The sequence below is a fragment of the Malania oleifera genome, chromosome 2, assembly GCF_029873635.1.
Source record: "Malania oleifera isolate guangnan ecotype guangnan chromosome 2, ASM2987363v1, whole genome shotgun sequence".
Lineage (NCBI taxonomy): Eukaryota > Viridiplantae > Streptophyta > Magnoliopsida > Santalales > Ximeniaceae > Malania > Malania oleifera.
The window spans coordinates 3,399,357-3,543,535 of record NC_080418.1 but is presented as its reverse complement, the minus strand read 5'-3'; the positions used below and the strand labels follow the sequence as shown (position 1 = coordinate 3,543,535).

The 144,179-nt window shown below is 36.2% G+C and overlaps 6 protein-coding genes and 1 non-coding gene across 15 annotated transcripts; 3 read left to right on the top strand and 4 right to left on the bottom strand.

Annotated features, from left to right (window-relative positions):
- The first annotated feature begins 34,897 nt into the window (after window positions 1-34,897).
- On the top strand, window positions 34,898-41,730 carry LOC131148527 (uncharacterized). The gene is made up of 2 exons (XM_058098277.1): window positions 34,898-35,949; window positions 40,952-41,730. Exons 1-2 carry the CDS (start codon window positions 35,170-35,172, stop codon window positions 41,165-41,167), a joined length of 996 nt encoding a protein of 331 aa, XP_057954260.1. The 5' UTR covers window positions 34,898-35,169; the 3' UTR covers window positions 41,168-41,730.
- A 433-nt stretch (window positions 41,731-42,163) lies between these two features.
- LOC131148525 (probable protein phosphatase 2C 26) lies at window positions 42,164-46,816 on the bottom strand. Of its 6 annotated transcripts, none has more exons than XM_058098275.1 (11): window positions 46,529-46,816; window positions 46,383-46,434; window positions 45,869-45,948; window positions 45,356-45,437; window positions 44,434-44,504; window positions 44,095-44,174; window positions 43,888-43,985; window positions 42,763-42,886; window positions 42,591-42,673; window positions 42,446-42,494; window positions 42,164-42,353 (listed from the first exon to the last, which is right to left on the bottom strand). In XM_058098275.1, the coding sequence occupies exons 1-11, from the start codon at window positions 46,684-46,686 to the stop codon at window positions 42,301-42,303; spliced, it is 930 nt and encodes a 309-aa protein (XP_057954258.1). In that variant the 5' UTR covers window positions 46,687-46,816; the 3' UTR covers window positions 42,164-42,300. The 6 variants fall into 6 exon arrangements, 3 of the variants coding, with proteins under 3 accessions (XP_057954258.1, XP_057954257.1, XP_057954259.1); XM_058098274.1 differs by having other exon boundaries at window positions 45,335-45,437; window positions 46,529-46,773; XR_009134999.1 differs by having other exon boundaries at window positions 42,334-42,353; window positions 42,591-42,635; window positions 45,335-45,437; window positions 46,529-46,773.
- Window positions 46,817-46,819: 3 nt separating this feature from the next.
- On the top strand, window positions 46,820-46,890 carry TRNAG-GCC (transfer RNA glycine (anticodon GCC)). The gene has a single exon. It is a non-coding gene; the product is annotated as a tRNA-Gly (tRNA).
- A 13,069-nt stretch (window positions 46,891-59,959) lies between these two features.
- On the top strand, window positions 59,960-60,926 carry LOC131148524 (nuclear polyadenylated RNA-binding protein 3). The gene is made up of 2 exons (XM_058098273.1): window positions 59,960-60,131; window positions 60,256-60,926. The coding sequence occupies exons 1-2, from the start codon at window positions 60,101-60,103 to the stop codon at window positions 60,729-60,731; spliced, it is 507 nt and encodes a 168-aa protein (XP_057954256.1). The 5' UTR covers window positions 59,960-60,100; the 3' UTR covers window positions 60,732-60,926.
- Window positions 60,927-61,070: 144 nt separating this feature from the next.
- LOC131148523 (uncharacterized) lies at window positions 61,071-66,177 on the bottom strand. The gene is made up of 10 exons (XM_058098272.1): window positions 65,743-66,177; window positions 63,816-63,901; window positions 63,602-63,668; window positions 62,877-63,019; window positions 62,594-62,642; window positions 62,354-62,491; window positions 62,181-62,261; window positions 61,916-62,092; window positions 61,755-61,841; window positions 61,071-61,334 (listed from the first exon to the last, which is right to left on the bottom strand). The coding sequence occupies exons 1-10, from the start codon at window positions 66,079-66,081 to the stop codon at window positions 61,272-61,274; spliced, it is 1,230 nt and encodes a 409-aa protein (XP_057954255.1). The 5' UTR covers window positions 66,082-66,177; the 3' UTR covers window positions 61,071-61,271.
- Window positions 66,178-68,056: 1,879 nt separating this feature from the next.
- LOC131148522 (shewanella-like protein phosphatase 1) lies at window positions 68,057-110,759 on the bottom strand. Of its 4 annotated transcripts, none has more exons than XM_058098271.1 (9): window positions 110,307-110,706; window positions 107,500-107,600; window positions 106,920-107,033; window positions 106,433-106,645; window positions 91,775-91,910; window positions 91,496-91,671; window positions 91,031-91,119; window positions 90,803-90,872; window positions 68,057-68,369 (listed from the first exon to the last, which is right to left on the bottom strand). In XM_058098271.1, the coding sequence occupies exons 1-9, from the start codon at window positions 110,530-110,532 to the stop codon at window positions 68,367-68,369; spliced, it is 1,128 nt and encodes a 375-aa protein (XP_057954254.1). In that variant the 5' UTR covers window positions 110,533-110,706; the 3' UTR covers window positions 68,057-68,366. The 4 variants fall into 4 exon arrangements, with proteins under 4 accessions (XP_057954254.1, XP_057954253.1, XP_057954252.1 ...); XM_058098270.1 differs by having other exon boundaries at window positions 91,031-91,115; window positions 91,492-91,671; window positions 110,307-110,665; XM_058098269.1 differs by lacking the exon at window positions 68,057-68,369 and adding an exon at window positions 75,368-75,478 and having other exon boundaries at window positions 110,307-110,759.
- LOC131148521 (uncharacterized) lies at window positions 84,456-87,707 on the bottom strand. The gene is made up of 4 exons (XM_058098267.1): window positions 86,327-87,707; window positions 85,428-86,237; window positions 85,217-85,335; window positions 84,456-85,113 (listed from the first exon to the last, which is right to left on the bottom strand). The coding sequence occupies exons 1-4, from the start codon at window positions 86,601-86,603 to the stop codon at window positions 84,610-84,612; spliced, it is 1,710 nt and encodes a 569-aa protein (XP_057954250.1). The 5' UTR covers window positions 86,604-87,707; the 3' UTR covers window positions 84,456-84,609.
- Window positions 110,760-144,179: the final 33,420 nt, after the last annotated feature.

Below are 144,179 nucleotides of genomic sequence, written 5' to 3'. Positions count from 1 at the left end.
TCGTGGAATGGTTAGCACTAATACGACCTCGTGTCAAATCTAATCTACCCATAGCTACGGTACCGAGCTCCTAGTTTGAACTAAACTAACATCCTGGTTGCAATAACATATAATACATGAACATACATAACATCATTATGGCCTCGTGCCGAAAACATAGATACGGCCTCGCGCCGAAATCATACATATGGCCTCGTGCCAAAATCATAGTAAATATGGTCTCGCGCCAATAACATCAATACAGCCTCGTGCCGATAACGTAAATATGGCCTCGCGTCAAATACATTTTAGGTACTTACATTTGAAAATAACTCATTTATCATATATTTGTCAACTCAATATAACATAACCCATCTTTCCAAAATACCTGAAATTGTATTTTACTCGTAAAAGCATTCATATCATATCTCATTTTACATAAAATAATATTCATGCGACACATGCTCTATTAAAAGTCATACTTCATATTTTAAAAATCATGATTTTATGACTTCTCATATATACATATGCATTTTAAGCATCATAGCAGTATTTTCCCAATCGTACATCTCATTCATAATAAACGAATATATCATATGTTTTTCTGAAAATAAATCTACTCATAATCAATGATAGTTTGCATGGAAAAGAACTGTTTTAGTTTACTTCCTTACCTGACTACTGAGAAAGCCCCTTAAAATCTTAGCCTGACCCGGTAGGATTTCCTACTCAATATCCTAAAACTCAAAACTCTCAGTATTAATCATCAGTATTTTCATGCGTACGTCAATTTCTATAACTACCATAAAGTCTAATTTGGCTTTAAAAGTCTTACCTCAACTCTGAAATGATTTCCAACTTCGTTTCCCCAACGATCCGCTCAGGCAAACTTGTAGGGAACTTCGCCAGGAGCGTCGTGGTAGCCTCAGATCTTCGATTCGGCGTAAAACCAGCCCAAAATCGAAGAGAAAGAGAGTGAGAGATCCGAAGAGGAGAGAGAGAGAGGCTTCTTAAAAAATGAGATATTTCCCAAATTTCCATATTTATAAAGCAGCGAGATTCGTCGACGAGCCCGACCTTCGTCGACGAGTCCTTCACAAATTTTGTTGACGAGACCCTGTATTCGTCGACGAAATTCAGGCTGCCTCAGAACCCCTCTCGGTATTTTCTCGTTGACAAAGCCCTATGTTCATCGATGAGATCTTTAAAGACTTTTTTGACGAAACCCTGTGTTCGTCGACGAAGCTTGGCAGCTTCCCTCTTTTCCCTTTTTCAAATTTTCCTTTCTTTATTATTTAAATTTCATTTAAAAATTCGGGTCATTACAGTTTTGATTCAGAGACTAATTTCAATGTTTATGAAAATGCTTTAAAAATGTTATTAAAATGATTTTTATATGCCTCATGTTAGCCACACGCTGTGTTTAATATATTATTTCTTCCTTTACTGAGATGTGTCTCACCCGAATATGATGATTTCTCTTTAGAACATCCTCGAGGTCGAGCTTAGGGAGCTCAAGGGCATTTAGCATTTTTTAGGAACATAAAGATAAAGGGTATATGTTTGTTAATACTTGGGGATGTACATATTTTAAGTTTTATGTCATTATGTTTTAAGTCTGTTGAGAACGGAATGGTTGTGAACATACTGAAATGTTTTGGAGATTTGTGTATTTATGGAAATGCAGGTGTTGGATGGATATTGTGAAATTTAGATAGGGTTAATAAACTTTGGTATTACAAAATTATGGTATTTTAGGATTATGTTGTATGGAAATTTTTTTTATGTTTTTCGCTGCGTATATGTTGACTTATGGATTATCAGGGATTTTGTCAGGTATAACGCACCGGACTCGAGTTTAAGGGTTCGGGGCATTACACACCTTCTCTCTGCCTCTCCTGACAACTTGAGCATTGCAAAAGTTACTTTCTTCTTCTCTGTGCATTTCAAAACATCCGGGATCTTCATGATCTCCTGGATCCAATTCTTAGCTCGAATCGAATCTGCACTTCCTATGAAAACCGAAGGCTTCAGTCTAGTGAACTGATCAATGGAGCATCCCATCTCAACTGTGGGATGGTCCTGCCCTCTATTTGTTCGCACCACCTCAGCCATAAGCAGTTGTTCGAAATCCTGCAATACACTCGTGGAGTTATTGCCAGCCTCATAGCCAGCACCCTCATTACTACTGCCTCCCATGTTGGCAGTATTGTCTTGGATTCCATCCTGAAAAACAATTGTGAACATCCATTAGAAGCTTAATAGCCTAAGTTTCAGCTAATACCATAATACTATAGACTCAGTTCCCTAAATTCACATCCCTAATATTGACGTACTCCGATAATTTAACATTCTCATTCTAACTCAAGTTCTGCCCTTCCACTTGGAAACAAAATCATCAATGGATTGCCGTGATTTTATGAACCTTTTGATTGATCCAAAAAAACATAGAAGTTTGTCAATGGTTTTTGTCTCCAGGTTTACTAAGCAAGACTCAAGATCTTATTTACATCTTAAACTCTGGTATAGTCTAGTCCATAGAACCTAGCGACCTAAGTTATGAGCATTTCCATAACCAGACAGTGTAATTCATATCACACTTCTGGCTGGTTAAGGCTATGATACCAACTGTAACACCCCGGCCCGTTATATGGCCCTAGAGTGCTACTACACCTGTGTAATACGCTTGTCTCTGATAAAACATACATATACCACCCGCCCTGAATAGGGACATACGAATGTTTCATTCTAAATTGTAATCTTATGCATAGCGGAAAACATAAACATTCATATGGAATCTATGTAAGACAAACCAAAGTTTCTAACTAACTTATTTCATACATTCATCCAGACTTAAAACGTAACTTGTTATTACAATCTCCAAAAGATGTTCTGAAACTGAGTCTATTACACTTACAAACACTTACGTAAGCTAAAATCAAAACAACCCTCCAAGTCCCTCTAGCAACTAGGACCGACGTCCTTTAGGACCTAAAACAAATGTTGTATATTGGGGTGAGACACTTCTCAGTAAGGTGGAAGATATTACTTCAATATGTGACCATACATATTCAAACTAGTAGAAAGCAGTTACATATATATAACATATTCTCAATACTGTAATATAGAAGATATATAGATATGATTCATGCGATAGATAATTAAGCATCGTTGCAAGCGAGAGTTCTCGAGGTCAGGGTAGGGTACAAGTCCATACACTGCACAATCCCTCCGCCCGGTACTCAAACCTGTGACTTTGCCTATTTTAAATTTTAAATCATTTATATGCCTATTTAGAACACTATCCAGTTTAGAAACAATAATAACAAATGCCAACACTACCCCTTGGTTTCGGGTTGTGCGATTTACTATAGTCCGACTGGTACCACCTGTCCATTAATCCACCAATGACACACTTCAAATCCAGCCAACTATCTCGATACCCACACTGAAAATTATTTGTGTGGTTGCACTGTATCCTGTATAAAGCAACGGAACCACACATAAGCTTTTTAAGGCTTTATATAATGTTGAGCTTTTTAAGGCTCTTTTATAACGGTGAGCTTTTTAGGGCTTTCATATAATGGTGAGCTTTTTAAGGCTCTAATATAACGGTGAGTTTTTTAAGGTTCTAATAGTAACAAGCTACGATTTCAAATATCATATATACAATTTATAGTAAAACCAAATTGACTTGTTTCCAATTTATAAATCATCTGTACAGTTCCAGTATTTTCACAAACTCATTCATTCATACTATGGTATAAACCGGCACACAACCTCTCGGTTTAACCCTTTTCGCATACAAAGCTCAGTATATAACTGGCACCTGTTTTCCACATTTTCAAATAGGTAAAATGGAACTCCAGTTCCCATAATTGAGATACGTATTTAAAAAGATTCACATATTTCATTTCAAATCATATGTCACACTCATTTAGTCAAAATGCATTATATAACATATAACTCAATAAATATTATTTAAATAAAAAATAAAGGGTTCAAACATCTCCTATGTTAAGATTAATACAAATAATGAAGTTTTCAAAAGTTTGGAGATCATATACAAAAACCCTCTTTTTTATCAAAAATTGTAAAATTGTAAAACTGGCATTTTTACCCGATGAAACTTTGCAAATAAGTAGTCAATACATGCATATAAACTTAAGCAAACTTTTTAGCAATTTAGTTTTATAAAAATACTAATGTAAACAAATCCTCTTACTTTTTTACCGAATACCAAAATATGAACTACTCGGCTCCAAAACAACAAATCGAGTTCTCAAAACCTAAAAACCATAGAACAACACTTCAACATAATTCTATTTACTACAAATTTGCCGAATCAGAAACTAAATCAGACCCTTAGCTCGATTTCAGGATAAAACCTAGAAGTATTCAAAACGAAGATCCAACCTATTATAACCATAGAGATTTTCCCCCTGATCCGTGTAGTAACGTCGGATCGTGGATTCGGGCGACGAACAGCGAATGATCGAAGAGAGAGAAAAAGAGAGAGAGAGAGAGAGAGAGAGTGTGTGTGTGTGTGTGTGTTTTGATTTTCTTAGCCATGAAGCAATGAGAAATGATATTTATAGACCCCTTGACCCAGTCAAACTCGTCAACGAATGGTGCCCTCGTCGACGAGCCACATAAGGCTCTTCATCGAAAAAACTTTTCCTTTGTCGATGAACCCTTCGTCCGATATTTTTCCTGTCGATCGGTATCTCTTCATCTCCGCGGCTCTAAATTTTGGTGACGAAGCGTAGAAGGGCCTTCGTCGAAGAGAACCGTGGCTTCGTCGATGAAGCGTGCTAAAATTACCTTCTTACCCTTTTTTCTTATTTTACGGGTTCGGGTCTTTGCAGCAGTAGTTGGCCAAGCTAGAATTTGGCACTTTTTTGAGATAAAATATATGCTTAGTTGGGATATACTGCTATATTGGAAAAGAATGTATAAATGCATGCTAATGGGATGTTTTGCAATGACTACTTTAGATGAACAAATTGCCTAAAATAAAGAGTGTGTTCATGCATATTGCTTTGAATAAAGAGTGTTTTCATGCACCTCATGATTATGCATACATGTATGAAATCATGTGTTAAGTATTGAAATCCTTATTTGACAAAGGGCGAGTTAAGAATGTCTATTGAGGTTGTGGCTGCTCACCCTAGTCCTTAATGTATATGTTCAAGTTCAAACTGAAGGAAAAGCTCCACTTATTAGGTTCTCCAAGATACTATCATTTGAAATGTATTACAGATTGGCAGGAAGACAATAATCATACTAAGTGTGTGTTTAGTTTTGACGATTACCAGGAGGTGTTGGGTTCTAGTTTTATTGCTTGTGTTTATTTTGTATGGTTTAAAATATCTCTGTTATCGTGTTTTATTTCATCATAAGCTATTGAACTACACATGTCATTGGGGGGGGGGGAGTGTTAAAATTTTATATACATTGTTGGTCACAGCCAAATAACTTAAACTTCTAGGTAAAATGGTAATATTCAGTGCACTATAACCATCTAAGCATATGGTAGATGACTTTGATTATTTTGGGAAAAATTAAACAAATTTTCGGCAGCATGTCGTCTGTAAATAGAACATTTCCCAAACTTACAAGTCATAAAAGCACACAATTCACAATATTTTTGCATTATACAAATTCCATTTAGATTAAGACATGCAACAACCTAAAAGTATCTACCAGTAGGCAATACACATCACTACATCAGCCATGCAAGTGGCGTTCCAATCAAACATGCAGTCCTAATGTCCACTACCAGCATGCAGTTCACAAGATATATCAATCCAGGCATGCAATCAAGAAATTAAATCATCCATAAAACTGAAGCAATAAGCAAAAATGGATAGTGTATGTTTGTGCAGTGTAGTGTAATGCAATGTAGTCAAAATAAAAAAATTTTATGCCCCAAAGAAGAACTATCATTTACATACCTTCTAATGAAAGAAGGATCCACCCGCATCATCTCGATGACATTGGATCATCATTTGTTCAATCTGCGCTTTCTAGTTTTTCATGGCTTCCATCTTCGCTTTCCAGGCGGACATCTCTTCTTTCATATGCTGGTTCTCTACTGAACAAGTGGACACTTATTCTTTCAATTGTTAGTTCTCCGCTCCCCAGGTTGACACATGTTCTTTCAATTGCTGGTTCTCCGCTCCCCAGGTGGACACCTATTCTTTCAATTGTTGGTTCTTCGCTCCCCGAGTGGACACCTGTTCTTTCAGTTTTTGGTTCTCCGCTTCCATTGTCTACATTCGGAGAACCATCTCCTCCAATTGAGCCTCGACGGCTTGACAAGCTCAGTCAATCTCAGTACAAAACGTCGCACTGAAATAAGATGATGATGTTAGGGTGATGTATCCACTCCCAAGACTATTCAACCAACCACTCGCTCGTTCCCCAAGCACCTGAGTGCAGATCTCGTCATCCATCATTGGTTGACTACCCTCTGGAACAGGTGCATCCCTCAGCTCGAGCATCTTTGCCTATTTTCAGTCATGAAAATGATGAAAATGAAGAAATAAGAATACGTATTTGACGTTTTGAATAAAATAATGAACTAAATAATCTACTTGACTTACATGTTTTCTTTACGCACCCTGGAACCACTCTCCCGATGACCTCTAATGTGTTCTATGATAAAGATCTAGCCTTGGCTCCAGTTTGCTGATGACGAGATCACGCTACATTATCATATCAACATTCATTAATATTAATTTGGTGGTGTCAATATAAATAACACTTGTCTGGTAATAGTCAGATAGTTTTATAGAAATTACCTTTTGATGATTGATGAATAACTTCGACCCACCGCAATGCGTCATATCTAGTTTGCTGCAATTCACAAAAAAAAAAAAAATTTCACAGATAGCCTACAAAATAGACGTAATGACTTTTTATTACTCATGTCAATATGAAAAAGTAGTTATTATAATTAATACAAACACATCACTTGATAGTTAGGGTCGCGAAAATGGCGACACACCACCTGTCAATCCTCTAGGGAGATCTTATTGTACGGGTGCGCTTTTACCTCATCTCCCATCTCCCTAAAATGGTCACGCATTTTGCTGTGATAGGTCTTAAACCGAGAGCACAGCTGCTTATTTATCGCCTTTTTGACATGGTCTGTGGTGAAAATGTCCATATCAAAATCTTCCTGCATATGAAATACATATCAAATGTTAGACAATTTTTTGGGTAGTATATTAAAAGTAAAAGAAATATTTTAGGGTTACTTACCAAGATGCGCTCATATAGAACCAAACGCTGAGCCTCCGTCACCTTTGGCCAGGTGAAGCAGGTGACTGGAGCATATTGTCGATATATAATGTCGAGCTTTTATGACCAAGCTGAGCACCAATCGTCACGCGGGGCCGTGAAGCCTGGAGGAATGTCGATCCAAATCCACTGCCTAGTCCTCTTCAGGTGCTTCTTTAGCTCCATGTTCTTCGTGTTGACCTAATTGATCATATGCCGTTTTGATAATGACAAATATATTGGGAATGATGTTTGCCCTGAGCTTGCATGTAGGTTCACTCTACACATGGAATTGAAAAGAACATTATATCATGATTGTAACAACCCGAAAAATAATGGTATTTAAATAACAAAGAGGGAGGAAAGTGGAACCAAGAACAGAATGAGGCAGTAGACTTCGTCGACAAATGGCACTTTGGAGATAGTGATAATTTCGAGGAATTTACCAGGGCCTCGTCGACGAATACTGGGAATTCATAGACGAGGGTACAACAGGACCTCGTCGACGAGAAAATATCGAGAGAAGAATTTGGGCTACTCTGAATTTCGTTGACGAAGGGTAAGGTTCGTCGACGAATTCCCTTAAGGACTTGTCGACGAGATGACGTGGCTCGTCGATGAATTCTGTAGTATAAATAGCCCTAAAATCATTTTAATCACAAAAAATCAGCCGCAAACCCTCTCCTCTCTCTCTCCTACAGCCTCTCCCTCTTCTTCCTTGGATTTCGGCCCTGTAAGTCGCCAGATCGACGATCTGAGGCCACCACGACGTTCCTAGCGGAGTTCTCTTCAAGTCTGCCGAAGTGGATCGTTGGTGAAATGAAGTTGGAATTCATCCCAAATCCAGGGTAAGGTCTTTTATTTAATTTTTGGCTTTCTAGTAGTTGTAAAAAATGCTATACACGTAGAAATAGTAATGTTTTGTTTTAAGATTTAAGGTTTTCAGGGTGTTGAGTAGAGAACTCTGCGGGTGTTGGACCCATTATAGTAGGGGATTTTTAGCAGGAAACGGGTAAGGGAAATATGCTATGCTAAGCTATTTGAATATGTTTTCAGTGTAAGATTATATATATTTTACTAGAGTATTATTCACAGCAGAGATTTATACAGTTAATCAAATATAATTAATATGTTTTAAAATTACTGTGTGGCATATAGATATAGTATAGAAACATGCTTTACAGTATTTTTAGAGATGTGTTTTACAGAATATACCGACAGTGAATGTATTTTACAACAATTACAGAAATACCATGATTATACAGTTTTACAGTACCATGACTTACAGATTTACAGTTAATTACAGAAACACAATTGATATAGATATAGTTTTTCCATAGTGTCATGGTTTATACAGTTATTACAGAATCATGGTAAAACAAATAGTTGTATATAGAAATGTATTATATAGTATCAGACCTTGTTGGACCATATAGTTTATAGAGCACGGTACCGTAGCTACATACAGTTTATAAAGTGCAACCACCTATTCAGATAATACGTGGTATAAAGGTCGATAGCATATAACCCACGAGTGGATAGACTCCCCATCAGATATGGGTTGAGGAGGGCTGATCAGACTATGGAATATAGTGATTTATTCCTGATTGGCTAGCCAGGGTAAATCCCGCCTACAGGCCGCACAACCCTGTCATAAGGGGTTAAATTATGACATACAGTTATCCACAGGTAAGTGTACAGTTATTATTATTATACAGTTTCACAAAAACAGAAAATATATATATATATATAAGATGAAGATTATATTACTGGTATTGTGCTTTACGAGTTCAGTGATACATGACTATATAGTAATAGATTTTCACAGTATTGTAAATCATTTGTCACATACTAGCAATAGCATATTTCGTCTTACTAAGCTTTGGCTCATCCCAGTGTTGAATTATTTTTCAAGTAAGCCAATTGGGCGAGCGGACCAAGCTCGCAGATAGAGGGGTCACAGTACTGCCCTGTCAGAGAGAGTGAGTATATTTTTGGGAGTATTTTGTATAGCCCTCACCAGTTGAGGATATTTGGGGAACAGTCATATATGTATATTTTGGGAAACCTGTTAGCACTCTAGTATTGTATATAATTATATATGGATATGTTTATTTGATTTCCGCTTCTCACTGCTTAGGTTGATGATTGGGTTTAATTCAGTATGGTATCAGGGCATGTTAAATATCATTGTATATATATATATAACCCCATTTAAATAGCAGGTCGTTACAATGATGGCGTATGGTGACTCCAAGGAAGATTGAAGAATATTACGCTTTTTATATTCTTCATTGGATTGTAATTCAATATGGTCTGTAATAACTATATCATGCATGATAGGACTATATGCTTAGATGGCCTTAGATTGACCTTTAGGTTCCCACACTTTAAGTGCACAGGACCCCACTAAGTTCACATGTCATCAAGGTAAATTTAAATTAAAGTATGGACCCTAGGCTTAAAATCATAAGGACTTCAGGTGACCGAACCAAGCAAGTCAAGTTGCCTCGGTCGACCGAACTATTGACTGGTCAAAAAGTTGACTTGGCTTCGGGTGACCAAACTTAAATGACTTTAGTGTCCACGGTCGACCAAACTCAAACCCTAACTTTTTCCAACAACTCGGGCACCCGAACTTCACATTCAAAATACCCCCTGGCGACTGAATGTTCAAGTTCGACAGATCGAACTTGAGACTAGACAACCGAACCTCAAACAGAATGAAAAATCGCCTTGGTCAGCAAACCGAACCCTTGATCAAGCACCCGAACTTCAAAGTTCAATTTTTCTGTTGTGCCTATTTGGGCGATTGAACCTATGGCTTAGTCGACCGAAACTCTCGGGTTGGCCAAATTTTTACCACGGTTAATTGGGGTTAAACATGGTTAATTTTTTTAAACCATTTTAAACACTTTTAATAATTCTGTATGTGTCCCCAACGATTATAATTTTGGCCTTCTCTATATATATGGGTTCATTTTCACATATAATGAAAATTTCTTTGAAATTTTAAGAGCTTATTTTTTATATACAAACCCAAATACACTCTTCCTTTGCAATTTCGTTGATAAATCAAGTTTCTAAAGAGTGCTCTTGAGTGGTTTTATTTTGATTTCATTTTCTAAAACTCTCTTTGCTTTAGTTGGTTGATTGTTTTTGATTGAGAGTTTTAGTTAAGGTTTTTCCCCCTATTTAACAAATAAATCTTTGTGTGGGAAAACCTTTGTAGCTAGTGAGTCTTTACATCATTGTTGCAAGACTCATCAAACTTGTGTGCTTTTTATTGTGTAAAATCTTTTTCTCAAGCTTACTGATTTTTCAAATATCTCTTGAGCAAATATTTTTGAGAAAATCATTTCTGATATATTTTGAATACTCTTGTTGGAACTCTTTGAAACCTGCTGAAATTGATTAATATTGATACTTTGTTTCAAATATTGTTTGGAGATACACTCTAGGACTTGATTGCATATTAGCATCATATTGAGTGATTAGCACACCTCATTTGCACTGAGCATAATTACTATCATCTGTGAGTGCATATTTATTTGGACTATATTGTAGTACATATATGCTTGTATAGAAGCACTTTGTTTGTATGCAAAATTTATTTGATTATCTGTTGTATATCTGACGTGTGTTTGGAAGAGGGAGACTTGCCCGATGAAAAAGTCCCGAACTGGTTTCAACCCAGTTAGGAAAGCTAGGTACACCATCCTAGTAAGGTGTTGTATATAGTGCTGCTTCACCCGTGAAGTGAGCCTTAGTGGAATCTTTGTGCTTGTGAGCCAAGGTGAGGACGTAGGCAGTATTAGCTGAACCCCGATATCATATTCAGTGTCACTTTTACATATGCTATATTATATTCTACTTTATGCTTGATTCAATTTCCATGCTGAATATACTGCATATCTAATTGACACTATATTGTATCTAGTTGAGAAATATTGAAATTGTGGTGCTTGTACTAAAAATTGTTTAATATATCACATCTGCAATTTCATACATACTTAGAATACCGCTAGGTTGTGTAATATTGCTGCTGGATTAGTTGAACCTAGGAGGAAATTTTTTAATCTCTAATTCACCTCCCTCTTTGGATTGCACCAAAGTCAACACTCCGCTGCACCACAATCTGACCTCGTTGTCTGTGTCATAGAGGTCGATGCTGAAAGAAGAGTTAAAAAACAATATGATGACCATACATGTGAAATGAGAATAAATATTTTATTCTAAATCAAATACTCGTAACCTTACCAACGCTGCTCATTATGGTGGGCAACTCACCCTGGGCTTGATCCCCAGCTGATGGATCCATGTTGGGCCGGGGTCCCGAGGGCTCAAATGGTGATGGTGTCGCATCAACATCAACGTCCTTTGTAACGGCCTGCTTATTTAATGGATTTTTTTTAAATAGAAATTAACATACTCTGATACTATCGTGTTAACCTAAGCAGCGAGACGCAGAATCATATAAACATAACCTAAATCATTACATTCAATACCAGAGTTCTGAAAGGTTTTGCAATACATACAACATAACTGTATCCCCAAAAATGCCCTCAACTAGCTAGGGCAATACAAAAATGCTGCCAAAAATGATACTCACTCTCTGTTAGGGCACTACTGAAACCCTTCTATTTGCGAGCCTGATCTGCTCGCCTGCTTGGATCACCTGAAAAATATATCAACACTGGGATGAACCAACGCTCAGTAAGAGAAAATATGCTATTACTAGTATGTGGCAAATGAGCTACTATATATCATGAAATTTGTTTCATGTAAACATGAATAACTGAGTACAAAAGTACAATACAAATAATAAAGCACACCACTCCTTTTCCCTATTGCTTAACATATCAGTATTATGGTTATAATTCAAAATACTTCTAGTGTATATAGTAGGATCCCTGTTTCTATAAATCAATACATAAGTAATAGTAACTGAAACTATTCCCTGTGGCTATCTGTGTCATGACATACCCCTCATGACGAGATTGTGCGGCCCGTAGGCTGGATTTACCCTGGCTGATCAACCAGGAATAAATCATTGAATTCCGTCAGTTGACCTGCCCTCCTCAACCCATATCTGGATGGGGAGCCTAACCTCTTCTAGGGCCTAAGTGGTCGACCATACCACGTATATCTGAATAGGTGGTTGCACTCATAAAGTAACATAGTATCTGTAGTAACGGTACCGTGCTCTGTAGCTGCAAGTCCAACAGGGTCTGATATTGTATAATATATTTCTATATACATGTCTATCTGATTTACCATGATTCTGAAGTACTGAAATAACCATGATACTGCATAACGTACTGAAATCTGAATAATCATAACATGGAACTGCATATTCATAATACTGGAATTCGTGTTATCATGGTACTGAAATTCATAAGATCATGGTACTGAAATATCGTAAAATCATGGTATTGAAATTCAGATAATCATGGTACTGAAATACGTACAATCATAATACTGAAATTCGTAAAATCATGAAACTAAATTCATAAACATATCCTCGTACCATATACATAATCATAAGTCACACCATACTAAAATACATAATTTTCGTAAATAAATAAACTGCATAATATTCAGAACTTTCCTAGCATAACATATTTCCCTTACCTTATCTCTGAAAAGCCCCTACTGTACTCTAGCCTGATACCTGCAGAGCCTCCTACAAAACACCTTGAAACCAATATTTGCCAGAACTAAACATCAGTATTTTTCTGCCTGTATCATTTCCTATAACTACCTCAAGGCCAAAAGGAGACTAAAAGGTCTTACCCTGAATTTGGGATGATTTTCAACTCCGATTTCCTAACGATCCGCTCTAGTAGATGTGTGGAGAACTCCGCCAGGAGTGTCATGGTAGCCTCGGATTGTCAATTCGACGACTGGTGGGGCCAAAAATGAAGAGAGAAAGGAGAGAGAGTCGTAGGAGAGAGAGCGGCGAGAGAAATGAAATTATCCCGGTTTTTCCTCCTTATATACTGCCGGATTCGTCGATGAGACACGTCACCTCGTCGACGAGCCCTTCACAAAATTCATCGACGAGGCCTTGTGTTCGTCGATGAAATTCAAAGCAGCCCAAACTGCCTCTCGGTATTTTCTCGTCGACGAGGCCCTGTGTTCGTCGACGAAATTGGCAATTTCCCTGAAATTAAAATTATTTAATATTATCTCTAAAATGCAATGTCATCGACGAACGCTCTGCGTTCATCAACGAAGTCTACGGCCTTCTTCTATTTCGGTATCTATTTTCTCTCCCTCTTATTATTAAAAATCTAGTATTCTTCGGGTCACTACATCCTCTGTCTGTCTCGAGGATGGCCCATCATCCTCACGGGATGATGTCATGGATAGCCTAGATTGAAATAAGAGACGACAACCTCCTAGTGCCACGTCTGCAAAATAATTCATAAGTAAATATAAGAATATTAAATATTAGATGGATGCATAGTAAATATATTTTCAATTATTTACACATGTCAAATACATGGTGACAACATTATATTGTTACCCCTCCTATACGTCCTCAATATCGGTATCATCCTCACTTTCTAGAGTGTCTTTGTAGATACTCGAAGAATTATAGTAATTAAATAATAAAAGAAAATAAAAAAAGGAAAATTTAAAAAGGGACTCACAAGGCCTCATCGACAAACGCAGGGTTCTCATCGACGAGCATCCTTCTTGAGCTCATCGACGGGGACACGTGTCTCGTCGACGAAAATTTACCGAAAGGGGGTTTAGCAAGGCCTGAAGTTCGTCGAGGAGGGATTAGAGTTCGTTGGCAAACTACCTTCATTGACTCGTTGATGAGGTGACGTGTCTCATCGACGAATCCTTAATTTATAAAAAGGCTTAACTCTGGTTCCAGTGAGAAATTCATGCAGGAATTTCCTTCTCTCCCTAAAACCCATCCCTCTCCCCTTCTCCTTACGATTCCGGCTTCATTCTTTGCCGGTTCGACGATTGGAAGCCGCCACGCTACTCTTAGGAAGATTCTCTTTAAGTTTGCTGGAGTAGATTGTTGGTTAGGTCGACTTGGGCACCATCCCAAAACTAGGGTAAGTTAAATATTTGGGTATTTTCAGTATTACCAAGCTAATCTGAGTTTAGATTCTGTGTTGTATGGAAATATACTGGTATTTTATGGAATAAAACTAGGATATTGTGTCTTCAGGATTAGGGTGTTTTTGCGACCCTGCGAATGTGGGTTGAGGACCCTAGTGGGTATATTTCTAGAAACTCAGGTAAATTATAGTTTAGAAATTATGAATATGTGGAGTTAGGGAAATGTGAATGTTATAGTTATTACAGTAAATTCAGTGATTTGATTGGGAATTATATGAGTGTTATTTCAGGGAGTTGAAAATTATGAACGCATGCATGAAATTATGAGCAGTATTTAGAACTAGATAGTTAGGTAAGGGGAATACATGTTATACTAGCTTTATTAGAAGTTTTATCAGCATGATATAGTATTTGATCAAAACATATGTATAGAGTTTATTATATTGTGTGGCTTGAGAAATATTGAAATATTATAGAATATATATAGTTTTACAGAAGCATGATTATATAGTCTACAGAATTATGAAACACAGTGTATACAATTTTATATACAGAATTATACAAAAATACAACCTATATGATTATAAAGTATTTTACAGAATCATGCTTATACAGTATTTTACAAAATCATGCTTATACAGTACTTTACATAATCATGATTTCGTAGTAAATTCCAGAGCATGATTGTACAGAGTGATTAAATAGTGTTTTATTTACCATCATTATACAGAAATATACAAAACCATGAATATACAAAATATAGAGCCATGACATACAAAATACAGAATTACAGTTACAGAATTACAGAATATACATATATACAGTAATTATAGCGTTATAGCTATAAAGTTTATACAGGATCATGGTTAATACATAAATACAAAATCATGGTAAAACAACTAGATTTATATAGAAATATTATTATACAGTATCAGACCCCGATTGTAACGACCCGAAAAAAATGGTAGTTAAATAATAAAAGAAAAGGGATATGGAAACCGGAAACAAAAGGAGGCTGCTAAAGGAAAGGGGGTCGGTAGGGCTTCATCGACGAATACAGGGGATTCGTCGACAAGAAAATACCGAGAGGGGTTTTTGGAGCCGACTGAATTTCGTCGACGAGGAGTGGATTTCGTTGACGAAATGTGTGAAGGACTTGTCGACGAAGGATGGGCTCGTCGACGAAATCGCCTGCTTATAAATATGAAAATCTGAATTTTTATCTTATTAAGGAAGCCATCTCTTTTCTTTTTCTCTCCCCTTCGGCTCTCTCTCTCTCTCTCTCATCATTTTTGGGCCAGATATACATCGGATCGACAATTCGAAGTCACCACGATGCTCCTAGCAGAGTTCTCTCCAAATCTGCTGGAGCGGATCGTGGGAGAAAGTTAGTTGGAAATCATCCCAGAGTTGAGGTAAGGCTTTTTAAGCCATATTTGGTCTTATGCTAGTTATAAGAAATGTTGTGCGCATGAAAATACTGAAGTTTAATACTGGAGGTTTTCAGTTTCAGGGTATTGGTCACGGAACCCCTCAGGTGTTGAACTTGAATGCTTTTGGGTAAAAACTTTCTACTCAATATTTGGATTTTTGACAGTTGAGGAAAGTATTGTATGTTTAGAAATACTGAACTTTAATTCTGAGATTTTTTATTTTCAGGGTGTTGAGTTAGGAACCCTGCGGGTGCATGACAGTTTTATTAGGGGTTTTCCAGGAATCAGGTAAGGGGATAGACTAAACTAGTTTTATTTTGAGAAAATGTATGTATATATATATATATATATATATATATATATATATGTGTGTGTGTGTGTGTGTGTGTGTGTGTGTGTGTGTGTGTTTTATATTTGCAAAATACTGTGAAAATGATCGTATGATTGAATATGTGAAAATCCGTTTGTGTGGCATAAGTATAAAATGTATGAAAAACTGTTTTCTGGGAATGTGATTATGGCACGGGTTTTTATGATGGGAAAACCGGCATACGGGCCGAGATATTTTTATATGTATATGTGATTTACCGGCGTACGGGCCGAGCTATGTGATTTGCTAGGGTACGGGCTATGCTATGTGATTTTCTGGTATACGGGCCGAGCTATGTAATTTGCCAGCGTATGGACTGTGCTATGTGATTTGCCGGCGTACGAACCGAGCTATGATAAAATGTGTAATTCCGGCGTACGGGCCGATGATTTTCATGAAATATGTATATGTGAAAAATGATATGATTGATTTGATAATTATTGATATGAGATATCCATGTATCACGATTTTTAGTATATGTATATGATATCAGAACCTGATTGGCCTTGTCTAGGCTAGCACTTACACGGTACCGTTACTATGTGTCCATGGTCTTCGTGATCATGATATTTGTGTTAACGCCGCTATACGGAGTGGTGTGAGATTGGATGGTCGATGTGGTTATTTTCAAGAAGTGTGCTGTTATCACCCCTGGTGTACGGACCAGTCTAGGTAGACCCATCGGACCTATAGACTAGACTATTAACTTGACAGTGGTCGGCCAACCATTGTCAGGTCCCGCCTTCGGGCCACACAACCTAGTCATATAGGGGTAATACATGACAATAGTCAGCTAACCTACCAGGATTCTTTTATGATATTATTATTATGATATGATATGAGATATGTTTATGCAATGCAGTATGTTTTGCCCTGTTTTGATGTACTTATGTTTTCCCAAATTTGATAAACAGTATTGAATACGTTATGTATGGTATATGTATGGTATATGTAGAACACAGAATACTTATGTTGCCACACACTAGTATTATTTTATTTTCCTTATTGAGAGGTGTCTCACCTCTAAATTTCATTAACTTTTCAAGAGCCCCAGATAGGAGACCGGGAAAAGCCCCGCTGACATAGTGTGGTTTATCTACCCTTTTTGAAGGGTAAGTTTTTGGTAGGGATAGTATGGTTTTATGGGAATTGTCCCTAGATTTCATTTTTGGGATGTATATATGGAAGTACAGTGATTGTTGTAACTCTGTTACATTGTGATGTATGATATGATGGTATGAATATGATTGTACATTTTCTGTTGCGTAGGCTTCTGCTGTATGTTCTGATATATCCTTGGTACCCACGGGTCTAGGTGGATTGTGACCTGCTGAGCTGAAATGTGAGATATGTGGTATTGATTTTATGATGGTATTATTAAAAAAAAAAATGTGTAGAAAATGAGCAGGTCATGACATTAATGGAATACAACAGTTTACAAAGTACGGTACCGTTGCGTTACGATATAGAGAGTGTAACCATACATCTCAAGTAGAGTATGGTGTGGCCGATTGTGCCCTTGTGGAGAGTTGTTAGCTCCCTAGCATCCAGACCAGGTGAAGCGGGCCTTTCATGCTATAGACATCCAGATATGCATACAGTTAGGCTAGCTGTAACGCCCCAAACCGTTAAACCCGGTTCGGTGCGTTATACTTGATAAAATCCTAATAATCCATAAACCAATACGCAACGAAAAACATAAATATAATCCTCAATCATATAATACCAGAATTTTCCTATACCTGTCTACCAACCATAATAAATTAATTATCCACCTGTATTCAACATATATACATATCCCCAAAAACACCCAGTATTCACAACCGTTCCTTTCTTATCAACCTTAAAACATAAGACATAAAACATAAAATATTTATATTCCCAAAAATATCATTAAATTTTTTATACCTTTTTTCTTATATCTCCCAAAAATGCTACAAAACCTCAAGCTCTCTAAGTCTGATCTCGAGGAGGTCCTGAAAAAGATATATTTATATTCGGGTGAGACATATCTCAGTAAAGGAAAGAAACAATATATCTTAAAACAGCGTGTGGTCAACATGAGATTATAATCAACATTTTAATATCATTTTCAAATCATTAACATAGTTTCTGAAATCATTTTCTGATCCTTTTCATTCACATGTAAAATATTTACCCATGAGACTATCCAAAGATAAGGGTGATTACCTCGCCCATACAAGTAGCACCCCTCTACCGGATACATTAGGCAACCTAAATGTCACAACTGAAGCATACAAGGGCATTCACCTTACTCAGTAAGCCTTCAAGTAATAAATTAATCTCGTGCTCACACAATTCATACAAAGTTTACCAGCGAAGGCCCCCAAAAATAAGGAAATCTACCTGCCCTTACAAGTAGTTTTCCTCTGCCCTGCTACATCTAATACTACTAATGCACTCGCCTTTCTCAGTAAGCCCTTAGGCGAAGAGTTTGCCCCACCCTAGTGTAACATGTTTTACTAGCATAAATACCTAATAATACCATAATACATTATTCTGTTTGTCGTTATTCAATCATCCATAATTGTTCATGTTCATAACTTTACATTTCTTAGCATTTCACTTTACGTAACCTTTAACATTTTACATCGTTCACATATCATATTTCATATCCATTTCATTCACATTTCCATTTCATTCATTCGTACTACAGCTCCTTTTAGTTGTACATCAGTTAATCCACATAGATATGCGCTATAATCTGCTAACACAGCTCCTTTTAGCTGTCATCGATTAATCTACAGCTCCTTTTAGTTGTCATTGCATACATGGTTGCATTATCAAAAAAAAGCAACATGACCCTTATAACATTTCATTAACAATGCATTTCTTACATAATTTTCATCTTATACAAATAAAATATGTCCAAATAGCATTACTATCCACTCATGTCACACATTTTAGCAGAAAAAGTTCATACACTGCCTATAAAATAAGCCAACCAACATTTAACGTTTATTTACTAAAAATATACCTTCAATTCTTACATAATTATCTTAAAATACTTTTCACTTTCATCAGTTCATTTTCACATATACGTAACTAAATAAGCAGTCCTAAGTTCAAAAAACATAATTTACATGGTAAGCATTTTTATACCCATATGAAAACATATATACATAAATAAAACATAATCCATTTTGTTTAATTCATAAAAACTTGAATTAACATATAAAATTTCTCCCTTACCTAAATCCTTGAACTACGTCAACTGGAATCCCCAAAAGACGCATGTGATGCTCACCCGGACCCTGGTTCAAAAACCCTAGTTAGATGAGATAAACCCCAAATAACCTACTATCTTTACGTTTTCTCAACTTAATAATCTTAAATAAACTTTTAAAAACCTAAAAATGAAAACTCTAACCCTTACCTCAACTTAGGAGCATTTCCCAAAAAGTCTAGTTTAGAAAACTGATACGCTAGATGTGTAAAGAATATTCTCTAAAACACCGTAGCAACCTCCGATCGTCGAATCGGGCTGAACCCAAGTTGAATTCTTAGAGAGAAGGGAGAGAGAATGATTTTTAGAGAGAGAAATGAAGGAAAAACTAATTTCTTTGCTATGAAGCTTCCTTATTCCTTTTTATACACGCTATTGCCACATGGATTCATTGACGAGAAGACAGGGTTCGTCGATGAGCAAATGCGTTTGTCAATGAATTTCAGAGCGCAATTTACTCTCTCGAGATTACTTCGTCGATGAGGGATTAGACTTCGTCGATCTCCAAAAGAACTCTCGTCAACAAAAATAAAACATTCGTCGACGAGGCCTACAATTCCTCCCTTAAAAATCTTTCCTTTTTCCTTATTATCCATTAATCCATTTCATTATTATCCTTCCTAATTATTTTAATAGTCTTAATTTTCTAGGTTATTACACTAGCACTAGAGGGTCAACTAGTGTTTAGCCCCGCCTTCGGGCCGCACAACTTAGTCATGAGGGGGTAAGTCATGACATATAGTCATCTAGTGGGAAGTTTACAGACATATATAGCTGCGTATAGTACACACAGAAAACAGAGATTACGTATTATAGATAGAAGTACTTTTGAATAGAAAACTCAAGAATTTCCATACTCAACCCATACCTTGCCCATCCTTTGCCCATTCTTTAATTTTTAAAAATTATAATTTCACCCATCTCCCCACACTTTTATAAATTTTATTTCTTCCCCAAAATTTTCCTATAAATAGGGAGCTCTCAACCTTCATTTTTCACAACAATTTTCCAAGGAAGAGAAGGATTAGTGAGTGAAAGAATTTGTGGTGGAGAGGGAATTTTGAGTAAGTTCTCACTCACCCACTCTTTCCGATCTCATTGCTTAAAGATAGTTTTTGTGTTCATAGCACACGGTAAAAGAAGAAGGTAAGTAAATTTTGATTATGTTAGTTTCTTTTTATTTTAAATTCATACCCGAGTTTATTTTGTACGTAAATTTTAATTATGTTAATTAGTTCCACAAAATTTCCATGAGTTTATTTTTACGCATATTTAATTATACCAGTTCTATTTTTAATATACTTGCATCTATTTTTGAGTTAAGAAATGTTCCAATCCCCTCGGGTAAATTTTCAGCATTTCTTTCTATTCAAAAATAAAATTATATATATTTTTAACACAAAAATTGTGTGGCATGAGTTTATTTCTACGTTGCATTTTTTATGAAAATATGAGTAAAGATGAGATTTTTACGATATTATTTTAAATTGCATAAATTATAATAAGATGATTTTAAAACCTCTTATGGCAACGAAAGTTCAAAGTTACAGATGCTCGGTACCGCAGCTTAAAGTTTATACGGATCAGAGTGCACCCACACTGTTTACAAAGTGGTTATTTATGTTAGTGGATTTCTCCTGAGTGCACACCTGGTTCCGGACCAGGACTTAATAAGGAAAATCTCACTTAAAGTTTACGTACGTTGATTTAGTTTGGTCGGCCAGCCAGCTAAGTCCAGTCTTCGGACCGCACAACCCAGTCATGGGGGTAAACATGACTTACGGCAAACAGGCCTAAGGGTGGTTTTTATAATATATGTTTATACATATTTAATTACGTGTACAAAGTTATTAATGATTTGAAGGAAAAGTGTAAGTTTACGTGAAAAGGATCATTTTGGTGCTTAAATGACGATCTAAGGAAAACGTATGAGGAAAAGTATATGTATGTTTATCATTAAATATTTTTACAGTTTTAAAGTTAAAAGTTTAATTTAGCAGTTATAGTATATGATTGTAAAAATTTACTGTTGAAATTGATGACAAAAGTTTTATGCAGAAATTTTTAAATTTATATTTATTCTAAAAGCAGTCTTGAAGTTATAGTATTAAATATTATTTTACGAAATTCTTTAAAAGCTCATTTTGGCCACACACTAATAATAATCTTATTTACTTACTGAGCGTCGTCTCACTCCAATCATATTTTTATTTCAGATAACTCTGAAGAGCATGTTGGAAATCAGGCTTAGCAAGCATACGGGTGGGGATAGAAAATTAAAAATTGATTAGAAATATTAGTATGGTTTCAGATATTTATGTTTGTGTAATTTTTCTTCTTTTGAAATAAATGATTGTAATATGGATAATTAGTGCTCTGGTTTAATAAAAATTGAGTTTATTTTGCTTTCACTGTAAATCAGTAGTAAAAAGTTAATATCCCAGGCCCCTAGGGGTTGGGGTGTTACATTTGGTATCAGAGCAATAGGTTATAGGTTCTGTAGACTTTAAAGAAATAATTTTACCAGAGCATAGGATATAGGTTCTGTATAATCTAATATACAAATTTTATCAGAGCATAGGTATAAAATATGATTTGGGTAGGATTGGGTAGTTTAGAATATTTATTTTATTATACGTTAATAATAGATTTATGATTTTAAAATAACATTTGATCATTATTTAAGAATGGATCCTAAAGATAGTAGCATTAGAGGAAATGAGATTTACGTAAAGGCTCCCAAGGATAGGTAATAATTATAAATTCTGTAAGAAAAATAGTAGTATTATTGAAGACACGTTAATTAATTTAAATATGTTATTTATGTTTGTAGAAACACGTACCCATATTAATGATTTATAATTAATTGTCAAATGCATTAATAATTTAAATTTTTTTATATATAAATATAATAATAATATCTGAGATTTAATTATTTTCACTGTTGTTATTTTCACTGAATATATAAGAAATAACCCATTAGATCCTATTGAATTTAGAAGTGCTACACATACAAATAGATATGAACAAACGGTCTATTATGAAATCTGAATTTACCCAAAATTTCTTTGCATGTTTAAGTTGGATATGAATATGTATTTTTTTTTCTACATTACATATTCAGTTATCAACAGAACATTCAAGCTTAATTTAGGAAAATATATTTTAGCAAAATCTTTAATTTTAATTTTGTATTAATTTATAAGGAATTAAATATAATTTAAATATTATATATATTTAAATTCAATATATATATAATCTCTTAGCATGTGCAAGTTAAATATATCTATTTTTTTTTTTCCATTACATATTCAATTTCCATCAAGTATCCAAGTTTAATTTAGGAGTACAAATTTTGATGAAACCTTTAATTTTGTATAAATTTATAAAAGTTAATACAACCTAAAATTTTCTATATAAAAGAAAAAAATATATATATATATATATTTTTTGAAAGCAATATAAAAATTTACTAATTTCTTTCAAATAACTAACCAATGTCAAATCATCAATTGGCTAAACATGCCCAACATATATTTGATCTAATAATAATAATAATAATACTAATGTTAATGGAATATATATATATATATATATATAAAAGGGGTACTCTTGTGGTTATAAAAAAAAAAAGGGGGCCTCATGGGTGGAAATCATCGGCTATAGCTCACTTACCCCCGAAGCAAGGTCAGGGCATGAGACCACTTGGGCATAGTAGGGACTCGAACCCGCGATCACATGGATGCACGGCCGGTTCCTTACCACTATGCCACCCACCCAAGTGGTGATCTAAAGATGAAATTAATTATAGTTAAAGCATTAATAAAGATGTAAAAACATAAAAAGAACCTAGAGTTTGCAAATTTTGCAATACGTGTCACTCGCTCAATTTCCACGACACATGTCGCTATCCCTCGATTTGTGCAAAATGCGTTGCTCAATATCTGTGACACGCGTCACTCTCTCTCGATTCTCGTGACACACGTCGTTCTCCCTCGATTTGTGCAAAATGCTTTAATCGATATCTGTGACACGCGTCACCCCCTCTCGGTTCTCATGACACACATCGTTATCCCTCGATTTGTGCAAAATGCGTTGATTGATATCCATGACACGCGTCGCCCTCTCTTGATTCTCGTGACACATATCGTTCTCTCTCGATTTGTGCAAAATGCGTTGCTCGATATCCGTGACACACGTCGCTCTCTCTCGATTTCCACAACACGCGGCCATTCCTTTATAAAAAGGGTACGCCCTCCTCGAACTCTAAGCATCACAGTTTTCTATCATCTTGAACAATCACATTTCGGTTTTTAGTGATTAGCTCTTCCCAACTTGTCTCTTAGTTGTCTCATTACTCGAAAATGTTGCTAAATCACCCAACTCCCCAAGTTGCTGAGAGCAGCACTAGATCGTCGATTCAAAGATGGAAACCTAGTAAGGCACAGCTGGAGATTCTAGAGGAGGCCTTCCACAACAGTCAAGGGGAACTCCCTTCAGTGGAGCAGACTATCTTGCTTGCAACACAACTCCGACGGTATGGTCCAATCGAGCTGAAAAATATACGCTTTTGGTTTGAGAACCGTAGGCGTAGGCGGGGATCAGTTGGAGAAGCCACTATCTCAACTACTGCCCCAACAATTCTCCATATTACCTCCTCCGCCACTACCGACCCGAGCAGTGCCCCTGCCATTCTTCCAACCCTCTTCCCTATCGAGAATATTCAGACTGTGAAACTTACAACTAATATCTCACCAATGAGCATATCCCTTACAATGGCAATATCGCAGTCACCACACTAAGGGTTTCGGATAATGCTGGCCTACTTCACCATTTCAAGAAAACTCGATTCGCAATGAGACTCATATATGGGCCACCAATAACTCGGGAAGAGAGCAGCTCTTCCTCCTTCGCCGAACAAATGGGCGTCCTCTCCCTTTTTCCGACCCAAGCCGGCGACATTATAAGAGGTCAACTCTGCTAAGAAAGAACCCAAGCGGTTAGCAGTGACACCGCTAGTACTGCGATAGATGTTGACGTTGATCTAAGGCTCTAAAGGCCAGATCTCGTATATTTTTTATTTATTTATAGGACATGTATAATATATATACATATATATAATTATCCTTTTCCACATCTTCTGAATTTCTTTTCCATTTCAACCACTATTAGACCGACAATTCACACTTCAATTCCCAAAATAAAATACTTCGTCAAATTGACCCTCAATCTATTCTAAGACTTAATTAAATCATTAATCAATTTACTCTTTCTAATAGCGCAAACCAATTATACAGTTTTCATTTTAAATTAGCAAATTTCGAGGACGAAATTTTTATAAGGAGGGGAGATTGTGATGACCCAAAAATATATATATATATATATATATATATATATATATATATGATTAAAGTACAATAATAATAAAATAATAAAAATAGTCATTAAGTTAATATCAATACAGAAGTGTTTTTCTGTAGGATCCTTGATTCCATGTTTGATGCCTAAGAAAGACCTTGTCTTAGCGAGTGCTCAGAGACCATTGCGGCTCAGTCGCTCCCTGGAGGTCGGCCTGGTCAAAATGGAATTTCATAGGATAAACAGGATAGACACTGTTTGTACACGTAAATAAGTATATATACATGAAATAGTGTTTTGACAAACATAATTTGTAAAAATACATAATAAGATGATAATAATATAGGTATCATATGTGGGGCCCACAAGACTATGTGGGGTCCACATGAGTCCCGGAGCCACAAGACACTGTTTATATACGTAAATAAGTACACAAAATAATGTTTTAACTGATATAATTTGAAGAAATATATGATAAAATAATAATAATATAGGTATCCTATGCGGGGCCCACAAGACTGTGTGGGGCCCACATGAGTCCCGAAGCCGTATGGAGGTTTACACAAGTCTCAAAGCTATGTAGGATGCATAAAATCGTATAAGAGATATTCGAGTTACGTAGGATCCATTCGGGTCTCGAAGTTGTGTGGGGCCCACAAGACCGTGTGGGGCCCACATGAGTTTTCAAAATTCAAATTTAATTCTTATTCAAAAATAAATAATAAAATAAATAAATACTAAAAATGGTTCAAAATTAATAACAATGATAATAATAATGATAATAATGATTAAGAAAAATAATAAAATAATAAAATAATTAATTAACTAATTGATTAATTAGGTAAGTGATTAATTAAAAATTTATTTAATGGGAATGGTGGCAAGCACTCCCACATGGCCTCCATCCCCATCCCATACTCAACCCATACCTTGCCCATCCTTTGCCCATTCTTTAATTTTTAAAAATTATAATTTCACCCATCTCCCCACACTTTTATAAATTTTATTTCTTCCCCAAAATTTTCCTATAAATAGGGAGCTCTCAACCTTCATTTTTCACAACAATTTTCCAAGGAAGAGAAGGATTAGTGAGTGAAAGAATTTGTGGTGGAGAGGGAATTTTGAGTAAGTTCTCACTCACCCACTCTTTCCGATCTCATTGCTTAAAGATAGTTTTTGTGTTCATAGCACACGGTAAAAGAAGAAGGTAAGTAAATTTTGATTATGTTAGTTTCTTTTTATTTTAAATTCATACCCGAGTTTATTTTGTACGTAAATTTTAATTATGTTAATTAGTTCCACAAAATTTCCATGAGTTTATTTTTACGCATATTTAATTATACCAGTTCTATCTTTAATATACTTGCATCTATTTTTGAGTTAAGAAATGTTCCAATCCCCTCGGGTAAATTTTCAGCATTTCTTTCTATTCAAAAATAAAATTATATATATTTTTAACACAAAAATTGTGTGGCATGAGTTTATTTCTACGTTGCATTTTTTTATGAAAATATGAGTAAAGATGAGATTTTTACGATATTATTTTAAATTGCATAAATTATAATAAGATGATTTTAAAACCTCTTATGGCAACGAAAGTTCAAAGTTACAGATGCTCGGTACCGCAGCTTAAAGTTTATACGGATCAGAGTGCACCAACACTGTTTACAAAGTGGTTATTTATGTTAGTGGATTTCTCCTGAGTGCACACCTGGTTCCGGACCAGGACTTAATAAGGAAAATCTCACTTAAAGTTTACGTACGTTGATTTAGTTTGGTCGGCCAGCCAGCTAAGTCCAGTCTTCGGACCGCACAACCCAGTCATGGGGGTAAACATGACTTACGGCAAACAGGCCTAAGGGTGGTTTTTATAATATATGTTTATACATATTTAATTACGTGTACAAAGTTATTAATGATTTGAAGGAAAAGTGTAAGTTTACGTGAAAAGGATCATTTTGGTGCTTAAATGACGATCTAAGGAAAACGTATGAGGAAAAGTATATGTATGTTTATCATTAAATATTTTTACAGTTTTAAAGTTAAAAGTTTAATTTAGCAGTTATAGTATATGATTGTAAAAATTTACTGTTGAAATTGATGACAAAAGTTTTATGCAGAAATTTTTAAATTTATATTTATTTTAAAAGCAGTCTTGAAGTTATAGTATTAAATATTATTTTACGAAATTCTTTAAAAGCTCATTTTGGCCACACACTAATAATAATCTTATTTACTTACTGAGCGTCGTCTCACTCCAATCATATTTTTATTTCAGATAACTCTGAAGAGCATGTTGGAAATCAGGCTTAGCAAGCATACGGGTGGGGATAGAAAATTAAAAATTGATTAGAAATATTAGTATGGTTTCAGATATTTATGTTTGTGTAATTTTTCTTCTTTTGAAATAAATGATTGTAATATGGATAATTAGTGCTCTGGTTTAATAAAAATTGAGTTTATTTTGCTTCCGCTGTAAATCAGTAGTAAAAAGTTAATATCCCAGGCCCCTAGGGGTTGGGGTGTTACACAACATGTATCCGAAATGTGTTCTCGATTTCCACATCGAATGTCTCCACTCCTTTTTCCTATAGTTCTTTAAACTCATCAATTAATGGCCTCAGGTAGACATCAATATCGTTACTAGGTGCCCTTGGTTCAGGAATAAGCAGTGACATATAAATGAAGGGTTCTTTCATACATCATAATGGCGGCATTTGTATGGTATCATCATAATTGGTCACATGCTATATGGGTTGTTTATGTTACTGAAAGGATTGAACCCATCTGAAGTATGGTCAAGTATGATGTTGTGAGGATCACTAGAAAACCATGGATGCATTTTATCAAACTCTACCCAAGCTTCCGAGTCTGCTGTATGGCTAAGGGTGTTTTCCTCTTGAAGACGTTTCTCTTTATGTCATCTCATATTTGCAGCGGTCTTTTTGCACATGTACAATCGTTGCAGTCGCGATATTAATGGACAATATAGCAAAAATTTTTGGGGGATCTTCTTACCCTTCTTCTAATTAGTTTTATACCTCAGTTCACCACATTCTGGGCACTCGTTCGTATTTTCATGTTCATCATAAAAGAGTGCACAATCATACCTACACGCTTGTATTGGAGTGTAACCAAGACCCAATTCACGCATGTATGTCTTCGCTTCATAAAAAGAATTTGGAAGTGCTTCATCATTAGGAAGTGCCGCCTTAATGAGGTTTAAATGCATGTTGAATACGCTCTCAGACAACCCATGCATTGTCCTTGCATAAAGCAACTTTATTAGGAACTCTAATTTTGAGAACTTTGTATAGTTTGGATATAGGGACACCCATGCATCCCTCACGAGATTAAAAAATGGTTTACTGAGTCGATTTAACATACTAAGATTGTAAGGTGTGGTACCTACTGAAGTAGATTCATCATCAGTACGCGACACACTAACATCGTCCGTGTCCACTACATTCCCCCTTTGTAAGTCACCTAACATTTTGATTAACTCTTCCACGTGTATCACCACATATTATATTTGTCCCCTCATCTTCATCATCATCATCATCACTTTGAACTGCGTAATTTTCACCGTAGAACACCCATGTTGTGTACCTTTTCTCCATTCCAAGTAACCCCAATTCCCCATTAGTTGCTCAAGTGAGCCTTACCACTGGAGCCTTACGTGCCTCGGATTGCATTCCACGTGCCTCCGAACCAATATTACCTCCCACGTCTTGACCCTATTCGGATCCATCCCTAAGCTAAATGATCCTTATTGGCCTCGATCACGCACTTGGTTCTCCAACTGTTAGCACATCAGGAGAATTAGCTTCACGACAGGATGTGAGGTATTTTACGATGTCGCTGACCTAGAGTTACGAACCGTCGGCTCTGATACCACTTGTTGTATTATAATCCAGATTGCTGATTCTTTGTTTTTCAAATTTTAAAACAAATATAAATACTCCTGTCAGATTTCAGAAATCACAAACAAAACAAATCTGCTTCTTTCTTTATAGCAATCTGAGCAACAACAAAACCGAAACCTATTTGTTTCAATGTGTGTGTGTGTGCCAAGCCTGACCAAGAAATAATTTCTTCACCAAACAACAACCAGCAAGCCACAAGATTTGCAATAAAACATAAACATGCAAGATCAAAAATCACAAGAACGCATTTACGTGGTTCGGCCCAAAAATTGGCCTACATCCACGGCAGGAACTCACCTTTGGAGACGCTTTATTAATAATGGTGGAAATAAATACATATACACTGATCTATCTCTCTGGGCTTACCGATCTCCTCCAAAATCAGCTCACGAACGACCCCAAGAAAACCCCTCTTCGCACTTGCGAAAAGCTCTTGGCTTCTACCTCTCTTCCTCACTTGACTTTTCTTAAAGAAACCCCCCCAAATCTGAGATTTGTACTCCCGTTTCAGCCTACCCGGGCGTGAACCACTGCTAGAAGCAAGAAAACTCCACACCTGAACCTGTTTACCTCCTGCTGTGTGCGAAGATGTTATTCTTCTCTCTTGGCTGAAGGCTCTCTCTCGGGTGAACTCTCTAGAACCCAACACTGCTAGTTGTTTTAGATAAATAAAATACAAGCCAAAGAAAATTACAGCAATGGCATTAATAAAAAAAAAAAAAAAAAGATTGCAACTATTAGATCTCCACTGCAATGGACGACCTAAATTCTTTCCAGCAAGCTTGACACTCCAACATTGATTTTTTAACTTTAGTAATTGATTAAATTATTAGGAATACTCAATTTGAGATCCCTTGGTATATGTTTTTTGTAGGTGATATCGTTTTGATTAATGATAGTAGGAGTAGAGTAGAATTTAAGTTAAAACTTTGAAGAGCCAAAGTAGAGTCTAAAGTGTTTAGGATAAGTAGAAATAAGATTGAATATATGAAATCTAATTTCAATAATGTATGGAGTAGAAATAGAGAGATGATTAAACTAGAAAATTAAGAGATTAATAAAACATATATATTTAAATATCTTGGATCTATTATGTAAGGTGAAGGGGATTTGAAAAAGGATGTAGTACATAGAATTAAGGCATGTTGGGTAAAATGGAGAAGTGCATCAGGTGTGTTGTGTGATTATAAAATATCCTTAAAATTAAAAGAAAAGTTTTATAAGACGGTTCTAAGACCAGTACTTTATGATTCAGAATGTTGAGCAACTAAGAAACAACATATACAAAAAAAAAAATGAAAATTACTGAGATGCGTATGTTAAGGTGAATGAGTGATTTAACATTAAAAGATAAAGTAAGAAATGAACATATATACAAAAATTTAAACATAACATCGGTTGAAAACAAGATAAGGGAGGGGTAATTTAGATGATTTGCGCATTCTAGTAAAGCAATTGTGATGAGGAGGGAGTTAGTTATGATTTCTAGCATGAAAAGAGGTAGGGATAGACCTAAAATTACTTGAAATAAGGTAATGAGAAAGGATTTAATAGATGAAAGAAAATGTTTTGAATAAGGTAAATTGACAGAAAAGAATTCATAGAACTAACTCCACCTAATGAGACTTAAGGCTTACAGTTGTTTGTTGTATGACTAATCTTTATTATCAACTAACGAAATATGAAATAATTTATACTTTACATTTTTTCTTATCATCCCTAAAATGTCCCATTCGATAAATTTGAAATCAAATAAAATTTTGAAGGTATAGGTAAATCATTAAATTAATACTCCCTAAGAACCTATCAATATCTATAACACCCTATAAGCAATAAAATGTAAGGCTTAGCAGCACACACTAATTAGGGAGAAAAAAAAAATATATTTTTTAAAAATATTTATATTCCACATACAAGTGTTTAAAAAGATATCTATTTAAATGTGAATCATGCTGTTTATTGATAGAAATATTTAATTCAATAAATTTTATGATTATTTTTTAAGATATTCCAAATAAAAGTTAAATAAGCATAAATTCCATGATAACTTTTCCATGGCCTAGCTCCAAGCTGTAAACCCCTTATTGATTTGAGGGGTGAGCATGTTCTTAAGCAAAGTCTGTGACCCATATCCCACTAAAAATCTAATCAATCTCAATCTACTAACACCAGGTGTATAAAAACTATATATAAAAAAAAAAATCAAAAATCGGATCGAATTAAATTTTGGTTCTTCGAATTTAGAATAATCAATCCACTAACCCCAGGTGTATAAAAACAATAAAAAAAAATCAAAAATTGGATCGAATTAAATTTTGACTCCTTGAATTTAGAATATTGGGTTTTGTTCACATTATCAATTTTTTAGTTCTATTTTTGATTTTCAACTATCCATGAGAGACTGAAAAATAGATTTTATGATTTTTAATTATTTTGACATCATGTTATGGGAATGTTTTAATTTTCAGAATTAACTTTTTGAATTAAATCATTTATTTCATACATTATTTTTTAATTTAAGTTAAAATAGAATCATAATATGAATTTAAAATATATTAAATATTTTAAAATTAATATGTCCATAAAATTTCAAAAAAATTTAAAAATAATAAAATCACTTAAAGAACATTTTTACTATTTTTTTAATTATCATCTACAACAAGATTGTTTTTTGGTAAAAAAAGTATATGGATAGCATTTTACAAGTTATAGTAATTTTATCAATTTTTTTTAATTAAAAAAGCTAACTTGTCAACTACAAACGAATTTACTCAAGTGTTTAGTTCAATAAGAGCTCATTTAGGCTCGTTAATTATACAATCGATCGATTCGTAAGCTTTTCTTTTTGGCTGCTTACTAAACGAGTCAAGCTTGAATGGACTTGGTTTGTTTTAACTCATGAACAACTCCATTATAGGCTTGGTTTGGACTCATTAATAGGATTGGGTAATATTTATTTATCAGCCTATAGTGGGGCGTAGACTTATTTAGTTCAAACTTTATAATCTAATTTTAGTAATAAGATCCATATTCAAAATTAATAAGCTAGCTTTGGGGGCGAGAAGTTTTTAACAGTGTATTAATAAAAATCCCTTTTCACATTTTGTCTTATAAAGATCTAATGACTCATTTGGTTCATATAATAGTTATTCCTTAAAATAAAAAGGAATATAATGAACATTTTAGAAATGTATATAATAAATATTCCTTCTATATTTTGTAGTAAGAAAAAAAATAGATATACTTATGATGAAATTTGAGAATAGTTATTATATATTTATTTATTTATTATTATCTTCAGAGAAAGCTTCACATTATTATTTGTTTTATAACAAGTTGGTAACAGTAGAATTCTTTGTATAACTAATTGCAACTAACTTATTATAACTAGTCTTAAACATTCTACTAACCAAATATTGGATAAGAGTCTCTCACCTCTTAGAGTGAGAGGTTCCAAAAATATCAAATTGTTTGTTAACATTTTCATAGCTCAGTTCAATAAAAACTCGTGAGCTCATTCATTTGCATAATATATTCTGCTTGAACTTGAATTCGATTAAAATTTGATTAATATATATATATATATATATATATATATATATATATATATAAGTACTTATTTAGGTGTGAATTTCACTACTTATTGATATAAATACTTAATTTAATAATTTTTTATAATAAATGCTTACTTTTTAAATATATTCCAAACGATGGATAAATATGCATATATTCCATGATCACTTTTCTATTGTCTAGCTCCAAGTTGTAAATCCCTTATTGATTTGAGGGGTGAGCACGTTCTTAAGCAAAGTCTATGACGCACATCCCACTAAAATCCTAATCAATCTACTTAACTCCAAGTGTATAAAAACAATAAAAAATAAAAAATTGGATCAAGCTAAGTTTCGATTTGAAGAATTTAGAATATTGGGTTTTAATTTCTATTTTTTAATTACTGAGAAGGGGAAATGGATTGGAGTACTAATGTATACCATGCATATGAATTTACATTTCAAATAAGAACCGGCCAATCCATGGGTATAAAATTGAATAAAAAAATTTTAAAAACCAAATTAATTAATAATTATGTTATGTATTGATAGAAATAATTTACTTGTTAAAAAATGTATATGTATGAATTATTAAAATATCAGTAATTTAATTTTAAAAAAAAATTGAAATCAAATCACCCCAATTTCGATTTAGAAAACTCTAAGATTATCACTGTTAGATGTTTGACTGTAGATGATAGAATTTAGGTCAAAGGAATATCAATGACTTCGACTTGTGATTGCTGCGTTAAGAGAAATTAGGAAGACATTGATCATATTCTTTCTTTAGGTGAAGTGGATTCAGAGGTTTGGCGTCGGGTTAGTGTGGTGTTAGGAATTCATTTCCAACAATCCCTTCCCTGAAAAATAAAATTGCAAATTGATTCCACTATGCTAAAAAATCGTCTATTAAAGGTATTTTAATCGGGTTGATTCTGTATTTGATTACGTGGTGCCTCTAGAATCGAAGATGTAAAGTGAAGATCAGATGTGGAGAAATGTTCGATTCTGAGTTAGTTTTATTGCTAAGAGTAACAATTCTTTTCAAAAATTGAATAAGTCGGACATTAAGATTTTGAATAAGTTTCAAATTAAGCATCAGAGAGTTTGTAACAGGCTAGAAAAAATTGTTTCATGGGTTAAACCTCCAGTAGGGTGCATAAAACTTAATTGTGATGAGAGTTGTAGGGACAATCCGGGTATTTTAAGATGTGGAGGAATCATTTGGGATTGTCATGACATGGTAAAAACGATTTTTTCAAGTTATTTTGGTAATTGTACGAATAATAGTGTAGAATTAAAATCAATTAGGGAATGAATTCGTTTGTGCAAAAGTTTGCATTATTTTAATGTGATTATTGAAAGTGACTCGCGAATTATAATTGATTGGCTTCGGAAAGATAGATGTACCTTGTGGTATCTTTGGAAAATTTGGGAGAAGTTCGTGGTGAAGTTAGAAGGAGTGAACGTCATGGTGATGCATCAATATAGGGAAGAGAGTTGTAGGATGGGTAAAACTTAATTGTGATGAGAGTTGTAGAGGCAATCCAGGCATTTCAAGAGGTGAAGGAATCATTCAGGATTGTCATGGCACGATAAAAATGATTTTTTCAAGTTATTTTGGTAATGGTACGAATAATAGTTGGGAATTAAAAGCAATCAGGGAAGGAATTCGTTTATGCAAAAGTTTGCATTATTTTAATGTGATTATTAAAAATGACTCGCGAATTGTAGTTAATTGGTTTCGGAAAGGTAGATGTACCTTGTGGTATCTTTGGAAATTTTGGAAGGAGCTCGTGGTGAAGTTAGAAGGAGTGAACGTCATGGTGATTCATCAATATAGGGAAGACAATAGTGCGGGCGATTTTCTTGTTAAAGAAGGAAAAATGAGAAATAATGTAATTTACAAAAAATAACACCTTTTACCACATTATTTGAAAGATATTTTTTTGATGGATAGATGTGGTTTCGTTTTCATTCGTCGTTAGTTAATCTCTAGAGTTTCGCTTGGTGTTAATTTTGGTTGTGTTTATGTTTTTATCATCTTTGTTAGTTATGTTTTAATTTTGTTATCCTAATTGGTTGGTTTGCTGGTGTTGATTTTTTTGGGAGGATTTTTCTGTACTTTGTTTTGTTTTATCTTGTAATCACAGTATTTCTCCACTAAAAGTAATGGTATATTAATAAATAAATGGAAATGCCACCCTCTTTTACTAAAAAAAAAAAAAAAATCAAACTTGAATATGAAAATTTGTAAGTTTATCTCTTTAATTGTTTACTCAATAAGTCAAACTTGAATATGAATGGCCCTATTTATTTTAACTCATGAACTATTCTATAATAGGATTGATTTTAGATAAGAGCCTCTCACCTCCTAGAATAAAGAGGTTTCAAAGAAATTGTTTTGTCTATTAGAATTTTTATAATAAAAACTTATGAATTCATTCATTTGCATAATAAATTCTGCTCAAACTTGAATTCAATTAAAATTTAAATAAATAAGTTTAAGGATTCGCATGCATTTGATTTGTTAGCGACCCTATAATTACAGCATGTAAACTCATCTGCTATTTTTAAAAAAAAATATTTCCAAAACTCACCAAATTAATTAATTAATGAATGAGGTTTAATGTTCGTTGTTACTGTTAAACCCCTTTAGTTTTGGAGCCCTAATTCCCTTGCTTTGTCAGGGCTCGGGAGCTTCTCTCACCTCCTCTCTCCTCTCTCCTCTCTTCCTTGACCCGTTAAACAGCCATCGAACGACCAAGCAAACCTCAAAGGATCTACTCTCTCTCTCTCTCTCTGAGATCAGATGTTCAAACCCATGTATGGCGACAGACCGTAACAGAGATTTAATCAGAACCTCCTCAAAATCTCAACTTTCAGATACCCATTTCAGGCCCCACCCTAATTACCCAATCCCATTTCCATGGCTACCGAGGCCACCCCGAAATTCCAAAACCGTGACTTCAGACCCGTCCCGCCGCCGCCGGAGTTCCACCAGCCTGATATGACCGTCTCGTCCTCCCACGACGGCCTCTATTTCTGGCAGTTCATGATCGCCGGCTCAATCGCAGGCTCCGTCGAGCACATGGCCATGTTCCCGGTCGACACCGTGAAGACCCGCATGCAGGCCCTCGGGTCGTGCCCGATTAAGTCGGTGGGCGTCCGGCACGCCCTCCGATGCATCCTGAAATCCGATGGCCCCGCCGGGTTCTACCGCGGAATCGCCGCCATGGGTCTTGGCGCAGGCCCGGCCCACGCCGTGTACTTCTCGGTATACGAAGTCTGCAAGGAGTTCTTCTCGGGCGGGAACCCGAACAATTCGGGCGCCCACGCGATTTCGGGTGTGTTCGCGACGGTGGCCAGCGACGCCGTATTTACGCCGATGGATATGGTGAAGCAGAGACTGCAGTTGAGCGGTGGAACCTATGGAGGGGTTTGGGATTGCGTGAAGAGGGTTTTGAGGGAAGAGGGTTTTGGGGCTTTTTATGCATCATATAGGACTACAGTTTTGATGAATGCGCCGTTTACGGCGGTTCATTTCGCGACTTATGAGGCGGCGAAGACGGGATTGATGGAGATTTCGCCGGAGAACGCGAGTGATGAGCGGTGGGTGGTTCATGCGACTGCCGGGGCAGCGGCCGGAGCACTGGCGGCTGCGGTGACGACGCCGCTTGACGTGGTGAAGACTCAGTTACAGTGCCAGGTAACGAATAAGATGATTTCTTCCAATCTGTGGTACCTGTTTTATTTTGCCATTCCATTGAATGCTGTATCGGCTTCTGTTTGAACTGTTGATGTGTTGCATTTGGTTTGTTCTATGGGAGATTTTTTAGAATTATCTGTGTAATTACAGTAGGGAGGCTTGTATGATCTGCACTTTCTCTTCCTGAGTCTGCTGTCAAGTGATTTCTCCATTGGACAACACAGTAAAAATTAAAAATTAAAAACACAAAGAGTAAAAAGGGAAAAAGAGGTGAACAAAGAATAGAGAACTTCCCATTCCAACTACTGAAAACTTCATTGGAAGTATAGAAAGATTGACAACATAAGATTTCAGAGCAGAGCATAATCTGAAGTGACTCCATAAATGCTCAAGCTCACTAACCCACTCAAATTCACTTTTCTTTTGTTCGGAATAGAGTTGTTTTGGGCTTTCTCCTTTTGTGTTTTGAGGATATTTCCTTGGGTGATTGGTAGCATGGTTGGAGGGTTGCTTTGGTGTAATCTTTGTCTTATCAGGAGGATGATTCGCAAGTCCTTTTGTATTTTTAGGTGGATGCGCTGTCCTATTGTTTGTGTTTCTTTGATCTCTCTTCATGAATCTTCTTTTTGTATAGAAAAGAGTATAATGGTTAGCTGAAAGATTCTTCTAACATAATTTCCTTGACAAACTAAATTGGTAATGAAAAAATCTAGAGAAATTGAAATTTCAAGATTTGAATTTTGGTACATGAGGAAAAAAAAAATATTAATGGAGTATAGTTTTGTAGATGTTAAAAGAGCAGGGAGTAATATAAAAATTAAGGTCGTATTAGGACAAGTGGTAATTAATGTCGTGAATGGTCATACTCCTTAGGCAAACTTAGAGGAAAATCTAGAATGGCAGTTAGTAAAGATGTGAATAATCTTCTTTGAGGGATGCTGTGTTATGCTCAGGGCCAAGCCCACTGGCCTGAGATTATTTGGCTGGTCAATAACTAAGTCAATTTACTTGATGATAGGATTGGCCTAGCTTGTAAGTCATACAAATATTTCCTCCACAAACAGTGGGGAATTACAATGCTTGTATCTCATGTTAGGGTTGATTTTTTTTATAGGAGTGAATTATAGTGATCACATACAAAAGGATAACAGTTATAAGAGGATGCATGGAGAATGTACAAAATGAATCCAATGATACTATCATAAAGCTTGCTATGTGATATAATCTTATAATAATGAATGCCTGCTTTGAAAGGAGAGAATAACACTGAGTAACCTTTTGAGAGTGGATAAAATTAAGATCAAATGGACTTTTTCTTAAGGGTAAATTGTTTATCATTTCATGACTGTAAAGTTTACCTGCACAGCATAGAGTGGTAGCATTAGATATATTGTATATGCATTAGAAAATGAATTAAAAAAAAGGGGCAATGTAGGTCAAAGTAAGAGAACTAATAGAGGAACCTAGAGAAAGAAACTATGATAAAAGAAGATAAATTTATGAAAGAGGGAATTTGATAATAGAATATTGTGTAGATCTCAGCACAAACACTCTTATGTGTCTAATAGATTAATGGAGAGTATAATTTAATTTGTTCTATTAATTAATTTAGCACACATAAGAATTTATCACAGATAAGAGCAATGAGAAGTATAAATACACACGCACATAATTTTTCTATCAATGGTGGTTTAAAATAAATGTAAACTTGTTGCGCTTACCAAATAACTTAGTTACTCGAACTAAGAGATTCAAAATACACCAAAACTCTTTCTAATAAGGGATAAAATCTTAAAACATGCAAGTACGCTAATATGCACAAGGTTGTGCGTGCTTCAAAAAATTCACGGCCGTTACACCTGCTTCCCGTTATGTAACATCTGCTACTCCCCCTTCTCGTTACACCCGTTACCATTACGATACGCTACCCGCAACCACAATTTAAAACCATGATTAGAGATGTAGCAAAAGAGATTTTAGGTGAACCCAAAGGAAGAAACATGACTTGCAAAGAAAGTTTTTGATGGGGTGAGGATGCCCAAAAAGAAATTATAAGAAAAAGAATATTGTTTTAAGGCATTGCAACAATGTAAACATATGCTAAACTTTGACATGCATGAAATGGCAAGAAAAATGGTGACAGAAGTTATTAGTCTAGCTAACTTAGAGCAGCATATAATAACTGGCCTAGACAAAGCTTGTGATAGGTGCCTAGGGAAGTGCTCTGTTGAGTTTTAGAATAGAATGGAGTAAGTAGCAGGTCTGCACACGTCATATTTACGATATGTGTGATAGAGGATGAATCTAATGACTAGTGTTGGGACAACGAGGGGAGAGTTTAGGAAATTTTCAAACCATAATAGGCCTACATCAAGGGGCAGCCTTGAGTCTTCCTCTTTTCCATTTAGTAATGAATGAACTTACTAGGCATATTCAAAATTGTTTTCAAAGGATAGTTTTTTGTACATGATATTGTCTTATAAAATTAAAGGTGGAGTAGAATCTTAGTCAAAATTTTGCATTAGAATCTAGAGGGTTCAAGATAAGTAGAAGTTGAGATAGAATACATAAAATGCAATTTTAATCATCTTAAAAGTTATAGAAAGCTGGACAAAATATAGAAGCATTTTGGGCATGTTGTTGAATCATTGAGTACCTTTAAAATTAGGAGTAGATTAGAGACATGGGTAACCAAGAAACACAATATCCTTTGTAACCGTTACATAAATGATAATGCTATGATAGATGGATGACATAACTTTAAAAGGTAAGAAATGGGCACATCTATAATAAGTTTATTGTGACACCTATAGAAACTAAGATAAGTGAAGGACGACTAAGATGGTTTGAGCACTTACAACATATATGACAAATAGTGCTCTAGAATAAGGATATTTAGTTGTAATAGTTTGAACACTTAGCTGATCCATCTACTAACACTTTAAGCTTTGGTGGTGGTGGTTGTTTGTTGTTGAAACTATAGTATTAATTTGATTTTATGTGGCCTATAATTTGGAACTATTATTGGGAGAGGAGGGATGGAGAGGTGGAGAAGGGTCATGGAAAAGATGTACTGCGTAAGCAAGGGATGGACTCTTCTTGTTTGAGATTCAACCAAGGTTGAATTCCTCAAGTGGAAGCTTTTTGAGCAAGGCTGAGAGTGGCATCATGAACTAAACAAGAATTTTAATGGTCTGTTTGGATCAAGAATTTTGTTTGGGGAAAGAAAAGGAGAATAAGGAGGAAACTTATTTTCCTTTGTATTTTCTTTCTATATAAAATACTTCCAAAAATGAAAGTTTATTTTCATATGAATAAATATTAGGAAAAATTAAGTATTAATGATGTGTAAAATAAAATTTTTATTTGCAAATTAGATATATTTTTTATTTTTTATTTCTCATTTTCCTTGATAACAAAACAAGAAAATGTGATTGCCTTGATATTTTCCTTTCCTTTTCCTAATATTTTCTAAGTTCCAAACTTAGGCATAGTGTCTTATTTATAGTTTTCACAAGTTCTAATTGCCTTTACAAAATATACTTTCTTTTAGGCAACATTTGGAACTCGAAAAATATTAGCGAAAGCAAAGGAAAATATCAAGGAATCCATATTTTCATATTTGGTTATCAAGGAAAGTGAGAAAGAAAATAAAAAATATATCAAATCTATGAACAAAATTTTAATTTTACACATCATTAATATTTAATTTTTCTTAATTTTTAGCAATACTAAAATAATTTTTATTTTTTATCGTATTTAATAGAAAAGGAAAATGAATTTCTTCCTTATTTTCCTTTTCTTAAGCAAAATCTTTGATCCAAATGGACCCTTAGAGTTTATGCAAAAGATATTCCCATAATTAGAAATACTATTGCGAGAGCAACCACTTGCATGCTCCAAATGTGCTGCTTTTGGATGCAGTATCTTCATCTTTGGATGTGGAAGGCATGGATAAATCGTTTTTGTGGAAGTAGGGGAATTGGAATTTGAAGTAGTGTACAATAGACAAGTTGTTTGCTTTTTTCCATCCACACCTTTCTTCTGCATGTATCAAGAGGATTTTATATTCAATTTAATTCAAAGTCTTTAGTTCCAACTACTTGAGGTCAGCTTTGCTCATCTCTTTCTAGTATCACCCAGCTGTTGGCAGCATTAATTTAATCTTCTTCCTTCTTCACTCTGCTGACTTGACTTCACTAAATTTTTTGTAAATGTTTCCCTTACCCTTCTTTTGTTAACGGCTTAATCCTGTGTAGTTAAGCTAATTTTGTATTATTGGCTTAATATTTTTATTGTATTATTTTTTTCTCTTTTTAATTTTTTTACTGTTGTTTGAGGATTTCTTATCCTTCTTGTACATTATTTTTCCTGCAATGAATTTCTTTGTCTATAAAAAATATCTTGGCCTTGATGCTCAATTACGAGGCTACCTTTACATATGTTTTTGTCACTTAACTACTTTATGATTCGAGATTTTAGAAGGTCCATTGATAGAGACCAATTGTTTTTCACTAACATCTCTTTAACATTTCCTTTGTTTTCTTTTCCTCTCTCATTCCTCTTATTGACATGGAAAAGAGCAAAGAAGATTAAGGGATACATTCATCTGTTACTATCCCTCTTATCGACTTTACTCCCTTCTTCACACACAATAATGTTCGCACATTCCAATACCACAAAATAAAAAAATTCCAATAATAGAGTTGGAATAGGATGTGAGTGGTGAGTAAGTTGGTTTGAACAATTGAATAGTGTTCCTTTACAATTTCATCCTCAATTTCAAACAGTGGTGTAGGTATTTCTGATATTCTTCTGGTTGATGCAAGGATGGAGTAGAAAGAGACTTAAGTCATCTTTTTATATCTTCTAAAAGTAACTATTGCACTAGTTTGCATTTAATATTACATCATCAATCACTAGTGTAATTTCCCAAGTGGTTTTGCTTTTCATTTGTGCAATTTTGGTTTTTATCATTCATGTCATACACTTGCCTGTGCAGGGTGTTTGTGGCTGTGATAGATTTAGTAGTGGATCAATAAGGGATGTGATTAAAACAATAGTGAAGAAGGATGGGTACAGGGGGCTCATAAGGGGATGGATTCCAAGAATGCTCTTCCATTCCCCTGCTGCTGCAATCTGTTGGTCCACATATGAAGCTTCCAAAGCCTTTTTTCAAGAACTCAATGGCAACAAAGACAGTGGCAGTGTCACTTGAGAGAACACGACGAAAGATAACATTATTTTTCCACTGATGGATTACAGATGCACCTTTGTAACTGACAGTGAGAAGTTTACTTCACGAGAATGGAGAAAATAAGCATCTTTCGAACACGACCATGGTCGGTTTTTATTAGATTTAGTCAGATCAGTTGGTCACATAAGAGTTAATTTGTACTTTAAGCTTTATTTCCCATATAATTATATAAATGAATGTTGTTAGAGTTGTTTCCTTGCTAAATTTTCTGTTTAATTGAACCCCTTTAATCCATTCCAAATATGGTGATTTGGGATTCAGGGGTATCAGAAAATTTTAAATTTTGATTTTAGTGGTAAAGGAGACTAGGTAATGCTGTTTTATGGTCTTTGCTGTTGTTATTTGTAATTTTTTATAGTTTTTTTGTTTTGTTCAATAGGATAGGAAGCTGCTTTGCTTCTTTTTAGGGTTTTTGTTAAATGAAACCCTTTATTTTGGGGTTTGCAAGATCATGTAGCAGTTCCATTTAGTCTGATTTTATTTGAATTCAAGTTGTTTAAATAATTTATGCGCCTTTCATCGTACTTTTATTATTTTATTATTTTTATATTATATCATCGATGCATGTAATTATATGTATATTTGGTATTATATATGTTATATTACTTAATGCATATTTTTAAAATTATTTGATAATCTTATTGAACTTAATTTAGCTTTAGATATCTACATTTTTATTGCCTCATTGAGTGGAATACATCCTCAGATAGAGATTCTAGTTCTAATAATTTATTTTTAAATGTTTTAAAAATTATTATATTCTTTATAATGAATGTTATTTATTATTTGTTTATCTCTTCACATACTATCAATAATTTATCAATTCCAACAAAACTCATGACAACCAGATCCTCCAAATTTGCTTGACATAATTTACTCAGTTCACTTTTTAAAGAAAACTTTTATATTTCCAAATTTCTAAAAAAATTACAAAAAAATAAAAAAGTGTTACCCAGCTTTGTATGAGAAACTTAAGACATATTTTTATTACTTTTCAAGTTTTCTACACGAAATTAGAAAATTAAAAAACAAGGTGTGCAATTCTTCTTTTATAACAAACAGGCTCTCAATTTCCTCCAAGAGACCTAAATGTTTCATGAGCTCACAACCTGACCAACAACCACAGTGATATCATCAGGCTTCCCACCTGCCCCACAAAAAACTCTGATTAGCATTTGCATTAAACTAGAAGAAGAAGACGAAGAAGAAGAAGAAGAAGAATTCATTTATGCAATTTGCCTGTTAGCTTCATTCCAAGAATTTTCTTCCATAGGGGAACATCATAACCCTGAAATAGAATAACTCATTCGGAGGTCATGATCATCGCTGAAAACGAATTTTATATAAATTAAAAAATGTTGGCTCATATTCTGATAGTTCTTACCCTAGTTCTGGCCTCTAAAGCGTAAGGAGAGTCAAAGTTAGAATCCTGTGAATAGTTGCTAGCCAGATCAGCTAATGCCTTTGCTAACATTAAAACCAAATGTCAGTTAGAGAAAATGATCCATCTGAGCAAAATATTCCGAACAGATGAAACTGATCCACAGAACACATACCAGCATCAGCAACTTTGCCATGTCGGCATGCTGTTGAAACAATTTCATCATCAAAGACATTATCGAATAAACCATCTGAGCCCATCACTATGACATCTCCCTCCATTAATTCCACATTGCTAACCTGTTTCATGGGAGAATTTTGCAGACATGAGAATTTTGTTATATGCTGATATGCATACATCAAAATGCAAAATAACATCAAGTCCATTGGACTTCAGCTGCATTACTCTTGGATTATTTAAACCTCCTCCCTAAGGTTTCAATATGAGACCTCCGACATTAAGGTCCGTTACAGCCCATACCATTGGACTGTCCCATGAGGGACCTACCAACCAATTTCTACACATACAGGACATACTACATTGTTGAAATTGGCTAAGAGTCGTAAAATGTTCTGGGAGAGATGAGCACAAAGCTAATTGCTTCATATAATTGAAATCCACATCCTGGACATCTTCTAAAGAGTTACTATTGAACATTGCAAACAAATTCAGCCACCAAAAATAACAAGATAAATTTACATATGCTGTCTTTAGAAGCATGAAATTCAAGGCTCGGATTCAGAATTTGGGAGAAATACCACCACTCATAACTATTTCTTTTAGCTTTGTCCATATTTATATAAATCCAAAAAATCTAAGGTCAAAACTGCAAACCGCCAGACATAGGGCTATAGTTTGTGCAGACACACTTAGATGTAGTAATAAAATCACCAAGAATAAGCTAAAAGGACATAGACACTGCAAGGTGATTTTTACTTGAGCAGACCTTAGGTGGAATGTGCGGTTCTTTTCACAAAATGCTTACAAAGAACATATACACAAATAAGAAACATTTGGCTTCATGTACCTGTCCTGTTCATTGCAGCGTGGAGGAAATAAGAAAAATTTTCATTTCAGAGACTTTCTGCAAGTTACCTTCTACCCAAGTTTTTTTTTTTTAATTATTCAATGGGGAGCCATGATGGCTATCTGTCAGGAAGAGGCCACAGGGAACCAATAGAGGTCCTACGGGAGAAGTATTAGGGTTTACTTCAATCTTCATGAAAGAAAATTTTATGGACTATTTAACATTATGAAATCAGAAAATAAAGGATGGAGCCAGATCAATGTAACTTTATACCATGGCATCTAGGTATGTTTGTCCCACCACCTCTGAGCTTAATTGGTAAGGACAATCAAAATAATGTTCTTGCGGAGATGTGGAAAAAATTAATATTCCTGAAAGTTCATAAAGGGAACAAGCATTAGGTCATGAAAAAGGGAAAAAGCAATGAAAATAACCCACAAATAGATGAGCAAATGCCCAAAGTTGGACAAGTGGCATTACCTTCACGAATAACCCGTAAACCACAGTCCCCAACATTGGCAACCTTCAAAATTCCATTCTTCTCCAGCATGGCAACAATTCTAGTAAGCCAAACAAGGAGCCACGGCAAATTATAGCAGCGGAGATTTCAATGTGTGCATGATCTTAACAACAATGTGGAAGCAATCTCTAGCATTTGTGTTTGAGAGTGTGAATATCAGGCATTGGATTTATTTAAATTTGTGCATATTTGGATGAAACTGAGTATAATCTTGTGTTGCATTTTTTCGAAATTCAGGTAAATCTAAATCCAAGGTCGAAACTCCAAGCCCCTATACGTAAGGTAAAAGAAAAACCTACACTGTAGCTGAACCTATGGAGGAGGTAGCAGCATGTGCTCTCTGTAGGAGAATTTGAGGATCATAATTAACCTGTGAAGTACATAACATGCCTAAAGTGAGCCAGAGAACAACAAAACATAGTAGCAGTTTTTTGGTGCAGTGTTTCTTCGATCCGGATAGTTGTACAGAACATGCTCTAAAATGCATCATGTCTGAAGTATACTTGTATAAATATGCACCATGCTAGTTGCTTAGTTCAAGGTTACCCAGAATGCGATTTTGATACAGAATGTGCTCTAAAATGCATCAAGTTAGGGGTATACTTGTATTGATGCATTTGAACTATGTCTAATGACACCTGTACATTTTGAAGAAGATGTTGAGGTGTTTCTAAATCTAGAAGAGTTTTTATTCTGTGAAATAGATTAATAATGACCGAAAGTAGAATTATAATGAAATAATTGTCAACTTTTACTAATAAAAAATAGATCACGTGGAAAATATGGAAGTTAAAACTTTGAATCACTAGATTACTTTGGATTGCTTGAATCAGCTTTGAAAAATAAAATGTAATACCCAGTGCACAAGGCTCCCATACAATCAGGAGTCTGGGGAGGGCAAGATATATGCAGTATGACCTCCATGCTTGCAGAGACGATATTTTTTGTGATATGAACTTGTGATTTTTAGGTTGGATGCAACAACCTTGCCACTGAGTCGAAGCTTGCTAGATTCAGTGTTTCAGAAGGAAAATGTTCCATGTTTCAGAACATTTGTACCAATTTGGACTTTACTAGGGTGTTGGTGTTTTGTGGTTGCAAGGGTTCAGTCAAAAGTGATGGGTTTTAACTGTCAAAAGCCTTAAATATCTTTTGAAGAAAATCCTTTTTACAGTATAATTAACAAAACAATTGGTATACCCATATTTTCGATAAAAATACCTCCACATCCCCAACCAAACATGAAACATTAGCCATCAATTCCTTAGGAAACAACGCAGGATCCACATTCTCTTCAGCCCACCTACGAAGTATAGAATTTGTGTAAAGAATCATAAAAATCTCAAATTCAGAAATGTTGTGTTTGGAAGCATGGATTTTTTCAATCCTTGGATAAAGATTTTGATGGATTTGAAAGGAACTCAATATAATTTGTATTGCACTTTGTCTAAATACATTCAAATCTAAATCCAAGGCTTCTAAGCTCCCAAACACATGGAAAGTATTGCCATGAATTTAAACATAAATATAGAAACTATTTCTACCAGCACAATATAACAATTTGTTGAAATGAAGTCAGCAAATACTTTCAAACCGCCATCTGGGATGATTATTTTAATGGGATTTTTCAACTTCTCCAAATGTCAAATGTTTTTCCCACTAATTTGAGAAACACACACCCTAGACTTTGAACTTCAAAGTACTGTACTACAAAGCTAGCTCCAATAGTCATACCCCGAAACGCCATCAGCAACAGCAATAACGCCCCCATTGTAGCTGCTAACAAAAAAAGCATCTTCTCCACCTCTCTCAACCTTCATAAATAAACACCCAAGATTTGAGAACATGGCATGCTTGGAAGTTGAAAGTAAGTTATATTTGTTGAGGTTGCATTAGGAAATGTGAATTTGGGACTACAAATTTGAAATTGTGTATATTGGGACAAATTTGAATACAAAAAGTTTGTAAATATTTTTTTATCCAATTTCATACAATCTTGAAATTGTGTGAACTTGGACAAATTTCAACACAAATTGTCAAAATTTTATTCAAATTCACGGCCCAACTTCATGTTTTCAAAAGCAACATAAACAAACAAATGAATCAAATTTTCCCTGCACTCGGGAGGATAGAATTTGGGATTGTACAAATTAAGACAAAAGGCAATACAAAATTATATTAAATTTTGTGAAATTTAAATCCAAGGAGGAAGAAGAATCCCAAGCTGTTCAGAGATAGCTAGGAGTACCTTTCTGGGGTGTGGTATGAGGTGAGTTCCAACACAGAAGGACACCTCCGGCCTACGACCAAACATGGCAGAAATAAATCAACCAAGTAGCTCAAAGTTTCAGAGAACTAATTCCAAGAGTTGGGAAAGTAGATTGATTGGCTTACCGAACTGGGTTCGGGGTTGCATTTAGTTCAGACGGAGCACAAGAAAGTGAACTCCTTCTCCTCGGAATCAAATTCCCGTTTGGAAGATTTACAGAGAAAATTGAATCAACAAGAGGGCGGGGATTATAAATGGAAGACCCGAAAATGGGAATCGCCATTTCAATTCCCGCGAGGGTGAGGGTTGGATCGGTGGTGACTGCTGATAATCTGTGCCACGTCCGGCGGTTTGTCTCTCTGCTGGTGAATAAGAACAACAAATGAAAACTTTTATTTGTTTGTCACAAAGCCGAGGCACCAGTGGTCTAGTGGTAGAATAGTACCCTGCCACGGTACAGACCCGGGTTCGATTCCCGGCTGGTGCAGACCTCTTTTGGTTTTTCTTTTTCAATTTTTCCTTGCAGCTCTTTAATTTTTATTTTTTTTTCTTCAAACCCTTTAAATTGATGCCTTGCCTATAAAAAAAATGTCCCAAGGATGACGTCATTTTTAATTCAAAAGTTTATTACATTAAATTAAAGATAGATTGAATTAGTTGTAGTAAGCTCATGTTTTTGTGTTGCCTAAGATTTTAATTAGTTTTTTTTCCTTGAAATACATTAATCTTTTTTTCTTCAAACCCTTTAATTTGGGGCCTTGTCTACATAAAATGTCCCAACAGTGCACTTATTTTGTAGTCAAAAAATTATTACACTAAATTGGGTTAAATAGTATGGATTGAAATGGTTGCGGTAAGTTCATGTTTTGTGCCGCTAACAAACTTGAATTAGGGTTTTTTTTTTTTTTTTCATTTTTTTATCTTCAAACCTTTTAATTTAGGGTATTGTTTATGTAAATGTTCCAAGGATGCACTTATATTGAAGTCGAAAATTCCAATATTAAATTAGGCTAAATAGTAATGAATTGAATTGATTGTGATAAGTTCATGTTTTGTGTCATTGACACACTTGAATAAGTTTTTTTACCTTGTAAGTCTTTAATATTTTTTTTCTTCGAACCCTTTTAATTGGGGCCTTGTCTACATAAACTATCCCAAGGGCGATTTGTTTTGAAGTCAAAAATTTATAACACAAAATTAGGTTAAATAGTATATTAGATGGAATTGGTTGTGACAAGCTCATGTGTTTATGCCAGTGGTAGACTTGAATTAGGTTTTTCTTTGAAACTCTTTTACCTTAATTTTCTTTTCTTTGCCTACATAGAATGTCCTAAGGATGTGTTTATTTTGAAGGTAAAATTATTGTACTAAATTAGGCTAAATAGTATTGGATTGAATTGGTTGTGATAAGTTCATGTTTTGTGTTAGTACGGCCACTTGAATTAGCTTTTTACCTTTAAGCTTTTAAGGTTTTTTTTTTTTTTCCCCTTCTTCAAACCCTTTAATTTGGAGCCTTGCCTACATAAAATGTCCCAAATGTCCTAAGGGTATGCCTATTTTGAAGTCAAAAAATTTATGACATTAAATAGTATTAGATTGAATCAGTCATTATAAGCTTATGTTTCTTAGTTGCCCAATATTATGAAAAACTAACATATAAAGTATGCAATGCATAATTATGCAAAATTAAATTTTAAGAAATTTAAACTTAAAACCTCAAACAAAAAATGTATATTTGATTGATTTATTTCAATAATCTTTTTTATTTCTATCCCCATTCATCTGTGATTTCTCTCGATTTGTAATTCAGTACAAAAATCAATTGATTGAGTCAACAACATGCAAAACTATTGTAGTTTATTTTCAACCAGTATTGATAATGTGATCATATACTTTTAAAGTTTAGTAGGATATAGCTATATTTTTAACTTCGATATTTATATAATTTAAAATATATGCTGATTTATTTTTCAAAATTAGAATGGAAGCAAGTGTCTTCACTTTTGCATAACTTAAATTTGTACTTTATAAATACAACAAAAGTAAATGATAGGACACAGATTAAGCTTTTATTTTCTTTTGATTTTTATGCTTTTTATAATGACCTTAAAATTCTTATCATTTTTTTTTATATATATATCTATGTATCAACATTCATACCTAAGCAGCGAAAACAATCATACAATCATTTACATATATACAAAACAACACCAGAATCTAGTGTCTACAAACCATAGCCATACAAAAATGCCCTTCTATCATCATCTACTCATAATATACCCAATTCCGCCAAAAACTCACCCTAAACCAGGGTGATCAAACACTCTTTCTATCCCCGAGCCTGATCTGCTCGTCTAACTGGCTCACCTGAAAAATGTTAGAGTAATGGGGTGAGTCGACGTTCAGTAAGTGGAAATATGTTATTACTAGTGTGTGGCAGTTAAGTTAAGAATACTTAAAAATAGCAACTAAACTGTAATGTAATAAATAATTTGTAAAACATATCTTTCATACTATACTCATCATATACTGTAAAACTATATACATATATATAACTGTACTTATTCCTTGGGATTCTGTATGTCATGATTTGACCCCTCATGACAAGATTGTGCGGCCCGTAGGCGGGATTCTATCTAGTCGGCCCTCCAGATAAGTCAATATACTCTACACTACCTCAGCTCGGCCAAACTGCATCCTCTCCTAGGCGTGAGACTGGCTGCTACCTCGTCTAATTAGCCCCCTCTACCCAGTGTACTAGGGAGCTACATCCTCTCCGAGCACAGTTAGACGGTACCCACACATTATCTGAGATATGTGGTTGCACTCTATCTGTATATAGTAACGGTACCGTACTCTGTAATCTATATCTGTACTGTATCTGTCTATAATCTTTCCACAGGGATCTGATACTATATACATATATACATATATACTCATTTACTGTTTTCGCTATGTTTCCAAAATTACCATCATGCTATCTTTTTGTACTGTAAATACTATAAATTCTATATACTGTATCTGTAGCATCTTGATTTGTACCTCTTTATATATATGTATATATATCTGTATCACTGTCTATATTCTCTGTTTGTATACTCTATATGTTATGGTAATAGGAAACATGACATACTAAACTCTGTATATATTGTTTTGTATAAAGTTGTGATATAAATACTAATCTGAATAACACTGTATACATGTATATGTATATATATATACATATATATATATATATATATATATCTCTATTTCATGAAACTATTCGTATAAAAGCTGTGTACGCATGTACAATTCTCTGTATAATTTCCTGTGAATATATATCTGTATCTGCATATTCTGTATAACTCCATACACTGGGAAAAACTATGTAAACTGTATATACTATCTACTTTCATGCATTTAGTATAGTATGATATATATATATATATATATATATATATATATATATATATATATATTATAAAAGCTATATAAATTGCATTATCACATAAAAGTCTACTTAGGCCACACAAGTATTTAAACTCATAATCTGTAAATACTGTATAATAAACTGGTATGAACATCTATCGATGAAATTTCTAATAGCATTATGAAAACTCCTAGCATAGCATATTTCCCTTACAGTTAACTCTGAAAAGCCCCTACAAAATTTTGGCTCTATACTCGCAAGGTTCCTAACTCAACATCCTGAAAATACAATCCCCCAGAACAAAACATCAGTATTTCTTAGCTTACATCTTTTCCTATAACTGCCAGGAAGTCAAAAACTGAATAAAAGACTTTACCCTGAATTTGGGATGAAATCCAACTTCGTTTTCTCGACAATCCGTTCTGGCAGACTTGTAGAGAATTTCGCCAGGAGTGTCGTGGTAGTTTCAGATCTTCGATCCGGTGAGAAACGGGCCCGAAAACGAAGAGAGAAGAAAGAGAGAGTCGTAGAGAGAGAGAGAGGGGCGCTGAAAATGACGAAATTTCTCAATTTCCATCCATTTATACTGCCAGATTCGTCGACGAGACACGTCACCTCGTCGACGAGTCTTTCATTAAATTCGTCGACGAGTCCCTGTATTCGTTAACGAAATTCAGGCTGCTCCATACCCTCTCTTGGTATTCTCTCATCGACGATGCCCTGAATTCGTTGACGAATTTCCTTATGTACTCGTCGACAAAGCCCTGTATTTCTCGATGAGTTTCCTTATGCACTCGTCGACGAAGCCCTATATTCATCGACGAGTTCTAACAATCTCTTGAAATTATTATTATCTTCAAAATGCGATGTTACTGCCTCCTTCTGCTTTTTGTTTCCATCATCCTCTCTCTTTAATATTGAATATCAATATTGTTGACCCTATTGGTCACACCCGGTTTCGATTATGACAAATACTCATTGTATCTAATGAGTGTTTGAGGTTTTGTGTAAGAACTAAGAGTGATAAAATCAAGATGTGCACAAAGCAAGCCAAGCTTGAAGACTAATTTATAATTTAGTATTGTAATATATTTAATTGGTCTGTAATAGTAAGTAGGTATTTGGTTTGTAATAAGCGCACACACATCACATGTATGACTTACTACGTAAGCTCAAACAAACCATGAATGAAAAAGGACCTTCAAAAGACCTTAGGGTGTACCCTTCGGTCGACCGACACTGGACTTTTTCGGTGTCTTCAAATTGGACCTTAAGTGACCTTAGGACACACACATTTACACATATGTCTGTTAGGCACTTCATTAGGGTTTGTATGCTTCAAAATTGGATCGAAATGCAAACATGGTGCACTTTCGGTCGACCAGCACAGCCAGTTCATTTTGGCCTGGTCGACAGAAACCTCCCTAGGTCAAATTTTGACCAGCTGGTCGACCGAACCAGATAGTTCAAAAGGGCCTGGTTGACCGAAACCTCCCTAGGTCAAACTTTGACCATTTGGTCGACCGAACCAGGTAGTTCAAAAGGCCCTAGTCGACCGAAAACCTCCCTGGTCAATATTTTGACCATCTAGTCGACCGGAAACTTTTGTTCTCCAACTACCTGGTCGACTGGAGGATCCTCAGAAGAATTCCCAATGGTTTGGTCGACCGAACTAGGTAGTTCAAAATGTCCTAGTCGATTGAACCTCAGAAATTTGGGAAATTGCCGTCTCCTGGTCGACCGAGCCCTCAGTTCAAAATTCCCCTGGTCGACTGAAGCATATGAGACTTGGTCGACCGAACTTGTTCTGGTCAACCGGACCTCTCGGGTTGTCCTGATTTTTTTACCGCAGTTAATATTTTTAAAATAAGGTTAAAATGCTTTAAACATCATTAAACTTTCCTAATAATATCTAATAGGTCCCCAACGATCATATTTTCTCCCATGCCTATATATATGAGATCATTTGAGAAAATTAGGGATGATTAGCCACCTTGATTAGGGAAGAATTCTCTGAAAAATAAAAACCCTATACTACTCATTTTCTTACTCAAATCACTCAAGCTTACCTTCTATTATCGCCTACATCATTTGTAAGTGGATTGAGTTTGTGTTTGGGAATGTTTGCTCTCCTTATTTTATTTGCTTGACATGATTTTATTTGAAAGCAAAACCTAAGGATTCTTAGGGGACTTTGTTGATAAGTCTATCCTAAGAAGATTTTGTTGATAAGTCTATCCTAAGAAGACTTTGTTAAATCTTCTAAGCTTGCACCTTCATTGCAAGATCTTGAGAAGAGTGTATTTGTTTTTGATTGCAAAAACTTTTCAAACACTTCCAAATATCTATTCCGCTTTTATCTTGCAAAATATTTGAAGAGATATTTGTTTATGTGATAGTGATTTTTGTTGTAATATTCTTTCACTCATATATTATTTGCTGAATACAAAGATTACACATCTTCTGCAAACCAAGTATATACATTAATTTAATACTTACATGCTTAAGATATCTTGCTTATTGATATGCTCGAGACTAGACATCTTTGTGTAAACTTATTTGTTGAATATCTTGTGATACAAAGATTGCTTGTTTGACATTCTCATGTACATATTACACTGATAGAAAATACTTTTGAGAGTTGAACCATTTAGACCACATTGAGCTTACATATTGAATCATATTTGTAGTGTATGCTATTGTTCGCATTTGGGTACATATCTGCTTTACACAAAAACACAATCACTGTACTATCTGATTATATACACATTTGTTGTATATCCAGCCACGGGCCTGAAGAGGAAGACTAGCCTTGGAATAGTCTCGAATTAGTTTAGACCCGGTTAGGAAAGCTAGGTGCGTCGTCCTATTAAAACGTGTAGGTTGAGGTCAGCCCCGCTAATTGACCTGGTTAAAGTTGAGGTCAGCCCTGTGTTAATTTGACCTGGTTGTAAATGGTGCCGCTCCACCTCTAAGTGATATATTAGTGGAATCCTCCGGCTTGTGAGCTAAAGGCGGGAACGTAGACATAGTTGGCCGAACCTCGATAACATATCATGTGTTTGTTTATATTTCTGCAGTTTATACTTATCACACATGTATGTTATGGGTGAATGATGTGTCTGACTTAATTTCCACATTATATTTATCTACGCATTTGGAAATTGTATGGACCAACCTTAGGTTGTGTATATATTGTTGTTGGATAAATTAACCTAGGTGAAAAAGTTTTAAATTCCAATTCACCCCCCCTCTTGGATATACACCTTTTCTAACAAATATTTTCTGGGTCGTTACACTTTTGGCCTGCATTAGCATGAGTCGATCGATCGATTGAAAACATTGGTCAACTCATAGGATAAGGAGTTTTCTCTTATTATGTCCTATCATTTAATTTTTTCTCACCAAACATGGACTAATCAGTGAAGCAAATCGACTTAAAAGCACAAGTTCACCTAAATTATTTGAAAACTTTCAAATCATATTTCTTCTTGTTAAAAATATAAACTCTCTACCACTAATTTGAGAGGACAAAATATGACTAGCATGACACTTGCGATCACATCAAGAATTTTATTGAAGACCATGTAAATCAATTAAGGCAAACTGTGTTGACAATTTCTTAAAATTTTCCTTTGAACCTTTCATAGTAAGATAGACTACAATAGACCATATAAGCAAATAATACTAGATATTTTAATGATCCGTAGATTTGATGCCGCACCAGGGGGTCTGAAAAGTTTGTTGGTGGCTGAAATTCCTGTAATACCCCACCCCCGAAGGGTTTGGGATATTTACTTTTTACGATTGATTTACAACGAAAGTAAATAGACTCAATTATTATTAAACCAAAACGCTAATTATCCATATTACAATCATTTATTTCAAAAGAAGAAAAATTACACAAGTATAAATATCTGACATCATACTAATATTTCTAATCAATCTTTATTTTTCTATCCCCACCCGCATGTTTGCTAAGTCTGATTTTCGACATGCCATTCAGAATTATCTAAAATAAAAATATGATTGGAGTGAGACGACGCTCAGTAAGTAAATAAGATTATTATTAGTGTGTGGCCAAAATGAGTTTTTTAAAGATTTCGTAAAACAATATTTAATACTATAACTTCAAAATTGCTTCTAAAATAAATATAATTTTAAAAATTTTTACATAAAACTTTTATCATCAACTATAACAGTAAAATTTAATAATCATATACTGTGACCGTTAAATTAAACTTTTAACTTTAAAACTATAAAAATATTTAATTATATACATACATATACTTTTCCTTATACGTTTTCTTTAAATCGTCATTTAGGCACAAGAATGACCATTTTTATATAAACTTATACTTTTTCTTCAAATCATTAATAATTCTGTACATGTAATTAAATATGTATAAACATAAATTGTGAAAACCACTCTTAGGCCTGTTTGTCGTAAGTCATGTTTACCCCCATGATTAGGTTGTGCGGTCCGAAAGTTGGACTTAACTGGTTGGTCGACCAAACTAAATCAACGTATGTAAACATTAAGTGAGATTTTCCTTATTAAGTCCTGCTCCGGAATCAGGTGTGCATTCAGGAGAAATCCACTAACATAAATAACAACTCTGTAAACAGTGTGGATGCACTCTGATCTGTTTAAACTTTAAGTTTAAATAAACTCAATTATTATTAAACCAGAGCGCTAATTATTCATATTACAATCATTTATTTCAAAAGAAAAAAAATTACACAAGCATAAATATCTGACATCATACTAATATTTCTAATCAATATTTATTTTTCTATCCCCACCCGCATGCTTGCTAAGCCTGATTTCCGATATACCCTTCAGAGTTATTTAAAATAAAAATATGATTGGAGTGAGACGACGCTCAGTAAGTAAATAAGATTATTATTAGTGTGTGACCAAAATGAGTTTTTTAAAAACTTCGTAAAATAATATTTAATACTATAACTTCAAAATTGCTTTTAAAATAAATATAAATTTAAAAATTTTTGCATAAAACTTTTATCATCAACTATAATAGTAAAATTTAATAACCATATACTATGACCGTTAAATTAAACTTTTAACTTTAAAACTATAAAAATATTTAATTATATACATACACATACTTCTCCTTATACGTTTCCTTTAAATCGTCATTTAGGCACAAGAATGACCATTTTTATATAAACTTATACTTTTTCTTCAAATCATTAATAATTCTGTACACGTAATTATATATGTATAAACATAAATTGTGAAAACCACTCTTAGGTCTGTTCGCCGTAAGTCATGTTTACCCCTATGATTAGGTTGTGCGGTCCGAAGACTGAATTTAACTGGTTGGCCGACCAAACTAAATCAACGTACGTAAACATTAAGTGAGATTTTCCTTATTAAGTCCTGCTCCGGAATCAGGTGTGCATTCAGGAGAAATCCACTAACATAAATAACAACTTTGTAAACAGTGTGGGTGCACTCTGATCTGTTTAAACTTTAAGCTGTGGTACCGAACATCTGTAACTTTGAACTTTCGTTGTCATAAGGGGTTTTAAAATCATCTTATTATAATTTATGCAATTTCAAATAATATCGTGAAAATCTCATTTTACTCATATTTTCATAAAAAAAAAAAAAATGCAACGTAAAAATAAACTCATGCCACACAATTTTTGTGTTAAAAATATATATAATTTTTTTTTAATAGAAAGAAATGCTGAAAATTTACCCTAAGGGATTAGAATATTTCTTAACCCAAAAATAAATGCAAGTATATTAAAAATAAAACTGGTATAATTAAATATACGTAAAAATAAACTCATGAAAATTTTATGAAACTAATTAACATAATTGAAATTTACTTACAAAATAAACTCGGGTATGAATTTTAAATAAAAAATACTAACATAATCAAATTTACTTACCTCTTCTTTTATCTTGTATTACAAACACAGTAACTATCTCTAAGAAATGAAATCGAAAAGAGTGGGTGAGTGAGAACTTACTCAAAAATTCTCTCTACACCACAAATTCTTTCACTCACTAATCATTCTCTTCATTTGAAATCTTTTTGTGAGAAACGAAGGTTGAGAGTTTCCTATTTATAGGAAAATTTTGGGAAAAAAGTAGAATTTGTAAAAGTGTGGGAAGAGGGGTGAAATTATTATTTTTTTAAAATTAAAGAATGGGTAAGGGATGGGAAGGTATGTGTTGAGTATGGGATGAGGATTGAGGCCATGTGGGAGTGTTTGCCACCATTCCCATTAAATAAATTTTTAATTAATTAATTAATTAATTAATTAGTTAATTTATTATTTTATTATTTTATTTTTTAAAATCATTATTATTACTTTTAAGTTATGTTTTAGTATTTATTTATTTTTTTTTAAAAAATAATTAAATTTGATTTTTAAAAACTCATGTGAGCCCTACATAATTTTGAAACTCAAGTGGATCCTACGTAACTCCAATAGTCCTTATACGATTTTATGGCTCTACATAATTCCGAGACTCATGTGAATCCCACACGATTTCGGGACTCATGTGAGCCCCACTTAGTCTTATGGGCCCCACATATGATACCTATATTATTATTATTATCTTATTATGTATTTCTATAAATTATGTCTGTCAAAACACTATTTTATGTATATGTACTTATTTACGTGTACAAACAGTGTCTATCATATTTATCCTATGAAATTTCATTTTGATCAGACCAGCCTCCAGGGAGCGACTGGGTCACAATAATCTCTGAGCATTCACTAAGACAAGGTCTTTTTTAGGCATCAAACATGAAATCAAAGATTTTACAGAAAAACACTTCTGTATTGATATTAATTTAATGACCATTTTTATTATTTTATTATTATTGTGCTTTAATCGTATATATATTTTGGGTCATCACAGTTCCTATGTAATAAAAAAAAAATACTACATATTTTAATTTGTCACAGAGTTGTATTATGTCTTTAATTGTCAAAATTGCATGACAAACTCTAATTCATTTGACCACCTTGTGACAAACTTTTTAAATTACTATGTTATTCATGTAAATTGCAAACAAAAACAAAGGAGGAATGAAAAAAAAAAAACTCGACATTTCCAAATTTGGTTTCCATTGCCTTCTTTGAAATATCAAAAAAGTTTTTAAAGATTTGATCATAAATTTATCAAGTAAATTATCTAATATATTAAGCATACTTTTAGGGTTATGCAATGTTTGATTCAAATCGATTTAATTGATCAAAACAAATCATTTCACTCTAATCGATCAGTTTAGTTTAAGTTTTGCAAGTCAAATTCAGTTTAGTTAGATTTTTTATTTTGGTGTTCCAATAACCAAATCGGCCGAAAGCCGAAACTTTTGCCAAAAAGAAAAAAAAAAAAAAACCCATTAAAAACTAACTAAAAAAGGATTATATATGGATTAAAATTTCTTACTAATTATACATGTATAGTTTTATTAGTTTCCATATTAATATAGTATTTTTGTAGTTGTAATAATTTTATAATAGGGAATTTTTGAAGGCAAAAAAGAAGAAAAGAAAAGAAAAGAAAAGAAAAACATAAATTTTGACTGATTTGGTTTTTATCACTATGGAGTTCAGTTGGTTGGGTAATTGGTTTATAATCAATTTTGATGCGGCTCCATTTTATATTATACAAGACTGATGTTGTAGGGTAAAATTAGCAGGGTTGCTCTTTCGACTTCCGCTGACCTGAAAGGGGAAGAGAAGAAAGGCTTGGAGGACCTGGGGTGAACTTCGGGGGATCACTTCGATGCCTAAATAAAAGAAATGCTTTTAGAGAGGCTGAATGCAACAGTAGAATGAGCTGAATGACTTACCCTAACCTCTTCCTTGCCCCCCTTCTTATAGGAGTTAGAGTTGACCTTTTGGGTGATTTGCTTTTATTGTGCGGGACTTGATTTGCTCCCGGGTCATAAAGTGTTCGCGCACATCACTTGACCATTTAAGCCGCTGGCGTAGATCTCTCCTCCTCTTTATTGAGTTGGAGTTGACTGCTCTTGTCAGATTGTTTGACTTCGCCGGGGGTCCCCGGGGGGGGGGGAGGAGTGGGGACCACGAGCCAAGTGTTGTCTTGCTCTTATTGGCTAGTTTATTTTGAGCATATCAGTTGTCCCCTCTCAATTTCAAATTTCTAGATGAAATTTTAAATCTGCACTCTCCTCCCGGAATATGTAATGCTTCCTCTTCTTCTTCTTCTTCTTCTTTCTTTCTCTCTTCCTCCTTTTTTTTTTTTTTTTTTTTTTTTTGTGTTCCAAGCTACTTTGTGGAGGAATTTTACAGAGTTGTTTCGAGCTGGGGAGAATTTTCCGAACTGATATTCCGAGCTAATGTTCCGAACTAATATTTCGAGCAATTTCGCGGAGGACTTTTACCGAGCTGGAGAGAATTTTTCGAGCTGATATTCCGAGTTGGGGAGAATATTCCGAGTTGCTTCATGGAGGGCTTTTACCGAACTGTTTTGAACTGGGGAGAATTTTCCGAGCTGATGTTCCGAACTGATATTCCGAGCTGCTTTATGGAGGGCTTTTACCGAACTGAACTTCTTAGTGACATTCAGTCAAGCACCTGGAGCCCAATCAGTTGAATTATCCATACCATAATCAAAACAAACAGTAACAAAATCACCGTCGTCAATGGTAAACATCTCGCAAATCTCAATCTTAAACTTCAATCTGCCACTGCACTCACAACCCCATCCAACATGGGACTCACAAATCAATTGGGATACAATCGAATAATCTGAGTTTATAGACCCCATATATGACATAGACAATATAAAAATAGTCTGCAAAATCTATAACATTGCACGCTTACTTGCAGTTCCCTTTGCCACAAATGATCGAACACTTGGTACATACACATCTAAACCCTTTGAAACAAATTTATCCCGAATCGATTAAGAATCCTAACTGATATTGAAAATACCAGAACTCACATCTTTAACCCTAATGAAATCAAAACTGCAAGAACCTGTCGAATTGAACAACCATCTTGACATCATAAATTATCAAAATGTTACTGAAGTTATAACCCAAAAAAATGAGCTCAGCTCATTAGGTAAGGAAGAATCGGCCCAACTGACGAGCAACGCTCGTGAGATCAGAAGACTGCCCAAAAAATGAGCATAACTCATTAGGCAAAGAAAAATCGGTCCAATTGATGAGCAACGCTCATGAGGTTAGAAGACTGCCTAAAAAATAAGTACGACTCATTAGGCAAAGAAAAATCGGCCCAACTGACGAGTAATGCTCGTGAGGCCAGAAGACTGCCCAAAAAATGAGCACATCTCATTAAGTAAAGAAAAATAGGCCCAACTAACAAGCAACGCTCATGAGGTCAAAAGACTGCCCAAAAAATGAGCACAACTCATTAGGTAAAGAAGAATCAATTCAACTGAGGAGCAACGCTCGTAAGGCCTAGAAACGGCCCAAAATATGAGCACAACTCATTAGGCCAAAAACAACAAAAAATAAGAGCACGACTCATGAAGCCACAAGCAGCCCAAAATGCCTCAAGAAGAGCTACTCGACAAAAAAAAAAAAAATACAACTTTCGAACTTTGGAAGCCAGCTTCAAAAATTCGAAACTGAAGGGGAGACAACTGATATACCCCAAATATATCACTTACCATAAATTCAAATGAGACTAGAGCCCAACATTGATGAGGGCAATTACTACCTAAGTCAACTGTTTAGGCAGAACAATTGACGCCAACTCCATGATAATTAGAGCAATCTACGCCAACGTTATAACAATTGAAACGATTCACGCTTACGCCATAATTCGCTAATAAACGACACATCACCCTTGGGTCAAATTTCATCACTATAAATGGAGATTCAGAGAAAAGGTTAAAATATTTCATTCTAAACTCTACTATACTGTTGCATAAAAAACCTTTCAAGTCAATCCCTGACTTAGGCATCGAAACGATCCCCCGGAGTACAACCCGAGTCCTCCAAGCCTTACTTATGTATCTCTTTTCAGGTGATCGTAATTAGGGATCGTGAAGGTTGTTCAATTTTTGGCGGCAACAACTGAAAATTTTGGTTCTAATAAATAAATAAGAGGTTGAAATGATATAAAGTAAAGAAAAAATTAAGAATTAATTGGGCAATTTAGTAATTTATCATTTGAATAATTTTATTAGGCTCCGAGGGCATATTCGTCCCGAAACATTTGATAAACCCGCCGCTGCCGGCCTTCTCTTTCTCCACTTCCGCCCATCCCCAACTGCGATTCTGCGAACAGAATGCCGATCTCTGGAAGCGATCTCCTTCAAGGTAATCATTAATGCACGTCTCTTATATTCAATTTTCTTCTTTAAATCGTCTTATTGTTTATAATTATTTTAAGCATAACAGATCTTGAATATCCCCGCCCAAACTTTACCAATGTGCGTTGCAGATCAGAACGCCGGCGGAAGCGATTCCGACTCTAATACCGACGAATCGCCGGAATTTTACGAGCCAATCTCTGTCATCGATGTTGATGACGACGACGACGACGAAGATTCTGATCGGGTCAACTCAGATGAGGATCACCAGCATCTCGCCTCTAATTTTCACACGTTCCCGAACGGCTACGCTCGCGGAGCTGAGAACAGAATATCGGCCCTGGATCTAAACGACGGCGAAGAAGAGGATGAGGAGGAGGAGAGGATGAGGGAAGCTTCAGATTCAGCGATTCGCAGGGCCTTCAGAGAGGACGAGAGCCGCCGGAACGCTCCTCTGACGCCTGAGAACGCGGAGAGGGTGAGGGAGGCGATGCGCGGAGTCGTGTTTCCTGTTGAACTGTGTCCTGAGTGGGCGCGTCAAGTCCCGGAGGATCGGTGGGTTGATCGGCTTAGGAGATTGAGGCAGCCGCCTCATTCTGCAACTTGAATACGCAACTGAGAAAAGCTAATCCCCAGCAAGGGAGAGAGGGTTTCTCTATGTGTTTTGGTTTTCATCTTTGCTTTTGTCTGCGTAATGTTTAGTGAAATTCCTGAAAGACCATCATATTGTTTTTGTCTTTGATCTAATTTCATAATCCCCAAGTTCAATGCAATTTTTATTAATTAAATTTTTTATTTAAAATATCATTCGTGACTTAATTTATAATTGCTTCCCCATATCATAACCAGTACTATATATATATATATATATATATATATATATATAAATATCCTCCTACAAAATTAAGAAACACACTAGCTCCTCCCACTCCATGAAAAGATGATCTGAGAAAAAAGCATCTCCATACTCAACTGAATTTTACTGAGCAGCCGAACAAATCTCTGATTGTTCGTTATCATAAAATTCAAGCTCGATAAAGATTTATTGGTCCAACTCGTTCGATAAGGATGATAATCACACCAAAGATGCTGTAGATCGAGTTCGAGAGGGAACTAATAAGCCTGAGCCACCAATAGAGCAAACTCCTCAAGCCCCAATATTCTCCACACTGGCACTTTTGTCCATTCTCTTGACAATGCCAGCAATAACCTGATTTATCATCCAAAATACATGCAGAGTAAATGAGAAAGCTCAAGAATATGTACAAGAATGACAAACAAAATCTTCTTATTGCTCTTTAGAGAGTTAGATCTAATTTTGGCTGCGAAACTCTTCAAAATTTTCTATTTCGATCATGGCAAAATTTTCTTTTCCAGTGTGGTAACTGCACAACCCTAAATTGCTGCAATTCAGTGCGAAGTTGATGTAATTATTGGACTGAAATTGCAACGGTTCAGAAAGTAGAATGATTGAAATAGCAGTGATTCACAATGTAAAGTGGCCATGTTAGGAAATCAATTGCTGCCAGCAGGAGAGAATTTGAAAAGTTTCAATGACCCAAATGTGCATTCAACTCTTTCTCAGAGGGGTGTATAAACAGCTAGAGATCTGCAATACAAATACCAGTACCTTTCCGGGTCCCAATTCGTAGCTTTTCTGCAGCCCTTTGTTCAGAAGTGTCTTCACTGTTGTCTCCCATTGAACGGGAGAAGTCACCTGCAATTTTGAGCCAAATGGGGCGATATATACTTCCTGCTCATGATGGGAGACACAAGTTCTAAATTACTCACCTGGCGTGCCAAGATCTTCTTAATTGTATCAGGATCTGCATGTGGGTTTGCATCGACATTGGATATAACTGGTATTCTTGGAGCTTGTATCTTTGTTGTTGCTAGGGCAGCTTCCAATCTTGAGACAGCTGGTTCCATGAAACTAGTGTGGAAAGCACCAGCAACAGCCAGACGCACCTGGTGAAAGGAAAGAGGAGATGATACGAACCTCACTGGTGGAAATATTGTACCAAACACACAGCTGAAAATTGGAAGAAAGGAATACCGTCATTCTAGCCTTGAATGATTTTGCCTTGGCTTCTACTGCTTCTACACCTCTCACACCTCCAGAGACAGCATAATTACCCTATAAAGTAAACCACTTCCCATGTCAAAGTTAAAAGCCATTCATACATGCAACCTGCCTAGGTTTTCAATTAATGAGAAAAGGAGCCTTACAGGACAAAGGAAATTTGCAATCTGAACTTTATCAGCTTCATCAACTTCTTTATTTGCTGCATCACACAATAGTTGGACCTTTTCTGAATCCAGTCCTATGATACTGACCATAGCACTTTTAGCAGCATCAGAAGCTTCCTGAAGTCAGCCATGCAGAAATATAATGACTAGAAGGCTTCCTAATAATATATGTCAATGACATGAACCTCAAAAAACTGATAGCCAACTTCTAATGATTACCTGCATGGCTTCTCCCCGAAGTTTAACCAGTTTGAGTCCATCTTCAAAGCTTAAAATTGAACCAAAATATATAAAAATTAGTTCAAGAAGATCATGGTAATTAAAAAAAAAGTCCAGAGAGCCGTTCTAATGAAAAGGCCCACCCTTTCCAAGGCTTCCAAGTGGGCACCTTTTTTCTTTTTGAGGATGCAGGTGAGGAGGAAGGTGGTTTACCATATGGAGCACACTTGCCCATAAACTGATTCATTTAACAAGCTAAAGATAATCCAATTCTTGTAGTCACCTGAAAGCTCCAGCAAATGCTAGAGCAGTGTATTCTCCCAAGCTTAGCCCACAAGTGACATCAATAGAATCAATTATTTCCTGACCTCCATCACGCGCACGAAGAACCTCAACTGCAGCTAGGCTTGTGACATATATAGCTGGCTGTAAAGACACAAAGTCAAAGGGTAACCTTGGTCTATTAGTCATCACAATAAAAACCTAATTATAAAAACAGGAACATAATCCTGCATCTTTATCAACAGAAGACAGCATGCATCACTAACCTAAATCAAAGAAACTGATCCCATAAACAAAACATTAGGTGCAACAAAAAAGTAAGAAGTGAAGGGATGGCAGGGGAAAAAATATATGGGCGGGAAATATCATAATTTTAAAAAGAGTGATGGTGTTAGCTTCAGAAGAAGAGAACGGTCTTGGACCATCTAAAAAGTGTGATGTATCAACATTTCAGGAATCAAATGCCCCCTTCACAAGACATCAAATAAGGTGCAAAGTCTGACTACAATGTTCAGATTCACACAGGAAATTTCTTCAATCTAATTGCTATTCTGGAGGAGCATTCAGGGAGGAACCCTTAATTTAAAGGATAGGCAAAATAATCATTCCAGAAGTAAACGCCCTTCAAATCAAGTATTTGAAATTATGGAATCTTGCCCTCCACTTTAACAGTAAATAATGACAATGAGCCATTACCAGAACAATCAAAAACAAAAAGTCAAGTACCTGGCTTATAACTGTTGAATCTAGCTTTTCTTTTGGCCCATTGGTGCAAACATCTAGAAGATCAAACCTACATGCAAGAAAATCATCACAAATTTACAGGGCTGCTCTGCACAAATTGAGATAAAATAATGGGGTTGACCCCCTTGAAGCCAGGACAACAATTCTGATTAACAAAAGAAGGCATCAAAATACTAAATATTTCCAAGAATTCTACCCTAGAATTTCATTTGCTTTCTTGAATAAGCCAGCAGCAGCAGGGGCACTTTGAGCCTCCACGCCCATCCCAACAGCTTGAGCACCCTGAAACATCAAGAATATAAACATAGTAAATCAAGACTTGGATTTGCACATCAGACTCATCAGACAATGTAATTAGACACAGACTCTCAAGGCAATGCATGATTGGGCCAATTTTTTTAAACCAATTGTTGGGAATTAACAACAAATTCCCGAAACCTATGAGAAACAAAATAGAGAAAGAATACACACCAAAGAAAAATCAATTATACGCACAAGACAGTATTTACATGGTTCGGTAATTTTGCCTACATCCATGGAGTCGCAGGGATTTCACTATTATCAAGAAGAAAATATAGAGAGTGCAGCAGTACAATACTCTCTCTCTCTCTCTCGCTCTCTCGCGAAGTGTGATGGCTTAACCTGATCACCAAAAAAACAATCGTTTTATATGCTACGCATAGAGTTCCAAATGGGCTACAAAACGGGCCCAAAAAATTTTACGGCTTGGGCCGCTTAGTCCATGAGCACTGCGGCTTGAGCCGTAAGCCTTAGAATAAAAATCTCTCATTAAAGAAAAGTCGGGTCATCAATTAGATCGAATGCAACTAAACTCCACAAAGCCCAACACCAAGTGTAGAAGTCAAATTTAGTAACTACGTACCTAAACTGAGTATATGAGGAAATAATTCTTCAATCACATAGATAATGATGGTCATAAATTGTAATGATGATGCTTATACCATTGATTATGCTTAAATGGCCCCAATTATGATAGTCTGAGCGATACGCCTCCTACTATGGTCATAATTTAGTGCCAACATAATACTAGATGATGAAAATAATGCAACGGAAGCCATCAAAATGTTGATGCAGTGTTAAACTGTTAATGGTGGGGGCTCAAAATTCATACCCCTCACTAAGACGAAAAATACAACGTGAACGCTGCTCCCACAATCTCTATTTGAGAGCACACAACACAAATACAACAAATTTTGCAATGGCAAATATGCATTGGTATCACAAGGATGCCGATATAAGGATAATCTTATACTGAGTGATGTCATGAATATGAAGTTTTTTTCTACCTCAATGTAATCAATGAGAATGGTGGTGATTGAGATCCTGTGACATCAAGAAGATAATCCTTTTCTTTTTTCCAGCTCAAATAGGCTAGCCAATTGTGAATGCGTTGTCACTAAGATCATGTTTTCAACTCAGATGTGGCAAAGGATGCCAGTTTCATTCAAATGCATATTTTTAAGAACTCTACACCTCTTTTTCCCTGGAGTCTGATAGTAGATTCCAAACACTATTCCCAGTATATTCCGGGAACTAAAGCCTAATATTTCAATTGGTACAGTTTCCATGGTAGGTATAATTTAGGTAGCCATTCCTACTTTACTTATTTTGACCAATCTACTTCATGATTTCACATCAGTTTACTATTATTTTTTAGTAGCTAGTGGTTTATGCTCCATTTTTGCTATATGCTCTTTCAAATGCTACGGAAAGCAAGGTTGGGATTTCTTATCATACCAAATTGGCAACAAGTGACCTTTTTTTTATCATTCTTCTGTTATCCGAACTTCATCATCAGGTGAGAAAGTGCACATTGTTGATCGCTGAACGCCTCATTTTCACTAATTAAACACAACAGAATCAATAATCGTCACGACATCCAACCAATGCAGTCCGAATTACAGCTAAACTAAAGCCAAACAGAAAATCGTCCCCAAATTTACCGAATTTACAATCAACAACATCACAAATCAAATTGACAAGAGAATTCACATTCTTTTGGAGAAGCAGTGCATTAATTCAACCTTCCTAAAATCTGTTCGCTTAAATCCTCCAATTAAATCAAATAATAATGCGAGCGAAGAAGAAGAACAACAACTCACCTGGCCAGGGAACAGAAAAGCATAAGTAGGCTTGTAATCGGAGAACAAGGCGTCGTCGATGGCCGCCACCCGAGAACCAGCCGAAACACTCATGAAAACCCTAGATCCGCGGGTACTCTTAATAGGGCCGATTCTGCGAACTCCATGATCGAGCCTCCTGGCGAAGAAGCTCGAAGAACTGGAGCTCCTGAGGGGCTCCAAAGCGATGGTCTTGAGAGAAACGGGAGGAGGCGCGAGGGAAGAACTCATGGTGCTGTAGGAGAGAGAGTGAGAGAGGAGGAGAGATCGAGAAATGGTTGCGGTTCTGATCGGACAGTGATGGAGAAGAAGGGCATGCATTCAATATAAGCTTTTGCAGTGTGCTTTCGTTAGTTAGCGGAGTTGACGAAGCTAGAGATAGAGAGATTCAAATTTGAGCATTACATTTATTTCAATATTTTAATTAGTCTAGTTTGATAATTAGATGTGTTTTGCTTTATGTTTTATTATTTTATTTAGAACAAAAAATATTTACCTCGCCTAGATGTAGTAAGATAGATTTTTTTTTAAAATTTTAAAAATACCACAAATCTCTCTTATGTTTCAAAAATATCACACAAGGTTTAAAAAAAAACAATAAATCTCCTCTTATCACTTTACAAAATAGAAGAAAAGATTTGTATCTTTTTGATAAAAATCAAAGAAACTTCAAAGTCTTTGAAAATTTTGAAATCATCTTACAGAAAGTTATTGTCTTTTTTTTTTTTTTAATATTGGGAGGTTAGCGTCTTTTGTCCAGTTTTATTTGCTCCTAAATTTTCATATATTACATACATGTGCTTAATTATATATTTATGTTATTAGTATATATCTAAGTTATTTGATAATCAAATAGAAATAAGTTGAGTAGAGTGTGAGTTTGGAACATTAAAAAGCGAGTTGAATTTAAATAAATCGAGTTGGTGCGAGTTCAGAACATTGAAAAGTGAATTAAGTTTAATATAGTAAAATTGATTAGGTTTAAGTTGGCTTGATTTTAAGTTATAAAGATATATTTGATAACCGAGTTAAAAGAAAGGGTCAAGAAAGTGTTTGCACTTGTAATGGGCCTCCCTTAGGCTAGTGTGGTTGTTCAAAAACTTCACTAGTGGCGAACTAGTTTATGAATGCTAATGAAAACACATGGTGGCCCTCAACAATTACTTGGGAGTCAAATTGTTTACAAAATGCTTCATTCTCAATTAGAAAATTGCTTGTTTGAATTTGTTCATTAAGATAAATAAGCAAAACATAAGCATGGATTTGAAGCACGGTGACTAATTGCGCACTAAACTTGTAAGTTGACTTGACCAGCTAACTTGAAAACTCGAAAATGAATTTACTTAATAGACACATAAATTAACAAAAAAAAGCTAAAACACTTAATTATATCTAAAGTTCAAAATTTGAAGGAGAACTTAGCGCAATGGTAAAATTGTTTTTATGTGACCTAGAAGTCACATGTTCGAAGCATGGAAACCTCTTGCAAAAGTATAAAATAAAAATGTGTACTATAAACGCATTGTGGTCCGTCTCTTTCTTGGACCTTACATACGTAAGACTGGAGTACCCTTTTATATAAAGCTTAAATTTGACTTATGATATCATTCAAAGGATTAGTCATAAGATGAACTTGACCCTATTTTACTCTTTAAGTTCTCACTAGTTATATATTTATTATTAACTTTTAACCAAATTTTCATTGTGCAGGTAAAACACTAAAAGTTGTTTATTTGTGTTAATCTCTTGAGTTTAACTTTAAAGTTCAAAATTTGAATAGAATTAAATTTAAATTGTTTAATTAAGTAACCAAACTCGTGCACAATTTTGAAGCTCGGTTCATCAAACCGTAAAAGATTGAATATATTGAAGCTCAAATCAACTCAGTTAATTGCAACTTTACACCATCCAATCATCTTTATGCTAAAACTAGAGTTAAATGTACATCCCCACTAAATTCTCTAAAATGATCGCTTGCAATTTAGGAAAACTTAAGCAACTAACGAATTGAAATTGCAAGGATTTTACTACACGTTTGGTACATAGGAATGAAATGGAATCGAAAGAAATAAAATGAAAATTTTCACTTAATTTTGTCATATATCCCACCAAAATTTTCATTCCATTCCTCTCCTATCCCATTTCATTCTGCAAACCAAACATGCCGTTAAAGTAAAATGACTGATGCAATGATCAAGAATGTATAATAGTCACATTAGGGAAAGAAAAAAAAAATCCAATGACCAAGAAACTATTTAAAAATTAAGTGACCAAAAGGAAAAATATGCTAAATCTCTTCGCAATAAATAACATATGCTATTGATCTTATTCAAATCCAACTAGCTCTGTGTTTGACAAATTGATGGAAATGTTCCAATCTTGAGTATGAACAATTATATTCAAAATAAAGCAAGACCCACAATAAAATCACCAATTCATGCTTTCTGGTTTTGGTAACAGATTTTGATTTGCCTCTCTTCCAATCATCTATGAACCACCACAAAAACCAACCCGGTCTTGTTAGCTGTTCACTATACATTTTCTGCAGATGGCAGCAAATGACCGATACAAAGTTGTAGGGCAGAACGAGAGTAGAAAAGTGCCAGTCACTGCAGTGAACACAATCAATACAAAAGAGGCAGTTAAAATTTACATTTGATCCTCAGCTAAATAGTCAAAGCCAAAATGGTGCATAAAAGGAAATTTAAATAAATACTGAAATCTTTGAAGAAACATAAGCATATGGAGTTGTGAAAGACTCACAATAGAAAGAATGGGAATACATGAATATGCATCTTTATCTGCTGGATATCATCCCAAACATCTCAGGAGGTCATATCCAATTATATTAAGGTAGTGTTTGGGAACCTAGATTTCGAGACTTGAATTTGGATTTGTGCAGATTTGGAAGAAACTCAATATAGTTTAAACTAGGTTTTGTTTAAATTTGATACAAATCCAAATCCAAGGTTTGAATTGGATGCTCCCAAACATAAGATAATTATATTTAGCGTACAGAATCACTTGTGGGCAGCTGCAAATCAAAATGGAATGAGAAGAGTCTTTTGAATTTCAAAATGCCCAAAAGAGATATTGAGAAAAGACGGAAAAGGCTTTAAGATTTTAAATAAACAAAATGCTTCAAGAAATTTTATGAAATTTGTTGAGATTGGAGACCTCAATGTTCCAGTATTCATCCCCTAGAATAAGATTTTGTACTAACTTGAAATGTGCAGTACCAACTCCAGAAGCCAAGCATGTCCAGGTTTTTTCAGACATAATTTCAGCAAGAACTAGGAAATTTTCGCTCAAAAAGGAAAAAGACAAGGTGCCTTAGGGTGCTTTTGGATATGGCACTTCTAGAGTGATTTGATTGCAAGAGGTTTTTGAAATTCAAATTTAACAAATTCTTTGTTTGGATAAACTGCAAATAAATTATTTCAACAGCACAAATCCCCTTTCCAAATGACATCTAAATAGTTGTCACTTAAAAAAAATCACTCATCCAGTCCTTAGCTGTGATTGGATTTAAAATGCTAAATAGGAAATTATAATTTCTCTTTTAGGCTAGCCAAACATCGCATTTAAAACTCCAGGAAAATTTTGCAGCTATGGGAATTAAATTGTCAGCAAGATCATGTGTTTACATACCATGTAAGAATTAACCATATGTACATACCACGTATGGATTAGCCTATGTGATACATGTGTGTAAAATCTACCTTGTATGTAATTAGCTATGTGATCCAACTTGTATAAATAGTCATTTAAGACCAAGAGAAAACATAACAATCATTCATTCTTTCATTCTTTCCAATCTATGTTTAGCTCACATGGTATCAGAGCCATGGTTGCCAATCCTCCACCACGGCAGGTGCTTCCCCACATTGTTGCTGCTTGTCATTGTCATTCCTTTGTCAATATTGGTGCTCCACTACTAGGGAAGTGTTAAAAAATATGTTTTATTTATTTATTTAGAGTAGCTTTTATCACAGCCGTTGGATCGTCTCTAAATCCAACGGTTGTGTGGTGTCATATATATATATATGTTTGTAAGCCATGGAAAAAAGAGTGTATTGCTCTTCATTTTATCCAAGGAGAGCTAAAGGAGGCTTTCTCTCTAGGAAGATTTTTTCTTCATGGTTTGACAGGTGAAGGGGTGTACAGGGGATCTGGGATCGAGGAGAGTCTGATCAGATCTTGTACTGCTATCGTTTCATAGTGGATTTTTCTCCAGGTGCACGCTTCGTGGACGTAGGCAATCTTGCCGAACCACATTAAATCTCTCGTCTACATTTTTTCTGTGAATGTTCCTTGTGCTATTTTTTTTGTTGATCGGAAGATTAAATCGTTGCGTGTCAACAAGTGGTATCAGAGCACAGTTTCGATTAGGTGCAAATCTGATAGATCAGATCAGATCGAAAGAAATTTTTTGGATCTATAGTTTTTCCACGGGAGTGCTCAAAATCAAAGCGGTTCGTTCAAATCGGATTGAGGTACGCAGATTCAAATCAGGTGCCGAAAAATTATTCCGAAATTTTTCAATTGAAAAATCGGATTGTGGTACGCGAATTCAGATTAGGTGTCTGAAAATTATTTCAGAATTTTTTCAATTGAAGGAGGATCATTTTTCAATTGAAAGTGTGAAAAAAAAAAAATTCGAAAGGAAAAATGAAATTTTCACGGATGAAGAACATGATGAACAGTGCCAGAATTGGGTGAAAGACCCAAATTCAGAATCGGGTCGGGTACGGAACGCAATGGGTTGACACGAGGGTCATGAGGCTGGGTTGCGGGTTGGATCCAAGCGAAACCCGTCGGGTCAAGGCGCGGGTCAGCATTCGGGTCGGCTACAACATGTGCAGGTCGCACGTGCAGTGGATCAGGGATCCGCGTCGAGCGGAACGGGTCGGGTCGAGGCGCGGATCCTCCCTATGGAGCGCTGACATCACGCTGACGTCATCCCGACAGGTGTTGACATTAGAGGAGAGAGAAAAAAAAGGAGAGAGAAATTTTTTTTTTTTAAATGGCGAATACTTCGACGGCCAAGTTCGAGGTGGAGTCCTTTAATGGAAAAAATAATTTCAGTTTGTGGCAGAGCACTGTGAAGGATGTGTTGGTCCAATAGGGACTGATTAAAGCATTGTATGGGAAAGAGAAGAAGCCAGAGACCATGTCAGATGATCAGTGGGAGGAGCTGGAAATGAAAGCGTTAGTACCATTCGCTTAAGTTTAGCTCCAGAAATTAAATACAATGTGTTGAATGAAACATCACCAGTTGAGCTTTGGAAAAAATTGGAGAATATTTATATGTCTAAGTCCTTAGTTAATAGACTATATTTGAAGAAACAATTGTATCAGTTGAGGATGACTGAGGGCACAGAAGTCAGAGACCACCTCAATTATTTCAATAAAATAATCACGCAGTTGTTGAGTATTGAGGTAAAAATTAAGGAGAAAGATAAAACACTGATTCTGTTGTATTCGCTTCCTAGTTCACTTGAAACTTTGAAAACCACACTACTGCTAGGTAAGGAGACTCTTACAATTGATGAGGTGACTACTGCCATTCTGGAGAGTGAGAATTTTAACAAACCAAATTATCCAGGACATGGAGAAGGGTTGGTGGCTAAGGGTGAGTCTAGCCAACAACGGGGTAGGAGTTCTAGCAGGGGTAATTGGAATCGAGGGAAATCTTGATCCAAGTCCAAGGGTAAGAATGGGAACTGGAGGAGTGATTGTTTTTATTGTGGGAAAGAAGGGCATATGAAGAAGGCCTGTCTAAGGAGGAAAAGAGATTTATAGGAAAAGAACAGGAAGAAGACTAAGCAGGCTACTGTAGTGAAGAGCAGTTCATCAGTTTTTGATGGGGATCTTTTGGCTGTTACTACAGGTTCCAGTTACTTAGCAGATACCTAGACTTTGGATTCGGTGTGCTCATATCATATGTGTCCATACAGGGACTGGTTTGACTCCTATGAACCAATCTCTGGAGAGACGGTGTTGATGGGTAATGATGCTTCCTGTGGTATTCTTGGTATTGGAATGGTCAGAATCATGATGTTTAATGTATGGTTAGAACCATTAGGGATGTGAGGCATGTTCCAGATCTGAAAAAGAATCTGATTTCCTTAGGCTCTTTGAACAGTAATGGTTTCTCTTTTTCAGTTAGGGATTGTGTGCTGAAAGTGGTTAGAGATTCACTGGTAGTAATGGTCATCTGAGGAACAATTTGTACACTCTGGTGGGTAGCACAGTGATGAGTGGAGTTGCAGCTAGTACCTCTTCACATACAAATACAGATGATGCTACCCCATGGCATATGAGACTAGGTCACATGAGTAAGCGTGGTTTGCAGGAGCTACACAGGCGGAACTTACTAGGAGGTAATTCTTGTTATAAGCTTAAGTTCTGTAAATACTGTTTGTTTGGTAAACAACGCAGGGTGAGTTTCAAAACAGGAAAGCATACGAGCAAGGAGGTGCTGGAGTACATTCATTCAGATGTATGGGGTCCAGTACAGGTACAGTCTCACAGTGGTGCTATTTATTTTGTCTCATTTATTGGTGACTTTTACAGGAAAGTCTGAGTGTATTTTCTGAAGCACGGGAGTGAGGTATTCAATAAGTTCAGGGAATGGAAAACTCAAGTAGAAAAAAAAAACAAGGAAACAGGTGAAGTTTTTGAGATCTGACAATGGACTGGAGTACAAAAATAGCTAGTTAATTGACTTCTGTAAGGAAGAGGGGATCACTAGGCACTATACAGTTCCACATGGGCCACGGCAAAATGAGGTAGCTAAAAGGATGAATAGAACATTACTAGAGAGGGCAAGATGTATGAGGATTCAGGCTAATCTGCCTAAGTCATTCTGGGCAGAAGCAGTGAGTATGACATGCTACCTGGCAAACAGGTCTCCTTCTACAGCTATTGAAGCAAAGATTCCTGAGGAGGTATGGATAGGTAAGCCAGTAGATTACTCTCTGTTGAGAATATTTGGTTGTCCATTGTATGTGCATGTGCAAGAACAGGAAAAATCAAAGTTGGACTCTAAATCCAAACCGTGCGTATTTCTTGGTTTCCAAGGAGTGAAGAAATACCAGTTGTGGGACCCTATGGCACGGAAGGTGATCATTAGCAGGGATGTGATCTTCGATGAGGAAGCCATGTTGAAAGAGAATACTGATAAGAAGGTGGACTCTGATTCAACGGGACTACCTATTCAGGTGGAGCTGGACAGTATTCAGAATTCAGGTATGGGTAATACTTAGACTACTGTTGTTGATTCTGTTGCACAAGATACAGTGAGACAGGCTCTAGTTCCTCAGGAAATTTCTCAAACAGGTGATAGACATGAGCCTACAGGGCTAACCACCAGCAGAGAAAGGAGGAATGTTACGCCTCCGATCAGGTATGGGTTTGAGGACTTAGTTGCATTTGCTCTGATTACTAGTAGTGGAGATCCTTCTGATTTTCAGGAAGCAATTCGGAGTTCTGAACGAGATAGTTAGCTTGGAGCCATGGTTGAGGAGATGGAGTCTCTTCATAAGAATAACACTTGAGTGTTGGTTCAAAAGCCCAAGGACAGGAAGCTGATTGGTTGTAAGTGGGTTTTCAAAAATAAAGAACCTACTTTAGAATCAGAAGGAATAAAATATAAGGCCAGGTTAGTAGCAAAAGGATACAAACAGAAGAAGGTATAGATTATAATGAAATCTTTTCTCCTGTTGTTAAGCATGCTTCTATTAGATCCTTGGTAGCATTGGTTGTCATGCATGATTTAGATCTAGAACATAGATGTAAAGACAGCTTTCCTTCATGGTGAGTTGGAGGAAGATATCTTTATGGAGCAACCGAAGGGGTTTATGGAACAAGGTAAAGAACACCTGCTATGTAAGTTGAATAGGTTTCTTTATGGTTTAAAACAATCTCCTAGGCAATGGTATAAGAGGTTTGATTCTTATATGTTGAGGGTTGGGTATGTTAGACAGGTAGTTATGACAGTTGTGTTTACTTCAAATTGCTTAACAGTAGTGTATGTGTGATCCTTATGCTTGTAGTTAGAGGTTGAGTTGAAAGTGGTAAGTTCCAGTTATTGAAGATCCACACAGATGGAAATGCTGCAGATATGCTCACGAAGTTTGTTACATTAGCTAAGTTCAAGCACTGTCTGGACTTAGTTAATGTAGTCTCTTGTTGATTGTTGACAGAGCATCCCAGGATGTCGAGATGGAATGTTGTGCTTGGCCGTGATTAAAAGCTAAGGTGAAGATTGTTAAAAAATATGTTTTTATTTATTTATTTATTTATTGTGGCTTTTATCACAGTCGTTGAATCGTCTCTAAATCCAACGATTGTGTGGTGTCATATATATGTTTGTAAGTCATGGGAAAAAGAATGTATTTCTTGTCATTTTGTCTAAGGAGAACTAGAGGGGGCTTTCCCTCTAGGAAAATTTTTTCTTCACTAGTTTGACAGGTGAAGGGATGTACAGGGGATCTGGGATCGGGGAGATTCTGATCAGATCTTGTAGTGCTATCGTTCCATAATGGATTCTTCTCCAGGTGCACGCTTTGTGGACGTAAGCAATCTTGCCGAACCACGTAAAATCTCTCGTCTACATTTTTTCTAGGAATGTTCTTTGTGCTATTTATTTTGTTGATCGGAAGATTAAAATCGTTGCGCATCAACAGGAAGATCTCCCATTGTCCAAAGGATCTTTCTTTCAACCACCACGTACACCAACACCACTTCTCGTGCACCCCATCATCACCACTTGCACATGTCATTATAGGTTGCCTAACTCCTTACTCATCTCTTTAGGCTCAAATTTGCACAAACTCTTTGCTCTCCTCTCCTTGCTCAGATTTGCTCTTAGTTCCTTACTCTCCTTGCTTACATTCGCCCCTAACTCCTTGCTCACTTCTCCAAGCTCAGATATGCTCCTAGCTCCTTGCTCACCTTTCCAAGCTCACATATGCACCTAGCTCCTTGCTCACCTCTTCGGGTTCAGATATGCTTCAGGATCCTTGCTCCCTTCTCTAGGCTCAAATCTGCTCCTAAGCTGCCTAACTCCGCATGCACCTCTTTCGATCTCAAATTTGCGCCATTGCTCTCTAAGTGCCCTATCCTTAGTCGTTTTCAGCAGTTAGTTTCCAAACTTAAGTTGGTCTCTTTATCTCCTTGAGTTTGAGGGGGGGGTTAGCAAGATACATGTGTTTACATACCATGTATGAATAAATGTGTACATAGAGTGTATGAATTAGTCCATGTGATACATGTGTGCAAAATTTACCTTGTATGTAATTAGCCCATGTGAATATGTGATCCAAATTGTATAAATAGAGTCCTTTGAGGCCAAGAGGAAATATAACAATCAATCATTTATTCATTCTTTCCAAGCTATGTTTAGCTAACAAAAATAATATTATTTTTCAGAATTCTAGAGCTTTTTGAAATACACCATCCAAATGAAGCCAAAGAACAGAAGTGAGACGAGCATTATATGCAAGACAAGCTTTGAAGGAACTTATGTTTAATTTTTTACGAGAAGAGAATACAATAGAACAATGATTGTTGAATAAAAGAGCAACACCATGTGCATTATACCTTGTCGTTCATTCATCAGACTTTATGTGTAGTCAACAACCTGAAGTTCACTAAATGTGTCCCTTTTACCCCTTATAACTCTTGCCATATTGTCTCTTATTTCAAGAACCTGATAAACAAGTCAAAATTTAAGCACCATCAACATTAGCCCTATTTATGAAGAATGAATGGAAACTGATGCTTTGACAGAAAACACTAAAGGTTCTTTTTTTTTCCCCTCATGTCTCATGGTTTTGAAATCATTCCATTTCATTTTGCATGCATTTAGAAGCAAAATTCCCTCTTACACAAATTACAAAATAAAAATGCTTAGGTGCAAAGAACATTTGTTCATTCTTAAAATCATCAAGTCCGATGGCTAAAAGGTAAACTTTGTCATTCTTAATACCCAAATATCATCAAGTGCAAAACATGAATTAAGCACATATATTTGTTTAAAATAATATATGAAACACAATGACATAATTTCATTTCCATTGTGAAATCTAATGCACCTCATTAGATGAAAAGATGTAATAGGCGACATAAATCGTAACATCATGTGACATTTAGAAAGTATTCTTCAACACATGCGAGGTGTGTGCAATATTTCTATATTTGATTTGTTAATAAAATTAATTGATTCTACATTTTTTTAGTTCAATTTATTTTTGCAATTTAATTAAACTCTTTTTAACATTAGTCAATGATATTCTAATAAGGTAAAAAGTGGACACTTGAGAAAGAGTTATAGGTAGTACTGAATTAATTATGAATCATTTAATGGATTTTAATGTGTTAGCATAAATAGTCATAGACATTAGTATTTTCCTATATTCCATTAGTTTTCTATTTAACTAATATTTTTATGAGGATACTTAAAAATAAAAATAAAAATGGGAACCAAGGTGAGGAATCTCCCTTATACATGCATAGAACAGATAATGCATGGAAACATGAGAATTCTATCCCTCCATTTGGAAAAGCTTAGAATCAAGAGCATAGTCTCCCATGTAATTTGTAGTAACTGAATGTGACTAAGTTCTCAAGATTTTCTAAAATATCCAGTGTGTTGTTTATGGTGTGGCTCTTATACTTTGGATTTCATAAACAAAAAAGGAAGAAAAACATGAAGGGGCAGCACAACAATGACTCGTCGACGAGTGCCTTGTGCTCGTCGACGAATAGATACCAAGAGCCAGAAAATCTCACTCGTCGACGAATAGATACCAAGAGCCAGAAAATCTCAGAGTTAAAGACTCATCGACGAGAGGATAAACTAGTCGACGAGTGGTCATCTTTGACTTGCCGAAAAATCCCTTGTACTTGTCGACGAGTAGTTCTGGGCTGCGAGCAGTTTTTTGAATTTTGAATTTGAACGTTGGGGTGGTTGGGTAATTTGGGGGAAACCTCCGAGGGACTGTTATATATGTCATTTTGGGCATGCATTGATAGTGAGAGTAATCATTTGTGAAGTGTATTATGTACTTTGATATTTCCTTAGTGAAATTCTTGTGTCATTACTTCCGTCGATGTAGGCTTTGCCAAACCACGTAAATCTTGTTGTTGTGCTTGTTATTTCTTGTTTACTGGTTGTGATTGATTTGCTTGTTGCATTTTATTCCGCTGTGCATCCTTTATCCGATCATTATTCACAACAAATTGTTATCAAAGAGATTGTTGTTATGGCATCGGGATCATCTTCGGCAAGATTTGACATTGTCAAATTCGATGGAACCGGAAATTTTGGTTTATGGCAAAGGTGAGTCAAGGATATTCTTGTGCAACAAGGAATGGCTAAGACTCTATTTGATGTTCAACCGGATAGAATGGATGAGGAAACATGGGGAGATTTGAAAGCAAAGTCCGCTTCTACAATACGCTTGTGTTTGGCTGACGAAGTGCTCTATTGTGTGATGGAAGAGGATTCTCCAGCGGCTATATGGCAAAAGTTGGAAAGACGGTACATGTGCAAATCACTCAACAATAAACTTTTTCTTAAGCAGCGTCTTTATTGGCTTAAGATGGACGAAGGATCAAACTTATACCAACATATCAATGCCTTCAATCAAATTATAAGTGATTTGATGAGAGTTGATATTAAGTTTGATGAAGATGACAAAGCTTTGATGTTGTTGAACTCCTTGCCGTCAACTCATACCTATGAAAATCTAGTTACCACTCTTACGTAGGGAAAAGAGACTCTTGATCTAGAAGAGGTAACAAGTGCATTGCTGAATTTTCATCAAAGGCTGAAAATATGTGATGAAGGAGAAGGACTTGTGGTGAAAGGTCATAATGAGCGTGGCAAAGGAAAGTTCAAAAGTGGGTCAAGTCAGAAATCCCGCAATCAATCCAAGAAGAAAAAGGAAATCCGGTGTTATAAATGCGGTAAAAAGGGGCATGTGAAACCAGAGTGTCCGGATTGAAAGAAGGGAAATGCCGAAAAGCATGAGAGGATTTCGAAATCAGCGAATGTGGTTCAAGAAGGAGGTTCAGTTTGCAGCGATGGTGATGTTCTTTCAGTTTCATTGGGGTCGGATAACCTTACGGACTCTTAGATACTTGACTCGGCTTGTTCTTATCATATGACTCCAAACAAGGAGTGGTTCAGCACTTACAAGTTAGTAAATTTAGGTTCAGTTCTTATGGGTAATGATGTTTTTTGTAAGATCATTGGCATAGGAAGTGTTAAGATAAAAATGTTTGATGGTGCTGTGAGAACCTTGAACAATGTAAGACATATACCGGAGTTGAGGAAGAGTTTGATATCACTTGACACTTTGGATTGTAATGGTTTCAATTATAAGTCCGAAGGTGGAGGTATGAAAGTTTGGAAAGGAAATCTGACGGTGATGAAAGGGCGAAAATTATATGGGAATATCTACACATTGCAGGGAACTATAGTTGTAGGTGGAGCTGCAGCCGTAGATGCTGAATCTGATGAGACCATCTTGTGACATATGCATTTTGGGCATATGGGGGAACATGGTATGAAAGAATTACACAAGAGGAAACTCTTAAAGGATTTGAAATCATGTCATCTTGATTTTTGCAAAATTTGTGTACTTGGAGAACAAAACAGAGCAAAATTCAGGTCAGTTGTTCACAAAACGAAAGGTATTCTTGATTATGTGCATTCCGATATTTAGGACCCAGTTAAAGTTGCATCAAAGGGTGGACATGTGTATTATGTGAGTTTTATTGATGATTACTCACGGAAAGTCTGGGTATACTTCATGCGGCATAAGTCTAATACGTTTGCCAAGTTCAAGATTTGGAAGGCTAAAGTGGAAAACCAAACGGGGAGGAGAATCAAATACTTGAGGTTGGATAATAAGACCGAGTACGCTGATTCTCGATTTATGGAGTTTTGTGAGCAGCAGGGCACTAAGAGACATTTTACCGTTCGCCGGACACCTTAACAAAATGGTGTAGCTGAAAGGATAAACCAGACTCTGGCTAAAAGAGTTTGATGTCTCAAGCTTAATGCAGGGCTACCGAAGAACTTCTGGGCCGAAGCAATTAGTATGACTTGTTTTATGATAAATCGGTCATCAAGGGTGTCACTAGAGGGTAAAGTGGCAGAAGAGGTATGGACGGAAAATGCAGTAGACTACTCCAGATTGAAAGTATTCTGGTGTCCAGCCTATGTTCACGTGTCTAGTGAGGAGAGGTCTAAGCTTGACCCAAAATCTCGTCGTTGCATTTTTTTGAGATATCCGAAAGGTGTAAAGGGATACAAGTTGTAGGACCCAGTGGCAAACAAGGTGGTGATCAGTAGGGATGTAGTCTTTGATGAGAAGGCTATGGTGAAGCGTACTCAAGATAGTGATGAACAGAAACAGGAGCCAGAAAGCTGGGATAGTGATGAACATGTTGTGCAAGTGGAGTTGGAAGCTCAGGGCAACGAAAATTATCATGGTCTTATGGTTGCAGGGAGCTCAAGCTCGAGAAACCAGCAAGTTGACGATATTCCTATACGGAGATCTAGACGCACTATTAGACCTCCACCAAGGTATGAATTTGAAGAGTTAGTTTCTTATGCTTTTCTTACTAGTTACAACGATCCAACTACATTTCAAGAGGCAGTGCACGGCCAGGAAAAATGTAGGTGGATGGGAGCAATGATCAAAGAGATGGAATCACTTCATAAAAACCAAACTTGGGATTTGGTGGAGCTTCCATATGGGAAGAGACCGATAGGTTGCAAATGGGTATATAGGAAGAAGGAGGCAATTTCAGAAAAGGAATGAGAGAAATTCAAGGTACGGTTGGTGGCAAAAGGATACTCACAGAAGAAGGGGATAGATTATGATGAGATCTTTTCACCTGTGGTCCGACATACTTTGATCAGGAATGTGTTGGGTTTGGTAGCCCATTATGATCTTCATTTGGAACAAACAGATGTGAAGACGGCGTTTCTTCATGGTAATTTAGAGGAATAGATTTATATGGTACAGCCAAAAGGATTCAATGAACCAGGGAAAGAAAACTTAGCTTGTAAATTGAAGAAATCTCTCTACAGATTCTTCAAGGCAATGGTATAAAAGATTTGATTCTTATATGATCAAGATTGGCTACAAAAGGTGTGAGTGTGACTACTGCGTATATATGAATAAACTTGATGACGGTTCTCTTATTTTCTTGTTATTGTATGTCGATGACATGTTGATAGCTGCAAAAGATTTAACTGAGGTGAATCAATTAAAGGAACTGTTGCATGAGGAATTTGACATGAAGGATATTGGTTCAGCCAAGAAAATACTTGGGATGAAAATTCGCCGGAACAGAACTGCAGGGACGTTATGGCTATCTCAGGGCGGTTATGTGTATAAAGTGTTGGAGAGGTTTAGCATGGCTGATGCAAAACCGGCGTGTACACCTCTAGCGAGTCATTTTAAATTGTCTACTGCATATTGCCCAAGTTCGAATGAGGAAATCCGAGAGACATGTCAAAAGTTCCCTATGCTAGTGCAGTGGGGCGTTTAATGTATAACATGGTGTGTACGAGACCAAATTTGGCACATGTTGTGAACATAGTGAGTAAGTTTCTCTCTAATCCAAGAAGTCAGCATTGGGAAGCCGTCAATGGATTTTCAGATACTTACGGGGTACATCGGGATATGGCATTATGTTTGACAAGCAACAGGGTTGTCCTTCAGTTATGGGGTTTGTTGATGCTGACTATGCAGGAGATATAGATGACAGAAGGTGTACAACGGGTTATGTCTTTACCCTTGTAAGAGGACCTATATGTTGGAAATCCATGGTTCAATCTCTGGTAGCGTTGTCCATAACTGAGGCGAAATATATGGCAGTTGCCGAAACTGCAAAGGAAACCTTATGGCTTACCTGTTTAGTAAAAGAACTGGGATTACAGCAAGATGGAGTGGTGCTGCATTGTAATAGTCAGAGTGTCATTTACATGGCGAAGAATCAGGTATACCATACTAAAACCAAGCACATTGATGTGAGGGTCCACAGGGTTCGGGAATTGATTGCTTCAGGTGAGCTTGTGTTGGAGAAGGTTCACACGTCTGAAAATGCAGTGGATATTCTGACGAAATTGGTTACTTTTGAAAAGTTCAAGCATTGCTTGGACTTACTCCATGTCTCCAATTGATAGAAGGAAGACAAACCCAACCGAGCTTTTCAAGTTCAAGGTGAAGCAGTTGGACATGTTTTTCGGGATTCTTCTAAGGGACGTATAATAGCCAAGGTGGAGATTGTTGTTTATGGTGTGGCTTTCATACTTTGGATTTCATAAACAAAGAAGGAAGAAAAACATAAAGGGGCAACACAGCAGTGACTCGTTGACGAGTGCCCTGTGCTCGTCGACGAGTAGATACTGAGAGCCAGAAAATCTCAGAGTTAAAGACTCGTCGACGAGAGGATATACTTGTCGAGGAGTGGTCATCTTTGACTCATCGACGAATCCCATGTACTCATCAACGAGTAGTTCTGGGCTGCAAGCAGTTTTTTGAATTTTGAATTTGAACGTTTGGGTGGTTGGATAATTGGATGAAAACCTCCAAGGGACTGTTATATATGTCATTCTGGGTGTGTATTGATAGTGAGAGTGATCATTTGTGAAGTGTATTGTGTACTTTGATATTTTCTTAGAGAAATTCTTGTGCCATTGCTTATGTGGGTGTAGGCTTTGCCGAACCACGTAAATCTTGTTGTTGTGCTTGTTATTTCTTGTTTACTAGTTGTGATTGATTTGTTTGTTGCATTTTTGTTGACCTTATAGGTCAGATCCCATTTTGATTATAACAAATACCTTGGTACCTAATGTTTGATGAGTGTGTGTGCAGGATCAATTAGAGATTTCTATATGATGCATATGGACTTGAAGAAAATAAAACCCAGAATATTTATCTGTTATATTTTTTATTTTAATTGGGTCTATAATATTTAAGGCATTATGGTCTGTAATAATTAATAATCATGCATAATAGGGTTTAAGCTCAAAAAGACCTAGAATGACCCTAAGATCCACATGCATGCATAAACATATATGCTTTTATATGAATAGGGTGAATGTATAAGGGAATTGGAACCGAAATGCATTAAAAATGCATATTCGGTCGACCGAACCGAAATGTATAAAAACATTCGGTCGACTGAACTAGTCAGAGGTCAACATTTTGACCATAGTTCGGTCGACCGTACCATGCCAAGTTCATACAACTTGGTAGACCGAACTCCCACCGGGTCAACGTTTGACTCCTCAATCAACCGACCAGATTAATACGAGCAACGCTCTGGTCGACCGAATCCCGACGTGGGAGAATCCAACTGCTCGATCAACCGAACTACCTAGTTCAAAATCATCTAGTTGACCGAACCGTGTGGAATTGGAAAAATCGCCCTTGAGACCCTTAATTCGGTTGACCGAACTCTTAGTTCATTTTTTGCACGGTCGACCGAACTTTGTTACTTGGTCAACCAAACCTCAAGTTCGGTTGACTGGTGTTCTCGGGTTGGACAATTACTTTTACCGCAGTTAAATTTTTTAAACAGGATTAATTGTGCTAAAATATTTTAAAACAATCCTAATAATACCCTACATGTCCTAAACGGTCATAATTTGGCCAACTTCTATATATAGGGGCTCATTTGTGCAAATTAGCAATAGATTAGTAAGATCATTAACGAAAAATCCTCTCATTAGCTTAAGGATCTTAGCATTGATATTGCAAGATTCCTTAAGCATTCTTTTTGTGAGCAGAATATTTTACAAAACTCTTGTGGTAGATACATTTGAAAAAATATTTTTGAGTTCGTTTGAATACTATTGCTAACATCTTTGAAACACTAATTTGATATTGAGATTTGATACACTTTGCTTGTAGTGATCCTAAAAAAAAATAAAAATAAAAATAAAAATTTAAAAATAAAAATTAAAAATTTTAAAAATAAAAATAAAATTTTTAAAAATAAATAAATAATTATTATTAATTAAATAATATAATATAATAATAACATAATATTATAATAATATATATAATATATATAAAGTAAACAATCCTGAGGTTTCAATCTCAGGATTGAGATCACAGGCACTGAGATTGAAATCTCAGACATGCCATTGATGCCTCTCCCACTCAGTTCACTCCTCGTCTCCTCTCTCCCACTCTTCTCCATCTTGTTTCCGATATTTGGCCGATCAAAAATCCAAATATACCGTTGGGCTCTGCTCGTTGTCACCGACATTTCTACTAGAGCGGATTTGCCATGGGAGCGGCGTAGGCATATCTCCTGGGGTAAGACCAATATTCTTCATCTCTCCCACTCTTCTCCATCTCGTTTCCGATATTTGACCAATCAAAAATCTGAAAATATCGTTGGGCTTTGCTTGCCGCCACCGACATTTCTACTGGAGCGGATCTGTCGTGGGAGTGGTGTAGGCATATCTCCAGAGGTAAGACCAAATCTCAAACTTACCTCAATATCTTTTAAACTATAAGCCCTATTAACGAACGGAAATTGACAGGAGACTCGTGGGGAGATTCTCAACAATCTAGCCAAAATGGGTTTTCGAATTGGAGCATTGGGGTACCAATCCTAAATTGGGGGTAAGTTTGATAATTTAGACTTTTATTGGGTTATTTAGGGTATTTAGAACTTAGGAAAATTTTAGGAGAAGTTAGTTTAGGAATTGTGACGAATAATATAGTGAAATTTGAATTTCAGGGCTTAGGGTTTTTTGAATGCCAAGGGCGTAAGCCAGTGTGTTATCAAGTTTTTTCAGGAATCGGGTAAGGGGATTAAGTTAAGTCAGTAATTTTATGAAATTTGAATCAATTTAATTGTTATGTTTATATAAATTTATTTATTTATTCATTTGGGAATTTAAATATTATTTTGAAAATCAACCGTTCGAAATGGATTTTACAAACTTAAGATATATGGTATGGTATTTTTTAATAAAATGAACGGTGGAAAGTTTGTTTGTTTATATGGATATATTAAAATGTGCAAAATCGTGTAACAGATGATTTAATTCGTATGGATTATTGTATATCTGGATTTGGGATTTTGAAATACTGAATTGTTTGTAAAATACTGGAAATGCTTGTGAAAATACTGAAACTGTTTATGAAATGAAGGAGTTTGAACTAACAGCCAATGACAGGATGTTATTTGATTGGCCAAGGGCTATGATTATTATTTGACGGCCGAGGGCCGAGTTTTAATTGATGGCTATATGCCGGATTGTATTTTGTGGCCGGGGGCAAGATTTTTGGAATAACAAGAAATATATGTGAATTGATATTTTAAATGATGATTTCTATTATCTAAATTGCATGATATGCTCTAAGAACCCTAGGAACCAGTGTATTGTGAGCATGGTACCGTTGCTAGTTAGACCATGTGCACCCACACTGTCTGGTTAGAAGTGTAGGGGGTCCAGCCGACTGCCTGGATAGTAGTCAGAGGTGCGAGGCGAGTTGAGGCGCAAAGGGTCTTTGAAGCCGAGGCGCAAGGCGCGAGGCTGAGGCGCACAATTATTAAAATGGTATAAAATATCTATTTGGGGTAATTTATATATGAACATATGAATATCTAGTTATATTAGAATTTAAAATGCCAAAACATTCAATAACAAAATTGGAAATTTAATAAAATTGCCAAGACGAAGCCCAAAAGCATCAACAATTCAACATAGTTCAACATCAAAAGAAAAGAGTACAATAAAAGATTTCAAAATATAAAATCTAAAAATCCTCCTCAATCATCACTCATCACTCATCACTCGTCATCAACTAAGTCGGCGAAGATATCATCATCTTCCTCTTCATCATCAGAACTGTTTTCTCCAACATCTTTTTCCTCTTCCGTCTCCTCTGCACTATCCACTTGGATTTCATCCTCATCTACAAGTTCCAACATTGTGGTCCGACCCCTAGCACTGGTTGCACTACTAGATGAAGCCCTTCCTCTTCCTCTAGACGATGATAGCATATTTGTACTTATTCTTGATCTAGTGTGATGCGGGGGGTTATTTAGTCCAGCAGCTCTAGCAACAAAATCCCAAGTCAAATTATCATCTTCAAACACAAGTTCACCATCCTCATCAGAATCACCATCCATCCTACCAATCAACCACTCATTACTATCATCAATGTCCTTTAGAAGGATGGGATCAATGGTGTCACGTTTGTCGTATCGACGCCTCAGAGTTCGATTATATTTCACAAATACCAAATCATTCAAGCGTTGCTGGGATAGCCTATTTCTCCTTTTGCTATGAAGCTACAAAAAGTTTAAAATAATATGGTTAATAATGATCCTAAAAAGTAGTAGATTGGTAGTTCTTGTTCTTTAATAATTAATCCATGATATACTAATGACTTACATGTTGGAATATGCTCCAATTTCTTTCGCAGCCGGTAGCACTACACGTGAGGCTAAGAATTTTCACAGCAAAGTTTTGCAAGTTTGGAGTTGTTGATCCATATGCCATCCACCATTGCGCTGTTATAAAATAAATTTTAAATGAATACCTACTAGGTAAATAGAAAAAAATAATTTTAAAAAATAAAGAGGTAGTACAAATGCCACTTTACCTGGTGCTTTTGTCTTCCTTTGTCTCACTGCCAAACTAATTCCAAAGATGCCACTAGCGGCATTGTATTTTTCCAACTCATTTGAAACTTTATCTTGCATTTCAATAGTTGGCAGTAACCTTGCAATACATTTGTACAAACCCGTCATAATTTCTTCATCTTGCAAAATGTTGGGGTTTGAATAGAAAAATTCTGGATTCAAGTAGTGTGCAGCTGCATGCAACGGTTGATGAAGTTGGCATCCCCACCTCGTATCAATAATTTCAAATGCCTCCTTGAATTTATCCTCTCTCTCACCAAAAGCCTTAGCTATGGCTTCCTTAGCCCTATCCATTGCTTCATAAATGTATCCCATTGCAGGCTGCTTTTCCCCATCAACAAAACGGAGTACATGAACAAGTGGACCTGTTAACTTAAGAGCATAGACGATGGTACTCCAAAAAGTAGGCATCAAAACAATAGTAGCTGCTCTCTTGCCAGCCGCCTCCTTTGCCCATTTAGTAGTATTCCAATCTTTAGAAGTAAACATCTTCCTCAAATTGTTACTTTGAAGATGGATTGAATGAAGGGTGATGAAGGCAGTTGCAAATCTTGTAACTGCAGGTCTTAGCAACTCCTTTCCTCCAGTGAACTGTCTCATCAAGTTGACAACGCCAACACGATTATAGATATAGTCATTCAAAAAAATTGCCCTTTTCAAAGTTGCATGAATTGAAGGCATCTTCCCAATATCCTCCAAAATTAAATCAATGCAATGAGCAGCACACGGTGTCCAATATAAATGTGGCCTCTTTGCTTCTAACAATCTCCCTGTTCAAAAATCAAGGAATGAAACCATTAAAATATTAAAATAAACAATATATACACCATAGAAAGTAGTTCTAAAAATAAGTTCTTACCTGCTACAACATAGTTTGACGCATTGTCAGTTACCACTTGAATCACATTTGATTCTCCAATTTCCTCTACCATCTCATCAAGTAATCTATACATTCTATCTGCATTCTTGACAATATTAGAAGCATCAATAGACTTGATGAATACTGATCCCCTTGGAGAGTTTACTAAAAAGTTGATTATGTCCTTATTAGCAACTGAATCTCTCCAACCATCAGACATAATTGAGCAGCCATATTTTGTCCATTCCTCTTTATGGACCTTCAACAACTCTTTCATTCAACTAACTTCCTCCTTTAGGTAAGGAACTCTCACTTTATGATAGCTAAGTGGCTTTATTCCAGGACCATATTGTCCAATCGATTCAAGTGTCACTACAAAGCTGCTCAAACGTACAGCATTAAATGGTATCCCAGCATCATACATCCACCTAGCAAAATCTCCCATTGCCTTTTTTCTTAGTTCTTTCTTGCCTGCTTCATTTATTGATGTTTGCTTCATCTTCCCTTCTTTCCTAACTTGAACCGCTTTCTTTGGATCGGGAGTAAAAAACAAGCCTATAGCCCCTTCTATTTTGGTTTCTTCAAGTTGGATTGATATGATCTTTTACTTCCATCACTAGTAAGCACTCTCTTGCCACGAATGTCAATTTCTTGAACTTCATCTTCTTCATCTTCACCGTAATTATCTATATCATCAAAGTCGGGCAATAACTCATTTTCCTCCTTTTCCATATCTTTCTTCAACATATACTCTTTAATCTCCTCACGTACATGAGCAGGGCACTTAGAGCATTCTTTCACATTTCGAAATCCTCCGACAATGTGTTGTTTTGCCCGAAATATTCCTCACCTGGTGACTTTAGCACAAAAATTGCAAGTCAAATTATTTCTATTTTTTTTATCCTCCAAATGTGCATACTTCCATGCGGGATCTTTCTTCGCCAAGGCCTCACATCCATAACTAGAATCCATTTAAGATTTTAGACTTGGTATCTCGTATCCTAACTGAAAAAACAATGCATCATATATTTATAATTTAAGACTTACATAATGCATTTCTAAACAAATTAAAAAACAGTAGCTAAATTTCAATAAAAAGAATAAATATTATGTATTAGTTATAATTACATTAATTAAACTTAATATTATAAATTAAAAAACAGTAGCTAAATTTCTGTAAAAAAAATAAATATTATGTTATTAGTTATAATTTATAAGCTTACATTAATTAAACTATATATTATAAATTAAAAAACAGTAAGCTTACATATAAAGAAGAAGAAGAAGAAGAAGAAAAAAAAAAAGAGCAGTCAGCAGTCAGCAGCACGCAGCAAGCATGCAGCAGGAAGAAGAAGAAGAAGAGAAGCAGCAGGCAGCAGGACGCAAGAAGCAGCAGCAGCAGCAGAAGAAGAAGAAGAAGAAGAAGAAGAAGAAGAGAAGAGAAGCAGCAGGCAGCAGGACGCAAGCAGCAGCAGCAGCAGAAAAAGAAGAAGAAGAAGAAGAAGAGAAGCAGCAAGCAATAGGATGCAAGCAGAAGAAGAAGAAGAAGAAGAAGACTTACAAAGGTTCGAAGGCTTAAAGACGATCTCTAGCTGGTTCGAAATGTTGAAGGCGACGTGACAAACTCACGTCGTGCTCGAAGGCAGTCAGACGAACTCACGACTGCTTCGAAGGCAGGCAGACGAACTCGCGAGGGCTCCGGCTGGTTCGAAAAGAAGTCGCGCAGGTCGTGCTTCTTCAAAATGTTGAAGATGAACTCACGATCCTGGTCGAAGCTCAAAGACGAAGTCGCGAAGGCTTTCGGCCGGTTCAAAGGCTCGCAAACGAACTCACGAAGGGCTTCGAAGGGTCGAAAGGGGCTAGGGCTCTGTTTGTTTGAGTCGAATGAGGGATATGAGTCTGGCTTGGGCTATTTCTCTCCTTTAAATGGCTTAAAAATACACAAGGCGCGCCTCACTGCGCCTCGTCTCGCCTGAGGTCGCCTCTTGCAGGTCGCCTCGCCCCACCTGGTATGAGGCGGAAGACATCACCTCACTGTGCCTTGCGCCTAGGCGCGCTTCTAACTACTATGACTGCCTATGTGAGATTGAAGTAAGGGCGTCGAACCTGCAACTTTACTGTGGATGCCTGCAGATGTGTTTGCAGAGAATGTTGTATTTGACTTTATTTGGGCTGATCACCCAGGCTTAGTCCAGCTTTCGGGCCGCACAACCCGTGCCATGAGGAAGGTAAATGGCGTGTTTGTCACAGGGAGTGTCTTATATGCATATTTGTTAATTTATGTGAATATGGTTAATTAATAAGATAACTTCGAGAGCTTATTGAGAAAGATGAGTACCCTGATAGCAGTAATGGTACTAGAGCAGAGGGAAGCTACTTGTATGGGCAGGTAATCTTCCCTATCCTCGGCTAATTGTGTGTGTGTGTGTGTGTGTGTAAATTAAGAATGTTTTCATAAATGTGTTTATTTACTTAGTGAACTGGTTATTTTCTATACACTAAATGCATGCTAACCACACACTAACATTAACTTAGTTTTTCCTTTATTGAGCTGTGCCTCACCCCTACTTTACAAACTGTCTTTTCAGGGAATCCTAGAGATTGAATCTAGCAGGCTAGAGGAGCCGGGCTAGTGGTGTAAATTTTATGTAGGTAGTGTGTAGATAGAGATTTTATTTTTGTTTAGTTTTATGGGATGTAATTATGTGAAAATGGATATATTTGTGTATAAAAATAGTTAGAACTCTAGAAATGTAATTTGAGGATTTTTTATTTTATTTTCGCTACGTATGTGTGTTTTATATATGATGAACAAGGTATTAGGAACACAGATGTCACTAAAGTAACACTCCGGGCCCACGTGGTGGGTCGGGGTCGTTACATTGCTTTCAAAGATTAGCTTGTAAAACACTCTGCGCATATTTGAGATTATACATCCTACTGAGTGTTGATAGCACACATACATCATTGAGCTTATAAATCCTATATTTATTGATGTGCATTGATTGATTGATATTGGTACAAATCTACTTGTTGGAGAAGCATACATTTTGTACACTGTTTGTATTGTGAAATTTGTTGTATTCCAAGCGTGACATGAGGGGGCGGTAATCCAACTCGGTAAGAATTGGCTGTAAAGGTTGAGATCAGCTCTGTGTTAATTGACCTGGTTGTAAAGGTTGAAGTCAACCCTGTGCTAATTGACCAGTTTGTATTAGGTACCGCACCACCCATTAAGTAAGCCTATAGTGTAATCTTTGTGCTGGTGAGCCAAGGTGGGGATGAGGCAGTATTGGCCGAACCTCGATAACATTTCTTGTGTCGCATTTAATTTCCACACTTAAATTTACGCACTTGAATGTTGTCATTTTAATTATGGTGAATGATTCAAAAATACTGAGATTGCTTCAATTGCTTTACATTCTTACTCAGTTTGAATTCTATTGAATTGGTTAATGGCTAGAAAGACCCTAGGTTGAGAAATACTAATTGTGATTTGTATTTGACCTAGGAAAGCTTGAAATTCCAATTCACCCCCCCCCCCTTTTGGGAATACACCAAAGCTATCAATTTTATTCCGCTGTGCATCCTTTCTACGATCATTATTCACAACACAGTGTATGCTGAAGTAGTCATATTAGTTGAATCTTCTTACATGTACATGTTGAGCTACTAAGGAGTCGTTTGGTATCACTATCAAAAATTAGATAAACAAAGACCAAAAATGAAAACCAAAACCAGAAACAGAAACAAAGAACTAGAAACCAACAACCTGTTTGGTTTACATTTATAAAACTAATACAAATTAAAAAAACTCTCATTTTCATATTTAACTCAAAATATTATAAAAATATGATTAAAACAATAAAATTACGAATAATACACATTAAAAAAATACTATAATAAAAAGAAATTTTATTATAATTATTTTACTTAATTGTTCTGCTTTCAAAATTTACTTTGCAATAAAAATTTTATTAGACATTACAATTGAAAAATAGTAAAAACATTTTGTAATTGGCTTTATTATTATTTTTTAAAATTTATGATATTTTTATTTTTCTATGATCGTATAAATTGGCGGAAAATGATTCATATAGCCGACCCCACTTAGTGGGACTAAGGCTTGGTTTTGTTGTTGTTGTTGTTGTATGATATTTTTATTTTAATTATATTTAAATTTATATGATCATTTAATTTTTATTTTAATTTAAAAGTGTATAAAATGAATAATTTAATCTAAAAAAAACTAGTTCTAGATGTTAAAATTCTAACAACAGATTGTCAAAACAACTAAAAATCATAAAATCTGGTTTTCAGTTTTTTGACAAACAATTGAAAACTAGTAATAGAAACAGACAACTGAGAACAAAAACAAACACATTTTTATAATCTATTTTTTTCATTGTAGACAAACAAAAATAGAAAACAGGAAACATCAACGATACCAAACAGGCCCTAAAAAATTTAGTTTACCTCTGGTCTTGAATTAAGAACTCCACTGGACATCCCCACATCAACACGCCATATGCTACAGTTGTATTTACTACACAGTAAAAGCAAAATCCACAAATAAAATTAAATCCAAAGCAGATAAATTCAAGCCAGAATACAATGATTAGTAAGTTCCCTAATTCAGATGAACGTGATTAGATATACCCTGAGTTCCTCCAAATAAAGGAGCAAGTAAATATGACTGCCTACCAATTTACTCCTGCAATTTGTGGAGTATGCCCCACTACCATTGCCTTTGCTCCCACAGCCTGCAGTGTCTCCTCTAAAATTGAAGCTATCTGACAAGCAGACAAATCAGTTCCAAGATCCATAGTTTCTCATAGCATAATGTTTTAAAATTTAAAATTGAATCACTCCCTCAGGAAAAAAAAAAAATAGATAATAAATTGAGCAATGAACTAGATCAAGCAACGAAACCAACATATCATTCTGATCAAACCAGCCCAGTTTCCTCAATTTCCAAGAAGCTTATTTATTCAACCAAGGAGAAGATCAAGTAGGATTGCATCTGCCAACTTGAGAAATCCCACATGCTCTCAAAATTTTAAAATTGGAACACTTTTCAGGTGAAAAGTAAGATCCACCAGAGTTTACAAGTCAAATGACTTTGCACAAAGTATGAAGAGAATAGTGATGCCATCAAAGTTTACTTGCCTGCTTAATCTGGTAGCCCTCCAAATCTGAAATATCCCTTGAGAATAAGCGATTCCAAACAACACTGTCATAGCCTCTGGTGGCTATGAAGGGGATGTGAAGGCTACTATCAATCTCATAGTCATCTTTCATCCATTGAGATACCTCCCTGTTCATCCTCTCTATGCCATAGTCAACTGTGAAAGTGTGAAAATTCCTATCAATATTTCAAAGAAAGAAGATAAAAACTTGTGCATAGCTCAGAATTGGCATATTTTCAAATGGAAGCATTATTTTTACCATGGTGAGGAAGAAGGCCACCATGGCAGAAGACCCAGTCATCGACTTTAAGAACAACGGCATGTCGTGCCAACTCACATGCCAATGGACCCCCCGGTCTTAGGAGGGTTGATCTTGCACTGAACCCCTTTTGCTTCTGTCCTAATATTAGGATAACTTTATCAAAACAACTAAGAAAAAAGCAGTACAGAAAGGGAAAGTAATTGCTTTTTATATTTTTTTCCCCCTTTTTCCCCTGGGGGAGGAGTTATGTAAGAGGGAAAGCAATCAAACTTGAAAATGTTATTATCATTACAGACAAGTTAACAATATGTTTTACTTAACAATCGCATGCGTGCAAAAAGTAATTATGCATGCTTTCAATTTTTCTAGTTATATTTATGCATTCTTCACAGGTAGCCACAAGGTTAGGCAGCCAGTTTTGAATTTGATAACTAGTGTTTGTGTTTTAAGTGTTCTGATTGACATATTTCAAGCGCATATACTAATTGTTGTCGAGGCATTTACATATTTGTGACTTCTCAATAGATTAAGACATGGACGTGGTTCACTGTTATTTCCTACAATTGGCTAGAAAATTAGTTGGTTAGTACAATCAAGAAAAACCTTCCTTTTTGGGTTATTGAGCTTAATCATTTGGATGATGAAGAAATTAAATTTGATATGTTCATTTCAAGTTTATGACGTCCTATGATTGACTTTTGAGTAGAACTGTATGTTGAAGGGAGTTGAGCTGAACTGTACAAATGGAAATCCCAATCAGATTTGAGTAACTCTAATTCTGACAGAATGTGAACATGCAGGCAATTTTCTCTATATTATGTTATTTTCATGCAGTTAATTTGAAGATATAATTTCGATTTCCAAGAAAAATTCTTATAGAATATTATCATAATGGAGTTTTTCTGAAGAATATCATGCAAGATTCATTGAACAATTTGGACCAATCAGAGGCTCAAAGTATAAACTAAATGGGATCAAAATTTGAGCAAACTACATAATCATGGTTTAAATCATGCACTAATGAAGATATTGTGAAGATATCTAAAGGTTTAGAAAGTCTTGGTTCTTGCCAAGAATATCTATATCAGATCATGAGAAGATTTTTTGTGGCTGCAACATGCTTTCAAAAAGTTCATTTTTGAATTCTTCCTGAGACTTGGCACATTGTCGGGGTTGAAGCTTCAATAAGGAACATTATGTTGTTTTTTGTCTCACATTGATAGAATAGTTCCACATTGGTATAAAAAGTTGTTTTGAATTTTTTGTATTATTTGTCCCACATTGGAGAGAAGTGTTTTTTGGACTTGAGGTTAAATCTATATAAAAAGCTCAACTCTCCATTTGTAAAACACACCTCAAAGTTGTACTTTGTCAAGAAGTAGTGGATTGATCGTCGGCGCCCGAGGACGTCGGCAATTTTATACCGAACCTCGTTAATTTCTCATCTTGTTCTTTTTACTGTTTTATATTAGTTTCTGCATTGCTTTAGTTTCTTATATATTCAATATTAATAGTTGTAGTATTGGTGTTTGACACAAGTGGGGTGTCCGGCACAACAATTGGTATTAGAGCTAGGTTGAATAGTGTCAATACGGAGGTGTTCCTTTGTTAGGATCCTTGATTCCACATTTGATGCCTAACAAAGACCTTGTCTAAGCGAGTGCTCAGAGACTATTGCGACTCAGTTGCTCCCTAGAGGTCAGACTGGTCAAAGTGAAATTTCATAAGATAAAACAGAGTAGACACAGTTGATACGTACTATTCATCCTAGACCTTTTGCTTTGTTGGTTGCTATTGAATATATAGAAGATGGCAGAAACTAGTGCAGCAGTAAAAGAAACTTTGCCCACACGAACTCCAATCCCTTCGGCTTCGACATCATCATCAAAGACGATAGCTAATGCTTGGTTTGAGGTGGAGAAATTTGATGGTACCAATAATTTTGGTATGTGGCAATGTGAGGTGATGGACATCTTGTATCAGCAAGAATTAAATATTGCTTTGGATGATAAACCAATAGATATAGGTGACAGAGATTGAGAAAAGATCAATTATTAGGCATGTAGTATGATTCGTCTGTGTCTCACTAAAAATCAGAAATATTGTGTTACGAGGGAGACATCTGCAAAGAAATTGTGGAAGACATTAGAAGATACATTTATGACCAAGAGTCTGGAAAATCGACTCTATTTGAAAAAGAAATTGTTTCGCTTCCAGTATCAACCAGGTATTTCGATTAATGACCACATAAATGCTTTCAATAAAATTTTGGCCGATTTTTTAAATTTGGATGAAAAGGTGAAAGATGAGGATAAAATCATATTGTTACTGAATTCTCTCCCTAATTATTATGAACATCTAACTACCCCTTTATTGTATGGAAAAGATGTTAGAGATGGAGCCAGAGACAGCTGGAGATGATGCGTTGCTGAGTCAAGAAAACGCGTGGAATTATCTCTTCATTATCATCCCCATTGTAACTCTCATTTGTGATTAATTTTTATCTTAAATGTAATTTATTCCAAGCCACTATAAAAGGAGGGCTGTGAAAGATGTATTATATTGAAGCACAGTAGCTCAGAATAGCACAGAGAGTGCAGAGAGAGCTGAAAGGAAGAAGGGAGGAAAAAAGAGAGAGAGAGAGTATTGTAACATTTTTCCGGCGAGTTATTGAATAGTTGGTGTGTGCTCCATGGACGTAGGTCGTTCTTGACCGAACCACGTCAATTCTTGGTGTCATTTTCTTCTGGATGCTCACAGGGTCCTAACAAGTGGTATCAATGCCCGATTGGAGCAGAAAATCCAGATCAGAAGTGATCCCGAAATTCAGAGCTCTGTCCAGTAGATCGAAAGTGTGTACACTTTCGAGGCCACCATCGTATTCTTCTTGCCGAGACGAAGAGAAGGGTACCCGCCGGAGCTCGAACGGAGTTCAGACAAGCCCGCACGCACCCCCACACGCCTTGCCAGAGCAAGACGTTTCTTCACGCACCGTCCACGCACCGGCCAACATCTCCTCACGCGCTGCACGCACCGCACGCGTCTTCTTCACCCATTCCGCCTCAACCCAACCCGAAGAGAACTCGACCCGACACTGCAGGTGACTCAGATTCGGGTGAACCCGAAATCCAGTTCCTGACCCTGGTCTGTCCTCAGCACCAGCAGGGCCACGTCAGCAGGAGTGCCATGTGGCAGAGGCGACACGTCAGCAGGCGCTGCCACGTCATCAAGTGGGTCCCACTGACACGTCAGCGCCACGTCAACAGGTGGACCCCACTGCCACGTCAGCAGGTAGACCCCACTGCCACGTCAGTAGCACGTCGCAGTGCCACGTCATCGGTTTGACCAAGTTTGACTGAAAACTTTGATTGAGCTTTTTAGGGTTTGGGTTCGTTTTTCGAGCGACTCAAACCATTTCTAGGGTTTTCGATCGTTACGGATCCATCCGTGGTATCCATTTGAGCTAATTCCATCTCTAGATTAGCGAATCGAGATGTCGACTGAAAAGAGTTCAAAAATCGAAATGTTCAACGGGAACAATTTCGGTTTCTAAAAGATGCAGATAGAAGACTATTTGTTTGGGAAGGAATTGCACTTACCGTTGAAGGGTAAGCCAACATCCATGAACGAGGACGAGTGGGAGTTGCTTGATCGAAAAGCCCTCAGAGCCATCAGAATGACGTTGTCGAAATCTGTGGCGTTCAATATTAAGCATATAACATCCACCAAGTCTCTGATGGATGCGCTCTCAAATATGTATGAGCAGCCTTCAGTCGCAAACAAGGTACATCTCATGAAAAGACTATTTACCATGAATATGTCTGCAAATGAGAGTTTCAGCAGGCATCTGAATAACTTCAATGAGTTGTCTGATCAACTTGCCTCAGTCGGGATAACGTTTGATGATGAGATTCGGGCTCTACTGATTCTCAGTCAGCTGCCTGAAAATTGGAATGGTGTCTTCACTGCCATCAGTAGCTCCGCAGGAAAATCGAAGCTTGTATACGATGAGGTCGTCAGCATGATTTTGACAGAGGAAATAAGAATGCAGCCGAACCATAGCTCCAATTCGAGTTCGGCCTTGAACATGGATAATCGAGGCAGAGGAAACAGGCATGGACGATCAAACAACCGCGGCAGATCTAGGCCCAGGCGGTCTCAATCCGGAAATCCCAGGGTACTCAGGACACTAGTTCTCAGAGCACTAAAGCTATTGAGTGCTGGAACTGTGGAAAGACTGGTCATTACAAGAACCAGTGCAAGAGTCAGAAGAAGGAATTCGAGACGAGGGCAAAGACAGAAGCAAATATTGCTTCCGAGAATGATGAGATGTTGATCTGCTCTTCGGAGAGCAAGCAAGAGTCTTGGGTCTTAGACTCCGGAGCCTCATTTCATGCCACATGCTGCAGAGGTTGCCTAGACGAGTACACACCAAGTAATTTTGGTAAGGTGTACCTTGGCAATGATCAACCTTGCGACATAACCAGCAAGGGAGTTGTGAAGATCAGTATAAACGGGTCAGTATGGAAGCTGAAAGATGTCAGGTATATTCCAGACCTGAGAAAGAATTTGATCTCAGTTGGTCAGCTGGCAAATGAGGGATACACGACGAAATTCATTGGCGATGAATGGAAAGTCTCAAAGGGTGTAAATGGAAAGTCTCAAAGGGTGTACTAACGATTGTGTGAGGTAAGAAAAACGGAACACTTTTTTTAACCTCCAATGCCTCCATGTCTATTTCAGTTGCTGCAGAAAATGACGACAGCAACATCTGGCATCAACGACTTGATCACATAAGTGAGATAGGACTCAGGGTGATGCACTCAAAGGAAAAATTGAGTGGTCTACAATTAGTGCAGGTTGACATGTGTGAGAATTGTATAGTCATGAAACAGAAAAGGGTTAGTTTCCAAATAAACACCCATGAATGTATTGGGACACATCAGCAGAATACTGAGAATCCTCAGGTGGAGGAACCAGTGGAGCAGATTGTCGCACCACCATCTCCTAATCCAGCTCCGGAGCTTAGGAGATCTACTCGGTCTCATATACCAGACAGAAGGTATATTGATTACTTACTTCCTACAGATGGAGGAGTGCTCGAATGCTACGATGAAGCATGTCAGGTGGCAGATACGAGCAAGTGGGAGCTTGCGATGAAGGATGAGATGAAATCCCTCACCTCCAACAGAATGTGGAAGTTGCCCAAAGGCCTTCATAACAAGTGGGTGTATAGAATCGAAGAGGAGCACGACGGCTTCAGAAGGTACAAGCCTCAGTTGGAAGTCAAAGGTTTTGAGCAGAAGAAAGGGATTGACTACACCGGCTTTTTTACACCAGTTGTGAAGTTGACAGCCATCAGATTAGTCCGCAAAAATCGAGCAAATAGAAAGGTGGCAACTACAGAGAAACTGAAGCTGTGTTCAACTTTAGTTGGTCTTCATGCTTGAAGACACATATTATGAGCACATCATTTATTCATGATACTCTGATTGAGAAGGTGTCTCTGTCTCCAAGTGGGAGATTGTTAGAGATGGAGCCAGAGACAGCTGGAGATGATGCATTGCTGAGTCAAGAAAACGCGTGGAATTATCTCTTCATTATCATCCCCATTGTAACTCTCATTTGTGATTAATTTTTATCTTAAATGTAATTTATTCCAAGCCACTATAAAAGGAGGGCTGTGGAAGATGTATTATATTGAAGCACAGTAGCTTAGAATAGCACAGAGAGTGCAGAGAGAGCTGAGAGGAAGAAGGGAGGAAGAGAGAGAGAGAGAGAGAGTATTGTAACATTTTTCCGGCGAGTTATTTAATAGTTGGTGTGTGCTCCGTGGACGTAGGTCGTTCTTGACCGAACCACGTAAATTCTTGGTGTCATTTTCTTCTGGATGCTCACAGGGTCCTAACAAAAGATAAAGTTACTTATGATGTTGTTTGTATTGCATTGATTAGTACTAAATGCAGAAAGAATGATCAGAGGGTCCATAAGGAAATAGAAGAAGCACTAACAATAAAGGGACGTTCTCAGAGTCGTATGCTTGGAAGGAGAAGTAAATCTCATGGGAGGAGTAAATCTCATGGGAGACCTGCTAAAGATGAATGCGCATTTTGTCGTGAGAGAGGGCATTGGAAGAAAGATTGCCCTAAATTACAGCAGAAGAATAAGGGGAAAGCACATTCTAATGCCAATATAGCCAATGATGATGGAAGTGAGTCAGATTTTTCTCTTGTTGGAACATCTTTGTCACATTATTTTGGTGAGTGGATTTTGGATTCTGGTTGTTCCTATCACATATGTCCCAATAGGGAATGGTTTTCTAATTTTGAAGAATTAGATGGTGGCGTTGTTTTTATGGGAAATGATAATACTTGTAAAGCAATTGGAATATGATCAATACAGTTGAAATGTCAAGATGGAACTATTAAGACCTTGATTGATGTTTGGTATGTTCCAAGCCTAAAGAAGAATCTGATTTCATTGGGTGCCTTAGAATCTAAAAGGTTTACTATCACTTTGAAAGATGGAACTTTAAAGATTAAATCAGGTGCACTGGTGATGATGAAAGGAATAAGGAAAAATAACTTGTATTATTTACAAGGTAATACAGTTATTGGCACATCAGCTGTTGTTTCTAAGAAAGATGCAGGTTCAAATACAACCAGGTTATGGCATATGCGATTAGCACATGTAGGAGAAAAATCTTTGCAATAATTAGCTAAACAAGGTTTGTTAAAGGGTGCAAAGGTGTGTAAACTTGAATTTTGTGAGCATTGCATTCTGGGAAAACAAATTAGAGTGAAATTTGGCACTGCAATCCACCCAACTGAAGGTATTTTAGACTACATCCATATAGATGTATGGGGGCCCAAAAAAACAGCTTCGTTGGGTGGTATGCATTATTTTGTCACTTTTGTTGATGATTTTTTCAAAAGGGTTTGGGTGTATTCTATGAAGCATAAAAATGAAGTGTGTATTATTTTCCTTAAGTGGGAAAAATTAGTTGGAACTCAAACTAGAAGGTATGTCAGGATGACGGTATTGCTCGACACTTTACAATTCGAGATACACCACAGTAGAATGGGGTGGCAAAGCGCATGAATCGGACTTTACTGGAGAAAGTTCAATATATGTTGTCTAATGCTGGGTTAGACAAAAGGTTTTGGGCTGAGGCTGTTAGATATGCGTGTCATCTCATCAATTATCTACCATCATCTGCAATAGGGGGAAAAACACCGTATGAGATATGGTTTGAAAAGCCTGATAGTGATTATGATTCTTTACATGTATTTGGTACTATGACTTATTATCATGTTAAATAATCTAAGTTGGATCCAAGAGCCAAGAAAGCAATATTCTAGGGATAAGTGCAAGAGTCAAAGGATGCCGTCTTTGGTGTCTAGAGACGAAAAAAATGATTTTAAGCAGGGATGTGACTTTTGATGAACTTGCGATGATGAAGAAAACAATACGCAAGGAATCACGAGTTGAAGAGAAGACCAGTGGTACTCAACAACAAGTGGAGGTTGAGACAATTTTGGGAAACCCAGTGAGAAATGAGACTACACAAGGTAACTCTCCAGTTACGGTGGGGAATAGTGTACAAGAAGAGGAGATTTCAATTCGAGAATCTTCACAACAACAAGAGTCAATTGTTTCTCAGAGGCCAAGACGAGAAATTCGAAAACCTGCTCGGTATACTGATATGGTGGCCTATACACTTCCAGTTGTGGATGATAATGTTCCTTACACTTTCAAAGAAGCAATGATGAACTCTGAATCAAACAAGTGGAAAAGAGCGATGGATGAAGAAATGTAGTCTCTTCATCAGAATTAGACTTGGGAGCTTGTCCAGCTGCCCAAGGGTAAGAAAGCAATTGGTTGCAAATGGATTTATGTAAAGAAAGAAGGATTTCTAGATGCAAATAATGTTCGCTTCAAAACTAGATTGGTAACTAAGGGCTACGCACAGAAGGAAGGCATTGATTATAATGAGGTATTTTCTCCAGTTGTTAAACATTCTTCCATTTGAATTTTGTTGGCTTTGGTAGCACAATTTGATCTTGAACTAGTTCAGCTCGATGTAAAAACTACATTTTTACATGGTGATTTGGAAGAGGAAATCTATATGACTCAGTTAGATGGATTTCAGGTTGCTGGAAAAGAAAATTAGGTATGTAAACTGGGTAAATCGTTGTATGGTTTAAAACAGTCTCCAAGACAGTGGTACAAACGATTTCATCAGTTTATGATGGGTCAAAAATACATAAGAAATAAACATTATCATTGTGTTTATTTTCGCAGACTACAAAATGGATCTTTTATATATTTACTTTTATATGTTGATGATATGTTGATAGCTTCAAAGAATAGGGAAGAAATCAACAAGTTGAAAAGTCAGTTAAATCAAGAGTTTGAGATGAAAGATCTTGGTGAAGCAAAGAAGATACTTGGCATGGAGATTCGCAAAGATAGAATGAGAGGAAGAGTTAGTTTGTCTCAAAAACAGTATTTGAAGAAGGTAGTACAGAGTTTTGGCATATTTGAGCAGTCAAAACCAGTAAACACTCCTCTTGCTCCTCATTTCAAACTTAGTGCGGCTTTATCTCCTAAATCAGATGAGGAACGTAAGTATATGTCACAGGTTCCTTATGCAAGTGCTGTTAGTAGTCTGATGTATGCAATGGTTTGTACTAGACCTGATATTTCACAAGTTGTTAGTATGGTGAGCAGGTATATGCATGATCCAGGTAAAGGACATTAACAAGCTATGAAATGGATTTTGAGATATATTATGATTACAATTGATGTTAGTATAGTATTTGAGAAAAATAATACTATTGATCAACATGTTATTGGATATGTGGGTTCTGATTTTGCACGTAATCTGGATAAACGTCGATCAACTACTGGATATATTTTTACATTTGCTAATAGTCCAATGAGTTGGAGGTCTACCTTACAGTCTACCATTGCCTTGTCTACAACAGAAGCAGAGTACATGGCAGCTTCAGAGGCTGTTAAGGAAGCTATTTGATTGCAGGGTTTACTTGAAAATTTGGGAGTTGTTCAGAAGCACATTGTTGTGTTCTGTGATAGCCAGAGTGCTATTCATTTGGCAAAGAACCAAGTCTACCATGCACAAACGAAGCACATCGACGTTAAGTTTCATTTTATACGGGATATTATTGATGGAGGCAAGATACTTCTTCAGAAGATTGCTACATCTGAAAATCCCGCAGATATATTGACCAAGATTGTGACAACAATCAAGTTCAAACATTGTTTGGACTTGATCAATATCCTGCAAGTCTGAATATTTTTGGAAGGCGCCGATGTTGTGGAACTCTAGAAAATGTTGGTGACTAAAAAATTTGATGAATTTATCGTCAAGGTGGAGATTTGTTGTTTTTTGTCTCACATTAGTAGAATAGTTTCACATTGGTATAAAAAGTTGTTTTGAATTTTTTGTATTATTTGTCCCACATTGGAGAGAAATGTTTTTTGGACTTGAGGTTAAAACTATATAAAGAGCTCAACTCTCCATTTGTAAAACACACCTCAAAGTTGTACTTTGTCAAGAAATAGTGAATTGATCGTCGGCGCCCGAGGATGTAGGTAATTCTCTACCGAACCTCGTTAATTTCTTATCTTATTCTTTTTACTGTTTTTTTTTTAGTTTCTGCATTACTTTAGTTTCTTATATATTCAATAGCAATAGTTGTAGTATTGGTGTTGGGCACAAGTGGGGGTGCCCGGCACAACACATTAGTGAAGACCATTGACTTGAATATTGAACAAAGCAAAGGACCAACGGCCAGGAGCTCTACAGAAACGTGAATTCAAATCTTGGACCTCCAAGGTTACTATTTGAATATTGTAAATTGGTGGAAATTCTAAGGCTGTTAACAATTGAATAGACCAAAACCATGCACTACTATTTGAGTCATCCCAAATCTGCCTCTTGTTGGGACCGGAGGAGTCCATGGGTGGGCTTGATACACATGAGTGAGCACCAACTTGACCCAAAAGTTTAAGCCTATTGGGTCTTGGGCCCAACCATGTATATAAGCACCCATCATCCACTCAATTTTTCCACTGTGGGACAAACTCCCAAGTGGAATTCTCAACACCTCTTTCGCCACTTCATTAGTTATATTACTTTATAAGAGATTTATTCTGGTATTGGATGTTGCGTTCGTGAGCAGAAGTTGTTCACTTGTAACGAGGTGTGAGAGCCACAATTTACTTTAGGGAGAGACCTAAGTAAGCGGGTACTCCCTTATTCAGGAAGGATCTTGATCCTTTCAAAGGATGGTGGTGTCCATTGATTCACTAAGAACACTGTAAGGTCACTTGATCTTCATTGTGAATATGATTGATTAGTGAATGCTCAAGGAGAAACCTTGATCCAAAGCACTATAATTTGATTGTGTTGCTCTTTCCCTATCTCATTTATCAAGATGCACTATATTGCTTAAATGTTTCTGATTAAAGTGAATTGGACTTTGTTTAACCCAAATTTTTTAGCGTCAATTTAACCAGCCCCCAATGACCAGGGTTTCTTGGGTTGCTAACCAGAAACTAGGTTTGCACACACACATATTGCAACATTTCTGCTAAGCATCAACCAAGCCAATAGCTAGCACTACAGAAGCAGCAATTTTACCCAAAGTTTTAAGCCAATAGCTCTTGGGACATCCATGTACATTAGCCTCTTCCTCCTCACTGTTATCCAAGGTGGGACAAATCACAAGTGGAACTCTCTCAACACCAATATTAATTGTCATGCATGAAATATAATATTACACTAATAAAGAATTATTTTAATAAATTATTAAGGCTGCACCTAAGGATTTTAAAATGCTGTAATCACAAAATCAATGTGTTTGTCAAGGTTGTTGGGTATTATATGTCTATTTGAGATTTACATTAATCCTTTGTTATTCTAGTAGATCTTCTCATTATTTATGTTTGTACCCAAAAGATAAGATTAAGGAAGACGCCATCATATTTGAACTTCTATTTTTGTAGTATATGATTTAAGATGGAAAGCTTATCACAACATTTTTTCTGTATTCTAATAACTAGGACTGTAGATGGTTTCCCTGCTTATCCTTCTTGAAACAAAGTGATGGAGGACCATCTACATTCTATAGGCCATCCATCCGGCACAAGTGTTTTAGGCGTAAAGCTAGGAAATTGTGCTTGTATTAGGGTATCCTTATATTATTTAGTCATTATGTGTTTAGCTAGGTTTTAATCTAACAGAGGAAAACCCTCTCGATCGGGTGAATTGGTGGAAAAAAAATTCATGTAGGCGACCCCACCTAATGGGACTAAAGGATTGTTGTTGTTGTGTTGTCGTTGTTGTGTTTGTTAGGTTATTTTGTAAATATGTGTCAGTTGTAGTGGTGGTTTAAGAGCTAAACATGCAAGTTGATGTACAGTTATTGTTTTGAATTCAGACTACTGCAGTTTCCCTCTTTGTCTCCCTCTTTCCCGCAGGTTCTCCTCTGCTTCCTACTTGTCCTACATCAAAAAGGGTTCCAGAAACTGAACCTAAAATCTACTTGTCCAACTACACAAATGCAACACTCAGTGGCTCAGTGCACAAGGCTCATCCTCCTCATATCTGACTACAATCTCTTTCTAAACTAATAATACAAGGCGATTTGTACACTGCAGTTGGCAACAGGAAGTGCTACCATAATTTATTATAATTGTTAAGGCTTGATATATATTATTGGCCCACAACCTAACAGCTTAAGATTTCAGTAAAATGGAAATCTAACAAGGTATCAAGCTGGTTACCACGAGATCCTGGGTTCTAGTCTTGTTGCCCATGTTTAATGTAAGTTAAAAATTATCTTGTTCCCAATATGAGTGTTATTCATTGTGTGTTATCTCTCCACGTGCAATCGGGCTGTATGTACCGGGGAGTGTTAAGGCTTGATATACTGTTGAAATCCCGAGTATCCTTGGGTATATTGAGTAAATTAAGAAAGTAGGTAAATATAGAAGATTGTATATTTTTAAAGTGATTCTGTAGGGAGATTGTTTCCATATTTAGAACCTTAGATTGTATTATATATTGTAAATTGGGATGTACAAAGATTGAATTCAAGAAATACAAAAATTTCATTCTATTTTCATGGTACCAGAGCTAGGGTTTCTAAACCTTAGTTAGCAATGGCCGACGGCGCCGTCAACAAAAGAAGTTCGAGCTCCTCTGAAACTCTCGACGGCGACTCTGAAGCCACCTCCATCATGGAATCTTTCGGATCGGGTCCAATGGCAATATTGAGGCGACTCCGAGAACTCCAATCACAGCTGGCAAACAAGATTTGCATCGATTGCTCGCAGAAGAACCCGCAGAGGGTGAAGAAGCATGTCAACGAGATCAGAATCGAGTCACTCAACCAAACGGCGAATTTTAATTCCAAACTGAGGCGTCAAAAATCTTCGAAAGAATCTGCTCAATCGCCGCATGGGGAAGCAACGATTAACCACGGCGATGAAGTATCACGGCGTCCGACAACAACCGTGGGGGAAAAAGGCGGCAGAGATCTGAGATCCTATCCGAAGATTGTGGGTCTGGCTTGGGACTTTCGACACGCCCGAGGAGGCTGCTATGGTATACGATATGACTGCATTGCACCTCAAGGGGCCTAATGCTCCGACGAATTTCAGGTCACCTGCGTTGAGAGCTCTGTTGACGTTGATCGATTTTTCGACGACTCCGGTTCGCGATTGTTGTACAGAGTCTCGGACTGTGCATTCTCCGACCTCTGTTCTTAGATTTTAGAGCACTAACGAGGAACTGAGAACAAAGTCTAAAGAGGAGGCGGAATGCCGGTCAATTCCGAAGGCCAAAACGAGTTTACCGGATGATTGTTTACTGTTGGAGCCTAGTGTCCTAAATGATTTTTTTCATTTTGACGCACTTGTGTTGATACATTTCGATGAAATTGCTACGCCCGTTAATTCTTTCACAAATATTTCTTCGGGTCTTTTAGCCCAAAGAGGTAATTTTTTTGCAAGCTTTAAATATAACCTCTAGATCCAAAACTCCTTGGATTATTGATTCTGGTGCTTCTAACCACATGACCGATGTCTATCATCTTTTTTCATCATATTCACCCTGTGCTAGAAATTTGAAAGTTAAAATTGCAGATGGGTCACTCTCGTCTGTTGCGGGCAAAGGGAATATCCGACTCTCTGACTCCATCACACTAGAGTCCATTCTTCATGTTCCTAATTTATCCTACAACTTACTATCCATTAGCCAGTTGACCAAGAATTCCAATTGCTATGCTAAATTTCTTCCCTCTCATTGTGTTTTTCAGGACCTATCATTGGGAAAGACGATTGGCAATGCTAAGGAGTGTGAGGGACTCTACCACTTTGAGGAGGCGAATGTGAGTAAACAATGTAAAACTGTTATTTGTGATTCTGCATCTGTTTCTAAGGATAGTCAAATTTTGTTATGACATTCTAGGATGGGTCATCCAAATTTTCAATATCTAAGACGTTTATTTACTTCCATTTTTTCAAATAAAACGTGTTCTGAATTTCAATGTGAGATTTGTGAACTTGCAAAACACCAGCGCAATTCCTTTTCAAAATCCACATACAAACCATCCAAACCCTTTGCTATGATTCATAGTGATTTATGGGGGCCCTCACGCTCTCTTAATTGCACTCACACGAGATGATTTGTTATTTTTATTGATGATCATACTCGTATTTGTTAGGTTTACTTGTTGAAAGATAAAACTGAAGTCCGTTCTGTTTTCGTTAGTTTCCACTCCATGCTTCAAACACAATTCTAAACTCACATTCAAATTTTACGTACTGATAATGGTACAAAATATTTCAATGATATCTTGGGACATTATCTTCAAAAAAATGGAATTATTCATCAAAGTTCCTGTTACGGAAACTCTTGGAAGAATTACAAATTCCGGTGAAATTCCCTATCAAACTCTATTGTGACAACAAAGCAGCCATCAGTATCTCTCTCAATCCAATTCAACATGACAAGACTAAGCATGTGGAAGTGGACCGACATTTTATCAAAGAGAAGGTTGAAGAAGGAACCATATGTATGACTTATGTACCTACCAAGGAACAAACTGCAGATATCTTTACTAAAGGGATAGCATGGCAGAACTTTGATGATTTCATTGGCAAGTTGGATATGATCAATATCTATGATCCAACTTGAGGGGGAGTGTTGAAATCCCAAGTATCCTTGGGTATATTGAGTAAATTAGGAAAGTAGGTAAATATATAGAAGATTGTATATTATTAAGAGTGATTCTGTAGGGAGATTGTTTCCATATTTAGAACCTTCGATTGTATTATATATTGTAAATTGGGATGTACAAAGATTGAATTCAAGAAATACAGAAATTTCATTCTGTTTTCATATACATTGTTGGCCCACATCCTAACAGCTTTTAGGTAAGTGGTAATCTAACAATAACAAATACTCCTAGCTCTCGTGAGGAACTGCATTACATCCCCAAGAATTAGAACCATTTTTTATATAGGTCAGTAGAAACTTTATGCTCAAAATCCAGATTCAAGTAGTCATTTGACAAGAACAATCAAAGTTCACTAAATAAAATAGTAAAATCTTTCTAGTACCTTGACTAGATTCCATGAGCCCCAATAATTTTGAGACATTTTACGATCTTCTTTCCACTGTTCTGATACACCAACCCAACCAATCAAAGCTTCTTCCCAGTCATCTTCATAATCATTCAAGTACTCCAGGAAGTTCATACACTCGTCAAATGCCCCAGAATCAACATATCTGAAATCCCCTTCCACATTCATAGTCTCATGATTACCATTAACCTATATCCAATAGAATAACATTGTCAACATATTAACCAAGGAATTTTTCTTCAAAAGAACTCTCAAAGGAGAGCAATATACTAATTATAGTGAAAAAGATTAAAGGTCCATAATCATCTTACAAGATGAATTAGCAATAGATAATTGATACTCTTAACATTTTTATATAGCATCCATATGCACTTCATAAATGAGAACATCCATATAATAACTAGAGCATCACAAACGTTCATGAAAAATTTACGGACACTTTCCACTTTTTACCAGCACAAACCTGAAAAACTGCCCCCCCTTGAGCTCTTGCCTGGACATCCAATGACCTCAACAAGGATAAAATAGCAATTTCATCTTCCCCTCTGTCAAGAATATCTCCAAGCTGAATCAACACCTAGGTCAAAAAAAGAATTATCATAGGTTGGAATCTACAAATTAGAATGATACATCCCAAGGATCACTACACACACACACACACACAAAGTCAAGAATTTCAGGTCAAATAGCATGAGAGCATAAAAATTTGTACATAGATCATAATATAGCTGCAGTTCAGAAATGACACATGCTATGACTACACATGTTAAACTAGATTAAAGTAAATCAAGAACTTACATAGAATAGAGAATAACAGATAAATTGCCTGTACAGACAGCATTAGGGCATCTAAAAGCCTAAAAAAGTACATGTGTTTTTTACAAGAATTATAAACTAACATCCACTATGTGGGGAGTTACAATCTTCTTACAAAAAAGGCAATGCAAAATTCTAGTACCAGAAAATGAAAAAAGCTAATATAGAACATTCCAGCAATTAACACTTGCACCAAGTTTTCAATGTGCTGTAAATAAAGTGCATACCGTCTCTTCACCAGTCCATAAGTCCTGACCATCAGAACTCAAGACACCAGCAATCTCAAGTGCACATCTTGCTTGAACAAGATCTCCATGTAAATCCCCAACTAAAGATTTGGATCATGTGAGAAGAAGATTGTGTTAAAATGGAACATTTAGAAAAACAATGCAAGAAATGACAATAAGTTACACTGTCCATACTATCAAAAAAAAAAAAAAATTGTGCTGTCCAAGGAACATTTCCATCTCAAATAAATACAATGATTAATGAATTTAGAAATTTATCTTATGAACTGATAACCATACAAAATTTATGATGAACTGAATGGATCTTATTCAGTACATGTGCTCAAAGAAGGAGTGGAAAAAAGTGAGAGAGGAGCACATAGTTGCCCAACACAAAGTAAAGTAACCCTGGGGAATTAAGTTGTAAAACAGCCGCAATATGTAAGACATGCTTCATTCTGTTATGGGTCTGAAATGTTGAATTAAAGGCTTCCTGCTATTAACTTCATCTAAAACAATACAAACTACATAAGCAAGACAGTAAATGAAAATTCAAGAGTCAGAATACTTTTTAAAAAATCCAATCTCTGCTCCACTGAAACGGTCAATTGTATCTTTCAGTTTCTTTCAGCAACATTCATCCCATAAGCAGATGTATAGATGTAGTGTTCCATTTGCATTAAAAAAAAAAAAAAAAAACCATTTTTTGATCATTCTCATGTCACTTAATCACATTTGATAGCAGAGAATTATATTTGATTTTAAAAATCAAATTCTATGTGCAGGTACCCATTCTTTTATCTTTGTTAAGATACATAATAAATATTAGACTTAGCCTACAATCAAGTATTAATTGCCTGCTTTTCACTAGCTTCTACTTTCGCAGTTTGCTGGAACTATTCCTCTGCATGCAATTTCAGGATTCATCACAGGACTGTTTTAGATCTGTTAGGATTGGAGTAATTGTCATACATAGGTTTGATATACATGGGTAAACACCAACCTAACCCAAAAGCTTAAGCCTATTGGGTGTTGGGCCCAATCATGCATATGACCACCCAACCTCCATCTATTTTTCCAATGTGAGACAAACTCACAAGTGAAATTCTCAACAATCTCCCCCTCACTTTTGAGTCCAACCACTTATCCTTGAACGGAAGTCATTACTTGTCATGCAACCAACTATGAGTCATTACTTAACCATGGGAAAGGGCATGAAACATGGGAGTCCACTCAACGAACTATGAGTCATTACTCACCATTCCTCTTCCACACGTCTACATTTGCATGAACACATGCATTAACACTCAAGCCCAATTTGAACTCTCCCCTTTGAGCATAAACCATCTCCCTTGTGGGAGCAAGCCTATTTCTCCATAAGTTGCTCAAGTGGGCCTTACATCACCCTAAGTGCCTTGAATTGCATTCCACGTGCCTCTAAACCAATCCTACTTCCCACACTTTGACCTTATTCGGATCCATCTCCCAAGCAGGTCATACACTTGGTCCTCCAATTGTTAGCATGTCAAAAGAATTACCTTCACGCCTCGATTTTATGATATCACTCGCCTAGAGTTACAAACCATCAACTCTAATACCACTTGTTAGTATTGGACGAATTGTCAAATACATGCTTGATATACATGGGTGAGCACCAACTTAACCCAAAAGCTTAAGCCTATTGGGTCTTGGGCTCAATCATGCATGTAAGCACCCATTCTCCACTTTATTTTTTCAAAATGGAACAGATTGAAAAGTAGAATTCTCAACAAGATCATGTGATATTGGGGAGAAATTTGGCTTGGTGGACTCGAATTTAGGCCCATTAAGGAGGCCACCTTGCCCAGCTCAATTTTCATCGCGTGTCACCTACAACAGATGTCCACTCCTTATTCTTTCCTTTCTGACCCCTAGTGCCATTAGGTCATTCAAATCCTTCTCTACTGCATCCAAATTCTCATATGCAGCCCTGCCTCTCTGCTGCATCCAAGAAATCTACACTCTGAAATTCAGAAGTCTTGCAATTTGGTAATTCGATTCCATTACAAACCCATAAGTGATCAACCACACAAGATGACAAAATAAAGAAAATTAAAACTGGAAACTCCAATCCCAGTTCCATTTCCAACTTCCAAATCCCAATCATGCAAACACTGTTAGAAAAATTCCATAAGAAGGATCTTTAGCTTGTTTTATGAGCCACAACCAAGTATAGATATAGAAAGTAATTCATGATAGACCTTGTGCCATTTCCACTGAGATAACCGAGCCTGAATACAAGTACCTCTTCTTTCCTTTTATTCCTTTTGATCAAATTTTCAGTCATGCAGAAACTACTTGATCTTCTCTCCCATTACTCACTTTTGATAAACACAATCCACAAACTTATTTTGTTCTGCTAAGATATAGAAATTAAATTCCACTATTTATCAAAGAGTGGACATGAACTTAATCCAAGTAATAAGAAGTCGTACTGTATACAGCATAAGGGCATGCATGAACTGCCAGAACCTCCCACTCTAGTTTTTTTACACACCAAAATCAAAATAAAGAGAAAACCAAATCATATGAATCAAAAGAGTGAAAAACAGTTATGTGGGCATTGCTAAATTCACATCGAAGAACCAAAAACGAACAATCCCCATAACCAAAACACTTCAATTAAATCATTTTAGATCCAAATAGTAATGGATTCAAGCCAAAAAAAAGCTAAAACTCACAAGACCCATCATGAGAATTCAAATGGATGAAACAAAATAATTAAATAAAGAGTCAAGGGAGAAATTGGGAGCAGCGCGGCTACGAACCGGCGACGATGCGGCGACCGGGAGCAGAGACGAAAGTGGGTGGGTCTCCGCGGACTACAATGGGCTTCGTCTTTAAGCTCCCTCCGCCTGCATCACTGTTGTTATTACTACTGTTAAAAAGCACTGAAGAAGAAGAAGAAGAAGAAGAAAAAGAAGAGGTTTCGAGGAGTCTGCGAGATTGGGAAGAAGGTGGGAGTGGTAAAGGATGCAGACAAAGCGAGGCCATTTGCTTGCGGAAGGACAATCTTTCTCTTCTCCTGTTTTCACTTTTCAGTTTTATCTAGCCTTCGAACTTCCCAAGCAAGGAGAGTCGCAGAGAGAGAGAGAGAGAGAGAGAGAGAGAGTCCCTCAGCCAAGTGTTCGGTATCTGCTAGCTTTTCTTTATCATCTGTTTGTTAGTGTTCTCTTTTCTTTTTGGCGCACTTTTGATTGGTGGTTTTCTTCTTCTTCTTCTCCTTCTTCTTCTTCTTTTAATTTCATTTTAAATCATGAATATTGAGAAAATAGTAGGAATGATAATTCTATGTACAGAGAGAGTTTTTTAAAGCATTTTCATAAATTAATTATTTTTGAATATCTAACTCAGTTCGTTCTAAATATATTGATCTAATTTGATATATATGAATAGTTAATAAACTTTAATTTTTGTCTATATAATGAATTTTAGTTATAGGAAACGTATTGTATGGTGATATTTTTATATTAAATGCTTCAAATTTTAATTTTGAAAGTATTTTAGAATGACAAATAAATTATTTTTGCAGCCTCAAAGTCATCCAATTGGAAATAAAAAACAAAAAACAAAAAGGTCGTCGATGTCATAATTTTTTTTTTTTTATTTACATAAGAACTCCAGCAACCAATGAGCCCTTCAAACCCCCTAGTGTAGCACCAAACCTACGAATCAACGTTCTCTGCCCTCAGGTCTCGCTGATCAAGGTAAAGTTTTGATGCGAACACAACTTCTATGCATCAGTGGGATGTTTGTCCAACTCAACTTTCGGGACACATTTCCATTACTATCCATGATCTCCATTGACTCGCAGAGAACTCTTACCATCCATGATCCTTACGGACTCACAGAGTAAATTCTCACAATCCACAGATACTATTGGCTCCATGAGTGTATGTACCTGAAATTGAACTTCCGATACTCCTTCTTACTTGCTGATGCCTTTCCACAGCACCATGCTGTGGGGGCTCATAATTCTATTTTTATTAGTTTATTGTGTTTTTTTATCATTCATTTGAAAAGGAGAACAAAAGAAAACCAATTGATAACTTTAACGAGTATAAAATAAATGTAGTAGAAGTTTGGTAAAATTAAATGTTAAGTGCTGAGCATTGAATCCAAGTAAGATTTTGTGAACCAATTCCAAATTAAACATAAGTTGATTATTAAATTTAAAATATAAATTATTTAACCATTCGATATATAATGTCTCAAAACGTGTTCTTTTTTTTCTTTTCTTTTTTTCAATTATAGTCTTCTCGGCACTTAGAAGCATAAATATTTGGTAAAATTAATAAACAATTAATATTTTCTTTTCTTATATTTAATTAATAACTATAAATATAACCTCTGCTTAAAAGTCATTCTAATAAAACAAACGCAACCATAAAAACTTTTTTCTTGCAAATTTGCAAGTCACAACTTGGTTTTGACTTTGCATTTGGGCTGGTTGGGCTAAGAAGGACAACTTGGGTGTTAATCTGGGTTGGGCTTCAAACCCATATGACTATTTAAGGCCCAACATGAATGTGCTCTTAAAATTTTGAACTCGTGGCTAAGCTTGCTACTCTGAAGTTGGGCCTCCAATGATATTTTGTATTTGAACACTTCAACATAGGGTGCAATCATGCAGGGGCCATGGATCCCAATAATTGGGCTTAGGAGAATATAGGGTGGTTGGTGAAAAATATTTTTATTTTTTATTTTTAAAAATTATATTATATTTTATTTTTCAAGATTTGCATTAAAAATAGAAAATAAGTTAATGTGCAAAATAATTTACATTTTTTATTTTTAGATTTCAAAAAAAAATTCAGCTTATTTTTTATTTTTTCAAAATTTGCTTATGATAAGATTTGGAATAAAGGATTTTGGGGTTTAAATTTGAATTTGTCTGAATTTAGAAGAAATTTTATAAATAATTCACATAAATTAAAATTCAAGATCAGAATACATGCTCCCACATGCAAAGTAAGATTTATAAATTTAGAAAAATAACGAAAATATTTATATGTTTTTTAATTATTTTATATAAATTCAAAAAAATTAAAAAATAAGATGACTTATTTTTAATTATTTAAAAATAAATAATAAAAGATAGAACTATTTTTACAAGCAAATAGTGTTGAAACTATTTATTTTAATTCATTTATTTTATAAAACTATTATAAAAATGAAATATTAACTAATTCTTTGCAATTTTATGAAAAATTAAAATAAAAGATTATTTTTTTTCTCCTTTTTCATAACAAAATGGACGCATAGCCTTTTGATTTTTAGGTACATTAGAGACTCATTAAAAAACTACAAATGAGAGGAGATAATTCATTCTCATCGACTCATCCCATATTCATTCTTACTCTTTTTACGATTTAAGTTTGAGACCTTCGTTATAAAAGTCTTAAACTCTAATAATTGGGATATCCGTAACAAGCTGGCTTATAAATGACTAACATTATTTTCTATTTATCCATAAGTGATCCAAATCATTCTTTGTATGTTTAGTCATTTCTTGGTTCCTAAAAATAACTAAACAAATTAAATGATAGTATTAAAATATGATAAAATCAAGATAAAAATAAATAATTTTGATTAATAAAAAAATTGATTTATTATTTGTTAATCCGTTGAAACATCAAATACTAAAAATTTGAACAATTCAAAGAATTAAAATTAATTAACTAAACAAGAAAATTAAATGGATAAAAAGAATCATTGTTTTGATTCTATAAATTAATCTAATTTTAACCGCACGAATGTAACATTTTTCTAATCCATTTAATGTGTAACTCAACAATAATAAGAATAGCATTACTCTTTAATTTGTTTCATTAGGGGAGTCGTGAAAAGAGATTTTAGGAGAGGTATAAGAGAAAAAATGGTTCATTTTTATTAATTAAACAAATCAACAAGGGAGAAAATGTAAGAAAAGAAAATAGACAATGATTATCTTTTAGAAAATTCAATACATTTTAAAATTGTGTACATTACTATTATGTTTCAAAATTTATGAATATACTTTTTTTATATTCTAGAATCATCATTACATCACTTTGAACACTATTGTACGACATCAAATTTAGGAATGAAAGTCGTTTGAACATTAACGTACCCCTGATAATTCATCAGAGTAAACTCTCAAAAGGAAATCAAGCATATGATATTGGAGTCATTAAAATCATAAGTTTATGATATTGGAGTCATTAAAATTATAAGTCGTCCTTACTAGTTGAGTTAGTTCGGCTGAGTTTATGAATAATTTTGGTTCCAGCTGTGATTTTAGTGGAATTAATCTAGCTCTTTTTCTTATCACATGCCATGCCCGTATACTTGCAAATAACTTCTCTTCAATTATTTTCTTCACTCTAAAAAACAAATGGAAAAAACAGAAATTAAAATTTATCTTCTGTTAGATCTTATCTATTTTGTTTCTCAATTTCCTGTACACTGACATGACATTTGATTTTGCTTTTCCTTTTTTGGGTAGAGTTGACGTGACACGATGTTCTCTACTTTTAAACAGTGTTCTATGTTCAGCACGTAGCTTAGCTTGTTTGGTTGCACTTAAATTTAAAGACACTGAAACGAATTGAAGCTAGGAGCAGCGACGCTACACGACTAACCTGAGAAAGAAAAAGTCTGTTTGGTACAAACGGAAGGAAAAGAAAAGAAAAGAAAAGAAAAGAAAGGAAATGGGTACTGGTACCGATGTCTGAAATTAACACACACCCAGCAGTCAGCAGTCAGCAGTCAGCACCCAGCACCCAGGTATAGCCTAGGGCATTAACTTCCCTGTCCCCCGCCGGAGAGAAAATTCAGAAAGTGGGAAAATCCCTGGTGGCCTTTTTTTCCCCGAAGGGGCAGTAGTGGAGGGCATGTTACCCTTGGGCTGTAGGGACGTAGCAGAGGCCACTACCCTAGGAACTTTGGGGTTTGGAGCACTGTGCTTAGGAACCGCGGAGCCAGCTAGGGCTACGGCTCTGCATGCATGTGCATGCATGGGCATGGCAGTGTAATACCAAAACGCCTGCAGTTTAATTTTCTTTCAGTCACCTCGTGAGTATTGTATATCATTTTCAATTTTTCATATCATGCACGTACGTACGTACGTACCCCTGACCTTTGAGCCAGATGGCTGAAAAGCTAGGCAGTAGCTAGCTAGGTCCATGAATGTGAATCCTTGCACCTTTGTCCATCTTTCTGCCACGTGGCAGCTCGCTGCACTCCCTCCATTTCCTTCCCCCACCCCATGCCATGCCTTTATACTTGCTAATAATAATAATAATAATAATAATTGATCATTAAAATCATATTACATCCAAGTCAATGCATACAAAAAAATATCTTTTATCATATATTTCTCTATATCAGTACTATTGAAAATAAAATTTACATTTTGGTATAATTAGCAATCAAACAATAAATACTAATAATATGCACTTTAAAAAATTGTAACTATATATATACTCAACAATTTTCTCGAGAATCAAACATAAAAAAATAATTTTTTATCATTTTCTTTCATTTTTTTAAAAAATTTTAGAAGAACCTTAATTAATGACCGTTTGGAACTTGGGGAAAAAAAATTGGAGAAAGAAAAGGGAAATAAATAGATTTTACTTTTTCATATTTTGTTATTAAAAAAGAAAAAAAAATATACCAAATCAATTAACAAAATTTTAATTCTACACATCCTTAATATTTAGTTTTTCTTGATTTTTAATTATATTAGAATAATTTTTTTTATTTTTAATAGGATTTGATATAATGAGAAAATATAATATAAAAAAAATATTATTCTCTAATAAAATCTTTAATCCAAACTAACCCTAGACATTAATTTTTATATAATATAACATTATTTTCTTTGCATAAACCTAAATCATGATATATGTAGATATGTTTGTGTGTGTGTATTTTTTTTTTTTCTCAAGGAATACTCAAAAATGGTTTCATTAATAAAAATCATATAATTAATTAAGCATATGATCAAATGATTTTATTTTCCTTTCAAATCCATTTATCAAAACATGACACTTTATTCTTGTACTCCAACCCGACACATATTGTACATATTGCATGTGACTTCGAATTGTTTAATTTCTCTTTTTTGACCGGTCAACTGCAACTGCATGACACCCTAACGACCATTTTCATAGGTTGATTCTAGAGTGTCTTTCTTGTCCTAAGCACTTCAAATGAATTACTAACATTAATGAATCTAATCTTTTATTTTTATTGTACTAATTAGGTTTAGGGGTGAGCATAATTCGGTTTTAATTAAATTAATGGATTGAATTCGGTCAGTTCGGTTCAATTAATTTGTAGTTCAACTCGGTTCTATTCAGTTTCAGAATAAGATAAATTTGGGTATTCAATTTTCAATTCAGTTATGGGGAAAATGTAATTCAGTTAACCAAATTACCTGAATTTTAATTAATTAATAATTAAATATAAATTATTAAAGTATACGATTTCAGGCTAGGGTTCCAATATTCCATTCAGTCATTCCCAGATTCCCTTCTCATTCGGTCATTCCTATTTCGACATACAAATTATACATTCATATATATATATTCTAACTTGACTTAACTCAATTCTACTTCAGTTCAAGCTATTCGAGTATTTTATCGAGTCAAGTTTGAGATTAGTAATAGTACTCGAGTCAAGTTCAGAGCATAATTGAGCTTTTTAACATGATTATATTTTATATTATATAAGTCATATAATATATGTTTATAAATATACTTAATATATATTTACATTATATATATTTATACATGTATTTATATTAATTTATAATCGAGTCAGGCTTAATTGAGTTATTGATGAGCTCAAATTTTAAGAACTTGTAGCCTAGTCGAGTTCGAGTCATTTAACAATCTTGAGATCTATTGAAGTCAAGTCGAGTTTCAAGTGTGACTTATTATATTTGAGTCGAGTTGAGACATACATAAAAGTATCTCTTATAATAATTGTTTTACTTGAAAATTGAAGATTTAAAACCAAAATGGCTAAAATTAATTTTTAATATATCTAATATATATTGTATATGCTGGAATTGGTGTGATCCCAAGAGGAGGGTGAATTAGATATTTAAAACTTTTTCGCTAATTTAAACAATTATGCCGATTCACCAAACCAGCCTACGTCCCCACTTTAGGCATACCCTCTCAAGGATTACACTAAACTTGCTCACTTAAACGGGCGAAATAGAAGTCGTTTACATCATTTTCTTGTACGAGGTTGATATTCTCCAATTCAATTTTCGGGTTGAACCAAACCGGTCTAACTTACAGGACTAAGACTCCCTAGTTCAATTAATGGGATGAACCCAACAATACAATAAAAACTATTTTTGTACAAGATAATGCTTCTGAAAATACAAGTAAAGATGTACACAATTAAACTCTACAATGCACTCTCTAATATGATATGAAATATGCTCAGTAGAGTAAGGGTGTTTTTCAAATTGTTAATGCCCAAATAAAATATATGTGAATATTATAAATGTGTTCTCCAATAAGGATTTTTGCAAATAAAGATATTTAGAGAATCTAGAGTTTAAGTTCAAGAAATCATTTGTGCAATAAATAACTTCTCCCAATAACATTTATCAAAGGAATATTTGGAAGAAACTCAAGGCTTTGCTCTCAAAAATGTTTTTCAAAAATATAAGCTAAGAGAGAGTTAAAAGCACTTGAATGAAATAAATGTCTAAATAAAAAAATTCTCTTGTAAAAATTATTTATAAAAATAAATGAAAGAGAGTTTTGGAGAGTAAAATATTTGCCCCAAGAAATAGTTTTTGCAATAAAAAATAAGTTTGGGGAACTTTAATTAACAAGTGGTTAAAAATATTTATTGAGAGAAAATATTTGCTAATCAAAGTTGCTAATTAAAGTTATGAAAGGGGTATTGATAGTTTTTCAACAAAATATGACAATTGGGGACCTATTGAGAATTTTATAAAAGTTTAATCCCAATTACCCTTAATTACCCACGGTAAAAATGTGGCAACCCGAGAGGTTCGGTTGCCCGATCCTTGGGACGGTAGTCCGAACAAACACAGATAGAAAAGTTACTTTTTCAAGTTCGGGTGCACAAAGGTAAGTTTGGTTGGCTAAAGTCAAGGCGATTTTCCAAACGCTTGAGGTTCGGTCTGCCGAACTTCATAATTCGGTCACCCAAGCCTATTTTGAACTAAACGTTCAGTCGCCCGAGGACAGTGGAAAAGTACCTTTTAAACATTTGGTCAACCGAGGACAGTTAGTTCAATTTAAGTTTGGTCGGCTGAGCAAAGTCAAAAGTTGACTTCCTGGCCGTTCGGTCGCCTGAGGCATTTATAGCGCCGATGGTTTGATTGACCGAGGTTACTTGAAAACTTTTCTTCTTCTTTTGACCTTATATGATTTAATCCCTACTTGTATGCGTTCGCAATTTTGGCTTAAGAGACTTTTCAAGATGTGTCCTAAGGTCAACCTATGGCCTTGAAATAACCCAAAAAATTCAATGTTGGTCAATCGAAGGTCGACCGAAGATGAACCCTAAGGTCGTTCTATGGTCATATGGTTCCCTATAGCTAGTCAATCTATAGTCTAGTATGAGCAAATAACCATATCATGCAGATGCATGCATTATTATAGACCCAATAATAAAAATAAATAAATGCAATACAAATGAAACATGTCTTCTTCTTCTCCTTTGCTCTTTAACATCATGGAATGTGCCAATTTGGAGCTTTTAAGTCTTATATTGGCTTCCGTGTTCCCTTGATATTATGTGTGACCTGAATTATACATGTTTAGCACTTAAACACACACATAAGAGACACTTGCGTTTGTCAGCATCAAAACAGAGATCGGACTCAAAAAGCCAACAGTATACTACCTAGTTATATGTCACATGTGTTGTGTGTGACTTCATGTGAAAAATATTGTGTAAATTATTGAGATTGCAGTTGGTGGAATCTTCGACAACATCTTCCCCATAGCTTACATTGAAATAGAGACCTGTAATAAATGGGGACCAGCAGCCCTCCACCAATCTTGCCTACTGTTGACCCTATGGGTCATACCCTGTTTTGATTATGACAAATACTCACGTATTTAATGACTGCCGAGTTGATGTGCAGGTTTATCTTGGTAGTATCCTATGATGGCACTCGGAGACCCAAAGGAAAACGAAGACGAAGACCCTAGATATAATTTATTTGTTGTATGTTATATTCGGGTTTGTAATAATTAAGTAGGAAAGGTCTTTAATAGTAAATAGGGCTTTGATTGTAATAATTACATGCATCACCTGCATAGCTTAATACGTAAGCTCAAAAGGAAAATGACCTTAAACAGACCTTAGGGAATTCAGTCGACCGACACCGGACTTTTTCGGTGTCTGCAAATTGGATCCTAAGTGACCTTAGGACACACACATTTACACATATGTCTGTTAGGCACTTCATTAGGGTTTGTATGCTTCAAAATTGGACCGAAATGCACACATGGTGCACTTTCGGTCGACTAGCACGGCCAGTTCATTTTGGCTTGGTCGACCGAAACCTCCCTGGGTCAAAGTTTGACCATCTAGTCGACCGAACCAGGTAATTCAAAAGGCCCTAGTTGACTGAAAACCTCCCTGGTAAATATTTTGACCATCTGGTCGACCGTCCACTTTTGTACTCCAACTACCTGGTCGACCAGAGGGTCCTCGGGAGAATTCCCAGCGGCTTGGTCGACCGAACCAGGTAGTTCAAAATGGCCTGGTCGACTGAACCTCAGAAAATTGAGATATCTTCTTCTCCTGGTCGACCGAAACCTTAGTTTAAAAGTCCCCTGGTCGACCGAACCATATGAGACTTGGTCGACCGAACCTATTCTGGTCAACCGGACCTCTTGGGTTGCCCTGATTTTTTACCACAGTTAATATTTTTTAAACAGGGTTAAAATGTTCTAAACTTCATTAAACTATTCTAATAATTCCCAATAGGTTCCCAACAGTCATATTTTCTCCCATGTCTATATATATGAGTTCATTTGAGAAAATTAGTAGCAATTAGCCACTTTGATTAGGGAAGAATTCTCTGAAAAATAAATACCCTATACTACTCATTTTTTAGCCCCATTCACTCATGCTTATCGTTTAATAGTACGTACATCATTTGTAAGTGGATTGAGTGTGTATTTGGGAAGGTTTGCTTTCTTGGTTGTATTTGTTTGACACGATTTTCGTGAGAGCTAAACCTAAGGATTCTTAGGGGATTTTTTGCTAATAAGCCTATCCTAAGAAGACTTGCTTAAGCTTCTGAGTATTGCATTTGTGTTGCAATTTCTTAGGAAGCTTGTATATGTCTTTGGGTTTCAAAATCATTTTCAAAACATACTCAAATATCTTGTGTGATTTATATTGATATATTTGTGAAAAGATATTTGTGTTTGTGATAGTGATCTTTGTTGCAATATTCATTAACTCATATATCCTTTGCTGAATACAAAGATTGAATATCTTTTGCAAACCGAACATATATATTATTGGAGCATCATATGATTGAGGAAACCTGCTCGTTGAAATATACATATTGTCTGTCTAGTATCTTTGTGTGAATTATTATATTGAACATATCTTGTGATACAAAGATTGTTTGTTTGACCCTCTCACGTATGCATTACACTGATAGAAAATACTTTGAGAGTTGAACCATCTAGACCACATTGAGCTTACATATTGAATCATACTGTGGTGTTTGTGATTGCATGTATCTGGGTACACATCTGTTTTACTTGAAAGCATATTCATTGTACCATTTGATTGTATTTTAAATACTGTTGTATTTCCAGGCACGGGCCTGAAGAGGGAGACTAGCCTTGGAATAGTCCCGGATGGGCTTAGACCCGGTTAAGAAAGTTAGGTGTGTCGTCCTGTTATGGAGTGTAGGTTGAGGTCAGCCCCACTAATTGACCTGGTTAAGGTTGAGGTCAGTCCTGTGTTAATTTGACCTGGTTGTAAACGGTGATGCTCCACCCTTAAGTGAGCTTTTAGTGGAATCCTCGAGCTTGCGAGCTTGAGGCGGGGACGTAGGCACAGTTGGCCGAACCCCGATAACATATCGTGTGTTTGTTTATATTCATGCAGTTTATATTTACCACACATATATGTTATGGGTGAATGATGTGTATGACTTAATTTCCACATTATACTTATCTACGCATTTGGAAATTGTATAGACTGACCCTAGGTTGTGTATTTACCGTTGTTGGATAAATTAACCTAGGTGAAAAAGTTTTAAATTCCAATTCACCCCACCTCTTGGGAATACACCAATTCTAACACCTACCATGGTTGACATTAAGCCACCAACGTTTGAATTTTACCCCTCATCCATGTATGTATGTATGTATGTATGTATGTATATATATGTGTGTGTGTGTGTGTGTGTGTGTAATCCGTGCGCTGAGAGAGCATAGCTGCGTGCATAAGTGTGTGAGGCAAAACAGAGTGTTATGAGAAAAAAAAAAAAAGACAGAGAGAGAGAGAGAGTTGAGTTCAGCAATGTGACTCCTCTTCCTTGTATTATTCTCCAAGTTATTGTGAATTGGTGTGTGCTCCGTGGACCTAGGTCGATTCGACCGAACCACGTAAATCAGGTCTTCCATTCTTGTCTATTTATTTTTTCTCGTATGTGATTGTTGCTTCTAGATCCACCCCAACAATTGGTATCAGAGCAAGGTTGGAGCCAAATCGCCAGATTGGAGAAAAATTCCCGAATTGGAGCCTTTGTCCAGTAGCTCAAAACTCAGTTTTGAGGCCACCATCGCATCCCTCCCGTTGAGACAAAGCCAATGGCGGTAACCAAAGCTCGAACAAATCTCAAAAAAAGCCACACGTGCCAACACGCGCCACTGACATTCTGAAGACGTTACAACACGCCTACATGCACCCTCACGCGCCTCTTGGAGCTCAGCAAGTGCACACACGCACCCGCACGCGTCGGTAAACTCCCAACGAGCTGAAGGAAGAAGACGACGTGACGTTAATGCCACGTCAGCGCTAAGTCCGCGCCCTGTCAGCATGCCGCCTTAGCACCCAATAAGGCGCCACATCAGCGCTGAGTCACCACCCAGTCAGCCGGGTCCCACAACACGTTACTCCTGAGTCAGTGGCCCACGTCAGCTGCCATGTCATCTGGCCCACGCCACGTCAACAGGTGGGCCCCACAATGCCACATCAACAAATGTCCCCACCATGCCATGTCAGTAGACGACATCAGTTAACGGCATCGCTACCGCCATGAGGAATATTTCGTCAGTCAGAGGAATACTTTGACTAGATTTGACTAGTTTGACCAGGAACTTTGACTGAGCTTTTCAAAGCCATTTTGGGCCTGTTTTTCGAACGACTTGAACTATTTTTAAGGTTTTCGGCCATTATAGATCCAACTGTGCTGTCCGTTTGAACTAATTCTATCTTTAGATTAGAAAATCGAGATGTTGAATGAAAAGAGCTCACAGATTAAAATGTTTGACGACACGAATTTCGGTTTCTAGAAAATGCAAATTGAGGACTACTTATTTGGTAGGGAGTTGCACTTACCATTGAAGGAGAAGCCAGAATCCATGAAAGAAAGGATATGCAATTAATAAATGATCTACTCTTCCTTTCTCTAACTTTAACAAGTTTAAATATATGTGATTTTTCCCCTTATTTTGTATCTAAGATATCATACAAACTATTAAATGATTTTGTATCTAATATATCATTAAAGTACTTACTAAAGCAACTTCACCATTTTTTTTTATGTCTTCATCCTTAACCAAGGCAATATCATCCTCACTTTTTATACATTTTACATTTCCTAAGTTTGTACTCTTCCTTTCTCTAACTTTACCTAAGTTTGTACTCTTCCTTTCTCTAACTTTAACAAGTTTAAATATATGTGATCTTTCCCCTTATTTTGAATTTAATATATCATACAAACTATTAAATGATTTGTGTTTAGCTTCACTAACGACATTTTTTACATAATTTTTTGTCTCCTTATACTTTTCAAAGTTATCAATGTTTCTATATTTTTACCATGTTTTATACCAATTTTTTTTTTTTTATCTTTACAGTTTTTTCCACCACCAACTTTCTTTGTCATCAGAAATTTTCCCCTTGATTTATCTAAAATCTCTTTTGCTATATTTTTAATAGAGTTAACTAATCTACTCCAAAAAGTATCTGTATCTATTAAATCTTCTATAGTCTAGTCACTGTTTTTGATTATTTTATCTTTAAATTTTATTATATTTTATCCTTTTAGGTTCCACCACTTAGTTCTATTACACTGGTTTATTTTATCATTTTTCTTCAATTTTTTAATACTTATATCCAACACTAAGACTATATGTTGTGAGGTTATAATTTCATCTGGAATAACTTTACAATCCTTACATGATAAATGATCTACCCTCCTAATTAAAAAAAAGCTATTTGACATTAATCTTTATCTAATATAACATTCTTTTCTTTGCATAAACTTAAATCATGATGTATGTAGATATGTTTGCGTGTGTGTATTTTTTTTTATCAAGGAATACTCAAAAATGGTTTCATTAATAAAAATCATATAATTAATTAAGCATATGATCAAATGATTTTATTTTCCTTTCAAATCCATTTATCAAAACATGACCCTTTATTCCTGTACTCCAACCCGATACATATTGTACGTACTGCATGTGACTTTAGATTGTTTAATTTCTCTTTTTTGATCGGTCAACTGCAACTGCATGACACCCCAACGACCATTCTCATAGATTGAATCTAGAGTGTCTTTCTTGTCCTAAGCACTTCAAATAAATTACTAACATTAATGAATCAAATCTTTTATTTTTATTGTACTAATTAGGTTTAGGGGTGAGCATAATTCGGTTTTAATTGCATTAATCAATCGAATTCGGTCAATTCGGTTCAATTATTTTGTAGTTCAACTCGGTTCTATTCAGTTTCAGAATAAGATAAATTTGGGTATTCAATTTTCGATTCAGTTGTAGGAAAAATGTAATTCAGTTAACCAAATTACCTGAATTTTAATTAATTAATAATTAAATATGTTAGCCCTGACAGTTACACTATCTTGATTTATATGTTTTGATGATATTAACCTATTTGTTGTTCCAAGTATTTTCCATCCTTGCAGATCTTATCTAGTATAGGTACAAAGTATTGGATACACGGAGGTAAGATTACACCGAGTAGACATCAAATAGGAAAGATCGGAAGGACGCTGACTCGGAAGCACCAAAGCACATCCTAAAGTTTTTATTGTGTATAAATTAATTTTAATAAGGGTTGTGTGAGTGAGTGCATATTGTAACTCTTGCGGTGTAACAACCTTAAAATTAAGACATTTACTTATTTATTTATTTTTTTCATAAATTGCTTTGATATCCTTGCTATGAAATCTTAGACCCCAAAGGACACTGGGGTATCCCTGTATATAATAAACATACCTACGCAGCAGAAACATAAATCATATAATCATATATATACTATATAATACCAGAATCCAGTATTTACAGACCATAGCTATACAAAATAATTTCCTCCAGTACTATCTACCCCAAAAATACAAAACTCTATCAAAAACTGATCATATAATCAGGGTAATCAAATAAACTCCCTATTCGCGAGCCTGATCTGCTAGCCTAGCTAGCTCACCTGAAAAATGATAAAGTAATGGGGTGAGTCGATGCTCAGTAAGTGGAAATATGCTATTACTAGTGTGTGGCGATTAAGTTGCAACTATTAAAATAACAACTGAACTGAAATAAAATAAATCTACAAAGTGTGTCTTTCATTTTCACAATTTAAAATATAACTGTATCATCTGTATTTTCTACTTTTCATACTGCTAATATCATACTATACTTATCATATACTGTAAAATTGTATACATATACATAACTGTTCTTTATTCCTAGAACTCTGTATGTCATTATTTGACCCCTCATGATAGGGTTATGCGGCCCGTAGGCGGGACTTAATCTGGTCGGCCATCTAGATAAGTCATCATACTCTACACTACCTCAGTCCGGCCAAACTACATCCACTCCTAGGCTCGATACTGGCTGCTACCTCGTCAAATCGGCCCCCTCAACCCAGCACAGCGAACTGGGGAGCTGCATACTCTCCAAGCACTGTTAACGGTACCCACACACTATCTGAGATATGTGGTTGTATTCTATCTATATATAGCAACGATACCATGCTCTGTATTCTTTATCTGAACTGTATTTGTCTGTAATCTTCCTCAGGGATCTGATACTATATATATATATATACTCTTTTACTGTTTTCATCATGTTTCCAAAATTACCATAATGCTATCTTTTGTACTGTAAATACTGTAATCTCTATATGCTGTATCTGTAGCATCTTGATGATATCTTTGTATATTTGTCTGTATACTCTGTCTATATACTCCGAATGTTATGGTAATAGGAAACATGACATACTATAAATATTGTATATACTGTTCTGAATAAAGTTGTAATATACTGATCTGAGTAAAACTGTAATCTACTATTCTAGATAAATATCTATGATATACTGATCTGTATAAAACTATAACATACTGATATGAGTAAAACTGTAATATACTGTTCTAGATAAATATCTGTAACATACTGTTTATATCTGTGTAATCAGTATAGTATGATATACTGTAAAAACTATATAAGTTCTTCATCACATAAATATCTACTCAGGCCACACAAGCATTTAAAACTCATATTCTGTAAAACTGGGTAATAAACTGGTATATTCATATGTATAAAATCTCTGATAACATTATAAAAATTCCTAACATAGTATATTTCCCTTACCTAGTTTCTGAAGAGCCCTCACTGAATTCTAGCCCTACACCTATATGGTTCTCCACTTAACACCCTGAAAATGACATCCCCTATAACAAAGTATCATTATTTTCCTACATACAATATTTCCTATAACTACAGGGAGAGTAGATTCTGAATAAAATACCTTATCCTAGATTTGGGATGAATTCCAAACCAACTTCTCCAACGATAAGCTTTTGTAGACTTACAAAGAACTTCGCCAGAGGCGTCGTGGTGGCCTCGGATTTTTGATCCAGTGAGAAACTGGACCAGGATCAAAGAGAGGAGGAAGAGGCGTTTTAGAGAGAGAGAGAGAGAGAGAGAGAGAGAGAGAGAGAGAATGATTGTTGTGCCAAATTCTTCAATTTAATCCGGGTTTTCACTATTTATAGCCCTGGATTCGTCGTCGAGACACGTCATCTCGTTGACGAGTCTTTAAGGAATTTCGTCCATGAACTTCCTCCATCATCGACGAATTTCAGACTACCCCAAAAACCTCTCTCGGTATTTTCTCGTCGACAAAACCTGTCCTCATCGACGAGCTCCACTTATATCCTCATCGATAAATCCCCTGTGTTCGTCGACGAGATGCTGAAAATTCTTTGGGATTATTATATGCGGTGTGTGTCTTGCATGATTTTTGAGCAAGAGTTGAGCCATTGCATAAGCATACTAGGACACATGAGCATATATAATCTGCACAAAAGTAACAAACTCACAATTCATAGTTTTCTAAGTTAAAACAAGAGTTTGTCAAATGAATCCTAAAACTCAAATATGCTTTCAAAGGGATGAGTTTTTAGCATCCTAGTTTTAAGAACAATTTTATACTTAGTCCCGATAGTGTTAAAACAAGTTTTATGTCCTAAAGGTTGAAAGAAAGTCAAGTATATTTATAAAAGGACATACTAAGCATATAAGATATCAAAATAGGCTTTCAAACGTATTTTATTAATTAAGATATCTTATATTCAAAGGAAAACTCATTTGGACAAGTTTTAATCTTCATTAGACTTAATATATTTCATATACTTTTGTCCAAGAATGTTTTGAGTCATTAAAACGCTTTTTGATAAGAAAAAACAAAGCAATCGTCACTACCGTAGTGTAGCCTTTAGTCCTGAACACTTTTCAGTATTTTGGCCATAACTTTTGTTAGAAAAGTCCAAATGGGACTATCTTGGTGTCTCTGGAAATCTAAGACAAAATTCCACAACTTTCATGTTGATGATCTTTCCTAATTCAAGGACCTTGTCAACGAATATAGGGGATTCGTCGACAAGTCGTAGTATATGATTAGTCGACGAGTGCAGGGGCCTAGTCGACGAGTCCAATGGGCAAAATGATGCTAACGAGCGGAAAACAGCTAGTTTACCAAATAAAATATTTTTTCTTCCCCCCAATGGCTAGTTAACAGCTCTTAAGGCTCTTGGGCTATAAATACATACTATTAGACTTGTATTAACATGGTTTTGAAGGCTTTTGATCATTCTTAGTGAAAAATATCTTTTTACACCAAAACCTAAGCACCTAACACTTTGCATTGTTATTGTTTATTCACAAGTGCTCATTCTCTCTTACTCTTTAATTGTGTTTGATTCATTACTTGAGAGATAGTATAAGGTTTGCTTTGTATTTAATATTTGCTCATTTGAGGAGCATCATATTATATTTTCATCATCTTCTTGTAAGGTTCTTTGTGGACCATTTGGTAAAGGTTCTTTGTGAACCGAAGAGGCTCTTGGTGAGTGGGTAGGAATTTGTTTCCAAGTTGTAAAGCTTCTCTGCCGGTGAAGGAGAACATATAGTGGAATCCATGAGTTGGTCTTAAAGCGTGGATGTAGGCTTGGTGCCGAATCACGTAAAAATACTGGTGTTGTTTTTCTCTCCCTATACTCTTTATTATTTGTCTTGTGTATGATTTAAATTTCATATCTTGTGATATAATTGCTTGCATCCTGCCACGTGTTTTATTTTGTAGAGAAAATTTGTAATTCCCCAAAAGAGTCCATTCACCCCCCCTCTAGACTATATACTCCCGGGTTGGGACGTCTAACAAATGGAGTATTCGGTGAGCACCTCTTCATATGGACGATCCATTTATCAATCACCGATGTTCAACGGTTCAAACAACCACGCGTGGAAAAATTAAATGTCCATGTTCATTCAAGCATACGACTTGGATTTGTGGGAGTTCATCTCCAAAGGAGACTTCTCAATCACAAAGAAAAATGAGGATATTCCAAAGGCTTTATTGGAACAATCACCAAGTGAAAAAAGGTTAGTTGAACTAAATTTTAAAGCAAAGCATATTATTCTTTGTGGTTTAAATAATGATGTACATAGTCTTATTTGCCAATCTCAAACCGCAAAAGAAATGTGGGATGTACTTGAAAACTTCTATGGAAACACATCACAAAATGAACAATTAAAAATATGCATGCTAGTTAGAGAATATGAAATGTTTAAATTAAATGAAGATGAAGAAATTTTATCCATGCTCACTTGGTTCACACACCTCATAAACAATTTAAAGGTACATGGTAGAGTTTATTCATTGAACGATTATATTCAGAAAATTCTCCAATCTTTACCTAAGTCATCAATAACCATTGAAGAAGTTAGAAATCTAGAAAAACCTAAGATAAAAAATGGTCTTGCCTTATATACACTTTGTGCTAATTACCAAAAAATAGGTGAGGATGATATTTCATTCTTTACAAGAAAACTTAACAAAATCTTATGCAAAAGAATGCAACAAAAAGAAAAGGAAGAGTCATGCATTGAATGTCATTTTTGCAATAACTCTAGGCTTGATATGATAAATTGTCCCTTAAATCAAAACGAAAAAAATATTCTAAATGGAGATCATAATGCCATGAATGATGCTACTTGGGATCAAATAGATGGATTAGCCACCGATGATGAAAATGAGAAAGAAACACATCCTTGCTTCATGGCTAACGAACAAGAAGATGAAGTAAGTTCCGATGAAGAGGATTATGCACCTTCATATGATGAAATTGTGAATAGTTGTGTTAAATTGTTTGATGAATTACTTTTAGTAAAAAGGAAGAATAAAAATGTTGAGGAAGAGTTTGCTTTGTCAAAACAAATGGAATTTTCTTTGAAAGAAGAAAATGAATCCCTTAAAAGGAAAAATGAAGAGTTTGTTTTAAATTCTAAAAAACAGTATGAAACTTTAAAAGAAAATATAGAATATTTGGAAAGAACATTGTCAAAATCCAAAGGCAAGGAGCCTTGTCTTTGTTCTATCTTGAAAGAAGAAAATTGCTCCTTAAAAAGGGAAAATGAGAAACTTACATAAAATGCTCAAAAAGACCATGGATCTTTTCAAGTTGAGGTGAAAATTTTGAAAAATAAAATTGAAAATGTTTTGAAGGAAAATACTATCTTGAAAAAGAAAAATGAAGATCATGGCAAAGTAATAAGAGGAAAAAAAAAAACTCCAAGATATCTTTGGAAGTTAAGAAAAATAATGTTTCCAAAAATAATATAAAATCCTCTCATAAATCACAAAGTTAAGCTTCAACAAGTAAAAATAATGCAAATAAGTCAAGACCCTCACATGAAAATAAGATTTGTTTATATTGTGAAAGAAATGGTCATAGAGGAGAAAGAGGCAAAAAGAGGAAGATGGAATGAGTTGTCAAGAAAAGTAACCCATTGGGACCCAAAGAAGAGTGGGTACCCAAAGTTACCTAGTGCGGTTAAACACCGCTTCCTTAGAACCTAGGATTAGGAATTAGAATTTAGGTTGACCTAGGTTAAAAGTTAAAAGGGATATGGTGACTAAGTTTGTGCTTAAAATCTAAAAATCCTAGCCTATGCATTTTAAACTGTTTAAATTACTTTACTAGGAACTTTTGATATGCATGCCAATATTGATCTTCAAATTTGAAAACCAATATAATGCTTTAATTGCATATATCCTCAGTTGTTTGGTTTATTTCGTTTTGAAATATTGGCTATTGCTTATGGGATGAAATAGCATGCAAAGCTTGTTATTTAGAAATAAATTCTTTTTGCTCATGTGAATTACTAAGGTTTTAAATATAAAATTTCTAAAGCTCGCATGTTAGATAAGTCCATCTCTTATGAAGAAGAGATATTTTCTTAATTACATAACTTGTTTTGTCGATATATGATTGCTTGGATATACAGTTAGAATATTTAGATCATAGCATTCATGAAATTAATTTTTAGTATAAATCATCATAACAACAAGTGGTATTCAAATGAAGTACTAACATGCAATATCTTTATAACATATGTTTTGAATAACTTCCCCTTAGTGACAATTTAGGAGAACATGTCTCCTAGAGCATTATTAAGTTAAGTCTAGTATACCCTTAATGCTCTTTGCCAAGTAGTAAGGACATACATGCTATGCTTAAAGTACAAGTCGTCTTGGACGTAGGACTATTTACCTCTACTTGGGAAGTAGCATGCACACCCTCACAAGCTCTATAGTTAGGCTTGTCTATAGGATTCGTAAGGAATGAAACAATATTTGCTATTATGAAACATTAGACATCATTCCTCCAAAATGCAAGGCAAAGGGACTGAAAAAGCCTATTTTTGGGAAAAAGGTAGAAACCTTTAATTTCTGATATGAAAAACTTAGGTGTTAAATAAAAGGTTCAGAAGCACTATAGTAGGTAGATCCATCTCTTATGGACGAGATATTCCTTAGTTACATAATCTATTTTTTTTAATGACATAATATTAAAATTTAGAAACATAGTAAGTACATCTAGAGTATAAGCATATTTTATCCCTCCATAAAAAGTTGAGTGTAAGGAAAATTAATTATAACAACATGGACACTACGGACCATTTCATCTTTGAATATGAGTCATCACTGAGAAATCAAACTAGTAAAATGTTTCTGGAAACAATCTCTAGTGCTTACCAAAAGATATCCCATCATGATCATTTAGAAATATCTACCTAGGGATTCTTAATTATATTGATTCAAAGATAGAGTATTCCCTCTATGGTTGCTTTAAGGGAAACTTCTTAACCTTTGTTAATGCAAGAGCATTCCCTTCCCTAACAAAATGCTACCATAGAAAAATACTCCAGGACCAAATGACATACTTACCATGCTTAAATCATAAGCATGAAGTCTTCATAGGAAAAATGTCAATTTTGATTGCTTTAGAACAATTTACTGCATTGGCAAAATAGCTCTCGAGCTAAACTCAAATCTGGTAAGCATCCCTTACTAAGGGATGTATGACTCATTATTTGGATGCAAATAAAACCGAAGTAATTCAAGAAGAGGTTTTCTTGACATTGAAATTGTAAGAACCTGAACTGTGATAAGTGGGTTTAAATAAATATGAGAGGGGCAAATAGGGAATTTGGTAGATTTCGTCGACGAAGCCAGATTTCGTCAACGAAGCCAAATTTCGTCGATGGAGCCTTTGTTCTTCTCGTCGACGAAATTCAGAGACTCGTCGACAAGGAGAAGCCGAGGAGTCTCGGAAAAACCGATGATCTCAAATTCATCCACGAGGCCACCGATTCGTCGACGAAGTCAGTGGAAGATTCTTCGACGAAAGCACCATTTCGTCGATGAATTGGGCCGGGTCAAAGGGCTATAAATAGGAAATTTTATTACTTCTTCACTAAGTAACTTCAATTCTATCTCTCTCTCTCTCTCTAAACCTCACCCTACTCTCTTTCTCTCTCTAGATTTCTTCACCGATTGTTGATGGAATCAGGAATTTGAAGTTACCACAAGGATCGTGGAAGGATTCTCTACAACTTCTATGGATCAGAATCTCATTTCGGAGATTTTTGGGTTTTGGCATAAAATCAAGGTAAGGCTCGGTTTTCAATTCTGATCCGGTAGTTTTGTAGGAAACAGTCTTGTGAGTATTGTGAGTATATTCTGTACTGTGATTTGTAGGCTTTGGAACTCGGTTCGCTGTTTAGGGGCCTTGGAGTTCAGGATTAGCTATTGGGGGAAAAGGTAAAGGGAACTATGTTTATATTGGTTATTTTTGAAATCGGACTCAGTGAAACTGTGGTTCACAGTCCTGTGTGTGTTTTGGCTACTCATTTGGGGGAATCTAACGAGGAAAACTATGAGTTTTTTATTATTACAGTTTTGGGAAAAAGGGGGCGACGGGCTACATCCCGGGTTTTTTTGAAAACCGAGGGTATATGTTGATTTATACTGGATAATTGGGATGGTTGTGCCTTGACTTGTTTGAACTGTATTTGTTTGGAAAACCATGATTTAGATTACCAAATGGGTGTGGTTTGTTTGGTTATATGAGCTTGCATGTGTGTGTGATATGTTGAAATGCTAGTAGGAACGGGGTTCCGAATTGTTCCAGGTACTGAGAGTGTCCGGCTCTATATCCGAGGGCGTGTGTTTATCCCTTGCCACGTAGGCAAGAGTGTCTGGCTCTATATGCAAGGGCGTGAGCCTATACCGGCAGATCAAGACGAAGGGTGTGGATCCACTAGTTAGCGCCGGTACGATGCCATGGGAGTCGGGGACTAGCCATGTGCCGGTGGTGCCGTGTTCGCGGGTTGGCTACGGGCCAACGTCGTATGTCGTGGGCCGGCTTCGGGCCGAAGGGTGTGACGACACCAAGATTATTGATCATGTGTACGTGTATGTGTATAGGTGCGTGTATGCACTATGGAAATTAGTATTGAAATGCATTTAACTGCGTGTATGTTGTATCATGATAACACTCAAATGCCACACACTGATATAACATGTGTTCTTCCTTACTGAGAGGTAGGGGTGTACACGGTTTGGTGCGGTTCGGTTTTGGCCAAAATCGAAAACGGAACCGAACCATTCGGTTATGTGATTTCCGAACCAACGTCGTATGTCGTGGGCCGGCTTCAAGCCAAAGGGTGTGACGACACCAGGATTACTGATCATGTGTATGTGTATGTGTATAGGTGCGTGTATGCACTATGGAAATTAGTATTGGAATGCATTTAACTGCGTATATGTTGTATCATGATAACACTCAAATGCCACACACTGATATAACATGTGTTCTTCCTTACTGAGAGGTAGGGGTGTACACGGTTCGGTGCGGTTCGGTTTTGGCCAAAATCGAAAGCAGAACCGAACCGAAATTATGCTTTAATTGAAAACCGAAAATGTGGCGGTTCGGTTGCGGTTTTTCGGTTTTAAACCAATTTTTTTTAAAAAAAAAAAAACATTTATTTTTCATGAAATAGTTGAAAATTTATTGAGCATTTTAATTTTTTATAGGGACCCATAATTTTAACAAAATAAAATATATTGGGCACTTTTAATGATAAAATATGTTGGTCACTTCTAAAATTAGAATTACATATCAATTCCACAATGTCCCAATCCTTAGGCACTTTTAATAATTAATTCTCTGTATCCCTAATTTCATAAAACAAGCAATGAAGCAAGCAAACATTCACAATAAACAAGAATATATATATATATATATCCCAAATTACAAATACAAAATAGACATTCTAATTGTTCATCAATGGTTCAAAATTTTAATGAATTGAAGTAATCCACATCCTTCCATCCACATTGTTCCATCTTCAAGATTGTAGCTTCAATTCTCCAATATATCAGTCAGCATCATTGTAATAAAATGAAACAATATAAAAGTTACAACAAGAAGAAATTAAATTGACGATCAATGTTCAATTGTTCATAATACATAATCTTACCAATAAATCATCCATGCTTATTTGATCACACATTCTTCCATCTTCAAAATTATTACTTCAATTCTCCAATCTCAATGTAAACATCATTCCTAATAAAATGAAATAATATGAAAGTTATAACAAGATAAAATTAAATTGACTATCATTGTTCAATTGTTCATAATACATAATCTTACCAATAAATCATCCATGCCAATTTGATCAAATTCTGAAATGAATGAAAAATAAAAAGTTAATGAATTAGAGAAAATAAATACAAAACAATAATTAAAATAAAACAACTAGAAAATGTGAAAAAATGTCTTAAGAAATTATGTTTTACCTTTCTCAAGTTTATCAAGTTCTTCAAGGCTTTCTTCATAGTTCACTGGTAATGGTGAATTCCGCAACCAATCTTGAGAACATATAAGAGCCTCCACAATCTTAGGAGTCAATGATATCCTGAAAGAATCAAGAACACGACCTCCCGTACTAAATGCAGACTTAGAAGCAACAGTAGCTATGAGGATAGCCAAAACATCACGTGCCAACTGTGAAAGGATAGGAAACCTTGGATTATTTATCTTCCACCATCCTAAAATATCAAATTCTTGACTACCCTCTTCAGGTGCCTCAGAAAGATACCTTTCAAGATCACTCTTGCCTTCCCCACCTTCTTTTTCTGACCTATGCCTCTTGAATTTATCTAGCATAACCATCATCATCTTCATTATTGGTTCGTCATCATCCACCACATAGTCCATACCAGAGATACAACTAGAAGAACTAGAGCTAGCTTCGGTAGTTTTACCACTAGGTCCACTACATTGGAATTGTCTACCCCCATTTTTATACTCATCATACATTGAAAAAATAACATCCTTCACCTTTTTACTCAAAATTGAAGATATAGGAGGAGGAAACAGTTCAGAAAGGCCCCAATCCACATACTCTAACTTGTATCGAGGATCAAGAATGGTGGCAACAAACATCATCATATTCAATTTTTCTGGATTCCCCCAATAATCATCATATTTATGTTTCATTTTGAATGCCATTTCACTTAATTCAAAATCATCACTTTCGCACCAATTTTCCAAAAAAGCATTAACCATGCAAATTTCATGGAAAAAAGTATTAGAAGTCACATAATTAGAACCAGAAACACGCAAAGTGAAGTGATAGAAACATCCTAAGAACTGCACCATCTTCCTCACATTATCCTAATCATCTTCCATTGGCTTTCCTTTTCCACCATCTTTTGAAAGATCAAGTGTAAAATCTCGGTCTTTTTCATCATATCTATCAAAAACTTTTTGAAATTTTTGAGCAGTGTCCAACATCATATATGTGGAATTCCATCTAGTAGGCACATCCAAACACAAATGTTTTTTACAATTAACCTTTTCCTCATCTGCACACTCTTTGAATTTAGCAGTTCCACCAGGTGATTGCCTAATATATTTTACTGCTTGCCTAATTCGAAGTACAGAATCTCCCACAAGTTTCAATCCATCTTGCACAATTAAATTAATGATATGTGCAACACACCTCATGTGCATGAACTCACCATTGAGCATACTACCCTTCCAATTGTTCACCCTCCTCTTTAAGTAATTGATGGTCGTACCATTAGAACTTGCATTATCTACAGTAATAGTAAAAACTTTATCAATTCCCCAATCCAACAAAGCTTTCTCAATAGCAAAACCTAACACTTCCCCTCGATGACTAGGAACTGAACCAAAACTTAAAATTCTTTTGTGTAACCTCCATTCAATGTCAACAAAATGCATAGTTAGACACATGTAACTAACATTCTGTAAAGATGTCCAAGTGTCTGTTGTAAGGCAAACTCGTTGACAATTATGTTTCAAATTTTTTTTCAATTTCTTCTTCTCTTCTCTATATAAAAGAAGACAATCCCTTGCCACTGTCACTCGTGATGGAACCTTAAATCTAGGTTCCATGAGGATACAAAAATATTTAAAACCTTGTCCCTCCATAAATCTGAATGGTAGTTCATTGACTATCACCATATATGCTAAAGCTTTTCTAAGAATATTAGCATCATACTTTTGACATGTTAACTGTTTTTCTTCCATTTTTGTCTCTGGTTTGAAGTTGATTTGGGATTGATTACGATCATGAGGTCTCTTATAGGGATACTTAACACATAAATTCAAATAATTCCACAAAGCTCGTGTTCCATTCCTTCTTGAATCAGCACAAAACACTTTAGGACAATATTTACACTGAGCTTTAACATCTGCAGTGTTATCAACACATAATCTAGTAAAATGATCTCATACCTCTGATCTTGATTTAAATTTCCTCTTCTCACCCAATTCTGTTCCTGCAGCAACATTATTTACTGATTCTATATTCATGCTTGGACTTGGACTCGGGCATGAGCTCGGACAAGGAGTTGTATTAAGACTTGCGTTGTCCCCAAATTCAGACATCTATAAAAATCATAGATAAGTGCAAATTTATTAGATGAGCCATGTTTAAAATGACAAAACAAAAAATTAATTAATTATATGCTTATTTTTGTCTATAAATCAAATAACAATTAATACATATGAATAAAATAATAACATTTAAAATATTATTATAAAAAATAGAAATTATTATAATTAATTTACTTAATTACAATAGTTTAAAAATAGAAGCAATTTTATCATACATGACAACAAAAAAAATATTCAAAACATTTTCTATATATTATTTATTCTCTCTTGAAAAATTTAGAAAATTTATGAATATTTTTTGTTTATTATATTTTAAATCACATAGCTATTTTTCTTTAATTTTGATTTTAATTTACATATAACATTAAATAATTTGATCCACAAAATTACTTTCAGAAACTAAAAAACTAGGCATCAACTCTGATTTTCAATTTTTTTTTAAAACAGTTATTGTTTGAAAAAATAAACTAAATAATAAATTAGTAATATAAACAGAAAATATAAAACAGAGAAAACAGAAAATATAAAACAGAGAAAACAAATAAAACTAAACTTACAGCTTATGCCTTACAGTTACAGGCTACAACGGAGGTGGTGCGAACTGAAGACACGGGAGCCAGGAGAGAGGCAGAGCCGCAGGCCACGGTGGACGCACGGCGGCACAGCACAACAGAGACGAGACTCGAGAGAGTGAGTTTGTGAGAGTTTGAGAGACGACTCAGACGAGGCTGGACGAGTGACAGACTCACAGCGAGAGGCGAGAGCCGAGAAGAGAAGAAGAAAAATGAGGAAGGAGGAGGAGGTGGAGGCGGGAGGCACGCACGGCGGATGGAACGCAACCGGCTGACAGAGTCACAGACTCACAGGCTCACAGCGAGAGCCGAGAAGATCAGCAGAGATGAAGAAAATAAGGAAGGAAGAGGAGGGGGGAGGCACACTGGCCGGCGGTCGCTGCGCACGCACAGCGCTCACAGATTCACAGTGAAGAATCTGAAGATGAAGAACTGAGGAATGAGGCTTGAGGAAGACGAAGAGGAGGAGGCGGGAGGGAACTGGCGGCGTGAAATTGAAAACTGAAAAAGGTGACTGTGAAAAGTGAAATGAAAAGGTGAAAAGTGAAAATAAGGATTAAAAATTAAAACCCTAAGCACGTGTGTGTGTGTGCTACCGTGTCCATGTATAATATAACTATATATAATTATATTTATGAAAATCGGTTTTTTGGTTTTTTCGATTCGGTTTAAACCCAAAACCGAAATCGAAATCGAAACCGAATTTTTTAATATTTGCAAATCGGAACCAAAAACTGAAAAATCGAACCGTTTATTGTTTCGGTGCGGTTTTCAGTTTTTCGGTAATTTTTGTACACCCCTATTGAGAGGTGTCTCACCCTTGCTGTACGTACATTTTTACAGTTCCTTCATGTAACCAGAACTAGCGTCCTAGTGTAGGGAGCATAGTGGCCGGTGTACTGCGTTTAGCGCTTGGGTAAGTGCTAGGACTGTATCTTTGGTGGGTTGCCATTTTGAGATGTGTTTGGGCACCCGTTTGTACGTTTTGATAGAGTCATGTTTTGCTCTTGTATAGACTCTAGTATGGTACTGCATATGTGTATATAGATGACCTTTTTCCGCTACATATATGATTGTGATTGGATGTGTTTAGGGTGCCTGGGAACCCCACGGAGTTGAACCCTCATCCATTGTACTGTGTCTTTGGATGTTTTATTAGATACATGGACAGGTTAGTTACATTTTCACCCTTGGGTCCCATTTTGGGGTTCGGGGCGTGACAACTTGGTATCAGAGCTAGCTAGGTTACTAGATCTTGTAGACTTGGTTAGACTTAGTTATGAGTACATACTAGAGTATAGGATGTGGATATGGGTAAAGTTGGTTAAGGGTTGTTCGGTTGCTAGACCGGGATTTATCGACGATGTTCTGTGCTTTTCCTGGGATGACGATTCCAGTAAAAGTAGGGCAAATCATTGATCACTTTCGTGTCAATGTGATAGGACAGACCTAGACCTGGCAGGGAGTAGTTAACACGATTAGTGTAGATCATTGTGTTAACTGTATGTGTCATAGGGATACTGATAGATTCCCTTTGTGCTGCAAAGTGGATCCCAAGGATAATGACTTGGGGAGTGGCTCCGAGGAGACTGCGAGTGATGAGTCTCCTTCTGTGTCTCGAGGTTTGACGAGGCAGGTATTACGGGAGATCGGGAGGCGTGTGAGGAGACGCGAGCGCTCTCCTACTGCTGCGAGGTGCACCATTGAGAGGTTCACACGCATGCATCCTCCGACGTTCTCTGGAGGACCTGACCCAAAGATAGCAGAGGATTGGGTGGAGAAGATTGAGAGGATCTTGGAGGTCCTGCACTACACGGATAGGCAGCGAGTCCTTTATGCCACCTTCCAGCTATCTGGGGAGGCGGGTCGATGGTGGACTGCAGTGAATCTGCTGGAGAAGCAGAGAGGTGGTCCTGAGGAGATGACGTGGAGCCATTTCAAGGAGGTGTTCTTCGACGGATACTTCCCGACTTCAGTACGTGATGTGAAAGAAGATGAGTTTTCTACTCTAGCTCCGGGAAATATGATGGTGCAGGGGTATGCGGCTCGGTACATAGAGTTGTCCCGCTTTGCATCATGTATGATCTCGAGCGAGCATAAGAAGATTCGAAGGTTCAAGAAGGGTTTGAGGAAGGATATCTGCAGACTGGTGGGTATGCTTCAGATCCATGAGTTCTCGGTGTTGGTGGATAAAGCCACGGTGATTGAGACCGGTATCCGAGAGGACGAGGTGGATCAGGAATCAAGGAAGAGGACAGTACCTTCTGGTTCTCAGACAGGATCTCGTTAGGGATCGTGGAAGAAGAGGAGCAAGGGCTCGGGCTACTGCCAGAATACCGAGCGCCAGGATTCTCAGGGGAGCCAAACTGGTGGTCTTGGTACCAGGTGCTTCAGACGGCACGAGGTTGAGTGTCGGTCTTTTGATGGTAACTGCTATAACTGTGGTCAACCTGGTCACATGGCTCATGATTGTCGTGCACCGAGGCAAGATGTGCCTACATTCAATGGGGACTGAGGGAGCAATCAAATACCTCGGGGAACCGCTCATACGAATACAGCTCCGGCCAGAGTATACTCTCTTACTCCAGCTGACGATGAGCACGCAAGTAATGTGGTGACAGGTACCTTATTATTGCTTTCGAATAAAGCTTCTGTTTTGTTCGATTTGGGTGCAACCCATTCCTTTGTGTTTGTGAATTTTGTAGGACGGTGTGGGGTTGAGACCCGAGACATGAATGAGGTGTTATCTGTTACTATGCCATCTGGGAGTGTATCATTCTGTAGGAAAATGTTGGTAGACTATCCAGTGGAAATTCATGGAAAGCTGCTACCAGTAAATCTTATTGTATATGACATGTCGGGGTTTGATGTTATTCTGGGGATGGATTGGTTGTTCTCCAGTTATGCTGTGATCGATTGTCGTAGGAAGGTGGTAGTTTTTAGGCCTTCTGGGGAGCAGGAGTATGAATTTGTGGGATCGTGTGTGCATCCAGCGCTACAGATTCTGTCGGCTCTACAAGCAAGGAGGCTACTCTTGGACAAATGTCAAGGGTAGGGGTGAGCATAATTCGGTGAAAACTGAATTAACCGGTCGAAATTGGCCAGTTCGGTTCGGGTAAAAAATCCGGTTCGATTAGAATTCTACAAATTTTCGATTAATCGGTTTCGATTCGATTAACGGTAAAAAAATATCGATTAACTGATTAACCGAATTACTAATTAATTACATTTTTAATATAATTTATAATAGGGTCGGGCAGTGAGATGCAGTCGAGCTTGGGGCTTGGGGCCTAGGGGGAAAAAAGGCTTCGTTCACAGTGGGGATTGGTGATTAGAGTTAGGGCTAGGTTTCTCACTTTCTCTACGCTCTGCCGATCTGCCCCGCAGGCCCGCAGCTCTCCATTGGATTTGGACCACCTCTCGAAGTCGGCAAATCCCCTCTGGCCTCTTCGAGTCTTCGGCAGCTCGACTCTCCAGAGTCCAGCCTCTCGGCCCTCAGCGTCTCAGCCACCAGCTCGCCGTGCAAAACCCGGACCCCAGTAACTCTTCCTCTTCTCCTCCTCCTCGTCTTCTTCTTCTTCTTCTTCTTCTTCTTCTTCTTCCACTTTTGTTATTATATTTATCTGCATTTTTTGGGTTCGCATTTATCGACATTTTTGCTGCTTCATTTTTAATTTCTGGTAGAAATTATTAGAAGGTTAAGAATGGAAAATATGTTTTGTCTTTGAAGTTGATTTTGCATTTAGGATGAGTATTTCAGTTTCAGTGTAAATAGTTATGACCTTCAGATTATTCAACAAATTTGGTTTTGTGTGTATTAATTTCAAAATATTTAATGGTAATTTTGGTTAAAATCGGTTAACCGAATTACCTGAATGGGTAATTCGATCGGGTTCGGTTCGATTTCCTCCTCCAATTCGGTTGGTTCGGTTAATGGTATTATTTAATCAAATTTTTTGATTAATTCGGTTAATTACCCGAATTTGGCCGAACCGACCGTTTGCTCACCCCTAGTCAGGGGTACCTAGCTTGTATGAAGGAACCGCCGCGGGATGAGTTGAGACTCGAGCACATTCGGGTTGTCAGCGAGTTCCCGGATGTGTTTCCAGATGATTTACTCGGTTTACCTCCAGATCGCGAGGTGGAGTTTGCGATAGAGTTGCTGCCTGGTAAGGCACCGATCTCTAAAGCTCCGTACCAGATGGCTCCAACAGAACTTCGGGAGTTGAAGGAGCAGCTACAGGAATTACTGGACAGGGGATTCATTCGACTTAGTGTTTCGTCCTGGGGAGCTCCAGTACTGTTTATGAAGAAGAAAGACGATTCGATGCAGATGTGCATTGATTATCGTGAGATTAACAAGGTAACTGTGAAGAATCACTATCCTTTACCGCATATAGATGATCTCTTTGACCAGTTACAGGGCACGCGAGTCTTTTCGAAGATCGACTTGCGGTTAGGATATCATCAGGTAAGAGTTAGAGCGGAGGATGTAGTGAAGACAGCTTTCCGAACCAGATATGGCCACTACGAGTTCTTAGTCATGCCATTTGAGTTGACGAATGCTCCAGCGGTGGTCATGGATCTGATGAACAGGGTTTTCCCTGAGTACCTGGATCGGTTTGTGGTGGTATTCATTGATGACATTTTGGTATACTCGAGGAGTACAGAAGAGCATGTGGAACATTTGAGGTTAGTATTACAGATTCTGCGGAAGAAGAAGTTGTATGCTAAATTGAAGAAATGTGAATTCTGGTTGAATTAGATTGCATTCTTAGGCCATGTGGTTATTGGGGATGGTATATCAGTTGATCCTAGAAAGATTGAAGTTGTGGTCAACTGGGCAAGCCGAAGAATGTGCAGGAGGTTTGGAGTTTTTTAGGACTGGTGGGTTACTATTGTTGGTTCGTAGAGTGTTTCTTTAAACTATTAGGACCTCTGACTCGATTGACCAAAAAGGGAGTCCAGTTTGAGTGGACTAGTGATTGTGAGCAGTGCTTTCAGGAGTTGAAGCACCAGCTAGTTACTGCTCTAGTGTTGACCATTCCTTTGGGGGATGATGGGTTTGTGATTTATAGCGACGCATCTCTAAAGGGTTTGGGATGTGTGCTTCTGCAGTAGGGTAAGGTAGTGGCGTATGCTTCTCGGCAATTAAAAGACTATGAGAAGAATTACCCTGCGCATGATTTGGAATTAGCTGTTGTAGTATATGCATTGAAGATTTGGCGACACTATCTGTACGAGGTGCAGTGTGAGATTTTCACTGACCATAAGAGCCTCAGATATTTCTTCACGCAAAAGGAGTTGAACATGAGGCAGAGGCGGTGGCTTGAATTGATTAAAGACTACGATTGCACGATCAGTTATCACTTGGGAAAGGCTAATATGGTGGCTGATGCGTTGAGTCGGAAGTTAGGGCCTACGACTGTATTTTTGGTTGTAACTCGGTGTCACATCAGACAGGACTTGGAGAGCTCAAGTATAGAGTTGGTAGTTGGTGATCACCAGGATTATCTTGCTGATTTGGTGGTTCAGCCGACTTTATTTGAGCGTATAAAAGCCGCGCAGGCTAGTGATGCAAAGTTGGCAGAGGTTAGGGAAAAGGTACAGCAAGGACTGACTACAGAGTTTAACATCTCTGAGGGAAGTGTGCTGAGATTTGGGACCAGGTTGTGTGTTCTGAATAATGATGAGATAAGAAGGACGATTCTAGAGGAGGCGCATCGTTCCTTGTATACGGTACATCCTGGTAGTATAAATATGTATCGGGACTTGCACGAGACCCTCTGGTGGCATGGTATGAAGAGGCAGATTGCTCAGTTCATGGAGCAATGTCTTATGTGTCAGCAGGAGAAAGCTGAACATTAAAGGCCGGCAGGGCCGTTGCAGCCTTTGCCTATTCCAGTGTGGAAATATGAGCATATTTCCATGGATTTTGTGACCGGATTGCCGCCAGTACTTCACGGGCAGAATGCTATTTGGGTGATTGTGGATAGATTGACGAAATCGGCTCATTTCATACCAATGAAAGTTAGTTATCCTTTAAGTAGGCTGGTGGAGTTGTATGTGTATGAGATTGTGAGAATGCACGGAGTACCGGTGTCCATAGTATCGGATCGGGATCCGATGTTTACTTCTCGATTCTGGATAAGCTTGCAAGAGGCATTGGGGATGAAGCTTACTTTCAGTACAGCGTTCCACCCCAAGACTGATAGACAGTCGGAGAGGATGATATAGTTATTGGAAGATATGTTGTGAGCATGTGTGTTAGACTTTGGTGGTAGCTGGATACAGTTTATGCCACTTGTAGAGTTCGCTTATAATAACAGCTTCCAGTCTAGTATCGGGATGGCACCATTCGAGGCTTTGTATGGTCGGAGGTGTCGATCTCCTTTGTGTTAGGATGAGGTTGGTGAACATTAGGTGTTAGGACCTGAACTCATGCAGCAGGCGTCTGAGAAGGTGGGTTTGATCCGGGAGAGGATTAGATCAACTCATAGTCGGCAGAAGAGTTACGCAGATATTCGCCGCCGTAAGTTAGAGTTCGAAGTGGGAGGTAAGGTATTTCTGCGTATTGCTCCGATGAAAGGGGTGATGAGATTTGGGAGGAAGGGCAAGCTGAGCCCAAGGTATATCGGACCATTTGAGGTACTTGAGCAAGTGGGTCCGGTAGCCTACAGGATTGTATTACCTCCAGCACTTTCGAGGGTCCACGATGTGTTTCACATATCCATGTTGAGGAGGTACGTGTTGGATCCTTCACATGTTATTAGTTATGATGAGTTGGAAATTGGGGATACTTTAGCTTATGAGGAGATACCTGTTCAGGTTCTAGACCGTAAAGTTTAGAAGTTTTGTACCAAAAAGATACCATTAGTGAAGGTATTGTGGCGAAACCATGAGGTTGAAGAAGCTTCTTGGGAACTGGAAACGGAAATAAGCCAAAAGTATCCACAGTTGTTTTAAGCACTTGTACATGATCCAACTGTAGGTTGGGATGGGTGGTTAGTCGTCGGGAGTGTGTGTATTGTGAACTCCTGAGACCGTTGTATATGTAACCACGGTATTCCTTCGCCATAAGTGAGGGTATGTATGTGTATATGTATGATAGGGCTACGTTGTAGTGGTCGCCATTTTTTTCTCTAGAGTGGTATATATGTGTTTGATTGTATGTATGAGCTTGTGAATGAAAAAGATGACAAATTTCAAGGATGAAAATTTTGTAAGGAGGGGAGATTGTAAGAACCAAAACTGTGATAAGTAGGTTTAAATAAATAAGAGAGGGCAAATAGGGAATTTCGCAGATTTTTTCGACGAAGCCATATTTCGTCAACAAAGCCTTTGTTCTTCTCATCGATGAAATTCAGAGACTCGTTGACGAGGAGAAGCCGAGGAGTCTTGGAAAAATTGGTGATCTCAAATTCTTCGAAGAGGCCACCGATTCGTCAATGAAGTTAGTGGAAGATTCGTCGACGAAGGCACCATTTCGTTGACAAATTGGGCAGGGTCAAAGGGCTATAAATAGGAAATTTTATTACTTCTTCACTAAGTAACTTCAATTATATATATATATATCTCTCTCTCTCTCTCTCTCTCTCTCTCTCTCTCTCTCTCTCTCTCTCTCTCTCTCTCTCTTTCTAAACCTCTCCCTACTCTTTCTCTCTCTCTATATTTCTTCGCCGATCGTTGATGGAATCGGGAATCTGAAGTTACCACGAGGATTGTGGAAGGATTCTCTACAACTTCTACGGATCGGAATCTTGTTTCAGAGATTTTTTGGGTTTCGGCGAAAAATCAAGGTAAGGCTCGATTTTCAATTTTGATCCGGTAGTTTTGTAGGAAACAATCTTGTGAGTATATTCGGTACTGTGATTTGTAAGCTTTGGAAGTCGGTTCGCTGTTTAGGGGCCTTGGAGTTCGGGATTGGCTATTGAGGGAAAAGGTAAGGGGAACTATGTTTATATTGGTTATTTTTGAAATCGGACTCGATGAAACTGTGGTTCACGGTCTTGTGT

Bases quoted from the DNA above. Each gene is read 5' to 3' on its own strand.
- LOC131148527 (XM_058098277.1), top strand. From the start codon at position 35,170: ATGGCTACCGAGGCCACCCCGAAATTCCAAAACCGTGACTTCAGACCC. The intron at 35,950-40,951 runs GTAACGAATAAG...TTGCCTGTGCAG, and splicing joins AGACTCAGTTACAGTGCCAG to GGTGTTTGTGGCTGTGATAG.
- LOC131148525 (XM_058098274.1), bottom strand. From the start codon at position 46,686: ATGGCGATTCCCATTTTCGGGTCTTCCATTTATAATCCCCGCCCTCTT. The intron at 43,986-44,094 runs GTAATGCCACTT...ATGAACTTTCAG, and splicing joins TTTACGGGTTATTCGTGAAG to GAATATTAATTTTTTCCACA. The intron at 42,495-42,590 runs GTAAGAACTATC...ATTCTATTTCAG, and splicing joins CTTTAGAGGCCAGAACTAGG to GGTTATGATGTTCCCCTATG.
- LOC131148524 (XM_058098273.1), top strand. From the start codon at position 60,101: ATGCCGATCTCTGGAAGCGATCTCCTTCAAG. The intron at 60,132-60,255 runs GTAATCATTAAT...TGTGCGTTGCAG, and splicing joins TGGAAGCGATCTCCTTCAAG to ATCAGAACGCCGGCGGAAGC.
- LOC131148523 (XM_058098272.1), bottom strand. From the start codon at position 66,081: ATGCATGCCCTTCTTCTCCATCACTGTCCGATCAGAACCGCAACCATT. The intron at 61,842-61,915 runs GTGAGTAATTTA...TCAAAATTGCAG, and splicing joins AGAAGATCTTGGCACGCCAG to GTGACTTCTCCCGTTCAATG. The intron at 61,335-61,754 runs GTACTGGTATTT...ATGATAAATCAG, and splicing joins ACGAATTGGGACCCGGAAAG to GTTATTGCTGGCATTGTCAA.
- LOC131148521 (XM_058098267.1), bottom strand. From the start codon at position 86,603: ATGAAAGAGTTGTTGAAGGTCCATAAAGAGGAATGGACAAAATATGGC. The intron at 85,336-85,427 runs GTAAAGTGGCAT...ATTTTATAACAG, and splicing joins AAGGAAGACAAAAGCACCAG to CGCAATGGTGGATGGCATAT. The intron at 85,114-85,216 runs GTAAGTCATTAG...AACTTTTTGTAG, and splicing joins ATTGGAGCATATTCCAACAT to CTTCATAGCAAAAGGAGAAA.
- LOC131148522 (XM_058098269.1), bottom strand. From the start codon at position 110,532: ATGGCCTCGCTTTGTCTGCATCCTTTACCACTCCCACCTTCTTCCCAA. The intron at 107,601-110,306 runs GTTCGTAGCCGC...CCAAATCTTTAG, and splicing joins CGGTCGCCGCATCGTCGCCG to TTGGGGATTTACATGGAGAT. The intron at 90,873-91,030 runs GTAGGCAGTCAT...TTTACTGTGTAG, and splicing joins CAAATTGCAGGAGTAAATTG to TAAATACAACTGTAGCATAT.